Source organism: Anoplophora glabripennis, unplaced genomic scaffold (genome assembly GCF_000390285.2).
Source record: "Anoplophora glabripennis isolate ALB-LARVAE unplaced genomic scaffold, Agla_2.0 scaffold202, whole genome shotgun sequence".
NCBI classification, from domain to species: Eukaryota; Metazoa; Arthropoda; class Insecta; order Coleoptera; family Cerambycidae; genus Anoplophora; species Anoplophora glabripennis.
The window spans coordinates 346,633-490,811 of record NW_019416304.1 but is presented as its reverse complement, the minus strand read 5'-3'; the positions used below and the strand labels follow the sequence as shown (position 1 = coordinate 490,811).

Sequence of the window (144,179 nt, the reverse complement as noted above, 5' to 3'; positions counted from 1 at the left end):
TTTTTTTGCGTGCAAGTTATACCTTTTTTAAGCAGAAGAGTTTTGGCAGTTTAAATGCGTCCCAATGGTCGGTTGTGGCGCCCTCTAGAAAATTCAACAATATATTCGAAATTTCACAAAATTAGCTCGCAGTAATCGAAATATATTAAAGAAAATATTATTTATTTTTTCCACTTTGACAGCATGTAACTCCATTATTATTAATTTTTGAACTACCTAAGGCAAGTTTAGTTAAATCGACACATTTTTTGAGCCGTACTACATCTGGTGGTAGAGAGATATTAAGTCATATTGAGGGCCCCATATTCTTTAAATAGTGTTTTCCGCAAAGACAAATAATTTCAAACATTTACTAACTGAATAATCTAAAGCTTATCAAATAATAGGAATGTTATGTCATGCCACCTGAGTATTTTTAAAGACGCCGCAGCAAAACGAATAAACAGGTGCAAAAAACGATCAAACCATCAAGGTTTTAGGTACTGAAATCTACGAAAATACTAACTTCTTAGACATAACTCCACATGTAAATATTCTTATTACTTGCTTAGTCCTACATATAGAATTGTTTACTTTTATTTATAAGTACGTGAAAATAATTCTTAAAATGTGGGGTTAGGATAACAGAAAATGCATGTTTTACAAACGCTTTTTTTTAGTTATTATTTTATTTGGGTAAATTTAAATGGTAACAATGAATAAACAAAACATCAAGGATTTTATTTTTGTGCTTACTTTTGTTCTACACGTTTTACTTTTCAAGATTTCAGTACCTAAAAATGCCAGAAATTTCACCATTTCTCGGCCAGGGATATGGCCACCTAAGTGTCATTGCAGTAAGACAAAATTTTTAATAATTTAGAAATTAATAACTCGGTTATCTCAGTGTAAACAATACGGTGAGAATATTCCAGTATCGCTTCTGTATTATTCTGTGTTTGGGCGCCAACTTGGACGACTAGATATTTTCAGAGAAGTGCAGAAAATACAAGTTTTACCTGCTTAATGAATATTATTCACACGCTAATAGAAATAACAACGCTTTGAACGCCCACGAAATACTGCCATAAAAAGTGCTTCATAGAATCTACAGTGAGATCTTTATTAACGCTAGTGCCCTGTGAATGCGAGAAAGTGAGAGTTTAATCTAGGACAGAAAATTAAAAACCTACCGGCGCTGATTACAACTTTCGACGCCTCTGCGTCTTTTCACCGGCTGCCCTAACAGCTCGGAGTGTTTGTAAAATAGGCGGCGCGTCAGACATATCACTTCATTAGCCGCTGTCGCAGATCCCTTGATCTTGGACGGCCTTTAAGGATTGCGCATTTTTACGAGCCCCGGCGTCACGCTTTCCGTGACTAAAAAAAATAAGTTAAAAGGCGGTGATAAAAGGCGAATTAGCTTAAAGCGGAAATTGCGTTACGCGTTTTATCTCTATAAAACTGTGTCTCTAGACGTTGGGGAGCGGGCGGGGAGGGAAGATCCATATGTTTGTGGAGGCAACTTCTGAAAAAGAAAAGTACTTTTTTATTTGTACCCATCGGTAGATGGCGCTAATTGCACTTCACTGATGAAGCACCCAAATCTTTACATTAAGTTGTATCAAATTATTACTGAAACAGAAACACTCTGTGTATAGTCTTTCCGGTGTCAATTGAAGAACCCAGAGCTTGACAGTATGTACCAGATTCGGTCGCTGACGCAGCAACTCGGCATTGAAATATTTGAAAAACTTGTTCCCATATTTATTTAGCCATACTCATATATAGGTCTGGTTGAACTAAACGTGGGGGTGGTAGAAATGTATACGCCCAGTTGAAGAAAGCGGGCGCGGGCAAACGGCGCACAAACACAGCCGCACTGGGCCACTGGGTAATAAACCTCAGCTGTTGACAAGTGGTTGACAAATTGCCCAGCAGTGCAGTGCAGCAATGCGGAAGTTGGTATGATTCAGATAATTTTAATTTATTATAGGCACTTTCTATTAATCATTGATATTACAATTGCGAAAGGGAGAAATAATATTATTACAACATGGCATTTTGGAGGCCTTTTGAAACGGAACAGAACGAAATTCACCATCAATATAATAAAATTGTTTGAGGACATAAATAATTAAAATATGTTGTTGTCCAAATGAACGTATAATATATATAAATTTTCTACACAATATATACAAATTATTATAATTTTTTACATTTAGCAGAAAACTTTTTAGAGACGCCTATGAAAGTCATTAAATTTTATTGCCAGGCGTTTTTTTACATGATCAACTGACCTCGGAAAGACTATAACCAGATAAGACACTGTAGATTTGTAAGTAGTATGAATAGAAAATTATATTCAGTAAAATGGTCAGTAAATTTACTCTTGAGGGTGGGCCAAATTACTTTGAAACCTTTTAGATATTGCAAGATACCCCAATAGGTCAAAGGATTTCACAAATCAAATACATTGACTTGACATTATTTTTATTTTCACTAAAATCAAGCAGCCTGAGACTTTTTTTAAGTACATTTTATCATTAATCTTACTGTAACAATAAGCTTTTGTTGTCAAGTGTGTGATTGACACATAAATGTAGTCTTTTTATGAAGCGGTGATTTAAGACGAACGTAATAAAAGTAAATTGTTGCTCTCGTGGACCTTCAAGGCAAAATCAAATTATTTTTGTGTACAGGGTGTAACCAAATTGTTTAGCCAAACCATTCACCATTCTACGTCACAATTCAACAAAAAGAGTTTCCATAAACATGTGCAGAAACATATTTTCGAAATTTAAGATGTTAAAGTTTAAGAAAGAAAATTATATTTTTAAGTTACAAAAAACAGCTGAAGCAATTTGGAGAGTTTTTAATATTGTACGAAATAACTTTAATTTGAAACTCTTTTCCAAACTAGCTTAAATTTGACTCAACGTTATCACAGAAATTTCGAAAAATTTTTCTTGCTACATGTAACTAGAATGCACCGTTTACGAGATAAAATATTAGATTATCTATAGATAATTATTACTAAAGGCACCGAAATATCAATCTATTTTCGAAATAATTATAATTACTTTATCTATCGGCGAAATTTAATAATATTTACATGATTTTTGCGATTTAAAATAAGCCACGTGTTTTCGTTAATTTTGAACACCCTGTATTTCGCAACCGAAGTGTTTCTGGACACATATTTATAGAAACTTTTGTTGATTTGAAACGTAGGACTCTACCGTTTTAAACCAAATTATTGTTTTGTTCTTTTTAGTATCTTATCTTTGAAGTTTTTTTGTATATAAATTGTTCATCAACCTTTTGTTAATATGTTTAAAAAACTGCAACATTAATTGTTGATTTTTCCTATGCTGACACACGACTTTTTAAATGATACTGAACCAAAAAGATAAATATGTACAAAACACTCATAAAATCGCACACATTTTCATATCTAATGTGAAATTTAAATATTGAAATAAATTTTCATTTATTCTGGAGTTTAATTTCGTAATTGAACAAACAATTGGAAACATGCGTATATCCCCCTAGGGACTTATGATTCCGATCCCTGCGTTGTCACAATAAAACTTGATAACAGAACTCCGGAACTGATGTATTAAAAACGTAAATAAAAGTTACCTGCGGGATATACATAGGTGAAAATAAGCCTTACATTTTGATAACTACCATTCAATTAATTTTTAGACACTGTGTAATAATTTTATTATAAGAGCTCTTACAGAAATTGTTTGTGCCCTATTTTTCGATGTAACCTCCCGCTCTTTTTACCTGATGTTCCTGCTACATTCTGCCAGAAAAAAATAAACTGTCCCTTACTCCAAAAAACTCAATCAGGGGGTTGATTTTATAAATACTTATAGTTTTGCCTAACCGGAAATATCTTACAAGAAAGACTTTCAATTCACAATTATCGAATTGACTTAAAAGTTAAATGTTTTTTGTTTAACTAGCTTCCAGTAGTAGAACAGTAGAGAAACACCTAATCAAATACACTAGCACAAAAATTAAAGGATTTTAAAAAATCCTAAATATTTAGGTGATTTTCAAAATGCTGTATCTTGGCTAAAAATAGTCGTAGAGCAACAAAAGGCAACTTGAAGTTTGCAGTTGAAGAAAGCAAGCGGAAAAAACGTTTCAAAATGTTTGTTCCCCTTTCAAAAAGTCTACTGGCTTCAGTAATTTTTTATTGGCAATCCCACCTGACAACTGTTTTAGTTTGATTCATCCTCCTTTAATTTGAGTTGTACAAGAACTTTGCAGGATGATTTGTCCTGACTTGCAAAGCAAAAATTACGTTTTTGGCTTTGATAATATAATTAATTACCCGGGAACTAATGATCGTACAAAAAATATAAGCAAGGTTTTGAAAACTTCAAAGTATCCTTTATAAAATGTTCTTATCGGTTTTTGAAAAAAAATTACGATGCAATAGACTTGATTCAAAAAATGGTAAAAATTGTGTATTTAAGCTTGAGACAACTTTACAAATAATTAATACACTAAGGATATTTTCCGTTTTTTAACCTCAAAGTATCCCAAAGAAACCCTCAACAGTTCAAACCGTTGCAATTTTTCATTCATTGTGATCCAAATGATCAGTTTTGTTAAAAAAACAATTAAAGGATAAGTTTTGAATCTTTTATTCATTTTTAAAGTTGAAAATGTTTATCTTTGCAAAAATCCATATTTTGTTCATAAAAAATGTTAAATATAAAAAAAAGAAAAAATGAAGATGCAATTTTTTTTGGAACAAAAATTTTAAAAAATGTTAAAAATTAAAAAGATTTTTTTGGTTGCTCTACGACCATTTTTCACCAAATTACAGCCTTTTGAAAAAATTACCTGAAAATTTAGAACTTTTTAATTTAATTTTTGTGACTTGCCGCAAATAAATGATTGTAGTCAATACAACCTCCTGCTTTGTTAGCTTCCTTAGATGAAAATATAATTTCGTTTTCATTTAACTGATTCTTTAAGGAGGAAAAATAAGGTAATTTAATCTCAGTTGGTTTGTATGTTAAGGAAAAGAACTGGTTGACTTTGTTCCAGCCTATCGCGTTTTTTTTTCATAGAAAAACATTTGAAACTTATTTGGCGATATTAACAAAAATACATTTTTATTTAAAAATAAATTTTAAAATGTAGTGACTCCTTGTAAAAGGCCTAAGATCAACAAAGTTACGTCATAAAATCTCACTGGCAAAAGTCTATCTCTAGCTATCTACCTCTAGCAAATGGTTAAAAAAATAAGGCACAATAAAATCAGTAAACACTTTTCTAATATGTAATATTATTAAACTAGTGTTACTTCTTCTTCTTATATTTCTTATAGGACTTTTTGTTCTTGGAAATAAATAAATAATAGATATAAGTACTGTGGAAGCCGGAGTTTTGATACTGATCTTGTTTCTGTTTAGAACTGCTCTATTTTTCAAGATAAATAAATGTAATACATCTACAAGGCTTCTATAGTCCCGAATTTTTAAACTTACTCAATTGTATTGATTTCCATTATTTACTATGCTATATTATCACTTCTCTTTCATTACAGCTTGGAGTGGTTTGAAGATCTTGGTTTAAGGTGGTACGTACTGCCAGCAGTATCCAACATGATGTTTGACTGTGGAGGTATCCAATTTACCGCAGCACCCTTCAATGGGTGGTACATGAGCACTGAAATCGGTTGTCGAGATCTTTGTGACCCGCAAAGACTTAATATGATGGAGGTACGTGTGGTGCAATGTATATTTGAAGCAAATCAGTTATCAATGGTTCTAGTTTAAACCATTGACGTGGCAAGCAGCCCCAAATATGATCCTTCATCTTTTACATACTGCCACTTTGCTTACAGACCATCGCCTTGAACATGGGCCTGGACACCAGGACCCCAGTGACCCTCTGGAAGGACAAAGCTATGGTGGAAGCTAATCTGGCCGTCCTCCATAGCTTCCAACAGAAATGCGTCACCATCGTCGACCACCACACGGCTTCTGAGTCCTTCATGAAGCACTTGGAGAACGAAGTCAAGCTTAGAAATGGTTGTCCAGCTGATTGGGTGTGGATCGTGCCTCCCTTGTCCGGTTCAGCTACACCGGTGTTCCACCAGGAGATGGCGCTGTACTACCTGAAGCCGTCTTATGAATATCAGGTACGAATTTCATTCAGTTCCGACTGCATAAAAATGTCTAAAGTTTATATCATCGAGAAAAATAAAGGTACTGTCTAATTTTTTCCTAAATGAGGTAGATTTTAGGGATTGCAACATTGGAATATTATTATACTTCTAGAAACACACATCGTGTGTTCTCCGAAATTCCCTAAATTTTTTTAACACTTTTTTCTTAATAGTTATTATACTGCACCACTGAACAGGTTACTATGACCTGAAAGAACTACGCAGATTAGTCGTAAGTGCATATACACATGAAAGCTACGGCATGCATTGCTGTCAATTCTCATAATTTAAGAGAAAGATAGGAAATTTTAAGAGCAGATCTCTCATCTTACAAAGAAAAAATTAATTCCTTTAAGTAAAGTAAACTATAAGACAGTAACAAGTTATCTAACCGAAAAATTCAAACAGTAATAAATAAAAATAATTCTGCTATCATATCACATAGCTCAGGTGTAAAATCATTTAGCTTTCCTGTGTAGACGGTGACCAAGCATGTTGCTACGAAACTATTGGTCAACGAAACGGCTCAGAACAGGACATCGGTTGCTTTTATTTTACGGTTTAGGATAATGATGTCGATCGCAACACTTTCAGATTAGACAAGCTTTTTGAATTCTTATACAGGTCTGGCCAGGTAATTCTTTCGCATAGACTAAATAAATTACACGCATCTCCCCTATCAACTTCGGGTGGAAGGAGTCGGACATGACATATCATCGAGGCTCCGACTCGGACTCTCGTAATTGGTTGGCTGTGGGAGCGCACGTACCCCGTTTTTTTGTGAACCGACCGAATACCTAAAGCGCTTTGCTGTTTGTTTAGTAATATTTTTGTTATTATTCCACTCAAACCTTTGATAAGAGGTAGACGGAATATTACAAAGTAAAAATGGTGGACAGTGTCAAACAAAAAATTAAGTTATTAAATGGTATTGTCGTGAAGAAAGTGCAGAGGAAGTCGTTGGCTGATTTATATTTTCATACCCCGACGAATCAGTTCCCACTGCTAGAACTGTTTTGAATATTTTTCATAAATTTGAGGGGTGTGGATGAACCCATCCGATTAACTAATCGGTGTACGAAATGTAGCAATCAGGAACGGATATCCTGCACACAACGCAAGGTCAGTTCAAGATTATTTGGAACAAACTTTTCCTGAAAGGCTTATTTCCACAAGAGGTATCATACCTTGGCCTCCTCGATCTCTAGATCTGACACCCTGCGACTTCTTTTTATGGGGTCATTTAACGCAACTTCTCTACAAACATCGATACGAAAGAACCGCAAATTTGGACGAATTACGGCTTAAAATTAGAAATATTTTAGGATCAGTTACTCCTGAACTTTAGGCAAATGTTCGTCAAGAATTTTACGACAGATTAGGGTATTGTGAAGCTCAAGCAGGTGGTTCGTTTGAACACCTTATTAGTTAATAATAAGCTTTTATTTAATAAGCATTTGAACATAATTCATTATTTTGCTTAAGAATTACCAGTCATTTTATTTTAGAATACCGTTTTATACTAAATGTTATAAATAATTTGTAATAAAGTTGGAGTTAGTATTGTCTCAAAACCTCTTATCATTCTTGTAAAAAAGTATCGTACAAATAGGGTAATTACTGTACGTATGGCAACACTGCTGTCAATTCCAGGCCGTGGCTTATACTCTTTATGCCATCGCAATAAATCAAAAACGTAATTATTGTCCAGTACTCTGTCTTCCGTATGTACGTATCTTAGACGTACGTTGTTCCCAAATTCCTAATGCAAGACAGATACAATAAACCAATAATCAATCAAGGAGAGCTTAGAACCTCAGGCTTTGCGCACTTCTTATGGCGTTTTTTTATTCCCTTATATCGATGGCATAAAGTTATACAAATAATATTGGGGCGAAGTCAGAATTATTAGGGGAAACTGGTGAAATATTTATATAATTTACTAACTTTGTATCGGAAATAAAAATATGTCCAGACCGGTATATCCTTAAGCTTTATGTAATATTTTATATACTCATACAATTGTTATATCAGTGTTTAATCTTGGTCATTATTATAATTACATCCCACTTTAAATAATACATATCCAAATATATCTGGTAAAATAAAGCTTTATTACCTTTTACAACTACTGTCAGATATATGAAACGAAATTATAATAAAATAATAGTACCCTGAATGCATGTGTGATATAAACACACATTTCAATATTAATTTATAATTCGTGTTGGCGTGGCTTAATTGAAGGGATTTCAGGGCATAGTTGGATTAAAAATACGACACAATTTGTTATAGTTATTATATTTGAAGGGAGTTCGATTATATTATGCATATACATTTATACATGTTATGTAAATTTGTAATAACATCATTGAATATTATTTGAATCATTCAATAATTCAGCATTGATTGGAGTTTCCATTTATATATTAACAAACGTTGAATAGTATTATTATTAGGCATACAGAGTGTGGCGTCTTTAGTGCAGAAAAAATAAAATGCAGATTCCTAGGAATATATGCAATAAAAAAGCCTTATATAAGAAATTCATATATCCACGTTTTGTCAAGAAAATTGAACTTCAATTTTGTGGCGAAGAAATAAATCATAGTACGGTCCTGGTCAAAAAATGTCATGCCATTCGATTAACATCAGCGCACGCTTGCCGAACCGAACTGAACAGAGATTTGCCTTTGCGCAAATTAGTGTTGCCAAATTAAAATGTATGAAATACACATAAAAGAGATAAAATGTTTTAATGCAATAATAAATAATTTTGGCCAGTTTAATACAATCCTCTCGTTTTAATTAAAAGGAAAAATAAACATAAAATTCAATCAGTTATTTCACTGTAAATGATAATGTGCAATCCCAGACAAGAGGTTTGTAGAAACAAAGTACATGGTGTTACAGAAAAGACTACTATTATTTTAGCAAGTGATAGGTTGGATCACGACAAACAAAAAAGATGATAGTAGTAAACGTTTTATTGTTGTCCTCGTTATCCATTGCCGATTTAGTTAAAACAATAACTTAAAAAATAAAAAATAAGAAACGTCTTTAATAAACAATTAACGTCTAAACAGTAGAAGCGCGATCTTTTTGACACAACTTAGCAGCAATTCACCCGCAAGTCAAAAGCGTACTGACATTGACACAGACTGACACTCCACAGGTGCCGTGTGGAGTGCGGTCAATGTTTATTGAGCTATGTTAAACAGGACCGGCATTACCATTTTGTCACTTCTTGTAATTTTTTGGAAAATATTTTTGATACTCAAATCTCATAATCGCCTTATGGTAGCATATATTATTTTACTTCATTTATTATCAAGAGTCTAGGTTTTTAATTTTCTGCATTACAGACGCCACACCCTGTATAATTCTATGTAACAAAATATAATCTGCGTAATTCCGGGATTTTAAATTTTGGGGTGTATTTTGCTTTCACGATTTTCAATTTTATAATTTGTAGTTTATATCGAGTGTCCCAAAATTCACGCAACGAAAAAAAAGACAGCGCACAGTTCAGGGTTATTAACACGCTACACGAAAGAAGAGAAGCTCCTACAGCGTCTGTGTGCGTTTTCATGCTTGCAAAGTTCAATTCACTCAATAACTAAAGCCTACTGACCACGCAGAGCAAAGAAAGTTCGTGGATTATGGAACAAGTGGATAAAAAAATTTAGTTTTTAATTAAAAACCTGTGTTTTCTATCAAAACTACTTCTTGCGTAAATATTGGGACACCCTTTATTTGTATAACGCACTGATAGAAGTCAGGTACTTATTGGAAAAGCTCAGATAAAGCCGCAAGGGAAACGAGCCATGAGTTTTGTTGTTTCATCTGACTTTATGGACATCGTGTAGGTACAGATTTTCAAATAAACCCCTTTATACGTCCAGCGAGGTGGAAATCCTCCGCTATACCGATACAAAGCTCCTGGTGTTTTTAGAGGACAGCAAAATAACACAGGGAATTCGTCTAAGAGGGAAAATTATTTCTTGAGCAATTTTAAGATAAAACATATCTGGTTGTGTTGAAAAAATGTTAGGCTTAAGGATTATATTTCCGCATTCGAGAAATATGACTGGATAGGATATTTAATTTCCTTTAATTTTGAGAGGCGTTTCATTCTCTGTCTATTTTGTTAGCTAACCAACAACCTGCTCAAGTATAATATAGGGTGTTTGCAAACTTGGACAGAATATTTGAAGAGTAAATAAATCGATCGAATAAATACTTTTTAATACTTACTGACTTACCGCAATAATACGCAGAAACATTTTTGGAACCGCTGACGCCATTGATAGCTCGGCGGGTTCTGTTTACAAGTGTGTGCACAAATCACTGCACATAGATACTGACAACCTAAAATTGAATTAGTAATTTTTACCGCTTTTTATTTAGAAAAGTGGTGGCAATAGTTTAAATGACCAGATCGATTTCACAGGGTCTAACGACACTTACAGTGTTCGATAATAGCATTGATTTTTTAGAGGCATAATGTTGGTCCTCTGATTACGCAACTTTGCCCCCATTTAAGCTACTTCATATCTCTTACAGTTTCCGAGATCCTTGTAGTGAGAAGTGAATTTGTAACAGCCAAGAAATCATTCTATCATTCTTCAGTATTTTTATTAATGCAAAATAACTCTAAAATCTGGGAAATTTCTTCAGTCATTTGATGACCGCAGAGAGATGAGGATGTTGGAAGATGTAAATATCGTTTCCAGATAAGAAATTATGTTTCTTTCCTTCATTTTCCTTTTGTAACGAACTCTTTTACCTTCAAACGATTTATGCAACTGATTTATTTTTCTTTTCTGTGTTTCTTGGCTCTTTTTACCTTTTCGGCATCCAACAGTTTCTTTCGTACAGACGCTCAATTTCCTTGATATCATGGTGAAACCATTCACCTTTTCTTCACTGTAGTCTTCGAAGTTCTCCGGAAAGTAGTCAAGATGAGTGTCTAGTAAATACAATTTCAAGTTCATCAGACAACTGTTTGAAGTTTTCCAACAGTTCCTCAACTAAATTCTGGTAACCCTCACTCTTCTGATTCCCCAAGAAATTCTGAGTGACTTAGCCATGCTGCTCTTTCCGTATCATTCATTTTTGTGATAAATTTTTCGTCTCTGAACAAAGTACCGATTTGGAGACCATCGAAAATAACTTCTTTCAGTTTAGCATCATTTATTTCTAGAAAGTTCTCTCCTAAATATCCAAAACAGTGGCCGTCTTTGTCCAAAGCTTCAGTATTTTTTGTACTTAAGGGCGGTTTTTCGCGATTTAAATAAATGGAGGGAGCAATTCCGGATTGGGATTTAGCGTATCAAAATGCATAAGAATACATGGGTCTAGTCTTTGGAACAGAACACTTTTCTTTTTTGTGTGCCTGTTTTATTAATTTTTAGCGTCGTTGAAGTAACAAAAAGTACTAAAAGTGCTGTTTTTTATATTTCTCTGATCTATACAGGACGTTTCAGGATTAAGTCGACAAACTTTAAGGATATATTCCTCATAAAAAAATAAGAAAAAAATCAAGTATAATTTTTTTTTCAGAGACGCTTCATTTTCGAAATATAGGGCGTTAAAGATTTAAAAAAAAAATCGAATTTTTTAAATAACTTCTAAGTGAAGAAGGCTAATTAAGCCAAATTTGGCATGACACATCTTCTTATAAGATACCATTTTTCTTCCTAAAGTTTATCGACAGAATCCAGAAGCACCCTTTCGAAAAATCGGTTTTGCTATGAAACTATAAGAGTTAGGAAAAAAAGTGAATGTACACTTTTTATCAGTAACAAACTGTTCTATCTAAAAACAGCATCATTTTTTATTTTCAGTAGGGCCGTATTAATTTTTTTATAATTTAATGAGTCTGAGACCCCATAACTCCACCACTGGTTGCTTGCTGGACTTCTACTTCCATGGAAAAATGGTATCTTATAAGAAGATGTGTCATGCCAAATTTGGCTTAAATAGCCTTCTTCATTTAGAAGTTATTTAAAAAATTCGAATTTTTTAAAAAAATTTGAACGCCCTATATGTCGAAAATTAAGCGTCTCTGAAAAAAAATTATACTTTATTTTTTTCTTATTTTTTTATGAGGAATATCTCCTTAAAGTTTGTCGACTTAATCCTGAAACACCCTGTATATCTGCCAGAATTCGATGTGGAGCATCATCATCCTCTCGAGAAACGCCATCCAATTTTTCACAGCGCTTTCTTTGGACGAATATTTCCTCCAACAATCCTTGTATGATTTTTTATTACTATTACCCGGTTTGCCATTCTCTTCAGCATGGAAATTCACACTTCGCTTCGGTTAGCTTTGCATGGAATTTGCTGGCAGCTTATTTGCGCCGTTTCTTTTCCGATATATTGCGAAATAATTTGATGTTTGCCGGGCTAAACGTATATTTGCGTGTTGCGCTGGATTCTTCTGGAAAATCGAGGAAATTCCATGAGAAACAGCGTCGGTACACATGTGGGATAATTTTCTTACGCGGATTGGAGAGAGCTGGCAAAGCGAATTGTTCTGGGGGCGTGGGTGCGATTTTTTACACCGCTGGTTTGAAACGGGAATAAAACTGAGGAAATATTAAAATCAGTGAAATAAAAAAAATTTACGAAAATAGGACGTGGGGTGTCTGCAGCTTTTGTCTCAGCTTGTAGTATATGATTACTTATGTCAATCACTTTTTTTTTTGCTGTTTAAAATGCTTATTGTGTTCTGAACGAAATATAGAAAAATTGTCGTTAAATATCTCAAATACATTCATATACAGTGTTTCTATGAAAAAATGTACCTTCTTGTCGCAAGAAATTGGTAAAATAAGTTATTTCGTGTTAGATTTTAAATCGACATTTTTAACGAAGTTTAATATTCTTACGTTCACTAAATTTAAATGGAAAATTTAATTGATGTTTCATTTTTAAAATAAATATCTCTTCAACTTTGTTTTTCGTAAAAAACCGCGCCTATTTAACAAAATGTCATATCACACAAATGAGAGTAAATTTGCCACACTCGCGCAAGCGCTCAGTGAGTAAAAGCAACAAAGATACGCAGTGAATTCATTGAGTGAAATTATTGAGTACATTTTCACTCAGTATTGAGCATTTTGATAATGTTACTCATTTGTAATAGTATTTGAATTAAAACTGAGTACTTTCGAGTGATTTGAGTCATATAGGTATTCGTTAAATAAATTCTTCAGATAAACTCGTATTTGGTGCACTTGTAGCTAAATCGGAGTAAATGTCCTCATTATTGAGCGACGCCACCCCATTCTATGGTTGTCGTGCGTTGTCTTTGTCTATTCCCATCGTCTCCATGTGTAGTGCTGGACAAGTGTCCGTCAATACGGTTATTATGGTGAAAATTATGTTTAAATGCAGTGGTTTGATTACAATAATTAAAAACAATAATATATTGAGTCTCGATTAATATTTGGTTAAATAAACGAATAGTACAAGTAACAATATAGGTTATGACAATCTATTCGTCCGATCAGTTAACCAATTCCTTTAATCTAGACCTAAAATATTATCTCTAAAATAGATCTATGTTTATTACTCAATTACTCAATAATAAAATTAAATTTAAATCATATAATATTAGAGAAAAAGTTAACTCTTAATTGGTTTTACATACTCAGAATAGAGTTGAAAGTCACTTACTTGATAGATAGCAGAAACTCGGATTTAAGTAAAATTCATTCACTTTTGTTACAATAGTTTCACTTTAAAATTACTTATACTGATAAAGTGAAAATTTTACTCAATCGGGCGTGGACAGAAATTAATACATTATTGAGTAAAATTGAGCGAATTTGAGTTGCGTTAAACATGTCTCCTGCTTATAACGGCTTATTTCACTCACTTATACTATGTACTATTTTGAAAACTTTCATAAAATAGTGGCACACGAAAATCTGAACGATATATTTTTTTACTGCAATGTCAAAATTAATTTATCGTAAATGTCAACTACTGTTTCGCCAATTTTAACAATGTTTCGAAACAGTTTTGGATAAATATTGTTATACACAGTGGCAAAGTCACTTTTACATCCCTGTTTTTTTTTATATACACTGACGCTCTCAAAAAAAACATTCCTGAATACTAAAACATTCCTGAATAAAAGATAACTGGATACGAAATTGAATGGTATGTTATTACTGGGGCTGTCAGAGACGAGCACCGAGATATAGGCGTACGCATTATTTATTAAAAAGCAACAAATTAAATTGTCCACAATACACCGCCATAAACACCAACGGAGTAACTACGCAACTTTCGCACGATACAACAGTGTACTAACGTGATGTGAACGTGAAAAGCATTCTGAAGCAGCGGCTCACGCTTGACCCGCTTGGTACGCCATTGTATTGCGGCTCTCTCTAACAGCCTTAGTTATTATGGTTATGCGGTGATTATAGACAAAAATATACAGGGTGTGGCGTATATAATCTATAAAAATTAAACTACAGCTTCCTAACGCAATTTGTTTGTAATAGAAAAGTATTATACCAAAGTTTTATTTTTGCGTTTTTTTCGTAAATTAAATTTCAATTATGAATCAAAATATTTTCTCTGGAACGGTCCTGTCCGTGTGCTGTACGACGAGTTACGTGCTGTAGGCCAGCCGCGTAAACAAATCGTCGTTGAAAGATAGAATGATACTTCTCAATTTTTGGGGAATTTTTAAATGCAAATGTACAAACTAAGAAAAATAGATATTTAAAAAAAACTGATATTTTCTTATTATAATAATTAATAGTAATTACAATCTTCAGTACATTGTTGTTACTGCAAGAGTTCGCAAACAAAACCACATCCGTAAGCACTAAACAAACTCCATTAAAATATGGAACAAAATGAAATAAAACTTACCATTTCTAGAGAAAATGTTAAAATTGATCCTTATTAGCGCGAATACAGGCATGGCACCGATGCACCCAGTCACATTGCCGTAAAAACCATCTGCAAAAACGCATTCGTTGATCACAATCCGGGGGTAAAATATGTTGAACTGGTTGAAGGTGAAAGGGGTGCAACAGCTGGTGCTTTAAGATTCTATGTACGGTACGAGATGAGGTTCCTCCTTGCTGTGGGAGTCGTCGAGTACTAATTGTGGGGTTTTCGTTAAGATTTTGTGGCCATCGTTCCCGGTACAACCTAGTCACCATGAGCGCATTTTCTCCGTCTGCACCATACACTAACACCATATCGACACGTTCGGAAATAGTAAATGCATTGTTTCTCGGTTCATTGTAAAACTAGTTTGTGCACAAACAAAATAAGAATTTCGTTTTTAATGTAATCGGCACGCTATTCTTATTGTTTACGTCTTTATAAAAATTACACTGTCACTATCGTGGAATTACAAAATAAAAACTTTTGTCTGGAATCTTTCACTTGCTTAATATTTAATAATTAAGTGAATAATGAATTCAATATAAATACAAAATCAGTTGACTGCAAATTTTTTTGACAATGTAACCTAACCTTCTTTTAGTATTACTAGTATTAGATTATACCTACTTAAATTATTATAAGGTTGCATATCGGGTCGCATAAAAACATTTCCAAAATTTTTAATAAATAACACAGGGTCGGTCTTCATTTTCGTTGAATAAATGAACTTTAATTTACAAAAAAAACGCGAAGATAGAACTTTTTCGTATAAGAGTTATCTGTGACAAATATCATCAGGAAGCTGTAGTTTAATTTTTATAGATTATACATGCCACACCCTGTATATTTAAAACAACTTTATTAAAAAAATTATACTTATATTTTTTATCTCCCAAAGACAATCTCTATTGCTATCATATTTTATATTCCCAAATTTACCAGAAGTAAGTCTTTTAAATTTTCATTACTTAACTGTTCTTTAAATCGTAATGAACTTTATTCTCAACCCTATAGCGATCGTAACTTTCGAAACAGCCACTTTTGACATTATAACGTGAATATTTAGTCGTTAACCACAGTTGGAAAGTTCCTCATTACCGTTTCCTTCTTTACTCGGGAACAAATGAAAGAAGGGGTTTGCAACAAAAGAGACAATTAACTGCCAAATTGGGATCTGCCAGATTGCCAACAAATGAACCTCCCAAATTGACAATTCGGCCTTGTTTACATTTTATGTAAAGCGCCAGTGTGGCCGTCGTTTACTCATTAGCCGTAGTGAGGGCGTTTGATCGCTAATTTCGTCAAAATTTATTAACCCACGTTTAATTGAAATCAGTTATTAATTAATGTCATCGTTTATTCATCGTGTTGTAGTGTTAGGTGAATTGAAACAATTAGAGATCATCGACATTTTGTTTTATTTTAACAACCTACGACTTTGTTGCAGTTTTTGGTGTAACAATACCCACCCATATTTTTTAAATTGTTTTAAAAAGTACACAGAAAGAAATGCGCTTTATTCTTTATTAGAAACGGTATTATAAGAACATTGTATACCAAGTCAAAGTCACATACGCACAAACGACAATAATGTGCACGGCCAACTTGTTAGACTGTTCACCGACACGACAGGCCGACAGGGCAGGCCTTAGGGTGCCTCGAGAAACGTATCGAATAAATTGATCGATATGAATCTTCAGATCAGAGGCAGACATGTACATGTTATTGTACAATGACGGGAATACTGGGTTTACTAAAATGTGAAGTAGTTCATTCTTTGCCACCAATAGTAAAAAGAGCTTCTATTAAAAGCTTCGACTAAATTACATAAAAGCCAACCCTGTACCAAATTGCAGACGCCCTAACATTTCTGATCTCTAACGATAGGTGACAGATAAACAGGTGAATAATGGATATAAAATGAATATTGCTAACGCAATTGTATAATGACTATAAATCATATTTTTTGTTGTATAAATAGTATAAAACGTTGTTTACACTCTTAATGAAATAATAGCTATTGTTATTACTTGTTATTAGAACATCTAGTACTAATTATAAGTTTACCTTACGTACATTACATTGCTACATATTAACCATCAGTAAAATTAGCTAATAATATTTATTTATTTGTTTATTTATTTATTTATTTATTTAGAAATTACAATATCCAACGGGACAAAGTCCTAATTACAGGATAAGTAATACAGAAAACCTTAAATAAATTAAAAAAATAGACCAACCAACATTAAATATAAAAATACCTGCTATACAAAAGAGAGCAATCAAAATATCAAATCCAGACAAAAAAAAAAACTGAAGTGTAAACAATAACAAACGAACAAAACAAATAAGCTAACTAACATTTGTACAAGATAAGGATTACATGTGCTAGACAAACAATTATTTTATGTTAATCATAGAATGAGAAAATATGTTAAGTCGATCTTCATATTTTTGATAATTGGAAATCATTTGATATAGGGGAGATGCTATAGTAAACTTATACGAGGTATGGGTAATTGTAAAGCAGAGTGAAATCTATAATTAAGTCTAGGAACATGATATAAAATCCTTGAAACCAACAGATCAATATTTAAAGTATTTATAATTATAAAAAGGAATATAATTGAAAACATAATTCGCCTACGACAGAGACTATTAAAATTGAAACAAGAAAACTATAATCCTTGGGTTCAACACAAGAAGGATAAAATCTATAACTAATAAAGTGAACAGTCTCTTAAAATCTTCGTTGTACTTTCTCTAATTGAATATTATAAACGTTATAAATGGGACTCCAAACAACCGATGCATATTCTAGTTTGCAACGCACAAATGCTGCATACAACATAATTATTTAGAACCTTTACGTTCTGAAAGTCCTTAGAATTACACAAAATAAAGCCTAAAGTTTTATAAGCAGATTTGGTTACTAAACTAATAATCTATTATCAAATGTAACACCAAGGTCAGTAAATTGCGTGACGTCTATTTAGAAAAGATTCACCAATTTTATTAATAAAAATATAGATTAGTTTTGGATCGACTGTAAGACAGAATTTTACATTTGCTTACATTCAGAGGTAAATTATTACATGAACACCAACTGTGTAATTTGTCAAGATTATCTTGTAATGTAGTACAGTCAGTAGAGGATTTAACTTCCAAGAATAACTTCAAGTCGTCCGCATAGAGTAAATAGTTGACATCGAAGCATTCAGTTCAGTCATTAATAAAACTAACAAACAACAGTGGCACCAGGATTGACCCTTGCGAAACTCCTGAAGATTGATGAAATTTACATGATTGAAAGCCATGATACTGAACAAGTTGGTATATTAAAAGCTCTTTGACACATAAACAAAATTTCCAAAGCTTAATAAAGGTTTCAGCAAGGAAATATAACCAATTAAAATATCTCGAAGTAAATTTGAAAAGTTTTACAAAAGTAACAAGATATAGCAATACATTTTTTATGATATTCAAAGAGTTCTAAGACGGATTTTCAATAAAATTTCGCCTCCTAAGATAACAAATACTAAAAATATATGTTATGCCTTTATTGTAATATGCAATAAAACAATTTCTTTGTAGACTATGTTACATTGTTAGAAATACAATTAGAAAAGGGGTGCCATTGAACATTATAAACATTATAACATTAAGAATAAATCTGATTACACAATTGTATACTTTGCAAAAAAAACGTATTGAAATATTCTAACATTGTTTTGCTATCTTTTGTAATAACTAAGATGCAGAGGCCAATAGAAATTCGCCAAATTAGACAAGTAAGATGGCATTTTTAGTACAGCTAAAATAAATTTGAAAAAAAGCAGAGAGCATCTCTGTTGCTTATAGACCAGGGTCGATAATTTTTGAAACCAAAAAAAATTATAGTAGGATGAAACCCATTGGAAAAGAAAGATAATGTAACAGAAATGAAAGGAAAAATAATTTACGGGCGATCTGAGGTCGGGAAGGGGTAGGGGGTGAGTTTTAGAGGGTAAAAAACGGTTTCCCTTGATTTCCAGAAAAACTACAAGTCTTATGGAAAAAAGTTAAATAACAAAGTTGTAGGTAATAAAAAGATCTACAACAAGATAAAAATAAAAAACCAAAAACTTGGTTATTTGAATTTTTCACATAAATTTTGAGGTTATGTGAAAAAAGTGTAAATACAAAAGTTGTAGATCTTTTTATTACCTACAACTTTGCCATTTAACTTTTTTCCATAAGACTTGTAGTTTTTCCGGAAATCAAGATAAACCATTTTTTACCCTTAAATACTCACCCCTTCCCCTTCCCGACCTCAGATCGCCCGTAAATTATTTTTCTTTTAATTTCTGTTATATTCTCTTCCTTTTCCAATGGGTTTTATCCTGCTATAATTTATTTTCACTTTTTACCATTTTTGAAGGCTTAAGCACTGGTCTATTAGTTATTTCCTTTTTTTTATGAGACATCAAATTTAGAAAAATGTGTACTAGGTATTTTCTTAATACTTAATTATGTATATGAAATGCTTAAAACATTTCCTTGAATTTTTAATTTAACATAGTTGTAGCTTGTCGTTTCCAACTACACTTAAGCCCAGGTTTTATTAATAATAATTCTGCAGTGGAACTTCATATCCGCTACCAGATTCTGAAATGAAATTTTCTAAATTGCGACGTACAATGTACTTATACAATATTTATGTCAACAGAAGTGTATGTACCTAACGGTGGGTCCCAAGAAGCTCAAATTAAGCCAGTTATTTTTCAAATGACCCGACGCGCGACGCTGGCGTCAGCTTGAACTGGCCATTCAAAAAGTTTATTAAGTCCTAAATTGCACACATATAGCAGACGCTGGTTTATTTATTTGAAAATTTCGAAGTCTCGGTTAATTTTTGTTTTAAAAGTTTGTAGCAGCCCCCAAAATATAAAATTATGTCTGCTTTTATCTGAAGTTAGTTTTATGTATTTTTCTCTATTTATTACTTACTTTTACAATCAGGTAAACTGACGATAAGTGCACGAATATCGAATAGGTTTCCCAGAAGACGTCAAATTGCGTAAACTTTCGTTTATTGTCGAAACACTGCATCACTTTCGCAATTTAACAGGGCTTCGGCTGCTTTCTGTGATGTTAGTAACATTGAATTATTTATAATGCTGAATACTTACTTTTTTATAAAAATTCTTTCAGCATTGTATCAAGCAAAAAAAAATTTCTTGTTTCAAATGTACAACACTTGATTTTGAAGTATCGCACGTTTATATATACGCAAGAAAATATTTTCTTCTTTCAAGAAAATTATTTATTTATTTAAATACTTTAAATTTAAAATAAATATTTGATACTTACGGTTAAACGAATTTTATTCTGAATTTTATGATCTATAGTAGGATCATATTCGATGCAAAGTATAAATCAAGGAAACCAATGCAGTACGCTTTTAAGGGTTTTAGAAATTGAATAATTTCTTTATACATTATGAAGGGACAAAGGGATCAGTTCACGTCTGGCACCCTTGTTCCTACAAAAATTCCTTTATTCTCATAAACTATTTATTTTAAATGTAATTTATTATAAATCCAATTTGTTTATTAATTTCCATATATGTACTACATTTTACCTCTGTGCGCGCCACTTGTTTTTTGGGGGCGCTCTCTGTTTTAAGATCAAGCTCGCCATGTTAGTATTTGACGTATAACTGACCACTTCGTAAACTCGATGCACCTGGGCGACTACAGCTACTTCCAGAACACAGTGCGTATGCAGCGGTATTTCAGATTTAACATTGAATTTCATTTTAAATTTGAAATGGTTCATCTTACGCCTCCTAAAAATGATGACACGATTTTCCTTTGATAAAAGACCGACAACTTTTTGCTCTACTTTGCATCGAATACGATCCTACTATACATAGATTTTATAGAAACCTGTTTTGTATTGTATGTTAATGTATCGTTTGTTTTACACAAAATTGAATAATTTTGGTCAAATCAAATGATTGTATATGCTTATTTTAAGAATATAGTTGGATATAAATATTATAAATATTTCTCAGTAATAAAAAATTCAAAATTATAAAAGGTTTGAATTAAATTATATGTATATATTTGCAAATAATATAAATTCTAAGAAAAATTATAGATTACAGCAAATATTTCACATAGTTTGACGAAAGTATATGCATTTGAATAAAATAAAATAACATTTACGGCAAATAATTCCGTTTAAAACTATCTGCTCATTTGATCCAACTACTTTTTTTTCAGTGTAGCAGATATTTCAAAGCTTGCAGTAATTAATGATATACCTACCGGAAGTTTGACAGTAACAGTCATATAATGTTAGAAATCTTGGCAGATTGCTCACCCTTTTAAAATCCCACGCTGCGTTTTTTTTAGACGATTTTTCGAAAAATCACTGGGGATTTTTGTACTACAAATCTAACTACGTTTTATTTGGAATGACTTAAAGCCCCAGTATATCAAATTCCGTCAATTTAAAATGCAGAATATTTTTTAGAGGCTAAAAATTGTAAATTTATTAAATTCCTGTTTCAATTTAAAAATCTAAGGGACATTGGAAATGTTATCATGAGGTAACATGAAAAAATATCATCCTACATTACCTGCTCAAGTAGTATCTGTCTATAAAAAGCCGTTGAAGTAAATATATGCCAACAATATACTTAAGCACCTTATTTGTTCGTTGGTATACTTGAGGGAATTGAGGAAATTTATTTATTCTAGGAGCCCGCATGGAAATGCCACGTATGGAAGAAAGGACGAGATTCTGGAAAGAGTAAGAAACCTCGAAGAAAATTCCACTTCAAGCAAATTGCCAGGTAATTTTCCATTTTATATTTTTATGTATTTTTGGGTATTTTGGTACTCCATTAAAAAAAATAATTAATATCTATTAGGAAATGTATTCGTGCAATATAGTCGAATAATTGATAAATTGATTTTGCGAACATTTAAGCTCTTACCTTGTACAAGATATCCGTGTACATATGTTTTTCTGAAAAGTACAGAAATTCACTGGCGTCGTTGTTCTAAATAATTACCTATAAAAATCTACAAACAAATACTTGTACTTTAAAATAATCTGGAAATGATTTTGAGTCAAATACTTACCTTACCTTTTTTCTTCTATTTCAGGGCTGTCAAATTCACGTCAAAACTGTTCGGCAGGGCTCTATCCCGCCGTATCAAAGCTACGGTTTTATACGCCACAGAAACAGGTAAATCGGAGGGATACGCCAAGAAACTGGGGGAGATTTTTGGACATGCCTTCAACGCTCAAGTGTACAGCATGCAAGACTACGACATCTCTAGTATCGAGCACGAAGCCCTTCTCTTGGTCGTCACTTCCACATTTGGTAACGGAGACCCTCCAGAAAACGGAGAGGTACGTTCTGATTGTATTTATTTATATTTATTGTCCTTATTTGCAACTTGAACTTAATTAGATTAGAATAACAAAAGTTTTGATTTATTTGCACTTTTGCACTCGGTGCGCATTGAATATATCTCCGTCTTGTGGTATCAACTCTAAAGGCCCCCACAGACACACGTTCTTTTTGGCAGTTTTACCCGTACAGTTTTATCTGTACGGGTAAAACTGCCGGTGTGTGGCTAAAAACCGTCGTTCTTCCCCGCGTTTAAAAATATCTGTCCCAGCTTGATTAAAACCATCCGTTTTGAACGTGTTCGTTCAAGTCTGTACGTGTGTGTGACAACGCGGTTAAAAAGGACGTTTTTTTCAGTGAAGTGCTAGAAGTCTTTTGCAGTGCATTTTTTGTATTTTGCGACATCACATTAGGTCTTTTTTTAGGTCTTCGTAACTTCTGCCAGTAGCAAGAAATCTAAGTGTAGTGGTAAGACGTGTAATAGTTTGCCTCATTAAGGTATCTTGTTTTTGAATTAATGGTGTTACTAAAGTAAGCAGCTCTAAATAAGTTTCTTCGTCCATTCCCAAATAATTAAACCAATCTCCCGGCTCTAATCATAATTCATGCAAAAGATTTACGTGTGAAAATTGTTTTCTTTTAAGTAACCATTCTTTAACCCATTTTGAACGTTTTTTTTTGTTTTTTAGATTTAAATTTTATAGCAATTGCCGTCGCCACTGCCAGTGTTGTCGTATCACAGAACGGTTGATGTTAATGACACCACGATTTCAAAAAAACTGAACGGAAAACACGTCTTGTGTGTGGCTGTTACCGTTGTTCGTGTTTATCCGTACAGATAAAACTGTACGGGTAAAACTGCCAAAAAGAACGTGTGCCTTAATAATAAGGATTGGAAATATTATTCGTTTATTTTTAACTGATATCTATACTTCGCGGTCGAAATTATTGAGAGTGACTCATCGCTAACTGTTAAGGCGGTTATCCATTTGTGGCAATGCTCCATAACGTAACAACGAACGAGCCTTTAGACTAGTAAGGAGGATGAAGCGTGCGGAGATCCATAGACGTATCAGTTTAGAAGGCAACACGGTATAGAAAGTATGGAAAAAAGATAATAAAACATATATTATTTTTAGAGGTCTTATATAGAAAACTTAAAAAATATTTCTAACTTCTAACACCTTGGATTGAATGTATGTGCGGATATATTTTTGTAATTGTATTCGCACAAAATCGTAAGGTCAAATCAAATACGAGTACCGCCTATTCCGCCAGTTTACTGTATTAATATAATTAAAATAGTTCATGTAGTCTAGAATGTACATGCCAAGCTGCTGTCTCTGGAAAATCAGATTTTCCAAGGACAATTGTTTTTATTTTAAATAACTGCTGATCTGGCACTGGCAATGTTTACTGGTAGAAAAAAGAAGTAACCGATTAAGGATAGCAAAAGTCCTATACCAAATTTTCTGCAGGCTTTAACACCTATAAATATAATGTTAATAACACTGGTCATATATTTCATTGGTATTTAATTCTTTCCAGGAGTTCGCGAAAAATTTGTATACCCTAAAAATGAACGAAAATGGAATATCTAATGGAGATCCAGAAAAATTAAGGTAAGCCATTGTTAATGTCAATTTATTTGCACTTTATATATTCAGGGGAAGTATAATTGAAGATGTGAATTACTTTGATTATTCTAATAATATGAATATGAAGTAACTATTTCGATCTCCATTCAGATTTATCTCAAACAAATCGCTTTATTTATATACAGAACTGCCATAATATACTCCAAACCTTATTCCATTGACTTTGCGATATTCATGAGACTAAAAAATATGAAAAGTATTTTTTTCATGGAAAAAGCCGTTACCAATTACATAAGTATAAATCTGTGCTGGATTTTATTATCAATGACACATTTTTTCAGTTAACACGAATTGGATTAGTAATGTGTCAGTGAGATCACCATTACCTTTACCAGATTTACCTCATCTCAAGTTTTTTCTTTGTGGGAAAGCAAGGCTTTTAGCACTTGATCTCCCTAGACGACTATAGTTTATAGTTTTAAGGGTAAAAATTTTATTATCTCTCTGCTGCGAATATTATCATAAAGCGTCATATTTATATCCGTATATCAATTCCGTGTCCCGCTGTTCTTCTGCATAAACCTTATTCCAGTTTACGATTACGATTCCTTCTTTCCGTATTTTCATAATATTTAGAATAAACCGGTATTAAAACAATATTACCTGAGAACAAAGCGTCCATTTCTGATAAGTCACTTTACTTGCTACAGTAACACGTCGCGTTTCTCTGTTGTTTTATCTGCGTTTGTTAGTCCGACAGTTGCTTTATTAGAACATTAATCAGAGAGAAAGCTTTCCTCTTTCCATTCATATTTCGACGTTGTATGAAAATCTATTTTCACTCGACGTTAACCGATTTCCGTATTAAAAATGTTTTGGAACGTGCAGGGTCTTGGTCTTCCAGGATCTATTAGTGAAAATCGTAAAAAAAAATTCTGAACGTATATTGTGGCGTTATTTTATTTTAGGGTCGTATGTTCTTAATGAAAACGGCTATTCCACATTTACAGAACGAGTTTCGCCATTAGCAGCATTCTAATCTTTATTAAACGCAATCTTGGGAATTATCTTAATGTTTCCTTGTACACTATTGCCATTTCGTTTAATTAAGATGGAAATATTTTACAAATTGGGTCATTCGAAATAGAGCTTTAACCACAGACTAAGTAGGTACTTGACATGTCTTCATGACAATATTTTCGTACAAATTTTGACCTAGGTACTAATTTTTTACTAATTCTTTACAGAGTTAGATCATGTAGGTTACTTTGGATTTCCCTTTCCTATCCCTTATTTTATTCAAAAACCGTTACGAATAGGAGTAGGAAAACGTTAAACTATGTCCAAAATTAAAATCGTATGATCCAAAAATGAAACAAAATACGGGACTTCCTTATTAAAAACAAGGTTTGTCTCCATTTGAAAAATCATCATAGGTCTGTCGTCGTTTGTTTTGAAGGTACAGGTGTTCAAATTATTTTTTTAAATAAATTTTACCAATATCTTCAAAAGTAGATGAATGGCATATCTCCTACCGTTTATGGTACGTTATCGTGAAACACCCTGTACTCACTGGCGGCTCGTCGTATGAAGCAACTGAATTTGGCACTCACACTGTATATTTTAACCGTATATTCTATAATTAACCTAAATAAACAGTTAGGTAAACTAATTTCCAGTTGCCTATTACATTTATCAAAAATCGAAACAACAGTATAAAATAGTTGTTTGAATATTGAATATCTCGCCGCTCGCCGTTTCCATCGTTACTCCCCACTAGTCCCCACCACAGTGAGGCCAGAAATTCGTTGCTTGTAGGCGCGTCACACTTGCCTACAATAGGCTACAGTTCCCCCTCCAAGCGAGGCGGTTAAAATAACGTGATTTAGGAGAGAACTGAGGCCAGCTCAAAGCTATAGTTTCAGTCTTTAAGTTCGCGGTTAATGTACGCATCGCATAGTACGTGGGTAGTGTCTGGTGTCAGTGTGAGGGATATTACAAGGGCTTTAAGGATAAGGATAAAGCAGATATTAATTTAAAGTAAATAAAAAACAACTTCCTTACAGCAAAACGAAGTAAGACTAAATTTAACGTAATTTAATAGATACTTATTATATTATCAAATAACTACATAGGTAGCTAATAATGAATCTGTATCACAATATTGTTTTATTTGAAACACCTGTTTTAAGACGTAATGACGTAACATACTGCTCTATCAAATGAAAATAAAATCACTAGTCAAAGAATTTCTGAATTAAGAAACGAAGAAAAATTTAAACATATTTTTAATTGTGCGAAAAATATTATTGGACTACCGAGTAAACGGGGCAAAAGTTGCGACGAATTAAAAATATTTTGGAAATATATTCCCCTTAATCTAAGTATCTACTCGTTTTGGAAATTTACATGATTTAAATTTTTTGCTTTAATAGATTCTTCAAAATTTGCCCAATATGCAAACCAATTTCCCGAGAAATCGTTTGAATGTTTATTACAAATGTATCCTAACGTTCTTGAAATAGATAGGTTGAAAAACGAACTTAATATTTTGGACAGAGACGAACAGTTTCGCAATTTAAAAGTTCAAAAAACCATAGAAATATTAGACAAGGAATATAAAATGGTATTTTCGGAACCATACAAATTGTTTTGCCCAGTTTTAACAGTTCGTGCAACAAGTGTTTCGGTAGAAAGAAACTTTTGTGTCTTAAGCGCATTGAGACTTAGAAATACTGTGCCCAAACAAGCGCTATCAGTGATGACGATAGAAAAAGAACTATTGCAAAGTCTTAGTGCCGATCCTCAATTTTATAAAATTTGAAGTAAATTTGCAAATTTAAAAGACGGACGAATAAATATGTTTCGTAAAAACAGTCACTATGTTTTTAAAATATTTTGTTAAAAGTTCAGGCAAACGAAAAGCTGGCGGCGTTGTTTTATATCTAAATAAATAAGTTGGCTGTTACCTTATGAAAATTAGTTTTTATATTTTTTCATATTTTTTAACCAAGTAGGAACAATTTTGTTAATTATTAGGTAAATATATCACTTTGTTTTTTTTTCTGTTACTTAATTTTATTGTAAATACAATTTTTCACGTTCTGATATTATTATTAATAACATAATTTTTTAATTTGCGGTTATAGTAAGGCTATTGGCGAAGATCACCATAATAAAAAATGACGTGGAAATTTATTCCTATTATTTGAGAGCGGATTAATAAAATATCCAAATAGTCAAGGCGAAATCCTCGCATTCGTGGGAGAAATTTTCCGACTCGATTTTTTTACATATTCAGATTCGTGAGATGTTCCTTAACATCTAGTCCCCATTTGTTTAAACAAACTTTTTTTTAAACAAATTGTAAAAATTGTTTTTTTCACTCCGCGTATGAGAGGCGCACGCGCTGGTCATAGCGCTTTATTAACCCAAAGGCTCTTCAGCATCTTGTAGGGGGATGTTTAACTTTAATTTAGGCACCTGGCAACATAAAAAATAACAATTTTTAACCCGGAAATCGGCCGTTGAAAATCATCATTTTCGCATTTTTAGCAACTTAAATCGTTTATAACATTAAAACTACCAATTTTAGAGGCATAGTACATAGGAACTTTTTTGTTTATAATGTGCCAAAAAGCCTAAAGTTTCCGGAGTGAAAAAAAAAAACAATTTTTACAATTTGTTTAAGAAAGTTTGTTTAAGCAAAAGTGCACCGGATTTCCGGCCGGCATCATCTTGAATCTGAATATGCAAAAAAATCGAGTCGGATAATTTCTCCCACGAATGCGAGGTTTTCACCTTGTCTAAAATAGTTGCTGGTTAACATCAGTTTTTCTATAATATTATAAATGCAACTAACAATTTTCAGAAGAATTTAGTGGTTTGACCTTGAAAATTTAAAGATTTTTGCCTGCGGCACTGTTTTTCTTGCCCAACCTAGTAAAAAAGCCACCAGTCTCACCTATTCACAATGTCCCGAGCCGCCACTACCCTGTATGACAATATTTTGAACTGTTTAAGTCATTAAAAATACTTTGTAAAATATCGCTTTAATTAAATTCTTCTGATACAACACTTCCGGACAAATAAGACAAACAACCCCACTAAAGTATGCGTTAAACAACACGCCGTTAAGGGTGGGCAAATTTAATTGCATAGCTGGACTTCAAGTCCACTGACCGGCGCGGCGGCGGCGGTTGAGTCGGGGTATTTTCCGCTGTTGTGTTGCACTCCGTGAGCTACGTTCCCTGGCAGAACTTTTCCTATTAGTGACGATATAACCCCATCTAGCCCTTAATGTCAACTCGTAAAACACATGGGCGTTGCTGGAGCTGAAAATACAGACGTCCACGGGATGGTACACATGAATGTCTTTTAAGGACCAATGGCCTTGACGTGGTTGTGGTAACTCACCACATGATAATATTGTCTAACAATTAGTATCAGTACAACTTTTATAAGAAACTTTTTTTCTACCTCTCACTCCCTTTCGAGTTATCTTGAAAAACCGCTTTATTTTATCTTTTAATTACTGTCACATATTGTTTTTATATACCTCAAACTAACTTATATCAAAAATTCAGGCAAGTTGGCCACAATTGCTATTTAAATGCCAATTTAATTAGACTATATGCGCGTCGTACGATTTCCGCTTATCTGAATTTGCTGGTTTACATACGCTGCGATTTAGCTGTGTGTGCGCGCGCGCTTCTATCAAGTATACACAATGAACCAATTATTTCTTTACGCAATATTTCACTTCTTGTTAATTTGAGAGAATTATTATTATTACTGTAAGTGTCAAGTGTTGAAGATATTATTCCTCAGCTATCTCAACATAAATTCGGTGCCCTGTTTAGGTTTCGAGTTATAATCTGATATGTTCTATTCAATATTAGAAATAGCCCTTAAGGCGACATTCTTGATATACAAAATAAACAAAAAGTTTATATATACCTTGATCGAGAAAAGCATCTTTCCTAAGATATTTTCGAATTAAAAAAATTTGTATCTTAGTTAATATTAAAAAAATTAGCTTCATAAATTTTGTCACAGTAATTCTATAGTGCAAATTACTAGTGTCGTAAACATGGGGAAAGTCAGTTCCCTTTTTAAAGCGTAATTTGTGCTCCTATGATTTTTTTTTAAATATCTTGAACACTTTCTTAAAACAACGCATTTACGACAAAGGTTTTCTCTCAAAAATGTTTTCATTATTTCTAAACTAAAGGTTAATATTTTTTCTGCGTTCTTATTTAACCTAACCTCCAAAGATTTTTATTTTTTATTTATTAGTGCTATAAGAATTATAACCGAAACTATTACAATGTTAAACCAGGTTAAATATTATTTATGTTTTATTCAGGTTTAATTGTTTACTATTATTGCATGTCAGCCTTGTTTAGATTTAGCTATTTCTTTGTATAGAGCCTTCAGAAATGTTTACAAACCACGTGATCGTCCAGCTTAGGCAACCCAACATTGCACGATTGGTACTGGTTACGAAAATTCCCTAAATCTTGACGTTTACAAACTTGTAAGGAGTGTGAAAGCTAGAATGACAGAATATTTATTGTTTAATATAATATTTTTTTAATACCTCCTGACTTACCACAACAATATGAAGAAACATTTTTAGAACCGCTGACTCCATTTCGGCTGGCACCGATTACAAATATTTACACAGTTTTCATCAGCGGTTGCATATGTTACAGCAATGTATGTTAACTCGTTATTGTGTTGTTTTATAAACACGGTTTTAAGTTCAGAAAAACAAGTAACTACACATGAACATTCATTTGCTAATAACTTTGCTTAAAGCTTTAACAATAAAAAAATACACGTTTTTTGTAATGAAACCCAAAGTAGAACTCTGACTGAATTAGTAGTTCTTTTTGCCACAAAAAAATCGTTCGGCGCGCTATCTACAGCTACAACAATTTTTTTGTGGGCACAATTCCAGAGGTTCTCAATAAGTTTTAACAATTTTTATAATTATTAATTTTAAACACCGTTTTGCAGTTGTGCCGATTGTCATTAAAGAATCCTCCCCAAGTTTATAAAAAATCTTTTAAGGTTTTGGAAAGAACAAGAATAAACTTCTCAAAAAAACATTTTTTCAAAAAAACACTCCAGTTTAAATCCAGTGAAAACGTATGAATTTTTTTTATCTAAAAAATCGACATCAAGATCCTGGATTTTTGCTTGGACATATAAATTTATCTCCAAGAGTTAACAGAGATATCCTGCACTAAACATATCTCATAATCACAGCAAAAACAAACTGAAAAATCGGAATAAAAACTCCATTTCATGGACGGCATATATAAATCTATTTGCATGTTTGTGCGAACAAATTAACACACAACTTTTTCTGGTTTCTGTAAACAGTATGGCTACATCGAAGTCGTTTATTAAGGCCAACAGCCAGAGCGAAATATCGACGGTCAGTAAAAAATTAGACAGGTTGAATTCACTACGAGGGTCCGTCCTAAGCGAGCCCTTGATTGAAGATACGTTCGGCCCGCTCAGTAACGTTAGGTGAGAAAGCACGAAAACGGAGTGGTTTTATGTGCATGACTGCATGTAATGGTATTGCACTTTTGTGGCACTGCATTGATGGGTATGAAAATATGCACGATTTTCATCTCAGATGCACGCCAGTAGATGTTACGATATATAAAAATGGCACTGATGATGGTTACCAAAAGACAAAACGTTCAGAGGAAGAGAACATAACGTGATCATGATAGTGTACTGATATTTATTTGTATCAATGTCTCCTTTAGTTTCTTTCTCTTAAAATGCATGATTACGTTTTGTTCAAAAAATTCACTAATTTTTGGTCTCACTATCAACCATTTACGAACACTATCAACCATTTACGAATACTCTCGCTTTTCAAACGGCATTATCTTATTTTAAAACATATAAATTCGGTAAAATGAGAACAAAATTGCAGAATTGATGGAAAATAATACGCCAAAAGGAGTTTGATCCATGTTCGTCAGTTTCGAAGTTATTGACGAAACACTGAAAATTATTTTCTCTTAGCTTCATCATTCACAAATTTCTCCTTAATTTGACCGAGCTTGTATTTTTTAATCTAATCGAGATTCCATGTTTAAAAGATCGTGAAACATATTTCGTATTTATTTCACCAGGAAGCATCTCTGAAAATTAAAATTAAAGCATACTGGACATGTCCTTCATCTACCACGATGTCTAGATTCACATACCTGATGGCATTTGCACTACATATTGATAACTTTTTTATTTGCATGCTACAGGTAAACTTTATGTGTATCTAGTTGGTTATTGTAGACTTGAACATTTGCACGATTAATTCAATGAATTTCGACAGGTACTAATAGTTTATTTTGTAATATCAAGGTTCGCTGTTTTCGCTCTTGGATCCAGCGCATATCCTAACTTCTGTGCTTTTGGAAAATACGTGGACAACTTACTCGGGGAACTGGGAGGAGAGAGACTGCTGAAATTAGCCACAGGGGACGAAATGTGTGGCCAGGAGCAAGCCTTTAGGAAGTGGGCCCAACAAATCTTCCAGGTAATAATCATCGAATCATAAAAGCTATTGGTGAAAGAAAATATACTTAAGTTTCTATCTAAATCATGTGTTGGTAGCATTATAGCAGTTTTGAACTTTGTAGGTGGCTTGTGAAACCTTCTGCCTCGACGACGACGATGCTTTCTTGGAGGCAACGATGTCCCTTCAAAGCGAATCTTTAACTGCCCAGAATGTGCGCTTCTTAGATTCCAAACCAGAAAACCTTGTAGCAGCGTTGGCGAAGTGCCACAATAAGAAGGTATTTTCTAGTTTAAGCGAAGCGGTAGAGGAAAAATCACTCCTCGTTTCATTTCCAGGTTTCTGCTCTAACGTTAACAAACAGGAAAAATCTTCACGGGGAAAAATCTCCAAAAACCACTCTACTGCTTCAGTTCAGGAACCATCTGCCGTACAAACCTGGAGATCACTTGGGTGTTTTCGCCAAGAACAAACCCGAATTGGTGGAAAAGATCATTAAGAGGCTTAAGGGGGTTAATGATCAAAATTCGTCGGCTATTCTTCAATTCTTGAAGGAAACGCACACTTCAAATGGTGAGTGACGAAACTTGTAGTAGAACTTTCGAAAAAAACTGATCATCTGACTGTAAAATGTTGAGTTATCCTTATAACAGGAAATACATATAATTAAAACTTCTATTCTAGGCGTTGTAAAGAACTGGAAACCTCACGAGCGCCTTCCATCTTGTTCCATAAAAGAACTATTCACCAGATATCTCGATATAACCACACCACCAACACCAAACTTGTTACAACACTTTGCTTCAATCGCTACCGACGAAGAGGATCAACGAAAATTGAACTTACTTGCCACTGTAAGCCCTTAAATATATTAAAAATGTAAAAAATACCATAAAATGTTCCAGGATTCTGCCGCGTATGAAGACTGGAGGCATTGGAGGTTCCCCAACCTCCTGGAAACACTTGAGGAATTTCCTTCTGTTACACCTTACGCACCGCTTTTGGTAGCCCAACTCGGCATCCTACAACCCAGGTTTTACTCCATTTCTTCTAGTCCTGCGCTTCATCCAAACGAAGTACATCTAACTGTAGCAGTTGTAGTGTATAAAACAGAAGGTAAGTAGTGATAGTTTATATCAATTTGGACGCTTGTTATATAAATTCTTACAGATGAAGAAGGCCCTACACACTATGGAGTGTGTTCCAATTACCTTCAAGATGTTCCTGTAAACGAAGACGTATACGTTTTCGTGCGAAGGTATAACATCATGAGTTTCTTCGAATATCTTTCCAAAAACTGTAATTTTTGTATTTTAGCGCACCAAACTTTTACTTACCAAACGACTCAACAAGGCCCATCATCCTGGTTGGGCCTGGTACCGGAGTAGCTCCGTTCAGAGGCTTCTGGCAGCACAGATACGCCCAGCTGAAGCAGAAGCAGAAACTGGGAAAAGTGTGGCTGTTCTTCGGTTGCCAGACAAGAGATATGAATTTGTATGAAGAGGAAAAGGCTGAAATGGAGAAAGTTGGAGTACTGGATAGGGTCTTCTTGGCTTTGTCGAGAGACCCGAATATACCAAAGGTAAGGGTAACTTGCCCCATTGATTAACCACTAGAAATCAGGACTGGGACTATATATTTTATCATTTTACTGGTCCTGTTGGTAATAAGAATATTTATGCCTCTAACTATTGTTCTTTTTTCAGACTTACGTGCAGAACTTGGCTCTGAAAGAGGCTTCAGAAATTTACAAATTTCTGGTACTAGAAAAGGGTCATTTCTACGTGTGTGGTGACTGCACTATGGCAGAGCACGTTTACCAGACTTTGAAGGCTATTATCCAAAAATATGGTGGCATGAACGAGAGTCAAGTGCAGTCCTACATGTTATCCCTAAGGGTAAGTTTCTTTTATTCTAGAACTTAAGACCACGCGGAAAATTACATGTAAATTTGAAAACTTCTTTCTGTGTTTTCCTATGGGTCGATTCTCGCTGTGGCTTAGTTTCTTACTATGTATCCGCTAAAAGCACATTTGGTTTTTGTGTAAAGTCCAAAAGTCTACTCGTTAAGACTTACCTAGAAGGACGAATTGGACAAGTTCGAATTGCTTACTGATTTCATGTTGTAAATATGCCACTTCAAACTTTAAAACTCCTGCGATTTTTCTGAACCTAACCTTGCTCTTACTCAGCAGTCAGCACTTCTTCAGTTCTCTTCTGCCAAAGAACTTTTACTATTTTCATGGATTGAGTCCATCCTGGTCTTCAGTATTCATTTACATTTTACATTTTTACATTTTTATTGATTCGTGTTATTACACAAAGTGTTTACACACGTCAGAAAAGAAACATTGATATTTTCAAATTACAACACAGTTACAAATACAGATACATACATAATCCTAAAATTAGTAAAAATATAAATACAGATTAAAATTGACATTGATTGGAACAGAATAAATAAAATCAGATAAAACAATATTAAAAACAAATACAATACCTCGGAACTATCAAAAAACTGCTCAATATCAAAATGCATTTCTCACGATGTTCTTCTTACACCCATTTCCCCAAAGTCTTAACAGTACTGTAACAAAATCCAAACGCATACGACAACTGTTCAATATCCTTTTTTTAACAGGTTTATCTGCTTTATCGTTTCCATCAATGCCTTCATGCCAAGTCTAACCGTCTTGGTGTTTGCATTGCAAATAGTTTCAATCAAGTTTTGAAAACAGCTTATGCTAATTTAAGGCTTTTATTGCAGCGAGACTATTGAATAATATCTAGATAAGCTTACATGTGTCTTTCTACATACCTTTCTTACTTACCGAGCAACTTTCTTTACCTCTTCTGGATAGACTTTTAAGTCAAGAGATAGGTTAGGTTATGAATTATCTTTTTAAAGATGAAACTTCAATATCGCGACGAAGGTATCACTGTCGCTCTCCATTGCAGTGGAAATCATCGAGTTTATCAACTTTCAAATCAATGAACTCTCGTGATGAGAGTATAAGCTCCGGCGGTATTCTCCCTTTGAAATGAAGTTAGTTTGTTGTGTCTGTTCGCTCTTGCAGTGGATGCAATGACGCTCGGCTTAATCAACCGGAAACATCCCTTCACGCTTAGAGACCAATCGGGCAGTTAGTCACAAAGTTAACGATTCGAGGAAAGTTCGCGCGACTCCCAATTCCAATTCCGATGTATTACGGAATAGTTTCGCTGACCGCGGGCACTGTTACGGATCACAATTGGATTCGCAGGTTCCCGCAGGTATGCATAAATGCATAATGCATCGGATTTCGGGCGGTATTGCTGTGTGTTGTCTTGAAAAGTGGTTAGGGAATTTCAACGCGATCCATAATTCCTCTCCTATTGAGATTTAGATGCGAAGAAATTTGTAAAAAAAAATATTCGGGTTCAGAATATACAGGATGATTCAGTCATAATGTCATTAATTTTGTTACCTCATACTTGGAAGGCCTAATATACAAGGAATTGAAATAAAAATTTCTCAAGCTTTTAAAAAATACGCAAATTACCCCTTAATTTTGCAATTGATTTCAAAATCAAAATGCAGCGGATCCAAACTTTATTAAGACTTTATGGGCGAATGAGTACTTAAATAAAATACTAAACTGCAATAACCTAACGTTCGCAAACAATTATTATCCTTATGCGTTTGTTTTTATTAACAAATAAATAATACTTATTAATATTTCAAATATAACAAATATCGTAAAATCTTAAGCAATAAAATTTCTTATTAATTTATAGTTTTAAAAAAAACATTCGTTAATACCTAAGAAGCACTGTTTATTCGTTGTAGTTTAATACAGATCAAAAACGCATTAAAGGCTAGGTTAATAACCGAAGGTATGTCAAGATTCACTCTCGATAAACCTTTGTAGGTCAGCGGTCATGAGCGGTCCAAAAAAAGGGTTTAAGTAATGATTTGAAAATATTTTTTTTCAGCGTAAATATGCATTTAAAATTTTTTTAAGGGAGCATTCGTATTCTAATCATTTTTCCCTACATTCCCTTAAAAGTAATAACGTCATGACCGAATCACCCTGTATAATCAGAACAACAGAAGTGATAAATGTGTGAAACCTAATGTTTTGTTAAAAATTTCGGACAGTCGAAGACGTAGAACGAGAAAAACTACATCAGTTCTTTCGCTAACGTTTCAGCACTTTTAACTAGGTATTCATCAGAGCTCAGCAACTAAACGGTGACGAATACTATAATAATGAACGTAAAAAATAGTGAAAGCTAGACGACAGGTTCTTATAGATTTTTTTAAATTTTTTACTTCCAGTTCACTATCTTGTACATACTGACTAATTTTAAAAAAGCTCTGCAAATGATTGTTACGAAACACGGTTGGTTGAAAATAAACCTGGTTTGGGGTGATTTATTTGATTACAGGAAATATAAAATATTCTTACCGAGAAATGTGAATGAATGAATCCAATAGGAACGATAATAAAATACTCGCAAAAAGTTGATACGTGAGAAAACAGTTCGAAAATTGTTTAAAAATATTTATCTACACGCCATTGTAATTTAGTCGGCTGTAATAACTTATCGAGCTACATGCACGCACAATTAATCAACATATACAAAAAGATTATGCGCAAAAAACTAATTTAACGGGACAATAAATCACAGTTGTTTTATTTTAGTGAAGTTAATTATTGCTTTTGTAATTGTTAATAAGTACTGTTAAAAAATTTTTTGCACCGGCTCGTAAGCACTTTTAAGCACGTCAGATTCAGTTTTGAAGCAGCAAGACCAGGATATTCCGGCTTCTCGCTGGTTTTGCAGTCGTAAATCACTTATAGTAGCTGCAATACGTTGACGTACCTAGTTATAGTTGTACTTTACTGCAAATCATCAATTTTTAAATATTCCTATAAAAAAGTCAGGGGGGGTTTATGTCGGGAGACCGCGATGGCCATGCTACCGGTCCTCCTCGTCCAATCCACTGTACTTCTTGAGTCTATGTTCTTGAGCTTCTTTAAGGCAATCTCGAACATTTATCGTGCAAGAATAGTTAAGGGCACATCTTCAAGAAGTCCAGGCAATTCATTTCGAAGAAATTCGTGATCCTGTAATACATTTAACAATATGAAGGGTGCAATGGACTCATTCAATAATATTTAAATTTTAACTTGTTTTCACATTTGTTTATTGGTATATTTTTCTTTGTGAAAAAAATTAAAAAATTAATTAAAGGAGCCTTTACACCAAAAATATCATTAAACGGTTATTTTTATTAATACTACACTGAAAAAACAGACAAGTAAAAAATACGCATCGCTATATCACGCACTTCAATTGAAGACTTTGGTGAAAGAAGGATGTCTTCATTCTCGTTCATAAATCTAAAAATGTGTCAACCTAGCAAAGGCAGTTGGCTCAACACAGCTAAAATATTTAGAACTTTATGGCACTTCCGGTTATACTGGAAGTCGACATTAACTTTCTTATTTTAAACGGGACACCCTTTATATTATTGCATTTTCGGATTCTACGTGAAATTTGAGGGTCACTTTATTAAATATTCCCTACACCTAGAAGTTATAGATTTTGAGATATACATGTTTTAAGAAAAAATTTTGACAGATGCAAGGGTCCGCGGAGATGCTAGTAACTCTTTTTAGGTGCGTGATATCAAGTGGATTTTTGGTACCTATAAAGGGCATAGATAACACTGAATTATGGTATAACAAGAAATTAAAACATTTAATACTAGGTGTTTCATTTTGCTGTTACATTTTGATAAGTTCAAACAGATATAACTTTGTTAACTTAAATGGAATACCCCGATTTTTTTCTCTGACGTATGTAGATTGAAATTTCCTTTCAAGCCATAGCATATAAGCATTGTTAGGGTTGCCGTTACTACTTTTAGAGATATTTGCAATTTTCTATTTTTTGGACAGTTTTTCTTGTATCAGACCTGTTGTCAAATTGGCCATGACCAGAAACACTCCAATACTGCAACACTCAAAAACAATTAAAATAACTTGACATTTGTCAAGTTAGTTGTCAAGTTATTGTTGAGTCTGTAATAGTTTTTAAAATTTAAATACAAACCGTTTAAATTATACTAATGAGGATTATTTTAATTTGTTATTTATTCCGAGATATCACTAGTGGCGATTCCTGGTGGGACACCCTGTATATTTGCAGTTACTCCCGTCTTACACAAGGGTCTGCAATTATAATAACATTATGAAAAATCAATCTGTTTTCACTTTCAAAATTTGTAATCATTTTTAACTAGGCTTCGTAGTTTAAATTTTTTATTTTTATCTCCCTGTATATGTAAGGTGTGTCTCCTGAAATGGTTAATAAACATGGATTTTCTTGGTCTTCAACGTGACCTTTTCCAGTACAAAAACAGAATACTTCGTGCAAACTGCAACTTATGTTCTTGAGGAGTAAAAGTTACCATTGTTACACTTTTGCATCGCAGCTTTATACTAAGGTCTTGACTAAACCAGCATCAAACACTTGAGCGACTGTATGATTTTTCTTATCTTTTACATTGGGAATTGATAATGAAACATATCCTAATAAATCACCCTGTATTAATATCACTCATTTTTTTTAGGATGAAAACAGATACCACGAGGACATCTTCGGAATAACCCTAAGGACGGCCGAAGTTCACAATAGGTCCAGGGAATCAGCGAGGATAAGGATGGCCTCAGAACCTTAGCCTTAACCAACACAGTACACCTTGAGGCAATTTTAAAATAATTAAATAAGAACTAATTTTTACTAAATCTACTCTTATCTCCTGCATCTACAGTTAATCTATATTTTATTGTAGAGAGATGCAGGAATGGCAATTTTTAAATATCTATAAGTATACCAGTTGCGGTAAATACCTATTTCATTCAATTTTAGTTCAGTGAACTAATATATCCAAAGATATGTTACATATTTTGACGATTTGTATTAGAGTATTGATTGACAGCACTCTTATTGGGTATCAAAATCTTAATCCGCTGAAGCTGTTTAATACAGTGCATTGTTGGTTGCTTGCTACATATTTCGATTTAATCATCATGATTTTTGAAGATAAAAAACGAGTTGTGCTCTTGTAAAATCAATATTCTAATATAAGTTATTGTTATATTTATTATATTTTATAATGATTTTAATCATTAACTGTTAGATACTTATTATTTAGATTATTTCATAGTTTATACAAGTTTACATACAATTAGATACCAAAAAATGGCACAGAACTGCACATTCTTATAAATAACGGCACTCTTAAAATATATAGCCTGTTTTCATTGTGATCATGTATAATACACATTTTTAATATCTAAATATTGTGATTTAAATCTATTTATCTTGATGGTGTATATTGAAATGATAATCATCGAATTTATGTATATTCATTAACAGAATAAATATATATATCAGAGAATTTTGGTGTATTTTTTAAAGGAACAAGAAATCCAACAATAATAATAGGCGCCCACCACTACTATTAGGATTGTAACAGGGTTTTTAAAGATCACGAACATTTAAATAAGACTTCAAAAGAATTCGTCACAAAGATGAGGATTACATACATTTCCTGTCATTATCCTTGATTATTGGTAAAGAAAACATAAAAACCCGAAGGCAACATTTGTCTGTTACCTCCCTCCTTCCAGCAGAGCTAGTATTTGTCTTCACACGAAACACGAACCGAATTCATTTTAAAATAACTCTTATTAGCGGCATGCACAATAGATCAGAAGACCTAAGCGTTGCGGATAACCTCACTTCTTGTTACAACAACAAACAATAATGGGAACATAACCTCCAAAATTTAAATACAGGGTCGGAAAGCCCCCATGATTCATCGGCCGTTTCGTGAGAGTTATAAAGTAAGTCTTAGAAATCCGTGCGATAGAGAAAGATGGCTATAATGAAGGCGTCTAATAGTCACCGGCCATTTCGCCCTTCTACAAATAGGAAGTGGATCTTATTTGTGGAAGGGCGAAATGGGCGGTGACTATTAAACGCCTTCATTATAGCCATCTTTCTTTATTGCACGGATTTCTATGACTTTCTTTATCGCTCTCACGTAACAGCCGATAAACCATGGGGACTTTCCGACCCTGTATATCTGCAACAAAAACAAAACAGGTTTGTTTTTGTTGCAGCTGTTTTTACTTTGACTTTTCTATCTTGCACGTGCTCTTCCACAAAATAGACAGTCCCCGCAACCAAAAATGTCCGCTTTATACAAAGTGTTAGAAGTTTGACTGCCTTAATTTTAACAGACGATATAATACATTAAAATAAACCTTGTGTGACGTGGATCCTAAACTAAACCATTTCAACTCAACCAAATACAATGTTTATCACATTTTTGAACTTCTTCATGCTTAATTCTAAAAAATAATTAGCGTTGTAATAAATTTAAAATTCGATAAAATTCATATCGAGCAATGTGACAACGGCGCGGCGTACAACACCAGGTACTAAGCAGTTGATATCTGGAATTGGATCATGTCTGAGTGTTTTTTTGCGTAGCACTATTTCCTTTTCTTGAGGTGTTTTCCAGCGAGTGAGTAAAAATTGGATTCGAAGGTGTCGTGGTGATGGACATTTTGAGCATATGTTGTAGTTTGTTTTATATTTCTGCGTTTAAAAATTAGTTAATTTTGCTTTTTGGTAAGTACCTATAAATTATTTTTAATATAACGTATGATTATTTGGACGACGTGAATCTTTGGGTACTTTAATTGTATATTTTTCAAATTCATAATTTGCACAACACTATCTTCCTACTACAAAATCGATACATTTTATTTAATTTCTTTAAAAACGGGAAAACAATTCTCTTGAAATTTACTAAATGTTTCACAATAATAGTTGTTTACATTTTCTCCGTAGGACAAGTCTGCCGCGTGCACACGTGGTATACATCAGATGTGTAGCGTCAGGTTAAGCGCTGTTGTCACTTTGTGATGAAACTCCCCAATATTAATACTCGCTGTATTTGGAAAACGTCATACGCCCCTGAATTTTTTTATTCATTTATGATTATTCTATCTCATGCTGAAGTAATGCTTTTCTCATTCTAAAATTTATTAACGTTCGAAATTCAAAATGTATCTCGCTATGCCCGCTATGTTCTACAAAACGTCAAAATAAAGGTACCTGTTACGAAAATTGGTAAATTAACAGACATTCAACTATTGACAAACCGCAAAATAGAGTTCACAAAATAAAAAATACCCGCTCAAAGGTGAACATTTTGAACACTTTGCTGCTATAATTTCGTTTTTAACACAAACAACAGCAAACTATCTGATCCAATATTTCGCCACACAACAAATTGCCAAAAACACTGGGGTAAGTCTTACTGATCCGCTCGCTAAACACAAACCAAGCGTAGCAGCTGCTTAAAAATAAAAAAATATGTCACTGACAGTGCGACTAATGTACAAAAAAAAAATAACCACATAGACAAGATAAAAGAAGCGCGATTTGAAAATTGCCAATACTTTTTTAACAAATCTCGTATATATTTTTAACAAACCTCGTATACTTTTTCTCGTTCTAGAAATTTATCGGCGTTCGAAATTCGAAATGTGTCTCGAACCGAATCGAATATAACCCGAAATGTTCCACAAAAATTCGTAAATTAACAGACATTTTAGAAAAGTATTCTGTCCTATGTGGTTTGGTATGCTGATTACAAATATGACCTCCGGTTTTCTATAAATTAGACCGTTTCAGAAACAGAGAGGAAAAACAGAAGTCGCTTACTATAAGGGAAGAGCGATTTCCGCAGGAGGACCAATCATTTCTTACATTTTATAGATTTAGACAAGGCAGGTCCAGAAGCCATTCGTGGCTACTGTTGTCAATGTATGAACGGTAGGATGTCGTGAGCAGGTCATCATGACAGTTATTTGGTATATAAGACATGAGCAATACCAAAAAACAATAAGTCAATAAGACTACCCGCCGAAGATTCATCGCTAATGCCAGTTTTGCAAGGGTATTCTGATGAAGATAATAAAGCAATAAGAGGTATCCATTAGAGCGTTATTAAATGATATTAAACATCTTAAACTTTAGAGTATCTAACCATCTATAGTCCAATCAATGGGTAGAAGAGCTTACAAAAAATACCACCTGGAAAAAAAATATGGTGATATAGGAAACAAAATTCTAAGAAAGTTAGTGTATTTTCCCTGTGGCGCATAAACGGCGAAGTTAACCTAAAAAATTAATAAATGTCAAAACACGATTTTTCGATAATAAAAAAAACTTGAACTCCAATCGAAAAAAGTTAAATGAGAAAGTTGTAGCTATTAAAAAGACTTCGTATTTTTAAATATATCAATTGCTATATTACTTTTCAAGATACATATATCGAAAAAACTGTCAAAAATCGACTTTTTTCGTTTTTGCTGTATCTCTTGCAAATCAAGGTATTGAAACTTATTGCTTGCTGTAAATGTAGTCCTTGGCAAACAAAAAAGTACCTTTTTTTAAATTAAAAATTTATTAAATTTTTCGAGTTACTTATAACGATTTTTCGAGAAAAAAGTCATTTCGAAAATCGGCTCTTCTTGCTCAACGAATAGTCGTAGAGAAACGAATCAGGGCTCATTTTGGGATGCATCACAATGTAAACAAACACTTGTACATTTCAAAAAATTTTTTTTACAACCGTTAACGCAGCTACATATTTTTTTTTCAAGATAATTATACTTTTGAGGCTGTCGTAAACGTCATATGTTGGTTTATCTCGTCCAGCTACTAAGTACAAATTAAGTACAAAAGAATTTTTGTACGTGGTCCAGAAGTCGAGATAATGAAGATTTTGAAAGTAAGAGCGCTATTGAACGGGAGAATTCAGTTTTCGGAGCGGCCAAGTAGCGTTACCCCCCCCCCCCCGGCTCGATTGCTTCGGTTTGACGCACAATTAAGTCTTCAACTTCAATCTCTGTAGCACTTAAATAGCGGCCTTTGGAAATTTTTTAAAAAAAAATTATCTCGGCTCCAGAAGGTCGTAGAGCAACGTTCCTTTTTAAATTCGCATAAAAATGCCAGCGATCGATTCCTGTGATAGACATTACCGAGATATGAAAGTGGAAAAACATATTCATGAAAAACGCTAGCAAAAAATTTTTACTTTTTTCAAAGTCGTCTTTGGACACTTGAATAAAATCGTTATCACTCTTTTTTACCATGAAAGTAGAACTCTTAAGGAAACAAAAATGAGCCCTGATTCGTTTCTCTACGACTGTTCGTCGAGCAAGAAGAGCCGATTTTCGAAATAACCTTTTTTTCGAAAAATCGATATAACTCGAAAAATTTTTAATATTTTTTAATTTTTAAAAAAGGTACTTTTTTGCTTGCCGAGGGCTACATTTACAGTAAGTAACAAGTTTCAAAACCTTAATTTGTAAGAAATACATGAAAAACAAAATAGTCAATTTTTGATAGTTTTTTCCGATATATTTCGAAAATTTAGCGATCGATATAATTAAAAATACGAATCGATAGTTCTTTTAATAGCTAGAACTTTCTTATTTAACTATTTTCGATTGGAGTTCAAGTTTTTTTTATTAGCGAAAAGCGTTTTTTTGACTTTTATGAATTTTTTAGGTTAACTTCGCCATTTGTGCGCCACAGGCCATCTTTCTTAGAATTTTTTTTTCCTATATCACCATGTTTTTTTGTTTCCCTCTGGTATTTTTTGTAAATTTAACATAAGTCCGTGACAGACTGGACTATGGCAAAAGTACACTTTTGAAATATTTGAAAAATTCATGAGTAAAGCCGAACTGAGGTCAGATTCGGTTTAGCGGACCAAAATACATAGAAAAACCATGATTTAGTCTGTTGCGCATGACTTATTTCATTTGTGGGTCAGAGTAATTTTTTAACTTCTGCAGCTTTGAAAACAAACCAATCTCAATTTCTGGGGGTTATGGCCATTGACCTTTTTCTTTGGTAGACCAAGTACTACAACTTTATACACTTTTCAAACTTGGACACTGTGGGCCCAAAGTCCCATAAGACCACTATTCTTTATTGAAAAATCAACAAAGTAGGCGAGTTTTCATAATATATTATCTTTTCCATAATAATATCTCTCACCCTCAAAATGTTTTATTTCATTCTACTATAACTTACCTTTTTATTCTACCATTCCTATTATTTCTTCTATTCTATTATTTTCATTCAATTCTTTATATTTCTTCTTTGTAGATATTTATTTATTTTTTTATTTATTCATATACTTTTTAGTATTTTCATTTTACTATTTTCTGCATTTCTACCGAATGAAGAGATCAATTGGAAAGTAACTTCAATTTATTTGGTAAACATACAAACTACGTATTAGAAGTAACAAAAATTCGAGATACAAAATTTTACACATTAGATAAATATTGTTATACAAAAATACAGCTTTGCAACATTGTCATAAAGTAACTAAAATATATTAAACAAAAACAATCTTATAAGGTAGTATTACTTTACAATACATTCGAGTTATAACAATCCTACGTGTTATTTCTTCAGGTAGATTTGATTCAAGCATACGTATGTCTTCTATAGGTGTTCCTTATCGAACTTGCTAGACACAAGGCGAAGACGGCACCGATAACCTGAAAAAAATATAGTTACCATTGTATTAATTCAAGCGAGAAATCATTAAATTCGCTTTTTAAACCAAATATTGTATTTGTGAAACAATTATAAAAAATTGTGATAAAATGTCATTAAACCCTTTAAATTTGTACTCATCAACATAGGTTCAATGAAATTTTCTGTAGACAGATAAGAGTTTGTATTTAATTCTTACCAAATCGAAAGTTAAAAATGCTGACAACATGATCGGTTATGTGCAACAGTTCAGTCTGCAAAGGCTTTAAATTGTTTTTGTTCGGCTTTATTCCTTAATAAAACAAACATTTCTTTATGATATAGTGTCAGACCGTTTGCATAGTTTGCGTTTCTAACTCATGCAGAGCTGCACGAGATTGAGAAAGAACGCATACGGCAAGAATGAATATGGTAAGGCATAGGCTATAGTCTGTTTAGAAATGAAAGAGAGTAATAAAAGCTCATTATGTATGCAAATCGTAAATAAATGTAGTACTTATATTCAATATTTTTATATTATGCATTTTCGGTATACATGAGATCTACTTTTAACGAAACTTTGTGCGATCGGACTGTACTAAATTGTAGCAGGTAGCTAAAATTTAATCCCCGACAATCCGTCTTTGTCTATGCCGCTTCAATTTCTCGGTCCATTTCTCTTATAAGTAAACAATATAAAAACAGCATTTCAAAACATGAGGCTACTTTAAGCATCATAACCGGGTTAAGAGGGTTTTTAGTAATTCAAATAAAATTATTCAATATTATTATCAAAATATTTATTTAAATTTAATGAATAGACTTTTATTCCACACAAAAATATATGTATTTTGAAAATTCAAATTATGGTGAGTAAATGTAGTGTTGTATAAATGTACAATAAAGAAAATAAAAAAGTAGGTATATTAAAATTCATCCTCTGAATATTCTGATGAATTATCTTCGTCTCCTAGATTGATAACGATAGGTTCCACAGTAACGTCAATTAAATTATCGAGTTCCCACATTTTCTCCTCTTCTTTTTGTACATGATGTATACATCTTTGCCAGTTATCTGCAGTTACTCGTTCCAAGGAATTTTTTAACAAAATTTTCACGTCACTTAATTTAAACGTCGTATTATTTCGCGCTACATCTCCTTTTACCTGCGCCCAGACTAATTCGATTGGGTTAAGTTCACAGTGATAAGGTGGTAACCGTAGTACCGTTATTTGGCGATTTGTTGCCATTTCATCGATAACATATTTTTTCTGATCTTTATTAAGATTGACAAGTGTCAAAAGTTCCTTTTTCACCATATTTGTTTCAAAAGAAATGTTTTTTCCGGATAACCATTGAATTATATCGGCTTTCCTCCAAGCAGTCGTAGGCGTCCGCTCGGTCTGCCGTGAATGGTAACTGGCATTATCCATGACAATTACAGACCCCGGAGGAATAAGATCCAACATCTGTGTAAAATACTCTTCGAAAACATCTGCGTTCATGTCTTCGTGATAGTCACCTGTATTTTTAGATTCAAATAAAAGTAAACCGCCATCTACAAAACCACTGGCACTACCTATATGTGTCACTATTAATCTTCGCCCTTTACCTGAAGGTGCCTTGAACCCTGTTGAAAGTCCATCCAAAAATGCTTGTCGAAAACTTTTTACATTTTTATCTTGCCATACTTTTGTTACAGTATATCCCTCGTTGACCCAAGTTTCGTCTAGATAATAAATATTCCTCCCTTCGTCACGGAATTTTCTAATTGATCTTAAGTAGGATCTTCGCCAACAAATAATTTCATCTTTATCGATAAGAACTGACTTCCTGTTCTGCTTTTCCCAGCAAAAATTCAACTCTCGTAAGACGGCCCATAATTTGCTTCTACTGATTTTTGGCAAATCGTTGTCCTCTGAAAGTTCACTTAAAATTTTGTTTAGCGTTGGTATTTCTTTTTTAAAATAAAATGAGTGTACTTTATAAACACAAGTAGAATTTTACTCTACTGCGCTAGCACGTCTTCGTATATTCAGCTCTAAGACTGAATTGATCTGTCACAATACACTGGCTCCTGCCCTATGATGTATCCAGTAAAATATACTCATGTACACCCATTACCTGTTAGCATTAGTGTTACCCGATAATTACCTGAAACGAAATATTAGCACGCCCATGGCCGGTACTTATCTCGGGGTTTTATTACTCTCTTTCATTTCCAAACGGACTATAGGCGCGGCGATTTGGGATAGTGGCTACCTGGAGCTTTGTCCAGAATCGAATTACTACAGATTACCAGTATATTATCAAAACCTTGCCTAAATATTAAAAATATGTTGTAACACTTGTATATTTTTAAAGTATTGAAATAATAGGAATCCATATTTTATTTTATAATGAAAATTGTTGTTTTGATCAAACCTTAGCTGTTCACACGGAATACGCCAGCAAGTGTTTATTTGCTCTTGAGATAATGTAATTTATGAGTACCAAAATGTAGCCCGGAATGCCGACACTAAGAGAAGGTGTTCTTTGATTATTATGTGTGTGCTAGCTTAAATACATTTGTTCAATGAATTGTGAATTTGTGAGTAATATGCCACATTCGTTTATGTTTATGAAAACCCCAGGACGCGCCACGTGTTCCCGGTTTTAATGGCTGTGGTTCCTTCGAAGTATATGCCTTGTAAGTACTACGGGGTCTTACCGGCGCTTCGATTGACACATACTGGGTGGTGTTGAGGTAGGTGGCATATTAATATGACACACACCCGGTAGTTGGGATGATGGGATGCTAACTAGTTGGCGTCCGCAGGACATATTTCAGGTGACACTAGCTAGTTGTTGAAGAAAGAATGTTACATCGTTGCCAATTAATATAATGGAAACGTATGGAAGGAATCCTAAACTTAGGGGGAGTGTAACCCCTCGGTGAGTTACCTATTTATTTGTTTTTTATTGACAGAACAGTAACTTCGATATTTGTTTCATATACCTTCTTGCTTTCTGGCCAATGACCCGGCTGTTGACGAGATAAACTGCTTTATGATGACCCATGTATAAAGGGTAGCATCTACTTTACAATGTGTTAAATTAAAAAGGGTTTAAAATTTATAACTACTTTAAGAGAATTTAAGTAAGTCGAAAGTACTTACATAATAGGGTGAGAATTATTAATATTTAATAGAAACTTGTAAATATAGGGTGTTTCTGAAATAAGTGAGATGAGTGATGTACTACGGGAACGAATTATTACACCCCCTATACAATTATTACACCCCCCCCCCCTAACATTTATTGTTGGTTAACAGAATGTCTGCTACACAAACACGTCCAAACTAAAAGATCTGACATATCATTACCGACGCATTTTGATGAGCTGAAATCTTGTAAAATCTATATTTAGGATGAAAATGGACCCAATCGCTCAATTTAGCCAAAGAAGTCTCTCGCTTTGCTCAGACTAACGAGATTATGGTTAACTTTTGTTTCTTACTCTTTTGTTTTCAAATTTTCTTTCTTTTTTTTTTCGTCTTTAGTTTCCGGTGTATCCCGATTCTGATTCCGATAATAATTAGCTGTTTGTATTTTTTTTCAGCCTCAGTCCTGAGGATGACTAAATCTGCCACTGGTTTTATCTTATCATGACCACATACAAATATGTATTTCAGTTTCATTGCTAATGGTAACATATGGCTAATATCACTTTTCAACATTTTTTTTCAATAACTGAAGATCTAATTAGAGCGGATTTTTGCAAAAAAAATGCAACTCAAGAATCTTTCTGCAACAAAACAAGTTACCGTAAGACATTACTTACTTCAACAGCAGCAATACCAATGGCTACACCACCAACCAGCTGGGCTTTATCCTGCAATTCGTTGGTTAGTTTATGGGCGCACCCATCGTGGTTTACTTCGGTTTTGAGGCACTCATTGTTGATGTGACGCTTGCAACAACTGAGAGGAAGCGGGAAATTATTGTAGTCATCAGGTCCATAGACACCGCAACAGGTCAACTGAAATTAAAAATTAGAGGTTATTATTTCCATGGTAACACAAAATCTAGTTAAACTTACGAAGTTTTCAAGGACATGCATGGTCTCGTTAGCTTCAGGGTTCTTGAATCTGCTGTCGAACGTCTTCTGAACATTGTTAGTGATTGTATTGCGGAATTCGCGGGTGTCTTTGACTTGGATGAAAAGATACACAGCGATGGCCACTTGGACGATGAATATGGTGAGGAGAATGACGGCGTACTGAAAGAAAAAAGAAACGTCAAGGCAAAAGAAAAGTTGGATAATTTAGTAAATAATAATAACCCGGAGAGAAATCGAAAATATATTCAGTTTACGGGACTTTTTGTAAATAGCCATGGTTTTCGTATTTAAAGGAAAATAACACTGATGATGAATTTTACGGTCCGAAACATCACTAAATAGTATCATATTGTACATCACTGGATTCACAAGAAAGTAAGAAATAAGAATGCGCAAATTATTAATAGGTTTGTATTTAAAAAAAAGAGAGACTGATGTTGGTCGTCAGAAGACGAAACGCCACATTAAATATCTAAGTTCATGTTAGAATAGAAGAGCAAATATGGTCTTCAGAAAACTGTTTCCTATTTTATAAAAAACACAGAGCATGTTAAATAAAAAATTCGCTCAAGAAAATACATTTTCAACACGTTCTATTTTCATCATTTGTTCTTTAAAATTAAGTTATTTCAGAAGGCCTTGAAAACATCTACAAATAGATGTTGCGATATTTTAAAAAATGTAGAAAATCAATGTTCGTATATTTCTACAAAAAAAATATATTTTTATTACAGTGAAGTATCTGTAGCAGAAAGTAGCACACATGGTATTCTTTAACTTTCATAGACAACTCCAATTGTCTCCTTTTTTGAAAATTTGTAACTACAACTATTAGAAGCTTTAAATATTCAGGTACTACTTAAATTAATATCCTCCATCGATTGGTGATTTTGTAGCTAAAACATGGACAATTACGAAAAAATTATGTTCTTATTCAAATGTAAAATAAATCAAAAAAATTTAAAGTATTCTAGTCGATGCAACTTAACAATTTATTTAATGGGAATCGGAAAATTAAACCTCCAATAGTTATTCAATAAAGACAAAGAAGAAGAGAAGTTTTCAAAATTTCATTTTCTACTGCATATTTTTAAAGTATTAATGAAACTATAAGATTTTATTAGGATGTATTTAATATATACAGGGTATACCCGATTTAAGTACCAGAAAAATGAAACAGGTAAGAGAAAAATTAATTTTAATCAAAAGGTTTCATACAAATAAATATCCCGAGGCTCTTAATAAGAAAGATACAAGATGTAAAAGGTGCAAAATATGGTTTCAATATTTGAAGAAACCGGAAAATAAAATAAACATTTTTTTAACATGTCTTTTACAACTTGTATCTTTTTTATCAAGGGTTTTCCAACATTGATTTATATCGAACTGTATAAAACGTTTTTCCATGTATTCCTCTGAAATTACAAAAATCAGTAAAAAACGGTTCGGTAGAGTTAGGCAATGTTGCCCGTTATTATTATTATTTTTTTTGAAGCAAGATGTGGGGATTCCACAGGGTACTTACCGAGGTCAGCATGCATGTGCTCTCTTTTACGGCTCCGCAGCATCCCAGAAAGGCGGTGATAAAGACAATGATACCAATTATGATGGACAGAATTGGGGCAATGCCTAAATCCGATGGTAACACTCCAGTGACTTCCTTTACGTTCAATTTGAAAACTATTCCAACTATAACGAGCGCCAATCCAGCCAACTGCAACAAAAAAATTAGTTTTACAATTTTGAATTTAATTTTAACTCCAATAACGTGTATATTTCCAGTTAGAGGTAAGTTGTTTTTAGATAAACGGTATCAATTTCTTATTTGTTGTGATGTGTAAAAAAACCATGCATCTTTGCCCGGCAACACGGTATATTCAAAACACGAAAGTTTCTGATTAATGCAGATAAGAAATGTTAAGAGTCAAAGGTTCCAGACGCAGTTTCTGATAAATATATGTTACGAATTTGTTATAAATAAACATTACGAAACCAATGACGACACAGCATTCCGGTTTTACCAAACAAGAAAATAACGCTTTTAACCGTGAACAATATCATGGCTAGCTTCGACGAAACTTGGCGAATCAGCCGTTGTACATATTAAAACATTTTAAATCACGTTCTACGGACATTTTCGTTACTTTTTAATTCTTTTAAGTGGCATAGATTTACTTCAAAAATGTGTTTGCCCATTTAAAATTAGGGATATTGAGACAAACACAAATTTCAAATAACAATGTGCCTAACCTTGCTGTGGAAGGTCTATTAATTTACAGACAGAAAAATCTATAATACCGAGTAACTCCTCTAAAGTCAACTGCTTTCAAATAGTATAAGTAGTTAGTCTGCTTAGGAATATTAAGAACGTTATTATCATGTTTATATCAGGTAAAAATTCTACCGAAATATAAACTTTATAAAATTAATATCGCCATCTTTCCCACATACTTATATTTTCATTTTACTTTTCGTTATCATTTAATTATTGTACCACAACAGGTCAAAACTGAAGAATTGTTTTTCTGGTCCAAATTCAAGAAAAATACACCGTGTCCACCTGGTGCGCGTGAGTCCAATTTCTAGGTTAATAAACAATATAACTTAATTTTTTTTAAATGGAAACCTATATTTTTTATGGCATTATCGATTTCTACGTGAAAAATTAACGGGACCTTGTGTTATGATCCCTACTAAAATATTGAGTTTTCGAAATAATCGACTTTTCATTTTTTTTTCTGTTGTTTCGTCACTCTAGTAGTTGACATAATTATGATTGTATGACAGCTAAAAATTATTTTTTTTCAGGAACTGTAGAGTGAAGATGGCTCTTTCAAAAAACGTATCAAAAGTTGACCTGCGATATACAGGGGGCAAAAAAAATCGTGCCAAACCTGATAATTTAAAATTTGAAAAATCTCGATTTTTTTCAAATAGAATACCCTGTGTTTTATAATTTCATTAAATGCCTTTCTGTAGACCCTACAATTTTTTAATAGTTTTCCCTATACCTAAGTTGCGTAGTTTTTATGTAAAATACCGGATTTGATCCCGTTCCTTTGTCGGGAAAAATATTGTAAGGGTATTTATTTTTATTAAATTTGTTAGTTGTCTAGCTACACTATTTAAAATAAAAATTAATAACTGAAAAATTTAGATTTGAGTTTAATAAATAAGTCTTTATGGAAAGTTACCATTTATTTGTAAATAAAATCAAAAAATTATAAAATCGCTACAAGTGATTAAGAATTAGCAAAATATGGGAAATGTCTGCTAGCAGCACGTATTTACAAAGCAAATCCAAATTTACAGAGATTCCCACTGTTTTGAAAATGTGAAGGAAAGGTTTGAATGAACAGCAAATGCGAATTATGAGAAAACTACCAGGAGACATGAAAGTAACAACGATAATATTTAGTTTAAAGTTGTGGCGTCTGCTGTTGAAAATCCAAGTATTAGTGCCAGGAAATTTGGAGTTTTCAAAAGCTTGACAAATAAAATATTGAAGAAGTTTCATCCGTATCATATTGAAAATCAAGCACTGTTACCGTAGTTAGGAAAGTTATTAGTGAAATTGGATTAAAAAATTTGGATGAATAGAGTTTTGAATAAAGAATACTCATAGTCGCAAGCTAACTTAAAATAAATACTCTTACAATATTTTCCCCGACAAAGGAACGGGCGCATATCCGGTATTTTACATAAAAATGTTTTTTTTTTGCAAAAACTACGCAACTTAGGTATAGGGAACGCTATTAAAAAATTGTAGGGTCTACAGAAAGGCATCTAATGAAATCATAAAACACAGGGTGTTCCATTTGAAAAAGTCGAGATTTTTCAAATTTTAAATTATCAGGTTTGGCACGATTTTTTTTGTCCCTTGTATACCGCAGGTCACGTTTTGGAAAGTGCCATCTTCACTCTACAGTTCCTGAAAAACAACAATTTCTAGCTGCCATACAATCATAATTATGTTAAATACTAGAAGTGACGAAACAATAGGAAAAAAAAAATAAATGAAAAGTCGGTTATCTCGAAAACTATCAATATTTTAATAGGGATCACAAAGTGCCGTTAATTTTTCAAGTAGAATTCGATAATGCCATAAAAAATATAGGTTTCCATTAAAAAAAATTAAGTTGGTACGTGCCCAGGAAAAACTGAACACCCTGCATATGCCAATATATTTTCATTTTGTGCAGCTCGGGAAAGTAGGCAACTCTGTAGAAAAAAATTAAGTTATATCTTTTATTAACCTAGATATTGGACTTACGCGCACTAGGTGTATATCTCTAAATTATTCTGAATAAATAGATACTGAATAAAGTATGAATTCAAGAAGAAAAAAATTAAGTAGCAGTTCAAACCAGTGACACTGATATGACGTTACATTTTTGTCAAAAGTTATAGCACGCCATATCGTCTTTGTGTCTCTCAATACTTTTCACGATATGACTTTTCGCATATCTTCTTTATGCGTTATTTGAAGAAATCACTCCAATCCGATACTATATTTTTCACTTTTTCACCATTCAAAAATGAGCTCTTAAAATTTATATTAATAAAATATGTACCGTTAATGTTTGTCCCAAACACCCTGTGTGTAGCAATTATAATTAAACATCACTAAACAAATAGTTTATTTCAAATATAACAGTTAAAAATATAATATTTACGTATATCAGTTATGTTCACCAATCTATACTGTTTATATGAAAAAATAATGTGTATATCTTGGAAACAATGATGTTATTGTTTGCTTTTTTAATAGGTTTAAATAGAAGTTTACAGTAAACATAATGACTCATCTCATAAGTTATTATAATAATCTCTCTTTGTGAGCCTCGTTACACCGTAGTTATTTTTGATTCTATTGAAAATTCAGGGTTAAAATTACGACTCAAATGTTAAACATAAATGAAGTTGAAGTATCGAAAGCCGCAGAAAGCGTAGTATCGCTCCTATTTATCAAAAATCTACAAGACTGTATAAAACAGCTTATGACTTTTAAAAGCTAAAAAATACTAAAAGCAGAAGGTATACAAAGTTGAAAATATGAAACCTGGACATTATGGACAATTTAATCTATGTTAAAAAGTACGTTGAATGTTAAAAAGTAATAATATAAAAATATTCTCAAAACTTGAAAAGTAACGAGCGTTCAAATAAAAACGTGGTCAAGTTGGTTCTGAAAATTTGGACGTAGGGCGTAGCGTATAGCAAATGAACTTAAACGTCATCTGTCAAAGCGCTATATCGCCGCTATCAATTTGAATATTTTCGTTTTAAAAAGCGTTTAAAATGGTGTTTTCTCAAGAACAAAAAGTGTTTATCATAGAGTCCTACTTTAGAAATGGACGCAAGATTGATGGAATATGGAAGTATTCTATTGAGGAATGTTTCAGAGAATTTCAAAATCAATTTCCCGGCGTTGTTGAGTACAAAATTTTTTTCAAAGTGCAGTTCAGCGTTGTGTTAATGTTTTTCGTGAAACGGGCAGTGTAACAAGAAAAGAAGGAAGCGGCCGACCTAAAAAGCGGACTGAAGAATTAAAAGAAAATGTCCAACAAATAATGGAAAATGCGCCAAGAACTTCTGTACGTGTTTTATCACAAATGGTGGGAATATCAGTCGGTACCTGCCACACGGTGTTAAAAAAAGATTTGCGTTTGTTCTCCAATCGTTTAACTTGTCAGCAAGAACTTCATGAAGTTGATTTTTCGCGACGGGCTGTATTTTGTGAATGGTTTTTAAACAACTACGGTGAACTTTCACCTTTTTTTCTGATGAAGCCTGGTTTCATTTAAGTGGTTACGTAAACTCACAGAATATGATAATGTGGTCTTCTGAAAAACCAGATAACATTTTTGTCGAGGGCCCTCTACACGCTCAAAAAATTGGAGTTTGGTGTACTCTCAATCGAAGGAGGATTTATGGACCTATTTTTTTTAATGGTACTCTTACTGCGCAAAGGTATAGAGAAGAAATTATCGCTCCTTTTGTTAACCAGCTGGAAGAAAACGAAATTACAAACTTTTACTTTCAACAAGATGGCGCAAGGGCACATACGGCAGGCTAGACGATGAATATGTTGAGAGAAGTTTTCCAAAATCGACTAATAAGTCTCAATGCTGAACATGAATTCCACCGAGGTCATGTGATATTACGCCGTGTGATTTCTTTTTGTGGCCTTACCTTAAAAACACTATTTTTGAACTGCCTATTCCTGATTTAAACCATCTGCAGGCTCGACTTATAGACAAGATTCGTGAAATTAACAATACCCCGAGCATCTTAGAAAATGTCTTTAATTCTTTGAGGAACAGGTGTTAAAAATGGTTGGAACAAGGAGGGGGACACTTTCAGCAGCTGCTTTAATTTATTGTTATAACAAGGAGGGGGACACTTTCCGCAGCTCCTTTAATTGTTTGTTATTGTTATCACAATTATTCTTTAAAATAAAGTTATATAGTCAACAGCTGCTATACAGCTCGTTGAGAAATGAGGTTAAGTTGGTCGCTATAAGCTACTCCCTACGTCCAATGTGTCAGAGCCAACTTCGACCATGTTTTTATTTGAACGCTCGTTATTTTTGTTGGATATCATTGAAAGAATTCTAAATTTTTCTAAAATTTTTAGTGACACATACGGCAAAGGTTATGTAGTTATCAGTAAAATTCTTGATAGCAAGACACATAGGTACTCAGGGGTCAAATGGTTTTTGAGGTTGATGTTTTTACGACTTTTATATCGTTTCTAAAAAGACATAGGAAATAGAAAGATTGATCTATGGCGGAAAAATATATAGAAAAGAGATGTCTTTCAAGAATAGAGTATCTATCCACTATGATTTTAGAATCAGTTATGGCATCAGGAGAGTCTTCGTTAGTCTGTCAAAATACTAGTGGAAAAGTTTTAATTTCAAGAGTTTCAAACATCTCGGACGGCTTCGGATCATACAATTTTTCAGAAACACTCTAAAAGTGTACCTTTAATTTTGTTAAAGTATTTAAAAAATGTATCTTTCGATAATAAACATATAACAGAAAGGTAAAAATAACAGACTTTTTGTTCCAGTCAATTAAATCAACTTTTTGACATTTAGGAATCGGAGTTAAAATGTTATAATATTTGAAAAATTAATTTTAAACTCGAAATACCAATAATTTGATACAACTCACAATTTTCTTTAAAAAAATAATTTTTTTCATTTACTCTTCCTCAATTTTTAACTGTATACCTACAACAGTATTTTTTTAAATTTCTACTATACCCAGTATTTCACAAAATATTTGTAAATCAAACGAAAGTGTAAAGAAATTCTATACCAAATCTGAATTAATTTCACAAAACAGTATAATAGCCCAATTACAAATAGTTAACACCTACGCAAGTGGCCCGCTAACTCACCTAACCTGAGTCTATTAACCATTTACCGCATGTTTTTGGATTATAAGGTCGAGACGAAGTGGTCATTAGAATGTTTAATGAGAGAGTTGAGCATACATCCTCTATAAATAGAAAACGGCGTGGGTATATTCAAGTCTCTTACGAAGTGGATTATCAAACTGTTTAGGAATTACGTACGTATCGCACGACCTACGGAGTTTCTCAATTAAAGAAGAAATAAAGCGGTATATTTAGTATTTAGGGTATAAATATGTCTAGGACATATAAATCGGGAGATATTCAATGCTATATTTTTAAAGATATTTACACAGACTCGCAAACAATGAGTTATGTGGAACCATTTTTTTCATAGCCACCTTTTACCGTGTATTTTAACAAAAATTTTAAGAGCAACAATTTTTTCAATCACCATCACTAGAGGATCTAAATTTACATTTTCCAAGAGACAAAAAAAATCGTTGCATTTTTATCAAGGTAGCTATGAAATCATTAAATAATACTGGTAAAGAAAATTTACCTTAAAGTTTTATTAATATTAGGTAAGTAGAATTTTTAATAATAAAACCCATTGAAATCACAAAACTGTGCTTAATAAAATTATTGAAACTTGTTGAGAACCTCTAGAATTATCCTGTAAATAACAAGAGCAGACTAGAGTGGCCGTAGATAGCGCGCCGTTTTTCTTTTTGTAGTAAGCAGGAACATTTTTAGTTACATTTTAGTTTAGATTCTCATCAGTTCTACCATTACGAAAATGTCTATTTAATGTTTAAGTTTCGAGCAAAATTTTTAGTGGACAAATGTTTAAGTAGTCATTTAAATATTCTGGATTCCCACAGTTATACTGTTTTCTTTTTGTGAAAAAACAGTTTGAGGTACTGAAACGGACCATCAACCCAGTAACAATGGGCACGCTGACGAAAACTATAAGTTATGGATTGAGCCAGCGGTTCCAAAAATGTATCTTCGTATCATTGTGGTAAATCAATAAAAATATAGTCTCACGATTGTGTCCTAAAGAAGGAAAAACTTTATTCATTTGAAAATGTATGAGAAACCGGCACTATTTATAAAAATAAAATACAAACATTTTCTTCTTGTTCTCAAACTTTTACAACTATTCTCTTGATTTTATATACAGTGGGCAAAATCGTACTTAACTTATCAACTTCGACGTCACCTGTTACATAGGTGTTGTATAACAATGAAAAAGTAATATTAACGGTTGATAGAAGGTAGCACAAAAAACAGGCACTTAGGTAGGAAATTCTGGAAGGAAGCCTAAATAGTCGAAGATAAGTAGTTGAAGTGAGAAAAGTGTGCAGATAGGTAGCATGACGATCGGCGGGCAGTGTGACAAAGTAGTGTAAAATTAAGTGTTTAACCGGTATTAGTTAGCAGTAATATTCTTTAAGTACTTTGTTGTTAATTGTTCTATGTAATCTTATGATTGTGATGGTTATAGATGTTTCATGATAATAATTCTTTGTATGTTTAGCTTCCATTGCTTTATGCTCAAGGGCATATATTTTTCTAAGGTAAAATTGTTATAGTTATTATTAACAATTGCTCATTATTTATTTCATGTTAAAGGGCATATATTTTTCTAAGGTAAAATTGTTATAGTTATTATTAACAATTGCTCATTATTTATTTCATGTTAAAATATATATATGTATATATTGTGCGGACGCCCAGACATTACAATAATGACTCCTTTGTTTCACATCTAACTTGTTTTTGTCATGATTACGTTGTTCGTAAAATATAGATGTTTCTTGATAATAATTCTGTATATGTTTAGCCTTCATTGTCTTACGCTCAGGGGCGTGTATTTTTCTAAGATAAAATTGTTACAATTATTATTATAGATTGCTCATTATTTATTACATGTTAAAATATGTATATTGTCGTGACTGCCCAGATATTGTGCTCACTTTATGTCATACGTCTATACGCGCCTTGTTGAGTTTACTAACATTTTCGCCCGTGCGGAACGAATCTGGATTAAGCTCGATTGCCTCCCGTATGGGACTACAGTGTTATGAAGGATCTTCCGAAATCTCAACTATAGCTGGATTGCCTCCCGTACGGGACTCCAGTACCTTCCGGCTCTGCCGGCTAACTAACACCAAACCTCTTCAGTTTTACTTGGAAGTGTGTACGACTAATATGAGATTACAGATGACATTTAGTGACACATTAAATGAGACAGGTCTTATTTATCATTATCAAAGGATCTTAATTTATACCTTTGGTTAGCGGTTGTTTTGTATTTATATTTGGGTGGTAAGAGTAACGATCGTGGGTTTCTCTGCCATGCTCTTTCCCCACAGGAGCTCTAGGTGAGCCTGGCACTCTTATTTTATGTTAAATGGTTGTTAATGTTTTTGTTGTTCTTTTTGTTTGTCACATGTTTAATTTGAAGACTGTTGTACGTAAATAATAAAGTTAGGTGTATTTACTCTGCTTTTGTTTTTATATAATTAAACCATACATCCCCTCCACAAAGTTAGTAGCCAGCGCCTTCCGGTCAATTTTAAAAAATAAATACACACAACGTAGGTATTCCTTATGACGATCACATATTTTTAGCCACAACTACGTTTACATATTTTTTGTCGAACCTAGGGTTGTTATACTACAACAGGGTGTTAAATTTCTAGAAACATTTAACAGTAAACATTAGCAAAATATCTTTTTTTTATTATTTATGTTAGATGAAAAATATGAAATTTTAGTTATTTGTATAATAAATACCTCATTTAACATCATTAGATGATATTTAATTACGGTAAAATTCGTGGAATTCAAATCAGGCCAAAATGTTATAAACAATTTTATTGTATTTTTTTGTTCCATTACAAGATTGTGGATATATAGTAAATTGCAATGTAGTAAAAACATTTTAGATTAATATTTCGAGACTTTTCAAAACTGTGCTAACAAATAGACACAAGATACAAACGAGGATACAAGTAGTGCAAGACTATTTAGGTCAGGGTTACAATAACAGTTATAAAGGTCAGAGGAAGCCATGAATTTTTGATATTGTAGCGTTCACTGAACGGTATTTTTGTCGAATTCTGGTTTCAATAGCTCCTTTGACTTTTATATACAGAATTAGGATTGCAAAAAAAAATATCTAACGGTGAGACAGTCAATTTCAGCTTAAGCTATGATTTTTAAAATCCATGAAATTACATGCAACTGAACATTATTTCTCAAGCAGCATTTTTAAATACTTCTTATGTATAATAAACAAGTAATTTTTCATTATCACTATTCATCATTAAATTAACAAGAGACTAAATAACAAAGACAATAACAATTCATTTAAATTTAAAATATAATTATGAAAATATGCATTTTCGGTGCATCCACTTACTAAGATATTCGTTGCAAAATAGCACATTTTATATTTGTACTAAAATACGATATATTATGTAAGTCCGTTACTGATTGTCCAGGGAAAACGAAATAGTTAAAATGTTTGTATTTATTATTGACATGAACCACTTGCCAACTGTTGTTACCATTTTTTAAAATTATTTGTGTAACTGTATTATACAGGGTGAATCAGAACTTATCAAAAAAAAAAAAATAATAATGCACAGGGCTCTTACAAATACAATTTTGTAAAAAAAAATGAAAAAGGGCAATTCGAAAATTATTTAAAAATACACTTCTGCATGGTACCGGAAACTGGTCCACTGAAAAACCTGACCTTACTTAAGTTAAAACATGCAGTCGGCGACCGGCACGGCGGCAAAGTGTAATAAAGAATGAACGGACAAAAAAATTGAAAGAATTCCCAAAGAAAAAATAAATAAAATTTTATAACACCTATTTTATATCAGCAAATTCAACTCCTTTTAAAATTAATTCGTGGTTTGAATTAATAAAATAACTTGACATGTTAAAACAACTAAAAATTTTGTTCACGGTCGTGTAAACACATTTGGTACCTAGTTTCTACGAACTAACACAAAATGTTGCCTTGCTTCACCACAAACACAAAGCTTCACCATAACACAAATGTTGTCTTGCTTCACCATAAATTAAAACGATATTCATCAACTCTGAGTTGCTATACACGGTAGCCATTTTTGACACTTGAAAAACTAAGGTAAACACTAGCGCAACATGAATATAATACTAAAATCGGATTTCATTATTCGGAATCGCCTGGGAACACGTGGGAGAATGACGCTAGAGACTACACGAGCCCAACGATGTAAAGGTTGAAAATACTACAAATTCAATAACTTTTTTCTCGGAAACTACGGATTTTACAAAAAAAAAAAATATTTACGATATTGAAGTAGATATATGTATATGATTTTTATTTTTGGGGGCATTCGGAAGATTCAAAATCCGCAATATGGCTTTCGGGAGACACATGATTTATCACAATGATGAATGTCAATCAATGAAACGTTTTCCACGGCAACGATGACAAAATAAGTAAAAGAGTTAATAGAATCAGTATTTTACTCTAGACATATCGTGTTACGTCTTTTGAACGAGAAACGATATTGAAAAACTTACATCTTTTGAACGAGAAACGATATTGGAAAACTTTGTTGAGAAATGACACATCATTTAAAAAAATATTTATGAAACTCGGAAAAATAATTTCGATAACGTCATAGTCCATAGTCCATTACGATATAAAAAACCCGGCCTTGCGGTTTTCTGTTTGCTCTTTCCGTTTTCCTACAATGGCGGTCAACAATCAGTTCAGAGCCATCACGTGCAAAGAGAAACTGTATCGATTGAAGCGAATTTGAAAAAAAAATAACTTATAAATAGTCTAGTTTAACATTGAGCTTTTTTTTTGTGATAGAACAAATTCCAAAATTGTGCTTTTTTCAACAACGAAAGTGCTGCGCCTATTTCCATTTTAAACGATATCTTATCAATACCACAGTTAAATGTAACTGAGCAAGACCATTTCCTTCCTGTCTAAAAATTTGTAATGTAAATTTGTATAAAAACTGTTCTGTGTGGTGACATAAATATACATATAAGTAGTTTCAATCGAATTATTTACGTCATTTATTGAAAGTTTCACTACTACAATCAATAATGGCCTTGCCATGAAAAAAAATAACTGGCGCTTAGTGTGTATAAATAAAAATAAGTATTCATAGAAACAGGTGGCTTGGGAACATTGAAGTAAATTCAGAGGTTCTGCCACTTTTGCAACGACAGTAGCAAATATCTTATATAAAAAAGTTTTAATTTTAAACAAGGTATTTGAAGATATTAAAATAAATGACATGCTTTTAAATTCATTTCAAATTGAGTGAGTTGTACTGAAGGTGTTCCAGCAAAAATTAGCTTGCTCCTTCTTACATCCAAAGAGTGGGATATTACGACAGATTCTCCCTTGGTCTAGTAGTTCATACTAATAACATTTTACTTTAAACTACTTTCTTCGATCCGAATACGAAAAAGTATGAATCCTCCCATACCAGTCGATACAGAATTTTTATGAAACAACTAAAAGATAATTTTGCTGTATATTACTGTTTTCTTAATTTTGAATTGAATTGGACATCATCAAAACCATTATTTTCCTAGCATGTGACTTTGATTGAAGGTCATCAAATCATAATTAAAAACACCCCTAGACCTTTGTTTCCACATACTCCATTATTAACTTCATATGTATATTTTTTAATACACCTTCCTGGTATACATAACCTTACTTCCAGGTCATTCTGCAAGTTCACATAGTCTGAGATATTACCAATATATTTAAAATTATGGTAAAAATTTGGATTTTGACACTATAACGGAGCAAATTAAAGATTGTAAACAGCAAACAGCCTCAAATTGGATCCCTGAGGGACACCTGAATTTGTAATATAACGATGAAATTTATATTAAATTAAACGCAACAAAGTGGTCCCATCCCAAGGAAAGAGGTTCATTAAAGCAATACTAAAACCAAATCATTACAGCTTCTTCAAAGGAATAGTGTCTTATTAATTTATTTAATACATTTCTCCAAAAAGCATAAAGAGGAAGAAAATATTTTATTTCATATAATTGCATTGAGCGGCGTATTTATTTAACTTACGTCAACAGAATAAGATATTTGCAAAGCCGTTTTATTATGACTAAATTCAGTACATTGCAGAAATTACATTGAAGCAACTATACTTTATTCTGGCGGTTGTTGGCACTTTTTCAACAAAAATATCAGGATTCGTCATCTAATATTATTTTGATGAATTCCAACGAAATATGATAAACAAAAATATGTAGTAATTATGCTATTTATTAACTTCTAATTTTATTTAGTATTTTATGATTTCATACAGCATCTCACTTATGGAAAGGATCTTTTTTGCTATAAAATATAACGACGTCATCTATAAACAATAATCAAATCCTACATACAAGATGTAACCAAAGTATTTGCCTAAATTTTAATGTGAGATTCTACGTCACAAATCAACAGAAAAAAGATCGTTCGACATGTGTTCGGAAACGTTTTGTATTCGAGATACAGGGTGTTAAAGTTTAACAAACAAATGATTTTAAATTTTTGAAAAACGACTCGGGCAATTTCGTTCAAATTTGGCACACTGTTTTGTTTAAATTTTTTTATTGCCCGCAGACATACATAATAGAGTTTTGTCACGTTTTGCTGTCTAATCTAAACATTTATTGGAACAACATCAATCTGTTTTAAATAAAATTAATTTTTATTCAAATAATCGCATTATCTATGGAAGAAATAACGTATTATGTATTATTTATAAAGCTTCCCTTAATTGTTTATTGCGACTTGAAATATACCATATATTTTCATCTAGGGAAAATTTTTATAGGGATTTAACGTCCCCTGTATAGATTCGACAGATTGCCCACATATTCTGGAATACCCTGTATTTACAATTTTTTATTCAAAACCTGTGTTTTCTAACAAAATTTCTCCTTGCGTGAAATTTCGGAAGTCCTTTATATCCAGTTTTAACAAACCATGTTATTGACTTTTAACTCTACAACTAGCGCTTTATGAATCATAATTAAAACAACCCTGAAACCTGAAGTTATGCAAATTTATGAAAATTTCACATGCAATACAGTAATACATAAGCTCACATTAGGTTTTTGTTAAGGTGACATTGTTGATAACGAAAAAAATTCAAATTGAAATATGATTTATACACGTGGAACCTCAAAATCAGACCTAGGATAGATAGAAACCTTCAAATATTATTTTTATTATACCATCATCATCATACTGCGAACCAGTTTATAAAACAACGAAGGTTTACGCCTAGATTTTCAATGTCAAATGCTAGAATCACTTTAATAATATTAAATTTTATGAAGCACGCGACTGAAAATAGACTCTACAAGTGGTAGATATTGAATAACAGTAAAATACCAGGCAATAAAAAAGATAAACTAGTTCATTTTTTGCTTAACCTCTCTCTGTTACCCATTCGAATTCGATATACCTAAGTATATGTTCAAAAGTAAACAGCTTAGCCTACTTTCGCTGGCTGCCGCTTCTAAGCTACTTAGCACGAGTATTGTGGAGATATTCAAGGAACTTATAAAATAATGGTCGTCACGGTAGACTTAACAAACTCCCGTAGGCCTTGAAATAATTTTAGAGCAACCAGTAGGTATACGCGTACGTTTTACAAGTGAGGAACGCACAAACAGTAATTAGTAAATAATCTTAAAATCGCGCTAAAATATTTGCTACATAACAAAGGCTTACTTACTCTCAGTTAACATGTGGTATTGATTCGCTTTTGTCTTTGTATACGTTTGTAATTAACAGCTGTTTGTTTCCATAAAAGCATCGTAAAAATGTGCTTGGTTAATTTGGAAGCAAGAAAACAAGCATGTTTTTACTTCCTATTGATACAATATATTTTCAAAGGGCTGTTTTAAACTTTCTTTTTTTTGTTTAAAAGTATCAACTGAATTTGAAACTAGAGATATGATAATAGACCGTGAGCTAGCGCACATAGGTGTGGCGTCATCGAAAAATGTCCTGGCATTTTGAGGTCTGAAAAAGGTAAGTTAGTTAATGAAAATAAGGGTGGTTTTTGGGCCGACCCGTGTTCGAAAACTTGGAAAATTAATTTCCTTTTGCATAAAATAATTAATTACCAACTCATCTTAAAGTGTCTGGCAGTTGATGCAAAAATAGATATTAATAAGTACCTTACAATTTTCAAATGCCAGACGGTTTTAAGGGTGGTTCATAAGGGTGAACTTGCAAGAAGCAAAAAAAATTGATCGTTTACTTTTTGTCTGGCAATCGAAATAATGAAAATTTTTGTTATGAAAATGACAAAAATAAATTGCCGGACGATTTCCAATGTTCGGAGTCGAGTTTCTCTTTGGAAAATTATGTGAAAATTTTTAACATTTTTCAGTGATCACTAATTGTCTGGTACCTCGGATACTTAAAATTAATACCCATATTTTTTGTCACAAAGAATTTGCCAGACAAATTGGAAAATGGAAAAATTGTGCCAGGCAAAAGAAAATTCGTAAAAAATATATTAAAGTTGAAATGATTTATTTTTGTCTGGCATTTTTAATTTCAATTAGAAATACGCATATAAACACAATATACAAATGCCAGACGAGTTGAGAAGTTCGAAAATGTATAAATGAATTTACAAAAAAAAAGTTACAAAAAAATTAATAATTTTTTTGCTAATTTAAACGATTTATTTTTGTCTGGCATTTTGCATTACTATTGAAAATACATATTTATACTTCAGGTTAAAACGCCAGACAAGTTGGGCTGTTCGAAAATATATAAATAAATAAAGTTGTATAAAATACAATTTCTCATTTTTTTCGGCTTTTTCCCTTTATATTATAAGCTGCAATTACTCGGAAAACATACTCAAGATACTATTTCCGACGTAAAATTTCCTACTGAATCTGATGCTGTCAACGTGAAGTGAAAAACATTCGTAAATTTAAAAAATTCAAATTTTAAATCATATTCGAATTAAGAAATACAATTGCAGGAAATTATTATTCAAAACATGAATTTTAAATGAATAAAAGCTTATTTCAAAATTTTGTATTGTATTATATTATATTATACAATTTTGTTTATTTATTTATATATTTTCGAACAGCCCAACATGTCTGGCATTTTTAATTTGAGTTTGTAAATGTATTTTTTATTTAAAAACGAATTGCCAGACGAAAAAAAGACACTAAGACAGTTTTCATTAATTTTTTTACAACTATTTAATTTAATTTATTTTTTTTTAATTTTCGAACAACCCAACTTTCGCTTTAACCCGAAGTATAAATATGTATTTTCAATAGAGATGCAAAATGCCAGACAAAAATAAATCGTTTAAATTAGAAAAAAAAAAGAAAACCAAGTTTATACGCGCATTTCTAATTGAAATGCAAAATGCCACACAAAAATAAATTATAGAAATTTTTATAAATTTTTTCACGCCTTTTTTATTTATTTATAAATTTTCGAACCGGCCATTGTCTGGCATTGAAAAATGAATAACATTTTATAATACCGCAAACATAATGGCCTTTTTTTGTACATTAAGATCAATGAAAAATGTTCATTGTTTTAATTGCCAGACAAAAAGTAAACGATTAATGGTTTTTTTCTTCTTGCAAGTTCACCCCTATGAACCACCCTTTCGGCTATTTAAAATCGTCTGGTATTTGAAAATTGTTAGGTACTTATTAATGTCTATTTTTGCATCAACTGCCAGACACTTTAAGATGATTGAAAAACGAATTATTTTATGCAAAAGGAAATTAATTTTCCAAATTTTCGAACACGGGTCAGCCCTTAAAACCACCCTTATTTTCATTAACTAACTGATCTTTTTGAGACTTCAAAATGCCAGATATTTTTCGATGACGCCACCCCTATGTGCGCTAGCTCACGGTCTATAATGGAAAACCCCATTTCAATAGATGCGATCCAAACTGCAGATTTATTTGTATCTTGTATTTTTGTTGTTCTCTCTCTTGAAAGACCAATACCAAAAAATTGCCACTACAGAAAAATCTTACTATTTCTATACTTTATTAGGTTTATTCCTCCAGGAAAAAAATATCAGTACTAGTTAGGAAATAGGTACCAAAATGAAGAAATAATATATACCATAATTCCCCCAAAATAGCAAAAAAAGTCAGGTCTCGTTTTAATTGATGTTTTGATTTTAATAACAAATCATTGATATTTTCTAAAGAATCATCATTTCTTATTGGTTTTTTCTATATTTTCTTAATGAAATTGTAAATAACACATAATACTCGATTAGTACTCTCGACGACTACTTCTCAATTCAAAATAGATGTCAGGATGTCCACAGTCATAGAAATTGATAATTCCGCTACTTCTTTTCGCTTATGTTTACCTATATGCAAGATTTTGACTTAGATATGCTGTCACTTCTGTTTAATTTACACCCACAATACCTGCTTTATCTTCTACCCTTAAAAATTTGTGTTAAATCTTTGCCTGAATCTTTTGCCGTTCTTCATGTTTCTGTTTTTAATCTACGACATGAAGGTACTTAATCATCATTTTATTTATCAACTTACTGGATGTTTATACACAAGCATAATTTGCAATTGTCCGAGTTAGTTCCGATATATTATCAGTCATTGATCTATTTGAGTGATACAACAAAAAATATTTTTTCTTTCAAACAAAATTGGGAATGAATTAAGTCAACATCTAGTCAACAAATGCAGTAATTTTGTAATATAATATCGTTACCTTAACGATACTGAATAAGTTTTGTGACTAATCCAAGTTTTTAAACAGGTTAACATGAGTCATTCATTATCGCAGGTTGTAGGTGTTACAAATACGTACTTGTAAACAGTAGAGTAATGAAAGAAAGCGTTGTCTAGGTATCACTCTTATCAGTAACTTTTCTAGTAACATAGTTCAATTTCTTATTCAATGACATTACATCAAGTTAGATTATTTTTGATATATTGATTATACGATCATATATAATAAGAGAATTAACTCCAATAGCAAAATAAAGAAAGAGAAAAAAATAATTATTATGTCACAACTTTATTACAGAAATAATTTATGCAATTAAGACATCATATGAGGTTTCATATTTGACATGAAATTAGCGAGCCTGGTTCTTATAATTGGCACGGACCGCCAAAAGTTGTTTCGAAACATCCTTAAAATTAACAAGTTTCGTCAAATTTGAAACTAGTGTTAGTGAAAGTTAATATGCTAAACATTCCAAAGTGTGCTTCCTATTTTGAAGCAATTACGTATATTTTGGTTTTGACATAAAAATAATTTAAGCAAAGCAAAATGAACTTCTTTTCTATCGTCTTCATCGTTTCAAATTGGTTTAGTTTTATTTTGAATGAGTCGTCATGAGAGATATAAACCATATTTGAATTACGAACATATGATTCTCAAAAATTAATCTTAGTTGAGTAACATTACTGTAAAAAATATAAAAAATCATAGAACTAGTAATATCTCTGACACCATTCCCAATTATAAAAATGTCTCTAGCATATAATAAATGTGACACAAGTCTCTACATTACAAAAAAAAACTGTAAAACTCTTGCCAGTACAACCACAGACTCGAGTAGGATTTTGAATTTCGATAAAACAAACGCTGCTAAATGTAGAACAAATTTATTATAACATAAGTATTTAGGTATGTAGTAAATAAACATGGTCGTACATACAGATTGGATGTTTAAAAGCCGCCAGAATGTAAACTAAACTACTGCGAGGCTTGTTTGTTCTGGAAATGAGCAATATAGTTAAAGAATATACTGCTATATGTAGTGAAATAAAAGGGATAAGTGGAATTTTCACAACTAAAAGTAGAGAAATATCCTCGGAAATATCACAGGGACTTAGTATTTCTGTTTCGATACAAATGAGATGAAGATACATATATGAAAATGAAGATAGCTTTAATATTTAAACTTATTTTATTAGCTAGCTTTTATGTAAAATTACACACCCGATCATAGGTTACTCAATAGACCACAATAGGTTTAAATTCATGTTAATTTGCATAAAAACATGTAGTAGTATTTCCAGTAACGTAACGCCACATAGCAGTATTTGAAACAGTGGATTCAGTGCAATGTCGCGGGTGCTGCGCCTCAGGTTTTCCTCAACAAGGTGTAAAATGTCTTTCTCCCTACTTAAGACACGTTGATGACATTTTTGTCCACTAGTTTCGTTCAGTCTACGTGTCCTGCAGTCTTTGAATAGGGTTTTGCACTATTCTGGGATTCAGTTGTTTTTGGCGGTAACGATTCGCGTACAAACTGCAAGTCACATTCGCACTCCCCGTGCGAATGTGACTTGATACGATATCCGCTAATTCTTGATTTGATAAGCAGTTGTACTTAAGCTAGTTACTGTATTGCAAACAGTTGATCAGTTTAAAATGTGAACTGGAAAAAAAATATGAACACAGTGTATAACGCTCATTTCAATTTCGATGTTTTTCTTATTATTTTTTTGTGTATGTTAGATCAGTTACAGAATAAACTTGAAACAACAGATTTTTTCCTAGGTGATAGATAGTGAATAACTGACAAAGTAAAAAAAGTGCTAAATTATCTGTCAGATAAAAATGACATACAAATATTCATTCATATCTTTCTTATCTTTTTGAATGGGTCATAGTAGTAAATTGAGAGACAAATTTTCAGAATCAAATTCGTAATTAATGTTTACAACACAATGAAACAAAAATTAGTGAAAAATAAATGGAAAAGCCAATTTCCATCTGAATTAGAACACAGTTGAAATATAAAACTTTAAATAAATGAATGTACAATTAAGTACATTTCTGATATCAAGAGCAATCGAAAACCTTGTGAAACTGTATTTATTACGAACTGACCTCATTCGGATCGAACGATACTGACCTTACAGCTGCTAAGTTTGTGCCAAATTTAAATTTATGGGAAGCGCAAGTAACTTAAAACATTATTAACTGATTTAACGAGAACCATTATTTTCTCTGCACATACTCTCGTATTTTATAAACAATATTATGGACTTTTGGTGTTAATTTGTAAATTACTCATTAAAATTTACCATACCGACCATGGAAGTGCAGTTATTATATACAATATTTCTTTCTTTCCATAGATGTAAATATTAGTATCACAATTTGTGGTGTCAAAACATTGCCGTCATCTTATTTCTTAGAAGACACATTTAATTAAAAATACATTTAGACGTTTAACCTTGTAGTTAAAGCAAATTTAAAGCACATTTAAAGCGAGTTCTAATGACGGTGCAAAATAGTGAAAAAAAAAACCTGGGAAAATTTGTGGAAGATTTTTTCAAAAATACATTGATCATGTAGTAGGAAATAAGTGCAGATCATGTAGTTGGAAATAATTGAAAATGATGGATTTTTTTTTGGTCAAATTGACCATGTTACATAAGAACGAACAATTTGATGCCACAGCTTAATAACTTTTTTGTCCATTCATATCTGACTGACCGTCGGTAATTTGTCGAAATCCGGTGTTTCAAATCACCAACATCTGACCCTTTATCAGGTGTGCCTCAAGGCTCCAACCTTGAACAATTGTTATTTTTATTTTGTTAGACGATTTAGTGAAGGAATTAATTTGCTGATGAATTTTTAAGAAAAGCTCTTTGATGATTGTCACTGCAAAATAATAAATAATCAACATTGGTGTACTAACACCAGATCCCATAGAAAACGTAATCCGAGACGTAATCTTATTCTATTCTATTACAGTAACGATTATTTCCCTTTGAAGACCTCTAGTATTATCTTTTTTCCAGAACCTTACAACTATACATGGCTTCTTCTGCTTTAAAAGTCCTGGGATTTGTTATACGTAACAGATTACAAACACAAAAGCATTACAGTTACACGTATGTACTTTGTACAATCCAAATTGGATTTTGGTGAATTAATTTGACGTCCATTGACGATTTCTGAAATTGTTTAATCCGTAAGGAAAGTTATCAATCCTAGAGGATGTTATTAATTGCTGCTATCCAGATTCAGTGAAATGTTGATGCTTAAAAGAAGGAAACCCAGTCCGATTAAGTTTTTATATAAGCTTGTACTCGGCTATATTGATTGTTTTTACTTAAAAACATTAACTGGTTAGTCCCTTGTTTCGAGTCTAGACAATCTGTTGCGTTTTATCCTCATAGCGTCAACCAACAAAATGTTTTCCTGTTGCATAATGTGTCACAATTTTAATAGTCTACGTGGTCCTTGTGATGCACATAAGAAATCTCTTACAACCATTTTAAATGTTTAAACCATCATAACAGTATGTTTCATTTCAATTATACGTTTTTGACATTTATGATTGTTGTTCTTTTTATGGCATCTTTAAGTATTTTTATTATAGGTATATTTTAATTATTGCATTTAACACTATATTATTTTAATTATTTCCAAACTTTATTAACACAAGATAAAAGTAGATTAAAATACTAAAAAATATGATCATTCATGTGGAAGATCTCACATTCTGGAGAAAATCCCTCGTTTCATATTTGTTTGTAAATCCCCAGTGTTCGATGAGGTTGTAATTCTTGCACAATACCTATTCCGAAACGATAATTAATAAACCTTGACTCATTTACGAATAGTTAGTTCTAAACAAATGACGGTTAAAATATTAATTAGGGAAGAACCAGTTGCTTTATCGCTATATAGTGACGTCACACGTCTTCCTTTGTAGGCCTATCATGTGTGACGAGCCAAAAGAGGAACTAGTGACTAATTAATCCTGCGCAGTAAACCACTGCTGTCGCAACGCTTACAATCAAAATTCTATTTAAGATAGTTTGTGGTTGGTTGAGGGTTATTTTCAACGTGAAAGTAAAGGACCTAAAGGTGGCCAAAATAAGTCGACTAAGCCAAATATGCCTTATGCAAATTTCGATGACATTATTGTAATTACAATTCCAGATTCTAAAAATGGTATGTCACGTACGTTTACAATTACTTCTCGTCTGGGTTCTGTTTCTCACCTAGAAATTCTCAAGAAATATATCAAGAATATATTGGAAATTAAAACTGAAATGTATGCTTTTTTAAGCACTATCAAGCAGGTAGATGTTACAACTAACCAGTCGGCAAGAACACCCTTTCTATGATTCCTAATAAGATTGCACAGTTTTTGAAACTAGAACATCCTGAAACATATACAGGCCATTCATTCCGAAGAACATCGGCAATGTTACAGGAGTTGATGTATTAGCAATCAAGAGATATGGCCGGTGGAAATCAGTTACAATTTCAGTAACAGTTGCTGACGATTTAAGTAACAAAAATGAAATCTACAAAATCAGACAATAGATGAATCATAATGGCCATAAAACACGTTAATTAAGCTTGTCTAATATAGTGTTAGCGGTGGTAATGATTATTTTTGGACAAGACCACTTTCATTATACAGGGTATTTTTTTAGGACGAAATAAATATTTTTTTTCACATTTCAATGTGAATGTTTTCTAAGTGTTTTTATTCAATTTATATATCGCTTATTCTAAGGTCTACTTTAATGATTATTGAGTCTGAAATCTACTGACGGTTTCGATGTTATAAAAAAAATGGATTTTATCTTCGAAAATATCAAATATACACTATAATAATATAAGGTTTTCCCCATTCATTCAAGAATGAAGATCCTATATTCTGCTTTACCTAAATCCAAATAGAAAAATACTGATTATGAACCTTAGAAGTTTAAAATTTTCAATAACGCATATTTAATTTTTTTTAATAGAATCAATAAATTTGATGCAGACAGATGCAAAATTTAATTTCCTATGGAAATGATGATTGAGCATATTTAATGTAGTAGTTACTTAAATAGTACAAAATATTGTGCGAATATATTTTTTTGGGAATATTACGAGAATATTATCTTATTAAGTCAGCACAGGGCCTTAAAAAAGAATAAAACATAAAAATTTCAAGAAAATCTCAGGAAGCCTGTGTTTTACGATTTTGCATATCTTAATGCCCAGTACATTTTACTAGTTATAAATCTACGAAAGTAAGATTTTGTTAGATCGGGAGATCTGTCCAGCTAGTAAAAATAAAACATGTTGATTTAAACCATTATTTTTACTGGTTTCAATTGAAAACAGTGCTATTAACTTGGCGTTCATTTTTTATCACTGGCACAGTAACAAAAAAAATATGAAGAACTTCGAATACCTCGCAAACAACAAGAAATATAGCTTAAAAAACCGAAATAGATTTAAATTTTACATTTGATTCTGTCAGCACAGGGGTCCATTAAAATATATATATTTACTTTCACGGACTTACTTTTTTTGTTGAAATATATTAATGTGTATGTAAGGCTTTTCTCATGAATGAGTCATTAGTGCAATCGGATCTCGTTGTTACGTTTAGTTATAGAGACATTTGATATTTTAGAGGATCCTAGGAACGAAATTTTTTTTTTAATATCAAATAACACCTAAACAGTACGTTATACATCCAATGTAAGTTTGTCAAAATGGGCCTGAAATTCAATAAAAATTAAATAATATACAAAGTATTCCGTTAAAAAAATTAAGTTAAATAACGTTCAAAAGAACTGGGGCATTAATTGAAGCATTTTTTTCTATTATTGATATTATCAGAGGAAAAATTCGTCTAAAATAGGATATTGCAACCGATTAGAAATATCTAGGTATCGAAAATTTGATCAGAGGTTTCTAAAACTCTATGAAAAATTTAGATACGAAATCGCCTATGTTTCCAATACGCTCATCAATCAGTATTCATGACTCGATTTTATCGATTTTTAAAAAATCGCAGATGTTTCGAAGAATCTACGCAAAACTCCAAAGACGACGCGATCTGGTACCACGTGCTACTAGATGAAAAACCTACTTACAAACAATACTTTTTCCCAAAATTCTGTTAGAACACTGTATCAGTTCAACACCAGATCAATTTCTAAAAATTAAAATAATATAGACTCTCAATCGACTTTTTCCAGTTCTTTAAATTGAAGTGCAATTATTGTTCTTACTGCAAAGGCACTCAGTATATTGATTCTGAAGTACTTCTACAAATATAACTCCTTTAAATAATCTCAACAAAGTGGCTATGAAGAGAAAAGTATGAGTCACCCTGTAGACCATAAATCCTTTCATGTGAAAATCTCAATGGCGTATTCAAAGCGTTACTTGGACATGAAGAGCTCCTATAATTAGTTATTATGCCATTTATCATTATGCAGTCCCATTTGGCGAAATGTGACATTGAAACTCGGTGCACGTGCTGGAAATAGTCTCCCTGAGATCACGATCAAATTTGCATTAAAAAAACAACGATGTACACTAGTAAACGCGCTGGCACATGTAATAACAATAAGTGATTCTTTAGGCGTCCGTTTCCAATAGTAAATCCTTGGGGTCAATGACGGATTTTCCTGTAGATGCAAAACCCCATAATACATCGAGGACACTACTACAGAGGCATATATTATACAGGTTGTGCCAGTTCAAGTATCAGTTTTTATAAAAACATACTGAAGTAGATATGTGAATACATGTTAAATAATACACGTTTTAGAACAGAACCTTGCGGAATAGCTTGCGTACGGTCCCGTAAATATGATTGATCAAGCTTTGTTTCATGCTAAACCAACAAACAAGTCTGAAGAATGGATGAGAATACATATCAAAGGTCTTGGTAAAATTGTACCATTGCAGTAAGTACTGTTTCTTTCATGACTGTCAATGTCATCAGTAATATGCATATGCTTTAAGTAAAAAAATAGGTACGACAGAAGTCAAAGTCAGTAATACCAATTAAATGTAAGAAATATTTCAAATTATCAAATTAAAAGACAATATCTAGAAAGTTGCACGAGGAGGAAAATACTTTAGTAATATTTGTGTATTAAAATTATTATTTACGTCACACATACGACAACCGCATGGCGTTGTATTTCCCCTCTCCCCGCCACTTTCCATTATTGGAGTAATACTTGAGCAAGTACTTAATTAATTATGAAAGTGGGTATTTTAGTTTACACGATCAGCGGCTTCCCTCTTGCAGATATGTTAATGTTAAAAATTATAAAAATATTTCATTACTTTCTATCCCATTTTTTTCCAGTACAAACCAAGCTCACAAAACCAACCAGGACAGAAATTTGCTTAGTTTGCTGAACAGATTTTATTTTACCACTCGGTTGCTTTGTTTACCAGCTAAGTTGTATCACTCTCGACCACTGTTTTTTATCTTAAACTAACAATCTTCTCACGATATAAAACATAAGTAACGTAATATGCTGTGGTAGAATTTTCCTCTGATGCGACGAGTAAGATAATGACATCACCAAGCAAAAATTTAATATGTATTCAAACGTGACTAATATTTCCAAAGTGGTATTTTCTGGGTAAAACTTTCAGTTATAGACTGCATTCAAAAGCGTATGTAAATTTTATGGCGAAAACATTTTTAGAAAAGCCTGTTCTTTAGAATTACTTAATGAATATCTAATAAGAACAAAAATACTTAAGTAAGTATATCAATTATTTTCGACAAATCTAGGTAGTTAAAAATTGTTTAAACAAACAACTCTTTTTTAATGGGTAGGTAACAACAATAAGTAGTCTTAAAACCATGGTATATTAGTAAAAATCACAAAATACCCATTAATTCATCATTCATCAAGGCGCAATTTATTATTTTCTTAAGTCACAAATAATTATGACGTCATATTTTGCAATTTCGTCTATTTTTTATGTGTGTAATACAGAAATTAGAAAAACTACGTAGAATAGGAAGGCGTATATAAATAAAACAGATTTAAATATGAAACAATGGAAATGGTCAATTTTTCCCGCACGGGTTCCGGGAATTACCTATTAATTTTTAATACTAAGTTCTCGCGATAAAAATACTTGTATGGAAAAATCACGGCCAATGCATTATTAATGTATTTACGTTATATGTACCCAGAGGCACCTACAATCTTCCTACAGTATACAATTAACTGCATTTTATTTAGCAAATCTAGGTACCTACACACTTATTTATACCTTTCTCTATCTCTGTCTGACCCAAGTGGCCTCAGCTTGTGGTCTGGCATCATGTATCATGTAACAGACGCATTAAATCTAATAAAAAACGATTAACTTCGCGGTGCTTCCTATTATAACATTAAAACATCCTTTGTAAATGTTAATCACCTGTTGCGTCAAATTCAAAAATAATAACCGTGATGAACTCACCGCAAATATCAAATTGGCCAGGAAAACCAGGTACTTCACCATGCCTGTAGCACACCCCATGTTTTCACTTTAGTCGTTTGCACCAGACGAACTTTTTAACACTATAAAGCTTTCGGTTGGTGTCCTAACACGCAGCACTGGAGACTGAAATTCGGTATTCTAGTGGGTAAACACGTAGTAACCCCAATTACACTGTAGCTAAACTAAGAGCGGTTGCGTTACTCTCTCGTTCTCTGTTGTCTGCAGAACACAACTCGGTGTGAGGACCGTGAGGTTGAAAACAAGTTTTGTTTTGTTGTTCTGCCTCTCCCCTTCGCGTTTGTAACTGCGTCATTTTCCCAGAAAGATCGGACAGAGTATCGGTAGGTATTGCTTCGTTGAAATATCACTGTACTTTTTTGCTATTAGTCAGGCTGTATATTCTTTTAAATTATATCGTTTTTCCCGCTATGACTTAGTATTGTGCAAGCGAGTGTACGTATCTTCTGGCAGGCGGAAAAACGTTACTTTTGAAAATTAAATTAGCGACAATCTGTACGGGGTGTTAAATGAAATAATATTCATACTTTCGAAAAGTGATAAAACTATGTAAAATGCCATCTATAATCTATACTTCTTTCAACACATAATCTAAGGGTTAGTTCTAACCGAAAAGGCAGTTCTTAAAAAAAAAGTTAGTTCTTAAAAGTTAAAAAGGGCAGTTGCAAAATTTGATTTATGATAGGTATAATGATTGATTTACAATGAACAATAAGAAACCGCTGCGTCTACGCTCGAAATAAAGCAATTGACGATTGGTTGACTAGAATGTCTTGAGAAATTAAACCAATCCAGCCGGTTGATCATATTGTTTTAATAATTTTTAATTTTACCGAAATTTAATTGCCAATGCGAAGGAAATAAAACTGCTGTTCCAATAGTTATTTATGTACCAAGGGAGATACAGGGATAATTATGTCCGCAGGAGACAAGTTGCAAGTCGCCTAAGGGCATAATCATCCTAGTATCTCCCGTGATGCATACAACGTTTTATTTTTTACTTAGACATCTGATTTTATTTATTTTAAATTTAATAATTAAATGTAAATGAGAAAGAAAACAGTTTTTCAATATATAAACGATGTATCCAAGATTTATAACACCTGCAAATTTGTTGATTTTGATAGTTTGATGTTTGATTCTGAGGCGACATATTGAAAAGGCAGAACGGATAATACTTCAGCAGCATTGGCTGCTAGAGCCAATAAAGCCAATGAAGAATTAGGTACTGCCTAAGAAATCTAAATTACTTTATTTATGATAAAGAATATAAACGTTTTGACTTGGACAAGCATAAATTCAGTGACAGCTGTTAGTGAAACTATATTAATGGGATATTTCCAAGAACTGATGTGTATTATCTTTTAACATTTTAAAGAAATATTTATAATTTTTGATAATTTATATTTTTTAAATATCTTTCAGCAAGAATCATTCAGCCTAATTGGCAGAAAAGTAAATACTTATAAGAGAATATCATCGATTAGAGGCTTATTTGAAGCAAATATCGAAGATATATTCCAAAAAAATCTAAGATATTGACAAGAGAGAATATTTTGAAATTTATTAGAGAAACATCAAGTCATATACATATCCTTTTGAAAAGGTAATATAGGAAATAACTGGCTATATTATTGCACGTGCTTAAGTTTTTGTTATTGTAGGTTGTTCTAGTAAAGGGTGTTTTTGGAGGATTAAGAAGAGATGAGTTGGTAAAGCTCTCGATAGGTGATATAAATGACAAAGGAATCGTTGTTGTAGTAAAAATTAACAAAAACTGGAGTACCAAAATCTTTTACTGTTGTGGAAGAAAATGAAATGCACGCTCTCCAATTGTATCCACAGTATATATCTTTGCGACCTAAAGAAATTAAAGGAGGGCGGTTTTTTCTGACATATCGGAATGGTCGATGTACTGTGCAACCAGTAGGCAAAAATATCTTCCATAGCATAGCTAGCGTAGCATAGCTTCCAGGACTGCAAAATATCTCGGCTACGCAGATGCTAAGATGTACACAGGTCATTGTTTGCGTCATACATCGGCAACTCTTCTCGTAGATGCAGGTGCAGATACGATAACATTGAAAAGACATGGAAAATGGAAGAGTGATATGTAGCATCAGGATATGAAGAAGAGAAAAACAAAATATCTCGTTCAATAGCAGGAGTCAAAAGAACTATAGTGATTAAAATTTTTCTGAATTGATTGTGAGGGAAAATGAACAACATTTATTGGATATTTGGCTTGTAAGCTTTAAGAATGCTCTGTGTCGCATCTATGTGTTAACCTTCACGTCAAATATAAAAAGATTGTTGTCAAAAATAAAGAAATGTCATGGTTAATTAATAGTGTGCGATTTTGTCTTTGAAATGGAAATATGCTCGCATTCTAACTTCGAGGATATTAGTCCAAGCATTATAGAGAAATGCTTACAGAAATTATTACCTGGACAAAAAAAATATGACCGTATAGAAAATTAAATTTTAAATTGAGTTTCTTGTTCTTTAAACTCGATCCAATATGGCGAACATGGTTAAAAAAAATCGCAAAGTTGAAAAAAACGGTTTTTCTAAAATAACTAAAAAAATATAGCACGGATTGAAAAATTTTAAATGAGAAAGTTGTAGGTTTTAAAAAGATCTATCGACTGATTTTTTGAAAGTATCGATTGCTTTGTTACTTTTCGAGATATATCGAAAAAACCGTTAAAAATCTTCTCTTTTCTCTTCTTCTATAACTCGTTTACATTTACGTACCCATATTTGCTATTTACTGCAAGCATAGCCCGCGGCAAGCCAAAAAAGTACATTTTTGAAAAATTTAAAAATATTAATTATTTTTCGAGATATATCGATTTTTTGAAAAAAAGGCGCTCTCGAAAATTGGCTAGATCTTCTCAGCGGATAGCCCTACAGTAACGATTTTCGGTTTATTTTCTTCGTAAAGAGTTATATTATCATGCTGTTAAAAAATGTTGACGATTTTATTAATTTTAAGGATCAAAAAATGACTTTGAATAAGTTGCACTTTTTTGGGTATGTTTTTTTCAAATTACTATTTCAATTTTTATTTTATGAAAATGACTTTTAAAGAAAGAAAACTAAACATTTACGGGTCTATTTTGCTTCTAAGGCGAAAATGCTATAATATTCGTGTTTAGCTACCCCAGATTAAGTACAAAAAAATAATAAAAATTGAAATAGTTATTTGAAAAAAACATACCCAAAAAAAGTGCAACATTTTCAGTCATTTTTTGATCCTTAAAATTAATAAAATCGTCAACATTTTTTAACAGTATGATAATATAACTCTTTACGAAGAAAATAAACCGAAAATCGTTACTGTAGGGCTATCCGCTGAGAAGATCTGGCCAATTTTCGAGAGCGCCTTTTTTTCAAAAAATCGATATATCTCGAAAAATAATTAATATTTTTAAATTTTTCAAAAATGTACTTTTTTGGCTTGCCGCGGGCTATGCTTGCAGTAAATAGCAAATATGGGCACGTAAATGTAAACGAGTTATAGAAGAAGAGAAAAGAGAAGATTTTTAACGGTTTTTTCGATATATCTCGAAAAGTAACAAAGCAATCGATACTTTCAAAAAATCAGTCGATAGATCTTTTTAAAACCTACAACTTTCTCATTTAAAATTTTTCAATCCGTGCTATATTTTTTTAGTTATTTTAGAAAAACCGTTTTTTTCAACTTTGCGATTTTTTTTAACCATGTTCGCCATATTGGATCGAGTTTAAAGAACAAGAAACTCAATTTAAAATTTAATTTTCTATACGGTCATATTTTTTTTGTCCAGGTAATAATTTCTGCAAATTTAACATTAATCCGTGACAGAATGCTTGGACTATATACATTTTAACGTAAATCCAAACCATATGATGAATTTATGATGAATTTTAAACCTTTCCACATCCCATATAGAAACCCAAAATTATCTATTATTACTTGTAGTATAATACATGAAGTTTTGTAACGCATTCTTAATTCAAAATTTCTAATAATTCTCAAACGTTAACGACATAAGCTATGCAACCATATATACAGCTTCCATGTTTTGTTCTGTAATTTACATCTTGTAATAAATAGCCTGACTGTGTACTAAAATTGGAACACCTTATACCATGTATGTATATTATTTTTCGAATACATTGTTCACTCAATTTAAAAGGAATAGGTCCTAAACGGTTAATATTTAACAATGTTTTATTTATACATGCAAAATATTTACATCATTTTGAGGAGTATTAATTATATTCGAAAGCAAAATACATCTAATTGCTAATATAGAAATCGGAAATAATAAAAAGAAAGCAGATTTCCAAAAATATTTATTACTGATTGTTGCAATACATTTCACAAAACAGAAATGTAGATTCCACCGTTGTGTTCTTATTTACGTTATTTCTTAAGATATAAATTTTAACGCAAATCTAGACCATGTTATAATGTTTAAAGCTTCCGCATCCCAGAGAAAAACCCAAAATGGTCACAAGCACCTGTAACATAAATGTTCGTAATAAAATTTACAGCCGTCTTCAAATGTTAGCGTCATAAGATCTGCAACCACAAATACAGTTAGTTGATTCCTGTGATAATTAGATACTGTTTACTCTTGAACCAGTCCCATACATTTAAATAAACATACGAAAATCTATCAGTTATTGCAAAGAATCTAAGAATGAACTATGGTAGTTTTTTTTATAGTTTAGAAATGATTCAAAAACAAGTGAGTATTTATATCCTTCAAAAACATTTCTTTACCTCTAGTGCTCCAAAAACTACTGAAGCATATCCTATTATAAGATTATAAAACACGACGTAGCCAACTACTACGATAGTGCAGCCATTCTCATACAAAAAGTTTGAATTAAATTCACATTTAACTTCGTTATCTCCACAGCAAGAACTGGGCAGTTGATTCGCCCAGTTTGCGGGTGAGGTATGACCACAGCAATGCATCTGTGAAAAGAGCGTTGAATTATATTAACAAATTTAGTGTTCTAGTTATCAAATAATTGTTTTTAATATAAAGTAGCCGTAGATACGTATATTTACCTCTTTTTGTACAGTATTAAGGAATAACGGATCTTTCTGGAAATGTTTGAATGAATACTTAAAATCTTCTTGGATTTGACCGATCAAACCAGCATTGGACCACCTGAATGTAATGATGGCAAATACTCCTATCAATATTTGCAGGATAGATAGCACCAGTAAAACTGCTGAGTACTAAAAATAAATACATTTTTAATCCATCACAAAAACTCACATTTTAGAGATTTATTTTCATATTTACATTTTTATATATCCACTCGGAAAGAGAGAATTTATTGATATGTGGTACATTTAAGATCTATCAAATAACATGGCCTAAGAAGAAAAAAGAAGATAATGCATTTTGTTTACAGTTTTGCTGCCAGTATTGCAACCGAAACGCGTTGCATTTATCACCTTAGATAATTATTATCTTCAATACGTTTTACTTTATGCAAAAGCATCAGTCAGTGACTCCAAGAGACTGTAATCTTTGTAGCATTGATGGTAATGCATTGTAATCACCCGCTTTATTATCAGAATGTATTCTGTGGGAAGCTTAATAACTGTAATTTACATTCCCAAATCAATACACAAAAATATGTATTATAAATGGTTTGAGATAGCTGTTTTTTTTTTTTAAATAAAATAGGGGATGAAGTTAACCATGACTGAAAACAAGTGTCCTGCTAAACAGAATCTGTTTCCAATAGGTATTGGATTGGAACTAACGTAAAAAAATTCTTTTAGTTAGACAATGACATGATTAAGTCGCATTAGAAAAACTTTTGCGTATATTGGAAATTTACTGAAATCTAACAAAAAAGGTATATTCTAAGAGAAGGTTTCAATGTGTCAAAGAAAAAAAAATCCAGAAACACTTTAATTTTTTAGCTGTAAATACAAATTATTTCTGTATTTGCTTTAGCTGGACTAGAAACCTTATCATAAATAACAATTACTTTATGTTTTGGTTATACTATCTTGCCTTTATGAACTAAAATTTATATTGGCGATGTTGTTATTTGTTTGTATCAGTGAACCAAAATAAACTGATATTCAACAGAATAAAGAAACTGAAGCCTAAACAATGTTTGTATTGTTTTGTTCACGAGGAATATAATAGCACTTTTTTCATCTGTCTTCTCTTAACCCGTTTTGCCAAGTGTTACTTTTAATCCGAATAAAACATACATTCACTTATATACCAGTTATGTAATTAAGCTTGTATGTTCGAATCTATTTTTCATGTATTATGCTTTTTTATGTAATCGTTTATTGTTTCTCCTGCCCTTTAATTGGATTTGTATCTGTCTGGGCAGCTGTACTTTAAATAAATAAATAAATAAATAAATAAATAAATAAATAAATACCCTAGCAGAGCAATTCACTTGAGACAAACCGACAGTTGAATAAAATATAATTCTAAGTGAGCGGACGGACATTCTTTTGTTGTGACAGCAAATACATTTTAGCAAAACGCATTTTCTTATGGCAACATCATTGTTTTGTGGTCCTTGCAAATATTTAATTAACTGTAGCTAAAATGTAACTGTAAACTAAAATACTAAAATATCCTAGCAAAAAGCCTTACTTGGATGATTTCTTTTAGTGCATACTTCTCGCGTTCAAATGTGCCAAATTGAACAGAAGCCTGCTACTGAGTTACCTACATACAGTGTTATTGAAGCAAATTCTAAAGACAAATACTTAGTAACAACTCAGTTTTATTCATGTTAGCAGACTGTTAGCTGAAGTTTTCTTCTACCAAAACTATTGCTTTTACTTATAAGTAGGAAGCAAGTAATTCAAAGTAATAATTACAGTTACTGTAGGTTTTGCTTATGTAGTAAGAGCAGTAGTTAGCTTTTACTCATGAGACCCAATATCTAGGCATATTTAGTTTTAAAGCAGTAAATTACATTTCTGGGAAAAAAATATCCTGTTCTCTATCATTTACGAGATGGAAGGTCAAAAGTGACAGCCTCCAGCATCTATACTCACCATATTGACACAGCAAGCGACTTCCTTGCAATACCCACAACACCCTAAAATAATCAAGGGCAGGAGAGCTATTCCAAAAAGAATCAGTGACAGGGACGGTATTGCAATATACATTTCACCTAGGGTTTCCGGTCTGTTAATTTTGTACATATTTATCAACATGTAGGTTCCGAATACTATCTCGGCAATGCTGATAATCTATAAATAAAAACAATGTCGGTACAGGAAACGTTTCATTCCTATCACGTAACAAACATGTATTAATCAATGAACACACATCGAGTTCTGCATAGGATACAAGTAATTTATTTTCTAGAAAATAAATTAATGCGAGTAAATACCAGGGCATAACGCAGACCAAGGTCATGCATCGTTTTCTGCTTCTAAATACTAATATTTTAACTTTTGTTGCGATGGTAATAATTTCATTGTATTAAAGAAACTATTTGGTTTGTGGTATAGTTATTATTTTATTATACAAGGTGTTTTTTAAGTCAGTGTCCTATCTTCAGAAGGTTGTTGATTTTAAAACAAAAAACCTTAATGGACAAGAGATCTAAAGGGACTGGTTTTCAATATATAGCGCATTGAGGCTTAAAAACAAATCATATTTATGCATATGAAGATATTTGTTGTAAATACGCGGGACTTGGACTAATAAATTAGTTAATTAAATACAAATATTAATTCAATTGGTAGTGGAGTTGCTATTGTCATCAGTAACCCCTGAATTTCGAGGCCACTGGGTTTTTAAGAACTTCTTTTTCGGAATACAATTATAAGTACAAAAAAATATCAACAGTTAAAAAAAAATCATTAGCGTAGGAATTTTAAATTGTCTAAGGAACAGTAAGAGGGCATACCTCTCAAAAGGAAATAAATTTTCTGAGCCAATGCCTTTTTTAATTCCTTGGTTAATATTAGGTAGAGTTTATTAAATGTACATTGTGTTTAAAACTTACCGTTTTCGAGATAATCAGTTGTTTTTGAAGAAAATCACAATTATTTCAGCTCTCTAAATGAGGCTAGATAGCGTCTAAACTGTAAGAGTTAGAAATCTGCAGTTTTCACAGTTCGTATTGGCATAAATATCTTGTCATCTGCGAGCAAAACGTGTACCTACGTTATTCAGACTCGGAAATACTGAGACCTACACTTAATAATCCTACGAGGTGAAAAACTATTTTTTAAATGGAATGACCCATATTGTCATGGGTGAATGCAAAATTGAATGCCCTTTCGACTGATATAAAGTTGTCCATACTTATCTTTAACAGTTTTCCAGAAAAATCAGGTATTTTTCTATAATCCGAAAAAGTAGCTATGTAACAGCGTCAAGAAGGCCTTGCAAAACCACTTGTATATTTTCGATAAATTTAAATTAAAAAAACAGACATTAGATCAAAAATGGTTCTTATCATTGAAATAGAATAAAAAATACGAAAGCTAGAATATTTGGTATGAATTAATTTCACTTATCCAGAGCACTGAGTGACGTCGAAATCCCGAGATTTCCACTGATACTTCTTCTCAATACCTTCTCTACTGGTCGATAGATTTACAAACTAATTCAGTGAATTTTCAAGTTTCTACCATGATTCTTGAGGCAATTTACTCTAGAAAGGCCAAAAATAAAACAAATTTTTAAGGTTAGAAAAGTGACTTTGAAATCACCCTGTAATTATATACGTTTTCTCTCTTTTAGTTTAGTTGTTACCTGCGCAAATAAGTTCAAAACAATTTAACAAATCCCTGTGCCAAAACTTTCGGCTAGGTGTTGCTTTTTGGGAATATTTTTACTTAATTTAAAATATCGTATTATAAAAAGCCAAAATTCTTGTTTAAGTAAAGTGAGGCCATAAAAATTAAAAGAGAAAAAAATAAATATGTCACAAATAAATAATAGCACACAATTTTTCCTATGTTCAAATTCCTTATTTTTTAACAATTTATTCATATATCCACAGCACCAAAACTAAAAATTTACGGTTTAAACAAATTTTGTTCAACTCCTGATTCAATATTCCACAGTTAAAGTAAAAGTGGTATATATACATATTATAATTTAGATTAAATCTGTATCATTTGCTTGATTTTCCTGACTTGTATGTTTGTTGAACACGGCTTCGCCTCGTAAAATACAGTACATCTGAATTCTTTATCTTTTACACAAACTACAACACAATAAATGAAAGATATGTCACTTTATCCATTATTGTTATATTATAAATTATACTTACAGTAAAAGTTGTAAGGAAAATCAACCCGGTTGATTTTAGACATGTTTTACCACAACACATTTTGCTGAATTAACTGGAAAACAAAACAGCACTGGGTGGAGGTTAGATATATCAAAAGGAAACTCGTGCAAATTTGATTTTGATACATTGTTGGTGGCGGAAACAAAAATGACGCAAACATAGATAACTTGTAACCTCAACAGTTACAATCTTAAATCCGAATAAAGCATAGAATTGTATCGCTAGGAATATAAATAATCGATAAGTTGCTTACAACCAGAGTGTGTGATAAAATTACTTCTACTTTCGAAGTTCACACACTTGTTGTATTATAAGAGCTGTTATCGCTTGAAACCGGTTTGCCTAGGAAGAAAATACTTGACAGACAGCACGTCTCATCTGTACTGTAGGTTATACCAGAAACGCTCGCTTTAATTAATAATATATTTTTTATTATAGTGATTCGTTCTTCCAACTAGGTACTTCAGTTTTTATAAATAGGTATCTACGAGGCCACTTCAGAAAATAATCAAACTTTTTGACAGGACATAGCTAATACAATGTGAAACATCGCCTTAATGTTAAAAATGTTGTCACCGCCGTTCTTGGTAGGAGCTAATGGAGATATTTAGTGATATGCTATTGGCAGTGTTCGAGACAATTTTTGTAATGTGCGATTTTACATTTCAACTTCTGAAACAACCCTACGGAGATGATGCTCTTGGGTCGTAATGTTACAAATGGTGTTCACTATTTAAAAGTGATCGTCAGTCAATTGAAGATGATCCTCGACCAGGAAGGCCTTCGACTTCAACTGATGACCCTATGTTCAGAAAGTCAAAGATCTGGTGCGTGCAAATCTCTGATTGATTGTCACAGAAATTGCAAAGGAGGTTAGCATCTCAATAGGGTCATGCCATGTATTTTTGATTGAAAAATTGAACGTACATCGAGTTGCAGCAAATTTTTTCCTCGTTCGACAATGACAATGCACCCACAGACAGCTTTGTCATTTGCTCAGTTTTGTATCAAAAACCAGATTACTGTCCTCCCTCACCCACCTTAATCACAAACCTGGCTCCTTTCGATTATTTCTTATTTTCGAAGTTAAAATCAGTGCTTTCAAACTATTGTTGACATCAAAGCAAATTGGTCACAGACTTTAAAGGCCATTTCAAATGGACCTCCAGGACTGCTTCTTGAAATGGAAACTCCGCTAGGAAAAGTGTGTGAATAGGGGAGGGGAGAATTTTGAAGGAGACAAGGACCCACCCGTAAAAAATTAATAATGAAATTTAAAAATATAAAGTTCGGTTATTTTCTGAACAGACCTACTATGTTGCAAATGTACTAATAAACGAAAAAATTTGGTGGTACAAATTTATTATATACACATTTTAGCAAAAGTAAACATTCCTTTTACCTAGTTATTGTATTAATTAAACTAATGCAAAAAATTAAAGGGTCAAAAGAATTTCCGAAATTTTTCCGTGATTTTTGGCAGACTTTAGGTGAAAAATGGTCGTATCGAGAATTAAAAAGCATTTTGAAGCTCTAAGATTCTAGATCTTTCGGACGAAATTTTTTAGAAGATATGGTTATCATGCAATTCTAATAAATAACGCGACAAAAAAATTTTGCTTGCAAGTCATGCTTAACATTAGTCATTTTGTGAATATTTCTAATTTAGCCATTAATTTTCTAAAAAGCCATAAATTACCCTTTTTCCTGTTTTTTAAAATTCGTGTTAAAGATGATTTTTTTTTCGAAAAGTTGGCGGCAGCACGTTAAAGGAAATTTATTCCAGTTTTTGAAACTACCCTTCAATTCTCTATATGACCGTTTGTCACCCGAGATATCGATGATTGAAGACAAAAGAGTCCTTTTCCATTAAAAGTCCGATATTTCGATGAAAAATGTCGTATTGAAATTTAAAAAAAAACGAAATTGAAGCTAAATAAACAAGCTACCTGGTCCATGCAATGGCTTAACTGAAAAAAATTTCCGTGGACTCGGAAAAAAAGCGCCATTTCATGGAATTGCATGATAACTGTAGCTCCTAAAAATTTTCGACCGAAAGATCTAAAAACTAGAATCTTAGAGCTTCAAAATGCTTTTTTTTAATACCCGTTGCGATCATTTTTCACCTAAATACAGTGTCAAAAATCACGGAAAAATTTCGGAAATTATTTTGACCCTTTAATTATTTGCATTAGATTAGAACAAAATAAAACAAATTCGTTATAGAGGAATTTTTATAGCATAAACAAAATTAATGTTTACAACCTTTCGTAGAAAAGATCTCTTAAAAGCTATAATATCAACAATTTGATAAACATTTTATTATTCTAACAATATACTTAAATATTAAACTGAGTAAAAATAATAACGAATAACAATTCACAATAAATGGACCCTAATGAATCCATTGTATTATAAAATGTCACCCATAAATTTAAAATTCATGCTTAGAATAAATGACTATAATGAATGGTGATCAAAACATGCACAATTATTATGAATTCTTTGTAGTTAAATAAATCCGATAAAACTAGTGACAACATAATTAATTTACAGATACATATTATTATCATATTTACCTTAGTTGTGTATAGCTGAGTTACATATTGAAAAAAAGCGTTTTGATCAAAATATTGTAGGCTATAATAGGCTATATATTATTCTTCAGTGTGCAAATTTTTGGCATCAGAGTTTATTGAGCTGATATAGGTACATCTAAGAAATACTTGAACAATTATTAAACGAGTAAAATTATCCTTTCTATGTGTTTAAAAATTCGATTTTTATTCCAGTTATTGTCTTGTCTTGCTTTGTCATTCTGCATAATCGTAATAAACGCAAATTCCCTCTTTTGATGACACTTTTGATTCGAGATGTTATCAACATGTAATAAAGTAATTAAAAAAAACATAAGTTTCTTATTAAGAATTTTTTTATAGTACAATATAATTGGCTAAATTTGATTATATCTTTCTGATATTGTCAGAAATGACATCTGAGATTGCAATATCATCAACTGCAAAAAACGCCTAAATTAACAACTTGTCAAATTGGCAAAGGCATAGTTAAATTATGCTGTTTTTACATATTTGGTCAAGTCTTACTGAAAACAATTCCCAGTAAAACAATTTTACGGTAAATTGTGCAACTAGCAGTTATCTCCAGCTCCCAATTTGGTTCCTCCATATACAGCAGGACAGACATATTCCCAATAAAGCAGCGATTAGCTAGAAAATTAAAATTAAGTTAATACAATTACATTTAGTCTACTGTTATAATAATATATACAGGTACATTTTTACTAACAGTTTCAGTATATTGGTGATGGTTACGTGATTAGCGAAAAGTGAACAAAGTTCTGTACCTACATCATTATAATATAAAAACTAACAGGAATATTACTAAAAAATCATTCAAGACATTTTCAAATTTAGTATAGTCCAATTCCTACATAATAGCTGTATTGATGTAAAGTTTAAAAATAATCACAGGTGTCGAAATCAGGAGGGTTTGAAGCTTTTAAAATACAAATTATTTAAATGTTGGAGATAGTTTTCTCTTACATTTTCTAGATGGACCATTTCCAATAATAATATTCTAATATTCTTGTTTCTTTAGCTTTGTAGAAGGCTATACTAAGTGTTCGACAGCAGCGATTGAATATGTCGTAGATACTTTTCATGCAAATAAATATGTAGATGCGAATTTGAGCAGAACTTTAAGATACAGTTTGTTGGAAAATGTTTCATGACGACAAATGTCCATTTTTAGGTCTAATGTCATAAACTTGAAAACGCGGGCTAATACTGCAGCCCTGGACTAAAAATGGACGTGAAGTAATGACGTCCGTGAAATATTTGGGTACGTAAAATAACTTTATATCTAAAAAGATATTAAACTAATTGTATTGATTACCAACACTAAGCCAAATGTGAAGCTGCCTTAAACTTAATTTATAAAGCTATCGTCTTAGCTCTTTAGCGCTGTAGTCTCTATTTATTTCTAAAATGTCTCGCATAATAGTACTAATCATCATTAATGAAACCCTAAGCCTTGACCTTCGTGGTTCTTGCAAGACCAAATCCGATATCTACAAGATAATAATATATACATACCAACCACTGCATGTCCCGGAAGTAAGTTTATTTGCTTCCGCTGTAGTAAATAAACTATTAATACATTGTTTTCAAGGAGGTAAATGGATTTTACCGTAGAAGTGGAAGTTGCTATGAACAACGGGAGGTGAGTGAGGTAATTTACCTCCTTAGGGATAAAAGCGATTTCGAGTTATAAATTTTATGAACAAATAAATAGAAATATTTGATTAACATTACATTTTATTAATTACCTATTATGAATGAATATTTATGGTAATTGGATGGTTATTACATTTAGTAACATTTATAAAATCTGGATTAAACGTAAGAATGACGGCTATACACCTAAAAAGTCAAACGTTTTTACAAGAGAACAAGTCAACGATTTGTTCGTTCAGGCACCCGATAACACATATTTGCTCATGAAGGTAGTGACGGTCTTAGGTATTGTAAGAGCATGCCGTTCTGATGAGTTATGCAAAGTTACTTTGAACGTCAATTTCAAAAATTTAGATGACATTATTGAAGTTACAATGCCAGATTCTAAAGATGGTAGGTATGTCACGTACGTTTACAATTACGTATCGTTTGGGTTCTGTTTCACCTAGAAATTCTCAAGAAATATATCAAGATTAGATTGGAAATTAAAATTGAAACTTCACGCTTTTTATACACCATAAACCAGGTAGATGTTACAACGAACCAGTCGGCAAAAATACCCTTTCTATGATTTCTAATAAGATTGCACAGTTTTTGAAACTAGAACATCCTGAAACATATACAGGCCATTCATTCCGAAGAACATCGGCAACGTTACTGACTAATACAGGAGTTGATGTATTAGCAATCAAAAAAACAATGTATTAATAGTCTATTTACTATAGTAGGAGCAGGTAAAATTCATATTTAACCTACAATATTCTTAAATGTCTCACCTCAGTGCTGCCAACGACCACAGAAATCCACCCCATAATGTAGTTCGTCACGATCGTGAATTGTGAGACGGTTTCGGAACAACCTTTGGTGTGAAGCTCATTTGTGTCAAAAGTGCAGGTCACGATTGATCCGCCACAACAGGAAGGGGGTAGTTCACTTTGGTTCGGCAATTGACCACGGTAGAAATTATACTCGTTTACGGCATTTACGTGACCACAACATTTCATCTAGAACGGAAGCATGTCATCACTCTATAAACTCAAAGGTACTAGACAAGTTCGTATGTGTTCTTCACAATGTGTCAGCTCTGTCGTGTCACTGTCGAGTGTCATATCACAGATTATTTGTCATGTCACTTTACTCTACTGTCTGACAAACGAAGAGACGTTTATTTAATTTCATATTATTCATAAAATTTTGGTAAAATTAGAAATTATTAAAACAATGACATCGAGGTTATGTTATAACAAAACATTCTGTTTTACCAACTTGTGATTGGTGTAGTTCTTGACAACAGTTAATTAATCTGTAATCGTATTAAATGATTCATCAATGTTGATGGCGCTAAGACCAAGAGATTTTAAGTTGACAGTACCCGCCGTGCAATGTTGGTTGTCTAAGCACTGGGGTCAAGTGGTTTGTAATCATTTATAGAGGCTCTATATCATAGAAATAAAACTTTCGTTTATTTTTCATATACCGTCACAGCTTACCCAATTTTGTATGTTGTCCATCTTTTCGGGGTTGTCTTTATAATTTGTTACGGCATTTTCTATGTCTGCGCTTATTCGCATGGATAAGCTTCTTGTGTAGTTAGGATTTCCATAAACGATAATGCAGTATCCTCCAAAAGCCAGCTGTGAGAAGGCCAGCAAAATTAGAAATGAGGCGTACTGAAAAATAAAATGAATGTATGAATTTCAACACATAACTTAAAATAATACGATTTATTTCCATCAGGAAAACCCAGTTACAGGGAATTATAAAAAGATTGCAAGAGTGAATTTAATACAATTTATCATAATAAAACCGCAAAGTATATTTTGATAAAAACTAGGGAAATAGGTACACCTACAGTTGTTCATATTTGTAAACAATGTTTTTTACTGTATTCAATGACGAAAAATTAATATCATATACTCGGGTATATTTTGAACCAGCACGCAGTACTAAAATACATATTTATCTATGGAGACTATTATAGTTTATATTATCATGCATCTAATTATAGAAAAACAATATGATTGATCATTTCCGTCGGAAATAATATCAAATTTGTTCAATAATGGAACGATAGTTGACATCTTCCTTAAAACAAATGTGCTTCAAAAAACGCCTTTAAGCATATTCTACTTGATATAAAACCTAAAGTCTTATTGGCATTCATTTGGTTAGTGCAAATGAATTTGAGTAACAAATGTAAGATTAGAATCAAAGAAAATATATAAATCCTTTAACACAATCACTTCTTGAAATTGTATAATATAAATATATTCAGTTTAAATCTGCAAAAAGAAGATTAATACTATATGCATTAGGTAAATCATTAAGAAACGGGAGAAATAACAGTGGTCCTAAATCTGAACCTTGTGGAACACCAGAAGTGACTTTAAATTTTGATGGACTGAAACTATCACACTGAACAACTGTTGCCTCTCTGTTAAGTACGATTTAAGAAAACGAACAAAAGCATGTTGTTCATATATTTCTATGGGACAAACAGAAATTTAAAAGACTTTACCTAAAAATATGCTGAAAAAAGCAAGTTATGTACTTTTTAAAATGGGCATACTTACTGATTCGACGCAATATTTTGATTCTCTACAAATCCCACAGCAGCCTACGATTACTAATATCACTAGTACCAGTCCAAAGAGTATCGTAATTGCCGACGGAAGAATGGTAACGTATTCTTTTATAACTTGTTCACTATTTGTGACAAGGATGATGTAAGCTGTGAATGATCCATACGCTACTAGAGCCAGTCCAGCAATCTGAAAACAAAAGATGAATTTGAATCAAAGTAACCATAGAATAATACAAATGCCTTCTTTATTGTTAAAGTTGTCCGACACCCTTTGACCTTTCGCTGTTCAAATTATGACCATCATCGGAATAAATCTGGATATATTTTTCGTCAAAGAAACAATTTTACGTTAAAGTACAGGGTGATTCACTCCTACTAACTTTTTTTGTTTTTAGAGTTATAAAAAAATGTGAAATACAAAAGTTGCACGATTTTTTATGAAATTTTTGAAAATGATAGTAGAAGAACAAATGAAGTCAAACAAAATGGCCGCGGATGTTAATTTAAATGGAACACCCTATATATTTTTACATATTTGGATGGAACGTTCCCAATCAAGCGTAGTCCTAAAGGGTTTGTTGGGTCCATTTCTAACAATAAGCAAGCTACTATCAAAAACGAAAAGAAGGTTTTTATTAAGAAAAAAATATATATTATTGTTAGGTCCCTTGCAGGTATAATACAGTGTGTTTCAGAAAGACTTCCCGTAAATACAGGGGGTGATAGTACGACAAAAAATAAGAATTTTTTGTCTTATGAACTATATGTCTATCTTCTCTTTTTTCGCGATACAGAGCAACAAAATAAAATTTTTTAAATAGAATTTTTACTAAAATTTCCTAACGGTGCGAAATATTTTTATGAAATTTGGTATTCCGGGGTTTTTAAGGATGCCAAATACGTTGGTCTAATTATTTTTTTGGATATTTCATAGAGGGCGCTAGTTATGCTACAGTCCTATTACCTTTTAAGTTCTAATTTTTTTAAGGTTAGGTTTTTCCATTCGGGCTCCAATTTCTAATGTACAATTTTATTTTCTAAAAATAATGTACCCTTGTTAGAAGTTTCTAATGTGGATGATATTCGAGAAAAAAGGCTTTTAATTAAACTCTTACAATATTATGGTGTATAAATAAATGACTTTTCTCAAGGTAGGCTTATGTCGAAACTTATTGATGGATGTCTTATAAACAACGCATGCATTATTAGTAATATTTTAAACTCTAATTGACTTTATATCAAAATTTTAGTGACTGTAATTAGTCATTACTAACTACAGTCACTTAAAATCACTAAAATTTTGATATAAAGTTAATTAGAGTTTAAAATATTACTAACAATGTATGCGTTGTTTATAAGATATCCATCAATAAGTTTTGACATAAGTCTACTTTGAGAAAAGTCACTTATTTTATACACCGTAATATTGTAAGAGTTTAATTGAAAGCCTTTTTTTCGAAAACCGTCCACATTAGGAAGTTCTAACAAGAATACATTATTTTTAGAAAATAAAATTGTACATAAAAAATTGGAGCCCGACTGGTAAAAACCCTAACCTTAAAAAAATTAGAACTTAAAAGGTAATAGGAATGTAGCATAACTAGCGCCCTCTATGAAATATCCAAAAAATAATTATACCAGCGTATTTGGCGTCCTTAAAAACCCCGGAATACCAAATTTTATAAAAATATTTCGCACCGTTTGGAAATTTTAGTAAAAATTCTATTTAAACAATTTTATTTTGTTGCTCTGTATCGCGAAAAAAGAGAAGATAGACATATAGTTCATAAGACAAAAAAAATCATCTTGTACAAAAAAACTATTGTAATTATGTTCATTTATGACAAGTATTTTCCTAAAGTTTCACAAGAAATGAATTTCTTTTATTGCAAGAAAATTTTATAATATTAATTAATTAATTATTTATTTAGAAATTACAATATCCAACAGGACAAAGTCCCAATTCCAGGACAAGTTAAAGCAGAAAGCCTTAACTAAATATAAAAAAAGACAAACTAACATTAAATATGAAAATATAAGTTCTACACAAAATAGAGCAATCAAAATATAAAATCCAGACAAAAGAACTTAATTGTAAACAATAACTGACAAATAAAACAAATAAGTGAACTAATATATATACAAGATAAGAATTACATTTACTAGACAAACAATTTTTTATGTTACTCATAGAATGCAAAAAAAAAAAAATATCAAGTCGATCTTCATACTTTTAATAATTGAAAATCATTTGATATAGGGGAGATGCTATTAGTAAATTTGTACGAGATGTGGGTAATTGTAAAGCAGAGAGAAATCTAAAATTAAGTCTAGATATAAAATTCTTGAAACTAACGAGTCTTCATTTAAAGTATTATTTATAATTTTAAAAAGGAATATAATTGAAAACATCATTGGTTTAAGGCAGACTATTAAAAAAAAGTCCTTAGAATTACGCAAATAAAGCCTAAATTTTTATAAGCAGATTTGGTTATTAAACTAATGTGCTCGTCAAACGATAATCTAGTATCAAATGTAACACCAAGGTCAGTAAATTGCGTAACTCTATTTAGAAAGGATTCACCAATTTTATAATCAAAATCTAGATTAATTTTGCGTCGACTGTAAGACATAATTTTACATTCGCTTACATTCAGAGGTAGATTATTACATGAACACCAATTGTTAATCTGTCAAGATTATCTTGCAATCTAGTACAATCAGTAGAGAATAAATAGTTGACATCGAGGCATTCAGTTAAGTTATTAATAAAAATAACAAACAGCAGTGGCCCCAGGACTGACCCTTGCGGGACTCCTGAATACATTATTTAGCGTTGTCACGTTATTTGAGGTATTTGTTACCGAAAACTAACTCAAATTAACTCGAAATATAACGAAATTTCCGAAACACATTTTTAGGAGTATTTTTCCGAGAAACACTCTGTAGAAAGAGCACCGTGACACGGTCTCGCGAATGGATTATACAGTACATCATTGCATCATAGTCTAACAAAGCAAATAAGCCACTCGTTCTAAAATAAATCGTTAACTCACCACTCAAACGGCTGCCCTGCATTCTACAACGTGCATTAAAATGATTAAAAGGTGTTATTAGGGAGAGAAAATCGATTCTTACCAAAAAGAAGGTGGCATATGCCCCACTGAGGCAAAGCGTAACAGCATCACACCACCCCATTTCACTCGAAAAACAAACCGTAAGTTTATACTAATTAACAGTATTCATTTTATCGATTCGGCCTTAGAGGCGACTGCAAATATCTCGGAGACTAAATGGCGTCGACATGCTGGACTATAAAAGGCGGAAAGTCTGCCATTCTCATTCCTCTGGATGCTCTGCACGAAATATAACGATCCTGCCCATTTTCAGCCTTCAAAGGAGTTATGAATTCAAATGGAAAATTTGTGGTCTATCAGAACACGTCTGCTTGATTTAGCAGTCGGGGGAAACCGTGTCGGTTGCCGCATAATTATTCTTGAATCCGAAATGTCAGTAAATTTATTGGTATTAAATTACCGACTGTGTATTAATAAGTTTTTAATTTGAAAATAAATAAACACTGATAAATTGCTAAATGTTCCTTAATTGCAAACTGATTATTTTTTAGTTTTACACATTTAGCGAAGTAAATAATATATGGAAATGATAAAAAGTCTTGCAAACTGTTTTTACTGCTTGTTAAATATGTTTTACACATTTTATAATTAGCTTGCACATTTTTTTTTACCCTGCTCTAAATATATTGCTTGAAATTATTTATTTGTGGCATTGTTTTCGTGTTTTTCTTTATTTTTTGGATATTTTTCCGCCAATGGATAATTTTAAAAATTAGTGAAATATATCCTTGCGCCAAAAATGTCAGTTAAGGGTTATTTTTATGAAAACAGTTTTGCCTTTGTTTAAATTTTTCTAAAACAAATTTAAACTGTTAAAAGTAACTAAAACGAAAAGTCAGAATAAGTTGAGAAGTCGAAAATATAGATTTTTGAAATGTAAATTAACATTTTTTAAAGTGTTTTTTGTATTTCGTATTTGTCTGCTTTTTTCAATGTGAAATTTTAGTTTAGACAAAACCATTTTCATAAAAATAACCCTTGACTGATTCTTTTGACACAAGAATTTATTTCACTAATTTTTAAATTTATTCTAGGGTGGCAAAATACCCAAAGTATAAAGAAAAAAAAACACTTTAAAGGTATTCAACCAATTAAAAAATATACAGGGTGACCCGTTCATGATTCAAAAAAACTTGTGTGCAAGTTCCTCATCGAAAAATAATAGGGGTAGTTCATGTAAAGTTTTTTCTTAGACGCCCTGTTTTTGAGATACAGAGTGTTGAAGTTGTCACTTACCAAATGGTTTTCCTTAATTATCTTTAAATCGGCTAAAGATAAAAATGGCAAAATTAGTACACGAGTAAACATCAGTTGTGCGTTAAGAATAATGTGCAAAAGGTTTCTTTCTGAAAAGCAGTGTCGCCGATACAAGTAATTGGAGGGGTGCAATCGAAAAAAAAAATGTTATAATTCAAAATTTATTACATTTCTAAACGGTTGTGTAAACTCTAAAGCATACTACAAAAAAAAGGTATACTTGTTGAAATTCGGTAGCATGTACCTTTTCGAGAAAAATGAAGTTGCATAGAAGAAAATGGGGGATAATTTCAGAATCTACTGTAGTATTTCGAGTTTTGCTCATTTATTAATTATTGTGCAGCTGTTTTGTTCTGTATGTCTCCGAGTCTACTTCCTAATATTTTTCTGTTCTTATCACTTTTTTAAGCATTCATGTCCATCAACAATTCAGCCCATTCAACAATAATTGTTTATTTTAATAATGGTAGTGTAGTAGTTTACAAAAGCTAAAATTAGTTATTAATAGACAATTAATTACCATAATCCGTTTATTTTGATTTACTTTTTTAAATGTTAGTTTACAACAAGCTGAAACTTAAAATAAATTCTAATTTTTTTTAGTTAATAAAATGTTTTACAATTAACTGTTTCCTGTTATACGTAACAAATTAAAATTATAATCTTCAACGCAAATACTATTGGTATCTAAATATCTTCAGCTCATTCAATGGTAAAGTCCTCTTTCAATTTAATATTTTGTGTCGCTTTATGTGAGCAAAAAATGCAACTTCATTTTTCTCGAAAATGGTACATGCCACCGAATTTCGACAAGTATACTTTTTTTTATAGTATGCTTTATAGTTTACAGAACCGTTTAGAAATGTAATAATTTTTGACTTTTAATATATTTTTTTCGATTGTACCCCTCCAATTACCTGTATCGGCGGCACTGCTTTTCAGAAAGAACCTGTTCGCACATTATTCTTAACGCACACTTGATATTTACTCGTGTACAAATTTTGACATTTTTATCTTTAGCCGATTTAAAGATAATTAAGGAGAACCATTTGGTAAGTAATAACTTCAACATACTGTATCTCGAAAACAGTGTGTCCAAAAAAAAATGTTACATGAACTACCCCTATTATTTTCCCATGACGAACTTGCACACAAGTTTTTTTGAAACATAAACGGGACACCCTGTATACAGAGTGTCCCGCATAAGAACCGACACAGGGCAAGTCCATGTAGGGGTGTCCAAAATATTGTAATTTAACCAATCTTACCTATATAAAATGTTGCACCCCTGAGGAGTTATTAGCCCCCAAAGTGGGGAAATAAATTTCGAAAAAAATTAATATCTCTACAACGCTTTACCGCAGAAGAACCAAATTTGGTATATGATTTAGGTTTATTACTGGTCTTCTTTGACTATAATTTAAAGTTAATTGAATCACTACAAGGTGTTCATTGGGGATGACTCACCCCTAAAATTGTTCAGAACTTTTTTTTCATTGACCGAATTGAAAATAGTAATATTAATTCACAACAGAATTCAATTTAAAATTTTTTTTACTCTTGTTAAATTTTAAAAATCTTTATGATTTTCAAGAAAAACCGTATTAACTGACACAAGATTTTAACAGTGTTCATTAGAAAATAATAAAAACAAGTCAGTAGTAGACAATGAATTTATCTTTCAAACTTCTCGGTTAGTACCTAATAAAATTATTTTATTGCAACAATTGCCTCTGATTGTTGTTGGAAACGGCTGGATTTCTGCGAAGGAAACTGTAGAAGAAGTGTGGAAGAATTGTTGAAATAAAATAATTTTATTATTAACTTACAAGTTTGAAAGATAAATTCATAGCCTACTACTGACATTTTGATTATTTTCTAATGAACACTTAAAAATCTTGTGTCAGTTAATACGGTGTTTCTAGAAAACCATAAAGTTTTTTAAAATTTAACAAGAGTAAAAAAAAAATTTAAATTAAATTATGCTGTGAATTGATATTATTTTTCAATTTGCTCACTGAAAAAAAAGTTCGGTACAATTTTAGGGATGAGTCATCCCCAATGAACACCTTGTAGTGCTTCAATTAACTTTAAATCATAGTCAAAGAAGACCAGCAATAAACCTAAATCATGTACCAACTTTGGTTCTATCTTTTTTCTTTTTATAGCTCTGGTAATACCAGTAACAAAAGAAAATTGTGTCAAATAAGACTAGCAATAAATCAATTTCATTACATTTTAAAATTATTTTGTAGTATACGGGATGTTATTCTGGACATTAAATACACTTTTTCCGGTGTACATTGAGTTATTTGATATTAAAGCAAAAGTGTTTGTAGCATGTCCGAAATATCAACTACCTTTCCAAACGAATCATGATACTAATATGTATAGCATTTTCTTTATTGATTCAAGTATTAAACAACTTATTTTCTACATTACTTACCTGATACATTTCAACTAAAAAAATAGTCATTATATACCAAAGAACGAAGATTTCAATCACAGATATCTGTCTCAATTTGTTTCTAATTGTCAGTTTCTTATAATTTGAGTGTTTTAATTTTTTGTGTGGACATTTCTGCGTTGAAAAATTGATGTTACATAAAAATTAAATTTTCGGAATCAAAATGAACATGAGGTTATTGGTTGTCATTAATATGCTGCCACAAGACGTCCTTATGACATTTATCATGTTAGATATTCCTATTTCATATTACATTATATCGAAAATATTTTGCTTTGCGTTTACTATACTATTAATTGTAGATTTTTCGTTAGATATACTAATGGAAAATGTGCCAATCATGTGGTTGGTAAAGTACAGTAAGAAGTACATCAAACGAAATCGCTTCGTATTTGACTTTACCAAATCCGAAATACTACTTTCGGGACTTTCAGACGTTTCTTCAATGATTTTAGCTGATTCTGAAAATATGACCAACACACAGCATAAAAAGCGTACCAGTAAGAAAATAATTATTAACAAATAAACATGCAGTACCAAAAAATCTACAATATAGTTCGAAATATCTGCATCTTGCTGAGCTCGTAGTCCAGTACGTTTTTAAAGTTCTAATGAACTTTGTTAACAGTTTCAACTACAATGTCCATAAAAACTCTGCCCTTACGATTTTGTACATTTTGCAATTTAGTGGGAGGCGAAAAATAAATTTTACTTTTTATAAATCTCCTCAAGAAAGCCAATAATAATTTTAAAGTGTGAAGAAAATGATTTTTGATTCAACTTTTCGCACCGTATATCATAAAAATTAAATTAAAACAAACATATCTCTTTAACGTTATTGAAGAATCTTCCTTTAAAAAAGAAGATAGTTTAAATCAGATTAGTTGTTCGCGAGAAAACAAATTTTCAAGTTGTTGCTCAATTTTACTAGTGTTTTAATTTTGATGCGAAGTGTATTTTTGAAAATTTCACTCTATCCAATGACCTCAACATTTTTGCAATCCGACGTTTCGTCTTCGAGAAGCCATCATCAGATTGATTTTTTTTAATATATCGCTGCTATTTTTATGACAAAATCTAGTCATTTTAAATTCTGTATTAGATGATATTACTATTGTAATATTGTAAAAAGGTTTTTAGCTATCATTAAAAAAATTTCCTGAGTACAGCTCTTTCAAAATACCTGTATCTATTGGAGGAGAGGCAGAGAGGAGAGAATAAAAGTTAAAACAACACAAAATGTTCAACATTTTTTTTAATCCATAATTTAAAAAGATGTACCTAATAAAAAAATAATACGAATTTATGAAATATTTTATTATTTCTAATTGGTATTTCTAACAGTAGTACAAAATTGTTGGATATTTTGTGCGGTACTGACTTTTATATTGTTATGACTTCATCCAATAGATATTTTGAAAGCAACAGAGCCGTACTCAGGAAAAATTTTAAATTATAGCTAAAACAAGCTAAAAACTTTTTAAGCGATTACAATAGTAATATCTTCTAATTCAGAATTAAAGATGACTAGATTTTGTCATAAAAATAGCAGCGACGTATTTAAAAAAATTAACCCTATTATGGTCCCTCGAAGACGAAACGTCGGATTGCAAAAATGTTGACGCCATTGTATAGAGCGAAAAAAATGGCATTGTAAATATGTAATTTATTTTAAAATTTAATTAAAAAGCCAGAAAAAAAATAAACAATTTTGCAAAATTTCGGGTTTTTCCGGATATCTCCGGAACTACCCGGAATTTTAAAATTTTCTAAACAGCATATTGTTAGGTATAAAGAAACACAACTTTTTTGACTGAGCCATTCTTACCGTTTCCTAGATCCTAATGCTATCCCATCCTTATCTTGGACACACTGTATATCTATGAATTCATCAAACTTTAAAAAAAAATAAGTACACTAATCGATACTACGGAAAAAATAATTATTTATTTTATTTATTCACTATGCGACTTATGTTTATAGCAATACTGTACAAAAATAGTTTTGGGTCAAACAATGAGACAGTTTTTTTTTGTATTTTTTCCGTACAATTTAATGGCGTCATCAGTTTTTGATTTTTTTTTAATTTAAACAAATTATCAACAATTACTGAAAAATTAATTGCTGCAAGTAATTTTTTACTTTTTGCATTTTTGAGCATGTTTTTGAACTGTGATTACAGATTTTTTTATTTCACCAAAAAGTATATGTCACAACGAAAAAAAATATTACGGCGGAACTCTGTACGATGATTTTTTTAAGTAGAATTTTTCTTTGAAAAAAAATGTTTCTGGCCGAAAAAAGTGAATATCTCAGAAACATCTTGATTTTTTTATCTAAAAAAATTTGAGATTATTTAAGACAGGGAAAGGTATACTTTCACCAAGTTTCGTCAAAATTAAATTATTTTTGCGGAAATGAGAAATAAAAAACGAAAAATCAGAAAAAACCTGTTTTTTTCATTTTTCTCGGAAATTTTCAGGTTATGTTAAAAAATGACCACTACAAAAGTTGTGGATTTTTGCATGATCTACAACTTTTGTGTTGGATACTTTTTTGTTTGACGTCAACTTTCGCCAGAAAACCCAATGATACAATTTTTATATTTTTTTGTTTATTATAAGCCCCTTTACCATTTCCACTTATGAAAGTCCAGGTAACAATTTTCTTTTTTTACCTCTAAAAGTTATTTTGATCGGTTTAGATAGTGATTAATTTTTTGAATCTATTTGAACCTCTATAATAAAGTAAAAATACGAAAACTAATAATAGAATACTTATGTATTTTTTTAAATAGTAAAAAACTAAATTGCAAGACTTAGAGAGAATTTGGTACATCTATTTCAACAAAGAAAAAAGATACGGCTTTATAATCACATGCAAATATATTTAGAGACACACCTGATACTACCACAACATTTTTTATGTAACTGCTATCTCGTCACCCCTTTTAAAGCTGAATTGGGCCAATTAACTAATTAAAATTGCGCACATTAAACTAAATTGAAATAAATTTAAACTGGCTTAACACTTTGTGAACACGAACGCAAGTCAGATAGCTACTGGAGGCAAAAATATAAATAAACTAGATAGAATCGCAAAGGTATTATTTTCGTCCCGAACACTGAAAATTAAAAATAAACGCGAAAATTCTATACAGCGATCCACTGGAATTTTAGGGGTCGAGCTCCGATCTCTCTGACATTTACCGAAAGTTTTCACATACTTCAAAGTTCAAAATAAACTTTCCACAAATAAAAAAAGTGCAAGGTGTATCGAATAACTGGTACTTACTATAAAAGTTGTTTGGAATATAGCACTGATGGTCTTCAAGCAGGTATTACCGAAGCTCATTTTGTAGGTGATTTGAAAAAAAAATGAGACGCTCTCAGCGAAAAACAACTGCAGTTTATCAAAGGCTCAAACTTGCACTTCCCATTTGTGTCGCCGTACCAATTTAAGCGTGACTAGCGACAGCGGCACTTTACAATTAGTTCGACCTGTACTATGAGTGGCAACACCAACATATCACCCTCAGAGGTCATAGGTCACGGAAATATCTGCTCCCGGTGTGGTATGAATGCATCTTTTTGTTGGCGACAAGTTTAAGACGGTTTTGTGCTTTGTACTTATTGTTCAAAAATAGACAGCATAAAAAAATGCATAGATTGGAATTAAATCGGGAGAGCGATGTGGCCAGACAATTAATTAATCAGTTTGATTTATGAATTTTTGTACCTAAACAATAGTAGGTATAAGAACTTTAGCAATTATTCATAAATTTGTTTCTCCTGTGATATTATTTTAATTAAAACGAAAAATTGAAAATAGAATTTATGTTTGTTAGAAAACTAGAAAAGAGTAGGTACTCAGGCGAGTAAGTACAGAATAATCACTTAAAAAGTTTGAGATGGCAGTTTGTGGATGTAATGATAAATTTGCATTGAAACTTTGGCTGTAATTGTTTGTGAGAATTATTTTATTTTTTGTACAAGCCATACGCCACTGAATGCCAATATGTTCCTGCTATTCTTCTGTGGCTCCTTCGAAAAGTTCACTCTGCATAAATTTTCTACTATTTCGTAGAGTAGGTATACTGAAAGTACAGAAGCCAGAGAGAAAAATCATTTATCAAGCAAATTTTTCCTGGATTACCTTCAGTACAACTTACATAATAAAAGTGTAGATCCCTAGATCTGGGCGAGGTCCGGAACATTTTCAAAATTGCAAAAATGTTTAGAAAATTTAAAAAATTACCTATTTTATCTGAGATTTTTACTTATATCTTGGAACCTATGCATTCTGAAAGCATATTGAAGAGGAAAAAAGTTTTAGAATTGAATTTTACACAATATACTAACTCTAAGTCAAAAATGGTTAAATTTATTACCGATATTACAAAATAGCAATACTTCATGAAAAAATGGCAAAATAATCAAGTTTTTTGGATAATACTTTAACTTTAGAGTATAATAAAACAACACACCAAATTTCATTAAAATCGGATCGGTAATTTTCGCAAAATAATTTTTTTAAATAAATTTTGAAAAAATTTTTTCGAAATTTCAAAATGTTGCACAGCTTCAAATAAAGCATCTAGATACTTGAAAATTTTTTCACATAGAAAAGACCGCTCAACCTTTCAAATGGTTTTTGAAAAATTGAAATCGGTTGATTGGGACAGCCACAATAAATTTGTAAAATTAACACTTTTTTTTTCATTTTTAAACAATTAGAATACATTTACCAATTTGCAATTTAGTTTTTTTCAAAAATTATAATTTTAAAATACTGTTTCTTCTTAATTTTATCTGTATTTAACAAGAAAATTAATTTCCAAATATATTTTTCTTTAATTTGTTTAAACAAACATTATTTAAATAACTGTAATAATTAGAACTAAATACGTAAACAAATTTTTTCATTGAACAAATGCAATAGCATAGGATAAAATAGGATTTAATGTATAAATAATAAACTTTGTTTATAACAAAATATGTGCAAATTAGACAGTTGGCATTACGATATTCGAATTGCTTGGCTCACGAGAGATCGGATTGAAAAAAAAAGATTGAAATTAGTCCATTAGAAGCCGAGGTAATGCAATTTTTTTCGTACCTTCGCATTTTGAACCCCCAATTTTCGTGTTTTGAGTCACTTTACGCGAGTGCAAGCGACAGCTTTTCCGCTGATTTATCTATGTTGCCGATAACTTACGGATATGAAAATTTTTTCCAGCTTAGAAGTCGGAAAAACGAGGCCACTAGATCAAAGATTATTGCTAAATTGCTTAAACGGTAAATGCCGATAAACTTTGACCGCTTATATCTCGAGAACCAATAAACGGAATTTAACTTTTTTCTAAAGAAGCGTCTTTCCGGGTACTTTAAAATTATAATTTTTTAAAAAAACTAAATTGCAAATTGATAAATGTAATCTAATTGCTTAGAAAAAAAGAGTATTAAATTTAAAAATTTACTGTAGCCGTCCTAATCAACCGATTTCAATTTTTCAAAAACCATTTGAAAGGTTGAGCGGTCTTTTCTATGTGAAAAAATTTTCAAGTATCTAGATGCTTTATTTGAGGTTGTACAAAAAAAAAATTTTGTTTAAATTTAATCTAATTTTAATAAAAAAATAATAATAAAAAATTAAATTAAATAAAAATTAATCCTTTAAATGGAAAAGAGAGGAAAGGAAAATTATTATTATTATTTTTTGTTTAAATTACTATGAAATTGACCAAAGTGGGATTAATTCAAGAGCGATTTTCTCAGAAACCGTTAAAGATAACGATTTGAAACAAGAGTACCTTTTTAACGTAAAACAGTTCGGGAAAACGGAATTTGCTGTCCAATTTGTTAAAAAGTCAAAGATGAAAAAGTTACACACGAAAGTACCAAGGGCCCCCCGTACCCACCCCAATGGACCTTGTGGAAATAAATGGATTAGTCCATTAAATTGCTCATCAAAATTTAGCTGTGTATACCAAATTTCATTCATTTATCACAACGCGATTGAGAGATATTGAAAAAAAATGATTTCCATTCCTCCCTCTTCAATGGAGGCCTGTGCCCTTAGGAAGCATTTCCGGACCCATGTTCATATTATTTTTTTTCTTAGTTTTGATCATAGAATCGGCCTGTTCAGGGTTGGCAGCTAATTATGAGACACCCTGTATAATGAAGGTGTTTTTTTTATTTTACATATCTGCTTTTGGTATGGAGAATAAACAAGTTTGACAACAACCGTCATAATGAAAAGTGATAGGTCTTTTGAGTAATAGTGACAGTTATTCTAATATGCTTACGTTGCAGCAAACAATTTATTTAATATAATGTTTTGGCAAAATTTCTAAATACAGTTCTTCGTACCAATGATATTAGAATGATGAGCAAAAGGCTGTTTGTTCTTGAACGATTTTTATAATTACCGATTTTCTGATCACCCTGTACATGCAAGATGAGAGTTCTCTCTGCCAACCGCATTTTAAAGACAAGCAAACATTTTAATCAAGAATGCCTTTTTCTCGTAAAATGAAAAACAAAAATATTTTCCCTCTTTTCCACTCTAACCGGGGACATACTGTATATATTACTTTCAAAGAAATTCACAAAATTGTGACCTGTAAACTGAATCTTAAGGAGGACATTACGCATGTACAAAGAAGCAAAGTTATAAATAACGAAGCCTGGGAAACAATATATAAAGCAAATTAATTTAAATATATTTATTATAATTATTAATTAAAAAAAACAGTGGATCAAGTACAATATAACTAACCTGCATACAATAACATTTAAGAATATATTAGTGCTGTAAAATCTCCTTTGTACTACTAACTTTGTATATTATATTGCACTGGGTTGTTCCCAATAATAATACTACGAGTACAGTACACAGATTCAAAAATATATAATTATCACATACATTTTAGTATAACAGTCATACGTGAAAAAATAAACCGTGTATATTTTTAACTTTAACGAGTATATTAGAATATTCTGTGGCACACCCCTTCAACGTCATGGTTACTCAAATAAATTTAATTTTACGTAATTACGTTGTGAAAAATTAGCTGCATGGGTGTATGGAAATATATACAGGCAGAGATAAAATATCCTCATTTAGACTACGAGAAAATTTATAAACATGAAGTTTGTCACTGATGACAGAGATCAATGCTTTCGACAGTGTTACTACCAGATCTTAATGCCATTGAACTGGCTTGAACTGCATAAAATCATATCGACATAAAGTAAGTAATTTATGGTGGCTACAGTGTCTTTTAATTTTTCAGGTTCTTCTACCGAGTATATTTTCCAAAATAAAGCATTCTTAGGGCCAGAAGATGTAAATATCTATAAAAAATATATTTTAAAATCAACTGTGTATTTATTGAAACGACTCATATATTTTAAATATTCTTTAAAAACATTTCTGCACCACTTCTCATCAGATCAATATTTTGTCCCCTAGTTCATTCAAAATTTTATTCTAAATAAAACATAATGAACCTTGAACCAAATCACTAATAAATTTGGACCTACTACATTGCTGCTTTGAGAAAAAAGAGCATTTACAAGCCTTTGGTTAAAATAATCTCATTAAACATTTAGTTCTGCACATACAGTAGTATACCTAATAATTAAAATACTGTTATGAATCTCCGACAAATTTCGACATCAACAACGACAAAAATTTATGCAAATATTGTTTATCAGTATCGGTAATGTAATAATAACCAATACACTTATAATATTCGACGTAACCTAGATATAGTAAAACTTGATGCGATGAAACATTGACATTGGTTAAGCTAGCAACACCGTATCTCCTGTTTTCACGATTACACCACTCATGCGTATGCTTCTCTTCGTATCTGGTTCTTTATTGAACTCGAAAGGCACAGGGCAAATATGGCACCGATGATCTGAAAAAGAGGAATAATTTTACAACTTTATCAAAACGTGCAAAGATACGTTGCGGGAAAATTCAGAGGTGATACCTCGCATCAAAATAAGTAAAACAGAAAAACAAATGACCAACATTTTGTCCTAAGGGCTCTACTATTTTTCGAAGGTTGAACACAGTTTTTGGTAATTTGCTCAACAACCATTGAAGATATAGACATACATGAGTAAAATTTGCTCAAAAACTAGCCAGTTAGCTCAGAATAAGAAATGATTTGAAGGATTTGAATTGTCAAAAAGAAATTATTTTACGCGGTAGTGAGTCTTCTGTTATAGGTACCAGGTGTCGCGGAATTAATGCAACAAAATTTAGTCACAAATTCTTAAGACAATTTTAGGGAATGCGTATTTTTAATTTTTGCCCCTAAGAATAATAATTTTTTTTTATCTCAAAACCTTGTTGTACGAGATTAACTAAATTTGATAATAGGGGTTTTGTGACATGTGGAATCTGATGTGCTACGCTTTTTGTCGGGAAATCCCCTTAAGGCGCTTTTTCTTGGCTTTTATAGCTAAAAAAAATGTCGCATATTTATATTTCTTAAAAATTACACAGCCACACAAAAAAAAAATGTTGGGTATACTTTTTATGCGACATATATTTTTCGTAGTAATTTGGCCTCCTGAACACGAATCTGGGGTCAGAATTGGCCCTTCACGTCACAATTTTTTCCTAACCTCAAAAAACTTGTGAAAAATAGTAAAAATTGATGAAAATTTACTGGGAAAATTTGGAAACAAATTTATTTCCACATCAAATAGTACATTTTTATATAAAAGACTGCTGAATTCAAATCCACTGTCAGAATTGGGGTAGAACGTGTGTTTTTTTTCTAACCTCAAAACAAATTACTTAAGGACTCTACATATGTAATGATGTGTAGTGTGATGTGCTTGTTTCCATGGAACAAGACAAAAAAGTTTCTTCTTTATTCTTTCATTTATTTAGTCGTGCATGGGCTTATGGTTTTCCAATCAGATTTTTTTAACTACTATGCAGTTTTCCTATGGCATTTAGATGCTTTTATTTCTTAATAATTTTAAAGTTCAAGGAAAAGGACACATTACTGCCACACAGCACATCACTGCATCTGCTTATGCCTTCAATCTAAAAATGAGACTTTGCCGAAAAAATGCCGCCTACTCGGCCTAAAATTATGGCTCTGCCTACAAATTTTACCTTGATTTATGAAAATCTGGCTCCAGATGTGTGATTAATGAAGATGAGATCAACCAGCAATCCTTATGATGCCAAATTTTACTGAAATTGGTGGATTTCAAAAAAGTACACCCGCCATATTGGATCAGCCATCTTGAATTTTTACAATGTGAATTCATATTCGTAATCAACGACCCAAAAAACCCCTTTATACAAAATCTGGTCAAAATCCGCTCAAAATTTGAAAATAGCGATTACTGCTCGGTTTTTTGAGGTTAGAAAAAAAAACACACGTTCTAGCTCAATTCTGAGTCTTTTTCATAAAAATGTACTATTTGATGTGGAAATAAATTTTTTTCCAAATTTTCCCAGTAAATTTTCATCAATTTTCACTATTTTTCATAAGTTTTTTGAGGTTAGGAAAAAATTGTGACGTGATGGGCCAATTCTGACCCCAGATTCGTGTTCAGGAGGCCAAATTACTACGAAAAATATATGTCGCATAAAAAGTATACCCAACTTTTTTTTTCTGTGTGGCTGTGATTATTAGTTCGCCAGAAAGCCATTGAATTTAGAAATTTTTTGTCGCTTGATATTTTTTCCTAAAATGCAATGTTTTCGAGAAAAATGGCAAAATGTGATCGAAGCATCGCCAGCCACCTACGATTAACATGTAGAATTTCATATAAATCACGAATCACGAATATCACGATATGCATTCGATCACATTTTGCCATATCTCTCGAAAACACTGTGTTTTACGAAAAAATATCAGGAGACAAAATAATTTCTAAATTCAATGGCTTTCTAGCAGACTGATAATTTTTAAGAAATACAAATATGCGACCAAATTTTTTTTTGGCTACATATAAGTAGATATTATTAAATTTAAGATTTTAAAATGAATTTTATTAAATTTGGACCCGTTTATACCTAAGGTTATACTGTCACTCTTTTGAGCAATTTCGGTTAAAAAAATTGAAGTGCAACTTTTATTTTTCCAACTCACGTCTGTCGTTGGAGGTAGGTACCTACCTACTCTTTTGTAGATAAAATGGTTATTTTCCAATTTTTTTTCGTTTTCGTAAAATTTTTATTTTGCTGTATGATAGGAATCCTCAATTTGTGTTGACTAGTCTTAAAATCGGGGACTCTCAAGAAACTAGAAATTACTTGAAACGTCTTTATAAAAACAAGTGGTTTTTCCAAACTTTAATTAAATTTTTACCGATACATTTTTGCGGTTAGCGGCTATTTATTATTTTCTTTTTGTCGTGACAGACTTGACTTATTGATTTGCTGCACCCTGTAGATTTTGAAAAAACTTTAATCCTTGATAATTTTTCCATATAATGCGTCTCTCAAGTCCAGAAACAATACAAAGTCGGGAGTGCTTCAGAGTAACATAAGTTTTACACAAATACATTTATCTGGATGAAAGATAGTTAGATGAATAGAATAGACATTTCCATAATTATCTGTAACATGCAACATCGCTATTATAACGCATATAAATATAAAAAGGAATATATCATTCAAAAAGAATTGAAATAAGTTGTCAAATAATAGGTTTGTGTATAAATATATATGTAAAAAACTGATTGCAACAATACTTTGTTTGGATAAATTTGGGGTTCATTCAATTAAAAAAAGTAGTGGATTTTTGAACTCCTTATAGAAAAAGCCTCTTTACTTTTTTAAACGCTTAACAATTATTATAAAGTTAAACTGGACTTAAGGAATACAATTCCTAGTAGGTATTTGAACAAAAAAAAAAAAGATTTATCTTGTTGGCTACAATTTTAGTTAACAACTTTTTACCTCGATGGATGCAACAGCTATTGCTAGGATTCCAAGCAAGTCCAAACCGTTTTTGAACCACTTATAGGCACTCTCTGCGCATCCTCTTCTATAAACATCATGCGAGATAGTCGTACAGTCCGTCTTAGAACTGCAGCAGGAGTTTGGCACTTTCCCATCTTGCCATTTCCAATCAGAGGAGTCTTCAACACCACAACATTGAAGCTGACATAAAAACAACAGTAGTTATTAGAGGCACAAGTTTAAAAAAAAATAACAACGCAACAAGGATAATAAGGATGAAAGGAAAATACACGGGAAGAATGAAAACAGGAATGTAAGAGTATTGTTGTTCTACATCCACTTAAAATGACTAAATCAAATTGGAGAAAGTTAATAAAAAATTGATTTGATTTGAACTATCGGTGGAGTCAGCGGTTTCAAAAATGTTTTCATCGTATCGGTGTGGTAAGTCAGTAGGCTTAAGAAAAGATCTATTTGCAAAAATATTTTATATAGTACACCTCACATTTGATTAATTGATAGAACAATTTAACACACTGCTCAAGTGTTCGAAAATACTATACAGTTCATATTGTCACATTAATGTTTCAATAAACTCAATAACAATACATTAATAAAATCATATTCGGAAATGACTAGTATCTGTTGATGCATTATACTTATAAAAACAACAATCTAAACAAAATTTTAGAGGAGAGCCACTACAGTTTGTGGATTGAATAATAATAGAAGGAAAATGTCAACAAATAAGAAACTAAAAATAAGAATTCGGTGATTTTTTAATTATTACAGATCACACAAGGTTTAATAGGTCTGTCTCCACTATTAAGGGAGATATGGTTTACCATAATAACAGATATACAGGGTGTTTCCTAAGGAAAAACTTTCTATATCTTTGGAATACGACTCTCAATAGTTCTGTTTTTACAGAAGAAAAAAATAATTTCTCCTAAAAAAGAACCAGCAAATACTATAAAAAAAATTACTACATTTTTGTCACTCATTTTTTGCAAAAAAACTATCACAATTGATTTAACACATAAGAAATATTTTCGTATAATTCCACAAAAAAAACGTATTACAATTTTTCCAATAAAATGACTGAATTCTGCGATTTATATTTCAATAGAGATGATTATAACTTCTTATTTTTACATATCACATATCACTAATATTTTTGCAGCTATTCTGTCTGAGTGTTCTTTGAGTAAGATGTCAATACGGTGTCAAGATTTATTGTTTATTGACATTTAGCTGTAATATATTATTGACATGACGTACGAAGTTGTAATCTGTTTTAACAGACCTTTCCAAATTTGTTAGTCGACAACAATACTTCAATAGGTACTGTACGTGATTTATTTCAAAACTGTACTATTTCCTTCATAGACTTGTGTTAAAATTTGCACGCGTAATAATATGTGGTAAGTAACGAGCGTTCAAATAAAAACGTGGTCAAGTTGGTTCTGAAAATTTGGACGTAGGGCGTAGCGTATAGCAAATGAACTTAAACGTCATCTGTTAAAGCGCTATATCGCCGCTATCAATTTGAATATTTTCGTTTTAAAAAGCTTTTAAAATGGTGTTTTCTCAAGAACAAAAAGTGTTTATCATAGAGTCCTACTTTAGAAATGGACGCAAGATTGATGGAATATGGAAGTATTCTATTGAGGAATGTTTCATAGAATTTCAAAATCAATTTCCCGGCGTTGTTGAGTACAAAATTTTTCAAAGTGCAGTTCAGCGTTGTGTTAATGTTTTTCGTGAAACGGGCAGTGTAACAAGAAAAGAAGGAAGCGGCCGACCTAAAAAGCGGACTGAAGAATTAAAAGAAAATGTCCAACAAATAATGGAAAATGCGCCAAGAACTTCTGTACGTGTTTTATCACAAATGGTGGGAGTATCAGTCGGTACCTGCCACACAGTGTTAAAAAAAGATTTGCGTTTGTTCTCCTATCGTTTAACTTGTCAGCAAGAACTTCATGAAGTTGATTTTCCGCGACGGGCTGTATTTTGTGAATGGTTTTTAAACAACTACGGTGAACTTCATAATATCACCTTTTTTTCTGATGAAGCCTGGTTTCATTTAAGTGGTTACGTAAACTCACAGAATATGAGAATGTGGTCTTCTGAAAAACCAGATAACTTTTTTGTCGAGGGCCCTCTACACGCTCAAAAAATTGGAGTTTGGTGTGCTCTCAATCGAAGGAGGATTTATGGACCTATTTTTTTTAATGGTACTCTTACTGCGCAAAGGTATAGAGAAGAAATTATCGCTCCTTTTGTTAACCAGCTGGAAGAAAACGAAATTACAAACTTTTACTTTCAACAAGATGGCGCAAGGGCACATACGGCAGGCGAGACGATGAATATGTTGAGGGAAGTTTTCCAAAATCGACTAATAAGTCTCAATGCTGAACATGAATTTCCACCGAGGTCATGTGATATTACGCCGTGTGATTTCTTTTTGTGGCCTTACCTTAAAAACACTATTTTTGAACTGCCTATTCCTGATTTAAACCATCTGCAGGCTCGACTTATAGACAAGATTCGTGAAATTAACAATACCCCGAGCATCTTAGAAAATGTCTTTAATTCTTTGAGGAACAGGTGTGAAAAGTGCTTGGAACAAGGAGGGGGACACTTTCAGCAGCTGCTTTAATTTATTGTTATAACAAGGAGGGGGACACTTTCCGCAGCTCCTTTAATTGTTTGTTATTGTTATCACGATTATTCTTTAAAATAAAGTTATATAGTCATTAACGTTATTGAAACTGACAGCTGCTATACAGCTCGTTGAGAAATGAGGTTAAGTTGGTCGCTATAAGCTACTCCCTACGTCCAATGTGTCAGAGCCAACTTCGACCACGTTTTTATTTGAACGCTCGTTATATTGTTTTTCATTATTTCAAAACTACTTCTAGAAAATATACATTATTTTAGAAAAATATGACAGTACAGACCTTTGTTGGTATTTATTTAACACAGATTTGTGTATTCTGTAGAAAAACAGAAAGTAAACATATTATTTAACAGTGTTTTAGGACAGTAAATACAACATTTTAAACACAATTATTAATTAACAGTAATATAATTATTGTACTCTAATTAAACAACAGTACAATAATTTTTTCTATAATTTTATTTCTGTGTACGAAATTAAAATCTTTTTTTTTAATTCACTGCTTATTGTCTATTATATGTGTACCTACGTAATACTCCGCTAGTAATATGTACTTACGAATTCCTGAAGGAAATCAAATTCTTGTTGGCTGGTCTTGGATGTGTTGTATTGAAGAAATTCCTTTTCCACAACTTGCCTCACCGATGATCTCAAATCTTGCGCATCTCCAACTTGTAAGAACGCGTATGCTCCCACAGCTACTTGGATGATCAGTAGCGTCAACAGGATAATAGCAAACTAAAAAAATAACACGAACTGTAAAACACTGAGTAGTGGTTATTTTTAAATTTTGACTCGTATTTGAAGTCTTATTTCTATAAGAAGACATGATTGAAGATATTTTTTGGTATCTTCCTATACAGAAAATTTTCTGAACTGCACATATTGACAACTAAAACAATTGTTTCGTCCCTTTTAGTTTTGCAATTTTAATTTCGTTCACGAACAATGATAAAAGGTTATTATGAATGCTAGTAAAAATCCATACTTTGCTAACATTGTTCATCAGTGATAGTGTAACTCAGAATATACACTCACGTAAGCAATGTTAGCTAATGTTCCATCTGTAGATGGTAAACTTCTGAAAGTTATTACAATTTTTGTTAAGTATCTTTCCATATTTTTTCTTGCATAAAAAAGTTATGTATATACACAAGAAAATGCAGCTGTTGCAGGGTGAAATAAGAGACTTAAATAAAGTATTTGATTATTGGTATAAAAAACTATATAAATGCAGCAAAGGAATAAAATATAATATCTTGATACATTTTTCTGAACTACTCAACGAATATTAAATTTTTTCACATACATACCAGCTTACTTATGTCTTGTCACTTGATTGTTTTGCAAAGATAGAAGTTCTAAATGTCATTTCTAAGTTAACAACTAACAACAATCTTTGGTAGAAGTTCCTAATTTCACATGTTAATTATCTTATTTGAATAAATTATGGACTTAATTGAATATATTGGTAATTTGGCTGTTTATTTTAATGTAAACGCTTCATGTTAACCGATATGCTAAAAGAGATCGAGAACAATGCTCGCTAACTTTGATTAGCGAACATTATTAGGTAAACAGCTGTTCCCGTCAGTGTTGACCCGAGATTTCCATGTTCTTCGATAACGCCCAACAAAACAATAATTATCAATTACTACAGTAGGATAAAAAATACCATTGTAAGTCATTTATTTGTAATTTGATAGATATGAGTTATGTGAAGAGGAAGAGCACGCTATATCTAATTAAGTGGGTATCGATTTCATGAAATATAAATACCACCATCATTTCGTTTAATTAACAGTGATGTTGATTACGGGAAAATCGACAGAAAAACAATTAAACTAATTGAGACGAAAACTTATACAAACACCAAAATAGAAAGAACATTTATTAGAAGAATACCATCTATATGGAGAACTAGAAGTACCAAATTTTTTTAAAGCTTATCAAAAAAAAAGTTAAAACTGAATCTTATAAATGAGCACACTAAACAACAGGTCTTATTTCAAAGTAGTAGAAGTAGTAGTTTGTTTTTTAGTACATAAAATATTTATTGTCTATGATATGAGTAATGAGTAATTATTTATTTACAAAAATTTAAAATAGTTTTGTCTACAGTGATTTTATAACCATTAACTTAGATTTATCTTGTTGTTTCAACTTAAATCTATAGTTTTCTAAATGGGTGACAAAAATTGGAATTTGTTTATCGTATATGTATATGATAAACTTGTTACGTGTGCATTAATTTGTATTTGGACAAACTATGTAGCAAAATCTATAAAAATGCATTGTTGATTTCCCACAAACATTCCATAAAATATAAAACCGTAAATGTTACCAAAGATATTAAAATTTACTTCCACTTGATCAAAATTACTTTCCGTTTTCTTAGATTCCCAACCGACACGATAATATGTCAATTTAGATTCGTCTGTGCTTCCCGTGTGTGCTTGCTGTTGTATTTATTTTTTAGTTAACTTTCACGTTAATCTTCTAAATTATTGTAACTATTGTAACAGGTTTAACAATAACTTAAACGGTAACAATATTTTAGATATAACTTTTTTTACCGATGAGGCATGGTTTCATCTTAGTGGATACATAAATTCAAAAAATTATCGATTTTACATCCTGTTAAAATAGGAATAGGTGAAGAATACTCGTAATTGGACCTATTTACTTTGAATATAATGTTACTACTGAGCGATATAGACAAAACAGCCATTTTTAAATCGGCTACATTATGACGAATTGCACAATGGTTATTACTTTCAATAAGATGGGGCAAGAGGACACACAGCTAATACAACACTATATCCTAAGACAATTTTATGACTGTCGCATTATTAGTCGAGGCTTATGGCCTCCAAGATCTCCGGACTTAACTCCTTTAGATTACACAGGACGGCCAAACCTATCGTAATATATGTTTTTTGGATCGCTGAAACCGAATCTGCAACTCATTTGGTCCCATCACGTTAGAGTTTTTTCTAACCTCAAAAAATAGCTGAAAAATGGTAGAATTCAACAAAATCAACCCTGCAACCTGTTAAAACCTTATAACTCCACATCCTTATGATCCCGAACGAGCTCGACAAGCCGTAAAATGATAACTCGCAACCGTAAGAATACATAACCTCAAAATTGGATGAGCCCAAAACCCAAAATAAGCAGCGAATAAACTTACACATAGGGCACAAACCTTAGTTTTTGAATAATAATAATAATATCTCTACTCCTCATTCTAACTGCGAGAATTAGCCCATAAGTCGGATACTTGTGCGGGAGAGGAGGCGGCATATTATTATTATGCAGGCCGCATTTGCGCCCAGGAACGACTTATGTTGGTAGGCCCTAACCACCATTCAGTGCAGGAATGAGGGAAACCTGGAAAACCTAATTAATTAGGGGGGGTGGTCAAATGCCAGCCTAAAACCCCGAAACCCCATAACATGAAAACACGACAAGGCCTCAATCTGAAACCTCAAAAACCCCGAAGCTGAATAACCCTAAAATCCCAAAACTTCAAAACAAAAGAGTTTACTATTCATAAATGAAGGTTTGTGCCCTATGTGTAAGTTTATTCGCTGCTTATTTTGGGTTTTTGGGTTTTGGGCACATCCAATTTTGAGGTTATGTATTTTTACGGATGCGAGTTATCATTTTACGGCTTGTCGGGCTCGTTCGGGATCATAAGGTTGTGGAGTTATAAGATTTTAACAGGTTGCAGGGTTGATTTTGTTGAATTTTACCATTTTTCAGCTATTCTTCTACACTTCTATATATGTAAACCGTTTACACACGTTTAACAGTTTAAGAAAACGAATAAATCTGTGTATACAGAACGAAGACATTTTGAACATTCATTATAAGTAAATTGTGATTTAAAAGATTAAATATTTTTATTTTTCATTACAATGTTTAAGTAATTGTTAGAAATTATAAATTACAAAAATTATTATTACTGGTATTGGTTATTGGTCAAAATTAAAAGTACATATTCACTTTTTTAACTTTAAGCCAATAAAGCAATTGTTGATTTCAATAAAACTGCTGTTGTTTCTCTTAGTGGAAAACTCTTCTAGACGAACCTATTTATAGGCAAACATTGTTACAGAATATTCAAATGTATTCAATGATAATTTACGTTACCGTTTTTAAACGAACACTTTGCCAACAGAAGTAATAAAAAATTACCTTTTAATCGCCATTCTCGGGTCGTTAAGCATTCTGTAAAATTGCTACGTATTTGAATTTTATAATTATTACACAGTTTCCTTGAGAACAGATGCGTTTGCGTGCTTGCAGTTTAGCAAATTATGCTTTATGTAAAGGGCGATTTTTCACGCGATAAAATAATCATGTCGTAAAATGCCCCACTAACCACTGATTTGATGTATTTTACCATTACAGACAAAGGTCAGACGAATCGATACGTTACTCCGTTAATTTGTTTAAGATATTATGGATTAATAGCACCAGGGTGTAACTAATATCGCAGGAAAGCTCATAAAACAAACAGTACCATTGTAGGTTATTAAATTACATTCACCGACGCCATCTGTTATTTGATTATACGGGGAACTTTTTTGTGATTCGTGACGCAAAATCCACCATTGAATTTCCCATTTTAGTTAGAAGAAAAGAAAATTTAGAAATTTTTACTGAAACATTGAACATGCATCGAGTTGCAGCAAAAGTTCATCGTTTGAAGACCGAACAACAGAAAGAAAATCATGTGGATGTTTGTCGGCAACTTCTTGAACAATCCAATGACTATGAAACATTCATTCAAAGGATCATAACGGGAGACGAAAGCTGTGTTTACGGCTACAACATTGAGACAAAACACAATGGATTGGCAACGGATCTCCACATCCCAAGAAGGCTCAGACTCGATCCAATGTCAAAGTGATGCTCACTTTTTTTTTTTTTGACTTAATGGAATTGTGCATTTTGAATTTTTGTCTCAAAGTGAAACAGTGAACCATGTGTACTATAAAGGTGTTTTACAACGATTACGTGAAAAAAATTGTAATAAGAGATCAGAGTTGTAACGGGACAACTCATGGTTCTTGCACCATGACAATGTCCCGCACACCAGCTTTGTCAATTGGTCAGTTTTGTGCATAAATTCAAGATACTGCCCTCTCTCACCCTCCTTTCTCGCCAGACCTGGCTCCTTGTGATTTTTTTTTATTTCCGCTTAAAGGACGCCATTTTCAGGCTATTGATGACATCAAGGCAAATTCGTCACAGACTTTAAAGACCATTTCAAATGAAGCTATCCAGGACTACTTTGCGAGGACCAATAAATGTATAAAATTCCGTTATTTTCTAAACAGACCTCATACAGTAGTATTGCCATCATCACAACATTCCAGATACATTTACTACTACCAATCTGTTGTCAAATGTTCAAATGTAAATCAGTGGTGTCTTGCATTTGATCCGGTCTTTCTTATTTTCATTAGGCATAACGTGGTGTTCCGCAAAGGTCTGTTCTTGGTCTGCTTCTCTTGTATTGCATTAAGCGGATCGTGATCACCTTATAACTATTACTCATAATTTTAATAAATAGTCTTGCAGAAATTGGATATTGGTGCAGTACTTGGTTAATTCCATTAAACACAAATGAATGTCTCGTGCTTCATAGAAACAAAAATCCGCAGCTATTTCGCCATTGATGGAACCCGAGTTAAAGTAGTAAGGGAGCGGAACGATCCGGGTGTGACAATAACTTCTGGTCTCTCTTGGTTCAGTCAGATTTCCAAAATCACAGAAAAGTTAATCACAGGTACTATATATTTTTCGAAGCTTTCCTAGTCCTTGTCTTATTCTATGATCTTTATTATTTAAATCCACATTAGTCATATAGTGGAATATACTAATGTGATGGTCGTCTTGCTTCATCAGGGAAATGAACAATTTAGCAAATATTCAATGCAGATCCACTAGAGTATTTGCTTTGAGCAACCAGACCTAAAACGAGTGAATCCTGGAATCATCTACTATCCGAACGTAGAATTAGAAGCGATATGGTTTTCATCTATTTCTAATGGGTTGAGGAATAAGTAATGTCCGTTTTTTTCTCTCTACCAGAGTTTTTGGTTGCTTCGTTAGATTTAGTTTTCATTTTCGGCACCTGCTTCTTTTTGTTTTTAATCGAAATGGAAAGAACGTTAAAACTGCTCAACCTGCTCGGGAAATTTGTGCGGTATATGGTGATGATGAGATGAATGAACGAACGTCCCGTCGATGGCTTTCACATTTCAATGAAGGTGATTTCAACCTTACAGACATGAATCCTGAACGCCCTGAATTTGATGAAGAGCAATTGAATAGACTCCTACACGAAAATCCAAGACAACCAACAAGAGAATTAGCTCAGGATATGGGATGTGATCAGAAAATTGTAGCATTTAATGGGAAAAGTTGAAAGACTCTTGGGTCCAACAAGTTTTGAACGAAAACAATAACAATCAACACTTCGCAATTGCAGTTGGTTTGCTCTGTCATCATCGATCAACAAGTGGTCATATTGAAAGTTTTCTTCATAGTATTGTCACTGGTGATGACAAATGGTGTCTGTACGTAGTCCCAACAAACAAGCAACTCCACCAACAAGACCAGAACTTCATCCTCGAAAGACATTGTTATGCATCTGGTGGAATTGGAAATGGATTCTTTATTACGAACTCTTATCAAACAGTCAAACCGTCAACACCGAACTCTATGTCGAACACTTACGGCGACTCCATGCGACTAATCAACGGCAAATACCTGATCCCACATGTCGCCAATATGACCAAAACGGTCGTGCGGCAGATGAATTGGGAAGTGTTTAACCAATGGAATCAGCTTCCTAGCAATATTGTAACTTCAGGAAGCATTAAATCTTTTAAAAATAAATATGATACATTTAAAAAGAACTTACAATGTTGACTAAACTTGTTCTTAAGCGACTGCCACACTACTCACCGTTGTCAGCATACAGGTGTTCTCTTTTATCGCCCCACAACATCCGAAGAAGGCCGTAACGAAAATAATCGAACCTATAATTATCAGTAAGACTGGTGGCAGCCCCAGATGGTACTTCTCAGGAATGAAGTTCTGAATGTCATTGTTTTTCAGCTTCAGCAGCACCCCCACTCCCAGTACTGCTGCACCGGCAATCTGTAACAATAATAAAAAATATTTGTTTAATAATGTCTGCCATAAATACAAAAATGTCAACTTGAAACTAGAACGAAAGAGTAGAAATATAAAGATAAGACATAGGCGCTGGGATCTGGGATAACAGCTATCTGGATCGTGTCTAGTGCGCATTTATGGCCGGAGCTATCTCAGACGCAAACTTATTAGTGTCGGTCTGTACAATTCTTTTAAATATTTTGCGATACTTCGGTACAATGAGAGATACTAGTTGACATGTAGGTAATGTAATGAATCGAACTTGTATGTATCTGAATATAAACATACCGGGTGTTCAAATAGTTTGGATCCCCTCCTCCTCTATCTTGGAAAATACTTCCCAAACAAAAAAAAATATTAGGACAAAAACAAAAAAAAATTTAAGTTAAATAAAAACTAAACATTTACGGGACTATTTTGCTTCTAAGGCCAAAATGATTATAATATTCGTGTTTAGCTACCCCAGATTAAGTACAAAAGAATTTTTGTACATGGTTCAGAAGGCGAGATATCAAAGATTTTGCAAGCGCGAGCTATTTAGAATGCACGTCATCAGTTTTCAGCGCGAGCGCGCGCCGCTTCCCCCTACTTCTCCGGCCGGTCCAGCTGACGCACTCAGCGCTTGCACGCTTCAGTTTATTCAATATTAACCTCCATCAAGCGCATCGCTGTAAAATGTTAATTGGGTCTTCAAATTTTTTTTAAATAAAAAAATTATCTCAGCTCCAGAGGGTCGTAGAAAAACATATTTTTTAATTCGTGAAAAAATGTCAGCAGTTTCTTTCTTTAAAAGTCATTTTCATAAAATAAAAATTGAAATAGTTATTTGAAAAAAACATACCCAAAAAAAGTGCAACTCTTTCAAAGTCATTTTTTGATCCTTAAAATTAATAAAATCGTCAACATTTTTTAACAGCATGATAATATAACTCTTTACGAAGAAAATAAACTGAAAATCGTTAATGTTTGGCTATCCGCTGAGAAGATCTAGCCAATTTTCGAGAGCGCCTTTTTTTTAAAAATTCGATATATCTCGAAAAATAATTAATATTTTTTAATTTTTCAAAAATGTACTTTTTGGCTTGCCGCGGGCTATGCTTGCAGTAAATAGCAAGTATGGGAACGTAAATGTAAACGAGTTATAGAAGAAGAGAAAAGAGAAGATTTTTAACGGTTTTTTCGATATATCTCGAAAAGTAACAAAGCAATCGATACTTACAAAAAATCAGTCGATAGGTCTTTTTAAAATCTACAACTTTCTCATTTAAAATTTTTCAATCGGTGCTATATTTTTTTAGTTATTTTAGAAAAACCGTTTTTTTTTAACCACATTCGCCATTTTGGATCGAGTTTAAAGAACAAGAAACTCGATTTAAAATTTAATTTTCTATACGGTCATATTTTTTTGTCCAGGTAATAATTTCTGCAAGCATTTCTCTATAATGCTTGGACTATCATGGTTAAGGTCATATCCGAACGTAAAAATTTCCATTTTCGGGGTCAAAGGTATAGGGTTCCATTTGAAATTTTCAAGTTGACATCTAAATGACCTTCAAGGTCATGGGCAAGGTCACCGTTCACCGCTCACTCAAAACCCTGCAACTTTTGTCCTAATAATTTTTTTGTTTGAGCAGTATATTCAGTTAAATTTTTAAGTCACAAAGAATAGTAATTTTTATAGTATAAATTTTAAATATTTTAATACATATAATAACTAATGTAAAAGTAACTAAAGAAATATTTAAAAACATTTCTTTCAAGGGTTGTAAACTTGTCTGTTCTTTATTTGTTTTAGAAGTAAGATTATTATTTTTATACAACTTAAAAATTTAACTCAAAAAGTACCCACGTAATAAAAACAAAGTTGGTAGTGCAAAACTGTAAATTTTGATCAACGTGAGAGAAATAATTTTATATGTATTTGGTATGAAAAAGTTTTGATATTCTAATTAATTATGTTTTGCTGTATCTGTATAATACGACAATGTATAACAAATTTTAACACACGTAAAGATGTTTATAAATGCTCGAACGGCATACCATTATTTTCAATACAGAAATTTAATCCTCGCTGCGTGCTCAGGTTCTTTTATAAACGTTTTTTTTTTTTTGGTAATTACCTAAATGTCTTTTCGTTAGCGTCGTGTTCCTCAATTCATTATCATTATTTATTTTTTGCTCACTAATTTGTGAATAACTTGATAACAAAAAAAGATATAGAACTCTTTTTGGTGTCAAAATGTAGCTATTTTTATGCTCTTCAAAGTAACCTATAAAAAGTTGTATCCTGCTATTTTACTTTTTAAGAAAACGTTAATCATTTATAAAAGCTTCATATTTGTCTCATTACTAGATCTTTGCACAGTAGCACACGTTTCTCGGACAACCCTGTATAAAATAATTCACAACTGAATAGACGAGTGTGTACTATCTGGTATACAAAGTATTTTTGAAAATGGTATTTTAATTTTAAGCCGTTATAGCTGATGTCAAAATAATCTCTATTAAATCGTTTCAATAAAAGTTTTATAACAACAAAGACATTTAAATTTGAAGTTAATGAGATTTCGGACTTCGGTTTTGTAATTAATGATACAGTGGAAATAAATCGGTGCTTTCAGTGATGTAGCTGTTAAGACACCCTATATACATAACTTAATAAATGATCAACGCATGAATAATTTTTCAGTAAACAATTTTTCATTTAAAATATTGAGCGCCTAAGCGTAAAATAATGGAATTGAACACTTTTTGTGTACCTACCAAAAGAAGAAAGTAGGCTGGATATTATGAAATGTTCAATACCGCTAATAATGAAATTATTGGAGCATTAAAATACAAAGAATATGATTAACTGTTGCGAACATTAACACATATCTAGACATGTTCACTTAATTTCAGAAGAAAAAATTGAAAAAATTAGAAATTGTTATTAAATAAAATACAGTGTAATTTTTTTAAAACGTAACATATGCCAACTTTTTTATTTGAAGTGATAGAACTATTATTTCCAAATTTAAAGTTGTAAGAAGTAATTTGATTAAGAAAAATATGCAAATAATACTTTCCGGTGTACTAAAACATTTTTTTTTCAACGGCAACACCATATTTTCTTAACATAATTTGACAAATCTTCAAATTCTATATAAAAAATATTATGACAGATTTCTTTACTGGAGTAGCCGTTTTGGAACAATCAACAAAAACAACGAAAACAATCTGCAGTCGGCAGGAACTAAAAAAAACTAACATGGCAATAGTGGGCCTTGGAAATAAAACAAAAATTATATTTGAAAGGGGCCATCATTATTGTGCTGTCATTGTGTTAGTTGACAGCTGTTGTATTTGAATGTGTATAAAAATAACGTTTTAATTCAGTTGCTTTGAGACAAACGATTACAGACCACCCTGTATATCTACTCACATCAACATATACCTAAGGAAAAATCTAATTTTCAAACATATATAAAAGGTAAGTAAGTCAAATATAATCATAACGATTAGGTATCGGTCGGAAATTCGTGTTGACATCTTAACCCTATTTTATATGTATATCCAATCATATCTGGCTGTGAATAATCGATATTTCGAAAATAAAATATTTATAATGTAGCATTTGAACTGTGTAGGCATGGTATTGATCAGTGGTCTACATTTCTTTGTCTTTGGTGAAATATGTTGTTGTTATCCTGAAAAATGTTAGCATATAGCGAAAGACATTTCCTAGATCTCTTTGATGACTGCCTTCAATATATAAAAAATATATTTTTTGTTTAGTATGTATTAAATTTTTGGGAATTATGATAGTATAGTCTTTCCGATCTCAACTGAAGAACCAAGAGGTTGGCCATGTAACAGGTTTGGTCGCTGACGCAGCAACTTGGCGTTGAAATATTTGAAAAAATTGTCCCCACTTTTATTTAGACATACCCATATACAGGTCTAGTCAACCAGTTGAAGAATGAGCGCGCGGGCAAACGCGGCACAAACAAAGCCGCACTGAGTCACCTGTCCATAAATTTGGCTGTCAACAAATAGCCTAGCAGTGCAGTGCAGCAATGCGGAATTTGGTGTGATTTAGGTCATTTTAATTTGTTATAGGCTATTTCTATTAATCATTGATATTACAATTACGAAAGGGAGAAATAAGAGGGATATTTTGTTTACTGATATTACTACAACATGGCATTTTGGAGACCTTCTGAAACGGAACAAAACGAAATTTACCATCAATATAATGAAATTGTTTGAGGACATAATTAATTAAAATATGTTGTTGGTCAAATAAACATAAAATAGAAATTTTCTACACATATACAAATTATTATAATTTTTTACCTTTAGCAGAAAACTTTTTTAGGGACGCCTATGAAATTTTATTGCTAGACTTTTTTATACATGTTCATTTGACTTCGGAAAGACTATTCATACATACACACCCTGGGTGTAGTGCATATATTGGATTTGTGCAACTCCCTTCAAATTTTAGTGTCTCGCAAGATTTACTTGTTTATTTTTTATATATACAGGGTGTCTTAGTGCTACACGGCCTACTATGATCTTTTGAGGTACGATATAAATGATTTTTTTATGGAAAATATGACAACATAGTTTTATTAATTTGTAGTTCTCCTTGTTTTTTTATGGAATTTGAAATTTCACTAAAAGCTAGCTGTGAAATGGTAACAACCTATCTCTATGTTACTTTGTACCTTAGCAAGTATCTTCAAGGCACAACTAATTTTCTTAATGGAAAAAAAAATTCACAAGGTTCAAAATTTTCATAAAAAAAAAATATAATTTAAAATTTAATGAAACTTATGAGAGTTTTTAAAGGCGCTAAATTAAACCACAACAACAAATTCCTAATACATAATAAAAAAATCATAGAACACATTAAGGGACCGTGTATATGTAAAAAAACGATGATCAAAATCATAGGATCCAATAAAATTCGAAAGGAATGTTTTAGATCAAATCTGAACACCCTGTATAACATATTCATTAGAATGTGCAAATTATTTGTATTTATATTAAAATAAATATGATTGTTTATCAGTACACATTTTGAAAGTAATATTTGATTGGCTGTGCATATATCGTGTCTTAAAATATAAATATATAGTAATCCAAATATTTGATTAATTCGTCAATTTAAAGCGCGTGACACACGCATATAATAAAACTATGAATGAGTGGGAGTTGTTGAACACAAAATAGTTCCAAATTTATGTTGATTCAAGGAGCGATAGCTTCCAAAAAAATTACACGTTGAATGAATTTAGCTCGGAATTCACTGAATAATTACGGAGAATACGATTTTTTTTCTTGCGGTATTTCAGAATGTTTTTAGTTTATTTGAATTTTGGGTTGAATTTGAATAAAACACTATATACAGTACTTGATGTTTCGTCAGTATATCTGTATTTATATATTTGTAGTATTTATGTTATAATGAAAATATAGTTTTGCCTTACCAGATTATATCTCACATTGAGGAAGAAGATCATCCGAAAACCTCTCTGTTTTCGTTGTCAAGACTTAAATTGACTTAAAGTTGACAGTTTATTTGTTTCATTTATATATTTTCCATAGAGGAATAAGATATATAATAAAATATATATATATTGTTATGGTGTAGTTATGTGATAATTTTTCTATGTGTTTATATGAGCGCCAAATTAATTTTTATTTAAGTTTTAGTGTAACCTGTAATTTCAATTTTTAGTGTAGTGTTGGTTGTATACTTTGCCCTGCTAGCTGTAGACCCTGCTCAGGAGTTGGTTCACTTCAAACTAGTATTCTTCCAGAAACCATGCAAACTAACAACTCCAAAAACAATAGAGGTTTAAATTAATTTATTAATATCAATCTGGTATTTAATATGGTCTATCAATATTTCAATTGAGAAATGTCACACAAATTGTCAAATATTTTGAAGTTCTTACACTGGTTTGAACACTTAAAACAAGAATTTATTTCGATCTGTATTACTGGTTGCCTTATTGGATTTAATTTATATTTACTCGTATAATTTCTTGTTTTAATGTGTTCCTCTTTATATCTAATCTTATGATCTATAAATTTAAATAATTGGCCAAATATTTTTATGATGTTTGATATATGTCTGACTTAAATTTGTTTCACCTGATTGATTCTAAATATAGCAAGTTTTTAAACGAAATTTACTGTTAGTCTGTGCACTATTTGTATACAACAATTGAAAGAAAGAAAGGTACCTTTTCTTTTTATATACCGGTTTTTATTTGTTTCCTTTCCTTTCCGGTTTCAGTAGATGTTTGGATCCTATCTGCTACACCGTTTTCTGATTAATTTTCTGGTACCCTGCCACTAATACTGCTCCTCTGGCCTCTTATTTGTCTAGTTTCCTGGACCTCGCCTGGGATCGTCTTTCTTCCTCTTGGCTACTGGCTTTCCGCTTTCTCTTTGCTGCTGATTGGATAGTTCGTTTTCTTTCTGCTGCTTTGATTTGTCTTCCGGGTTCTTTTAATATCTTTCTATATTATTTTACGTATCTATCTCCAAATTCTTGTAACTAATCAATAAATATTATTTTTTTTTCTCACTACCTTGATTTTTGGTTTTTCCTCTGTTAAGGTTCCTTCACATATCTCGTTCTGCTTTCTTTTTACTTGCCGTTTTTATTTCTTTTTCACTCACCTCACTTCACTTAACCTTTACACTTCTATCCTATTATAGTTTCTTAACAATCTCCATTTACATTCCACTTCAAAATATTTCTTATTCTCTACTCTTATGTTACTTTTCTCTTTACTACTTGATTCCATGNACAACTCGTTGGCTAAGTTTATTTTCGATTAAAGCAATATCTTGGGCGGCTTTTTACGGTGTAGTATGCATTAAACACACTTTAAAACTAATGAAATTATGAAAAACGAATAATGTACAAGTTTCAATTGCAAATGCAATAATATCGATCTGTCACAAGTTTGTTATTCTTGTTACAACCACAACATAAATACAGTTCATTTGTATATCGGTTGCTACGCATATAAACGGCAAGCACTCTTGATAAATTTAAGCTCATAGTAAAACATATTAAATTGTATTTCAGACAGCATATTTCCTTTTTAATCTGATGAATAGTTAAAAAATAATATATAACTAAAGTCAAAAGTTTGCGGTGGGCCGATTTCTATGCACGCAAGTTTATTTACGCTGTTGTTTTTTACTTAGCTGTTGAGAATATTCAACCAACAACCAACAAAATTTAAGGAATTATTTGAAACATAAATAGAGAGGAGCATTTCAGCTTTATTTTTCTTGTATGATTTTCTTTTTCTAAGATGTTTGTGTTGTTCCACACATAACGCTTTGTTATTGTGTTCCCAAATTTAAAATTTTTCAGATTCTCCCTTTTTAATATAGCCCATTTTAACATTTTAAAGCCTCGAAATTTCATGTAACATAATATTCGTGACATTCACAAAGTATACTGTAAACGCAGTCTTTAAATTTTTTTATTCCATTTCACGTAGTCCTATCAGATAGAAGTTGTAGATTATCAAGGAACCGATGACTTTGATCTTAAATCTCAAGGTCAAACCAATATCACCTTGAAAATATTGAATGGAATACCCTATTTATTGTACCAGTAATTAATAGAGCGCTAAATACGTCTGCATGTGGGATCACAAAATTTTCCCTGTACGTATAGGTCGTTTGTAGATCAAAATACTTTTGCTCTGAAAAACTGGACAAAAATGTTTCAAGCAGAATTTGCAGGATTTTGAATGACAAATTAAATAGTGTCACACTAAGGTCAACTTAGCATGAAATGAAATACACAATTTTTTATACAGTATTCTATACAGAGTCAAATTTTATATCGCTGCCTGAGATCAAAGAATTTTTCTAAGATGTCCTTGCAGGTCATTTGAAGGTCACACAAATTTTTCACAAAAAATAATATGTGTAAAGGTAATAGAATTTAGTATACGGCATTTTTTAATTCTAGAGACTGAATCAGCTGTCACCGCTGTTCTTGGGAGTGAAAATTCGAAAAATTTAGAGTTAATCAAATTTCGTGGCTGAAAACGTACCTACATAGATATTGTATTTTTGAAACCGAGTGAGTTGCGCGAAACTAACTGTGTACAGGACATAGCTAGTACCATGCGAAACATCGCCATAATTTTAAAAATGTTGTCACCGCCATTCTTGGGGGGTGAAACTTCGAAAAATTTAAAATTATTCAAATTTCGTGGATGAAAACGTACATAGGTATTGTAATTTTGAAACCGAGTGAGTTGCGCGAAAACGTACATAGGTATTGTATTTTTGAAACCGAGTGAGTTGCGCGAAACTAAATGTGTACAGGACATAGCTAGTACCATGCGAAACATCGCCATCATTTTAAAAATGTTGTCACCGCCGTTCTTGGGGGTGAAAATTTGAAAAATTTAGAATTCTTCAAAGCCTCAAACAATTTTATCGTGTTGTTACAGGACCGAAGGTATAAATAAAAAATTTTCTTACCCCATATTCGGATCTAAAATCTGACACTCTATCGATTACCGATATAAAAATAGGGAGTTTATTTAATATTTTCAAGTTAACCTTGATTTGACCTTGTAGCTTAAAATCAGTCAACCGGCAGATTGTTAGTTTGATTTCTACAACTGTTACTTCCAACTTTTTTTTAAAGGATTCATTCCTGAAAAGTTATTGGGGGTTGGGCTCTTTTTGGGACACCCTATATATTTTAGATAGTGGTGTAACAAGACTTCCAAATTCAATCCATTGCTTATATTTTAAACTTTTATTACATGCTATTAAAAAAAATCTATTTTTATTCAGCAAATGTCAGTGGAAGTGAAGTAAATCCATTCAACTCAATTATAATCAATCTTTTTGATGTAGACGAATGCCAGCCCAGTGCCTATGAAAACGTCAGCTTTTTTAAAGATGTTGTCTCTAAAATACGAACGCATGAATGATTGATAATAATTAATTACAGTTACGAATTGCGTATACAATTAAATTTGAACAAACCCAAAGGCTCAGTTTAACAAGTCAGTTAAGGTCACAACACTTTTGTAGATTGAGCAAAGAAAATTTAAAGCAATTTTCTAGTCGCTGACTTTAAACAATTATGGTTTTTGCTTGTTTACCCGACCTCTGCTCACGGACGGCATCGCACAAGAATGATTCATTCAATCCATACTTTCACCGCGTGGAAAAATACGTCAAGCAGAGAATTTTCGTAGTAAAGTACATTAATAGATTTGAGAGAAACTCTTTCTGGGAACCGATTAAGTAAAATGAACGATGGGATAATAAATATATAAGAAAATAATAATAATATTGGATATGAAGACGGTGGGTGCCTAATATGCATTAGTTGGTAGCTAATAATATCAAGCACTCTTTGAATTACTATAGAAATACCATAGTCAAAATGACCTATACACACTAAGATATCTGCATAACCTGTTTCACATTTTTAAAGCAGTTGAACGTTCATATTGCGAATATTATAGATATATTTAAATAGAAATATTCTCTTGACAAACAATTTTCTCCCGGTAGACCTCCTTCTTGTTCTAGACCTGATGGCAAATCGACGCAAATAGCTACCCTCTTAAATCTATAAATGTACTTTAAGAATTGGGTTTTTAATGGCCTTAATTAAAGTGAAGACAGTTTTTTAATAATAATAATGTTCTTGGATATTAGAAACCTAGGTATATAATATATCAAATCTCACAGACAATATTCCTAATTGCCGATGCTGCGGGAAGCAGGCACTCGATAGTTATAGGTGCTACATGCAAGGTGATATTAACAGTTACGAATCTTGTATTTCGCATACCTAGTATATTGTCTTTTGTATATATCTGTTATCTTGTGTTTTACAAACCTGGTATATTGTCTTTTGCATACCTGATATCTTGCATACCTGATATTTTGCATACCTATTATTTTGTCTTTTGCATACCTGTTATTTTGTCTTTGCATATCTGTTATCTTGTCTTTTGCATACCTGGTATCTTGCATACCTGGTATTTTTCATACCTGATATTTTGCATTCCTGGTACTTTGCATACCTGGTATTTTGCATACCTGATATTTTGCATACCTGGTATACCTGGTATTTTGCATAACTGGTATTTTTTATACCAGATATATTGCATTCCTGGTACTTTGCATACCTGGTATTTTTCATACCTGGTATAACTGGTATTTTGTATAACTGGTATTTTTCATACCAGATATATTGCATTCCTGGTACTTTGCATACCTGGTATTTTGCATACCTGATATTTTGCATACGTGGTATTTTGTATACCTGGTATTTTGCATACCTGATATCTTGTCTTTTGCAGATCTGTTATCTTGTCTTTTGCGTACCGGATATCTGGTCTTTCGCATTCCTGCTACACATCACAAACCTCTCTTATGCAACGCGATCTGTCGCGTGACTACCAGAAACAACCCAATAGTGCTTATTTTTTCACCTGATGAATTACATTGAAAGAGCTTAAGTATGGGAAAATTTTTCGACCCTGTGTAAGAGAACACAGAGAAAAGCAGCGTCTCGACGGCGCGGCGCCCCTTCTTATAGATCTATGTCGGAAATTGGACGACAAATCTTATCTGAAAACAACTTGAATAATGATGATGCTCCTTTCGACGAGAACTACATTTTAAATTGAAAGCAGCAATAATTCTACTTGTCTCGCATTATTTCAGGCTATTTTATTTTAATTTCTCGTATGGATAAAGATTAATAGAAGTTTTTCGTTTAGCAATTTAAACATGAACAAGATGATGTGATTATGTGATTCGCTTTCCATATTAAAGATTTATACAGGGTATTTCAGAAAGACCTCCCGTAAATACAGGGGGTGATAATACGTCAGAAAATATAATTTTTTTGGTCTTATGAACTATATATCTATCTCCTCACGTTTTTGAGATACAGAGAAACAAAGTAAAATTTTTAAAATAAAATTATTTTTACGAAAATTTCCAAACGGTGCGAAATATTTTTATGAAATTTTGTATTTCGGGGTTTTTAAGGATGCCAAATATGTTGATCTAATTATTTTTTGGATATTTCATAGAGGGCGCTAGTTATGCTACATTCGTATTACATTTTAAGTTATAATTTTTTTAAGATTAGAATTTTTACCATTTGGGCCCCATTTTTTAATGTACAATTTTATTTTATGAAGATAATGTACTCTTGTTAGAACTTTCTAATGTGGACGGTTTTCAAGAAAAATGGCTTTCAATTGAACTCTTACAATATTACGGTATATAAATAAAGTGACTTTTCTCGAAATAGGCTTATGTCAAAACTTGTTGATGGATGTCTCATCAACAACGCATCTATTCTTAGTAATATTTTAACTCTAATTAACTTTATATCAACATTTTAGTGATTGTAAATAGTCATTAATAATTACACTAAAAATCACTAAAATTTTGATTTAGTTCATTAGAGTTTAAAATATTACTAAGAATGTTTATGAGACATCCATCAATTAGTTTCGACATAAGCCTACTTCGAGAAAAGTCACTTATTTTATACACCGCAATATTGTAAGAGTTCAATTAAAAGCCTTTATTCTGATATTACATTATCTTTAGAAAATAAAATTGTACATTAAAAAATGAGGCCCGAATGGTAAAAAACCTCTCCTCAAAAAAATTGGAACTCAAAATGTAATAACCAGCGCCCTCTATGAAATACCCAAAAAATAATTAGACCAACGTGTTTGGCTTCTTTAATAACCCCGGAATACCAAATTTCATAAAAATATTTCGCACCGTTTGGAAATTTTCGTAAAAATTCTATTTTAAAAAATTTATTTTGTCGCTCTGTATCTCGAAAACAAGAGGAGATACACATATAGTTCATAAGACAAAAATTTTTTACTTTTTGACGTACTATTACTCCTTGTATTTACGGGGGAGTCTTTCTGAAACACCCTTTATAAAGAAAAAAATAATTCTTCACTATGTATATTTAGATGCATTTTCTATATTATGCTGCATAAGAATGTGAGTTGTTTTCCCAGAAAATTATAATATACATACCTATTTACATCCTACACGAAATGGTATTCATCGCTATGCCTAGCTTTTCTATTTCCGTTAATATACAGGAAACGCAGTGCACATATTTTCACGTAAGCATTGTTTGAATTTCAGAGTAATTTAATGGACTTTAATTCTTATATCTCAGACAATTATTAGGTAGAACTACTGTTTAGAGAATACTGTTTCGGTCTCTTGTAAAACAGAAGGTTTTGACAGTTACGAAATTAACAGTACTGTAATTATTACTTGTGATCATAGTGTAATGTAGAAACAGTTTTTGTTTCCACAGCTGGAAAAGTTTACAAGTATGGCGACGTTTAGAAATCACAAAAAAACAAAAAAAAGCTGTAATGTAGTTTGACCTTTACTGTCACTGTTTTAGGGCAAATATATTTCAATATTTTATTTTGTTGTTTACAAACTATTAAGCATACCTATATCGTAGTGGCGTTTTGAAATTTAAAACTTTCAAATAAGCTCTTCAAATATTCCACAACGACACACTGACCAAATAGTTTGCTCTAGAAATGGCGATAAGTAATATTTTATTTTGAGTGTACTGTTTCATCGATCCATTTACAAACTGTGGTCAGACCACGTAACTAAACACTCGACAGAATTAAAAATTAAATAAATAATAATATCAGGGCATAAAAAACTTCTCTTATTTCGTCTGGTTATAAGTGGATTGTTGAAAGACGTCTTTCGCCACATTCTCGCTTTTGCAACAATTTGTTATTATACAATCAGTCAATAACTTCTTTCGATACATTGTAAGTGCTTTTCATGGTTTACTGTATCGTTATTAACTAGAATAATTTCAATAAAATACAGCTAAGAGGCGATAATGATGTATAGTTAGTTAAAAAATATATAGTGTGTCAAACTTTTGTGTTGGCATAGTAAGATAAAATAATGTGTTTTCTGACATACCGAAATAGAGAAAATCTAGTAAATCGTAAGATGATGTGCTGCCGTTTCAGAAGATAAAGTTCATCCCAAAATTATTAATTTTAGGTCGCATTATAGATCAAAATTAAGCTCAATGAAGTTTCTGACACTAACTCAAAAGGATTATAGCCTTAGAAATTTTAAACGCAAAGGAAAAGAATAAAAACTCATGAGATCGATGCATCATCAGAACTTCTTTCAACTTGTCCATATACAGGGTGTTGCTAAAATAGTTGGTCACATTTTAATCATACATTCTTCGTTACCAGCAACACAAATATCCCATAAAATTCGATTTTTGTAATGTAATCCATACATTCAATTTTATTTGCGGTATTAATTTTTGATTTTCCATAATGTTACATCATATGTAGGTAATTAATACCAAGTGTCAAAACATCAAATAAAAAAAATATTAATTATTAAGTTGCATGACAGTTTTTTTACAACATAGAATAAACTACATGCTTATGTTAATTTCGAACACCGTGTATCTCAAAAACTAAATGTTTAAAGGACCTTTTTCTGTTAATTTGTGATATAAAATCCTCAACTAAAATTTGTCTAGATATTTTTTTAGCGCGTAGTAACCATAGTTGACACGCAGAGGCAAGAGCTCATAGTTACCTATTTTGTGTGTAGCATTGCAACAAGAAGGATGCCTTGTCCTTTCACGCAAATAACGTATACAGGGTGTTTCTGAAATAAGTTCGTTTCTCAAAAAGAGTGATAAAGAGCACGAAAATGAGCAACTTTTATTAAGCAACTGATGGGCTACATGCTTTTGTTTTCGAGAAAGTTAATTAAGAAAATTAACCATAAATGTCAGCCGACCCTGTGCATCTTGTGCACGTGCGTATAAAACTAACAGTACCGTGTGGCGTCTACTACGGGAACAATTATTACACCCCTATCATGTACAAAGGGTTCAGGCATTACATAACAATTATTTTCAGCTCCGTGTGGAATTTTACCAGTGGTTTCGACATCAAATAGCACAAGATCCGGATTTTACAGCAAGGTACTTCTTACGATAAATTTTGTTTTACTAGAGACGCCATACTAACTTTTCACATCATTCACTATTGGTGTGATGCAAATCCTTACGTTGTACAGAGAAATCGATTTATCAGCGCTTTGCTCATAATGAACTTTGGCTTATAATTTTTATTTTATTTTAAAAAGTAAAAATTAAAAAGCGAGGGACTTTTCTGGAGCCTATTTAATCTATTTAAAGCAGACATTTTGTTAGGGTTAATCGATTTCTACTTGTGGCTAAGTTGTTTTTCCTTCGGTATACGTTTATATTTTGCAATCTGTGTAACGTATATCCATAAATTATAATATAAAGATTTTTAAGCGCAATTTGGCAACATTGAAATCGAATGCTTGCGTGAGAAAATAACAAACATTAATTTTAAAATTTAATGGATATCATCAACAAACACATTAGTCTCAAATAATATCCTACATTTAAATTCCGAAAAATATAGCTTTGCTTTAACTAAAATTTAGATTATACAATCATCTGTGTCGAGTAAAACGCTTCATTTTTAATATACTTGATTATTTAAATTTTTGTATAACACGTTTCTACCTGTGTATATTTAAAATATCGTACAAGATGTCTCAAAGTGGATAGCATGTGCCTGCTGTGAGGTTACAAAAAAATGTAAATAAAATTTGGCACACGTGGTGTTAAATGGGATGAGGCAAGCTCAAATCAAGCTTCAATATAAAGTATTAACTTTGGAATTTGACAGAAAAGACTAATGACGTCATGAATTATATTTTTTCCAGAACCATACCCAATTTTTTTACTGATAAAAGTTCTCTTTCTTCTAATAAACTTTTACTAGAGATTTTTTTCTGTATTATTTACCCCTACAAAAGTTGTAACAAATATCGCCCTAAAGAGTCAAAAGAAATACCACCTAAAATCACATTAGCAGTGGAAGGATCAAGTAGCCGTTGGAAAATAATTGAATTGTTCATTGTTTAAAGTGTATAAATGTCATTAAGAATAAATAAAAGGATTAAACTCGATAATTCTTTAATACAGTTAAAACAAAAAGTGATGATAATAATAACTAAACTTAAAAAATTAGGCAAGCGCTTTCATATTACAATCATACATATTACAATACAGGGTGTCCCAGTGTCAGCGTACAAAAATTTACCAGGGCGTAGACCAGACCAAAATAAGATTAAAATTCTTATAAATTATGTTTCTGCGATGCACTCTCATTGAGTTACAGGGTGTTGTTTAGAAAAAAATAATATCAACTTTCCGCAATAACTCAAAAACCGTTTCAGGGATTTAAGTAATTTTTGGGTGAAGTGTACATCTATTAGTCATTAAAACTACATGGTGCTTATTTCGATTTGACGCCAGGGGCGACCTAAGCCAACTTGTCCTCAAGGTTATGTCTTGTTATGTTAAGATGTGCTCTTGTTTCATAGCTCAAAAATGAACCGTTTTCGAGTAAATTGAGTCTAAAGTATCGACAGCATTAGTTCGTAGAAAAATGCATATAAAGATTTTATTTCTTGTTATCTAGTAACAAAACCCTGTAACTCAATGAGAGTGCAGCGCAGAAAAATATTTTATAAGAATTTTAATCTTATTTTGGTCTGGTTTACCTTCTGGTAAATTTTTGTACGCTGACACTGGGACACCCTGTATATTCTTTATATGACCTCCTCTCATTTCAAGACACATATCCAATCTTCGTCTAGCTTCGCCTTCATTACAAGCGTTTGTGATTTTTCCTTTCAAATGATTAATATCTCGGTAAGGTGTTTTGTAAACCTTATTCTTTAAAATCCTCTCAAAAAAACATAGAGGGGTGTTAGATCTGATGAGTTTCCGGGCTACTGAATAGGTCCCTCCAGCCCAATCCATTTTTCTGGGAAATTGTTATCTTAATATTGCTGCACAATCCTGGCCTTGTGGGGTGGAGCCCCGTCGTGCTGAAACCATAGGTTTCTCCTTAGCTGCAAGGGCACATTCTCCAGAAGTGTAGGAAGTTCTTGTAGGAAATTTAGGTAACTAACGTTGTTCATAAAAATAAGGCTCAATTAAATGCCTACCGATGATGCCGCGCCGTACATTTACCCCAAAATGTCTTTGGTTTTGTCTGGATTTACAATGTGGGGATTTTTAATGGACCAGTAGTGTTCGTTGCGCCTGTTTGCAAACCATTACTGATAAACCGACTTTCGTTCTCAAAAGAACGTGCCAAAAAATATTTAGTCCAGTCATTATAGACATGAAGCAGCCTGTTTCGGGAAAAAAAATACTATTAGAAGTTTCTCTGCTGAATATTATTCGGAAACGTGTTATAAACAAAATATCAAAAAATCAACTCGAGGCTAGTTGGGAAACTTTGTTTAACCAATGGTCAAAGTTATAGAAAAGTGGTTTTTTGACTAGCGTAAAAAACTATTATTCATAGCGAAAAAAAGGTTGGTATTAAATAAGCCTATAAAATGAGACAAGTCCGATTAAATTCGGATAATTTGTTTATATAATAAGAGGTAAAAATTTTAACCCGAAAGCTTCAATGGTTTGGCGTTGACGGAATTTGTTATCTAAGAAGATGCTATTTTCAATTCATTTTCCCAAGCTCAAAGGCGTTGTAGAGTTTCGATCATTAAAATATAAAAATTAAAAATAACTTTGAAAAAATGTTAATATTTATTAAATTGTTAAGATAGGTAATTATTATAAAATGACATATAGTAACCTTTATACTTTAGTTAGTACTATTTTTCTTCGAATTTAAAAAAAAGAATAGTTGTTCTAAGTTGATTAGAAGCTGAGATAATTTTTTTTATTTAATTGCAGTGACGTTAATTATTAATATTAAGAACCGAAATTTGGCGAGAGTATACATTAAGAGCTATATTTGCATGCCCTACATTAACATTAAGGTGAATTCAACTATTTAATTGCAAAAAAGAATATAGCGGTGATGCGTTTTATTACTCGGTCTAGCGAACGCGTGGGGAGAGCGAGGTGGAGCATGCGCGCTACGCGCCTTGTAGCGCACAGGAAAATGATCGAGCGGCTGGAATCGATGGAGCTGGAAAAATTATCCATATCTCGGTTAATAATGAACCTATCGAGATGATTATATTTTTAATTAGTTGTAGCGCGAAAATTCATGAGCATTGAAGCTATGGTATTATTATTTTAACCCGAGATTTAATTTTTTATTTAGCCTCGCTCTTCCCACTCGTTCGCTAGATCGAGTAATAGAACGCATCGCCGCTGTCTTCTTTTTTGCAATTAAATAGTTGAATTCACCTTAATGTTAATGTAGGACATGAAAATATAGCTCTTAATGTATACTCTCTCCAAATTTCGGCTCTTAATGAATAAGGACACTGCGATTAAATAAAAAAAAATTGTCTCAGCTTCTAATCAACTTAGAACAACGATTTTTTTTTAAATTCGAAGAAAAATAGTACTAACTAAACTATAGACTTAGTATTTCGTTTTATAATAATTACCTATCTTAACAATTTAATAAATAATTAACATTTTTTCAAGTCATATTTGAACAAATTAAATTTGAAAAATTAAATTCTCAGTAAATGCATATGTCAATACAACTATTTAGGTACAAATACAACTAATGATCGAAACTCTACAACGCCTTTGATCTTGGGAAATATCAATTGAAAAAAGGATCTTCTTAGATAACAAATTCCGCCAACGCCAAACTAATGAAGCTTTCGGGCTGAAATATTTTACCACTTATTAAGGGTGCAAAAAGCCTAAAAAATCCTGAATGATAAGTGTCTGCGATGAAAATTGCATTAATTATTAGCAATTGAAGAAAACGGCCATTTTCGACCATTTTTGAGCTCTTGTGCATAAACAAATTATCGGACTTATCTTATTTTACAGATTTATTTAATACCTACCTTTTTTGTAACGAGCGTTCAAATAAAAACGTGGTCAAGTTGGTTCTGAAAATTTGGACGTAGGGCGTAGCGTATAGCAAATGAACTTAAACGTCATCTGTCAAAGCGCTATATCGCCGCTATCAATTTGAATATTTTCGTTTTAAAAAGTGTTTAAAATGGTGTTTTCTCAAGAACAAAAAGTGTTTATCATAGAGTCCTACTTTAGAAATGGACGCAAGATTGATGGAATATGGAAGTATTCTATTGAGGAATGTTTCATAGAATTTCAAAATCAATTTCCCGGCGTTGTTGAGTACAAAATTTTTCAAAGTACAGTTCAGCGTTGTGTTAATGTTTTTCGTGAAACGAGCAGTGTAACAAGAAAAGAAGGAAGCGGCCGACCTAAAAAGTGGACTGAAGAATTAAAAGAAAATGTCCAACAAATAATGGAAAATGCGCCAAGAACTTCTGTACGTGTTTTATCACAAATGGTGGGAGTATTAGTCGGTACCTGCCACACAGTGTTAAAAAAAGATTTGCGTTTGTTCTCCTATCGTTTAACTTGTCAGCAAGAACTTCATGAAGTTGATTTTCCGCGACGGGCTATATTTTGTGAATGGTATTTAAACAACTACGGTGAACTTCATAATATCACCTTTTTTTCTGATGAAGCCTGGTTTCATTTAAGTGGTTACGTAAACTCACAGAATATGAGAATGTGGTCTTCTGAAAAACCAGATAACTTTTTTGTCGAGGGCCCTCTACACGCTCAAAAAATTGGAGTTTGGTGTGCTCTCAATCGAAGGAGGATTTATGGACCTACTTTTTTTAATGGTACTCTTACTGTGCAAAGGTATAGAGAAGAAATTATCGCTCCTTTTGTTAACCAGCTGAAAGAAAACGAAATTACAAACTTTTACTTTCAACAAGATGGCGCAAGGGCACATACGGCAGGCGAGACGATGAATATGTTGAGGGAAGTTTTCCAAAATCGACTAATAAGTCTCAATGCTGAACATGAATTTCCACCGAGGTCATGTGATTACGCCGTGTGATTTCTTTTTGTGGCCTTACCTTAAAAACACTATTTTTGAACTGCCTATTCCTGATTTAAACCATCTGCAGGCTCGACTTATAGACAAGATTCGTGAAATTAACAATACCCCGAGCATCTTAGAAAGTCTTTAATTCTTTGAGGAACAGGTGTGAAAAGTGCTTGGAACAAGGAGGGTGACACTTTCAGCAGCTGCTTTAATTTATTCAGCTCCTTTAATTGTTTGTTATTGTTATCACGATTATTCTTTAAAATAAAGTTATATAGTCATTAACGTTATTGAAACTGACCGCTGCTATACAGCTCGTTGAGAAATGAGGTTAAGTTGGTCCCTATAAGCTACTCCCTACGTCCAATGTGTCAGAGCCAACTTCGACCACGTTTTTATTTGAACGTTCGTTATAAACCTTTTTCTCTATGAATAATAGTTTTTTTATGGGTGTCAAAAAAACCACTTTTCCATAACTTTGACGATTGTTTTAACAAAGTTTCCCAACTAGCCTCGAGTTGATTTTTTGATATTTTGTTTATAACACGTGTCTTAACAATATTCCGTAAAAGAACTTCTAATAGTATTTTTTTCCCGAAAAAAGCTATAATGACTGGCCTAATTCTGATAAAGAGTTTCTACATTTACTACAATTTGAGCTATAAAATTAAGTCTGTTTGTGTGACGCTCAGGCAAATACTCCAAATTGTAAATTTTGTAGTCATGATACCCATTGGTCTTTAAAATTCGTTCAACGGCTAATTTATCCAAATTCAATTTCCGGATGGCCTGCCGTATAGAATTTCGTGGATTTTGTTCGAAATACTGTAACAGTCTAACTGTATTAACATTCTTTCTTACCCTTTACTCAATTATTTGATTTTTCTGAACAGAAAATGCATCTTCATTTCCTCGCAAGGTCGCCTCCAAACTTGTAAAGGTTCTTTGATCAGAAATGAGGCGCTCTGTACACCTTTCTCGATATAACTTTACAGCTCTTCTTCAATTTTTTTGTGACTCGACGTAAATTAGCAACGTATCAACTTTTTCTGAATGAGAAAACATTTTGTAAGCATAAAAGTTATACGCTTGACGTTCGTATTGAGTAATGACAAGTATTTTGACATTTATGCACTTTAAAGAAAGAACATACAATTATTTTCCAACGACTACTTGAGACTCTTTAGGACGATATTGCTTATAACTTTTAAATGGGAAATAACACAGAAAAATTTCTCTAATAAAAGTTTATTAGAAAATAGTGACGTCATTAGTCGTTTCTGTCAAACCCCTAAGATAATACTTTAGATCGAAAATGGAGCTTACCTCATCCCATTTAACACCACGTGTCCCAAATTTTATTTAAATTTTTTGTATCCCCGCAGTGGGCTCAGACTGACACCCTGTACAAACTTCCAGCATATGTACAAGCAAAACAAGCAAAAGTTTTAAGTCATTCTTCTGTGAATACACATATTCGCTGGCTGTAAATTAATCTAAATAAAGCCGTTTGAAATTATTTTTATCTTTAATACAGAATTTAATATTTGTTTATGTAATTAAATTACATCTGGTTGCATAAAATAGAAACAATCGCTTTCAAAATAACTTCGAATTTAAAGTGTAAACACAAGAACATCGAGCAACAGTTTGGAACTTACCGCAAAAATCAAATTAAAGAAAAACACCAGGTATTTCACGACGGTGGTAGAACAACCCATTTTGTCAGTTTGTGGCACTACGAGAAAATGATACTCGTAAAGCTAATGAAGGCGCATATATTTAAAAATACCCGAAAATAACTGACAGGCACGTTCAAAACAAACAGAGTTAGGTCCGCGACGCGCAGTGAATCACACCGAATGATCAAGTGACCGTACCATAACAACGGTCGCGGAACGCATCGCGTCGCGCTGTGTTGCCGGATCGTCGTCTATAACCCCAGAGCCTAGAAAAATTGTATCTGTGATGAAAGTTAAAATGCTTTTTGAGAAATATGCATAAAGTTTTCAAGGGTGCTAAACATGAATTGAAGTTATTTTTGTTTTTGGCAAAATTGTTTTTCAAAATCCTCACCATTTACAATATTGTGCGGTCTGTATATCTGTCATCCTCTGAAATAATGTTACAAATATATCAATTATAAATGATGAATAAGTAAATTGAAATATTTATTTTCATTTTACTATTATTTTCAACTTATTTTTATAATTCAATATAGCAGAATAAATTCTACACAGTTAGAGGTTAAGTTATTATGTAACATATATGAGATTAACCTCTTTAAATTAAAAAAAAGTTGTCTAACTTTAAATAAATAAACTTCCACATAAAATTAAGCTAAGTTAGGTTAAGTCCGTTTTTAAATGTTAAATAAATAAGAACATAACCTTATTTAACCCAATTTTATATAGACAAACTCGTCTAGATTCCAAAGTTAGATTAGATTAGTTTGTACAGCGTTGGTGACTAGGTATAATCTGACAACTTATTGTGAGTTTATTATTGAAATTACAAAAAAGCTTTAGCTTTTTTATGAATTTTTATAATACAGTATTAAAAAAAACAATTGAATAATGGAAACCACTAAATTAGTTTTTTTTAATGGACCCCCTTAATGCATAATTAGCTTCTTTAAATTTTTCTCTTTTCAAAAATATAGTGCTATTTTTTTAAAACCTGACATAGGCCAACTTTTTTATTTAAAGTGATAGACTAGTACTTCCAAAGCAAAGTTGTAGGAAATAACTTGATTAAGAAAAATTTATAAATAATTCTTTCCTGTGTTGCCAGATTTCTGCAGTAGCTACTAAAACGGTATTTTTTTAAATGGCAACACCGTATTTTTTTAGCATAATTTGATAAACCTTGAAATTCTAAATAAAAAATAGTATATCACATTTCTTTATTGGAGTAGCCGATTTAGAACAATCAACAAAAACAATGAAAATAATCTGCAGTCGACAGGAACTAAAAGAAGCTAACATAGCAATAGTAGGCCTTGGATATTAAACAAAAATTGTGTTGTTTGAAAGGGGCCATTATTATTGTGCTGTCATTGTGGTATTTGACAGCTGTTGTATTTTAATGTGTATAAAAATAACATAATTAAGTTGTTAAGATGATTTTCCGCCTTCTCGGGTTTCCAATTCCATCTCGAGTTGCATTTTACGACATTGAGCGACGCTTTAGAGAAACAAAATCTCTTGGAAGACAGAAACGAAGAATTTATTCAGCGATTAGAATACTGCAGAGAAATGCTGCGCTTGAAAACTGACGACCTAAACTATTTTGAAAAGATTTTATAGACTGATGAGGCGACTCTTACAACAGCTGGCATTTATAATAGAAAAAATACTCATACCTGGACAATTGAAAATATTCACAGTAATAAGGAAACTCCAAGTTAAGGATGCACATCGTTTAATGTTTGGTGCGGTATATTGAGAAATAAAATCATTGGCCCACTATTTTATAAAGGTGCTTTGACAGGGGAAAGATACCTGCATTTGTTTGATAATCAAATAGAAAACAAATTGGACGACCTGGCGCTGATCGACTATACCAATTTAATTTGGCACCAAGACCTTCGCATGGAACCAGAGCAGTACAAAATTATTTAAAGAATAGTTTTGATTTATGGATTGGTAATGGAGGAAATATTCAATGGCCTTCAAATAGCTCAGACCTTACACCTTTGGACAGTTTTCTGTGGGGTTACTTTAAAAACGAAGTTTATAAGGAAACTAGTGTAAACTTAGATGAACTAAGACATAAAGTTGATTAATTCTCATTTTATACTAAATGCACTTCTGAAAATTAATGAGGATTATACGAAGTGCATCAATAATAATCACATTGTGCATGTGTGACCATTTTAATCTAGCGATTTCCATTATTCAATTGTTTTTTCTAATACTGTATTATAAAAATTCATAAAAAAGCTAAAACTTTTGTATTAAAAACTTTTTCTAATTTTAATAATAAACTCACAATAAGTTGTCAGATTATAGTGACTAATCCTGTTATTTATTATACAAAAGAGCTTTTTCATAACGGTCGGATATGGAAATATGTTTTGTTTTCATTATTTTCTTTAAAAAACGAAAAATATGTTTCCCATTCAAAGATATATAGATGGCGCAAAAGAAAAAGTCCATAGGCTTTAAATCATAGCATCTTGGTTCAATTATTCCCTCACCGCTAGTGGACACTAGTGATAAATATGTAAAATTTGGAGAAATTAGTTATTAGAACCAATTATTTATTTAAAATATTCTTTGACGAAATATAACTCCTCTAATTTTGAGTTTTCGAAAATATGTTATAGGATATCATTTCCAAATAACCTGTAGGCATATTTTATCTTTATCTTCTTAAATTTAAGCTTTCAACCAAATATTCTAAAGCCAGTGGTTATGATTTATCATTTGCTCTACTAATGGAAATCAAAAAATATAAATTATTTAAATTTAATACTTATAAAATACTCAAAAATAGTCAGATACCAACATGTTTAAGGCATTTGAAGAGTACCCTGAAGTTGAGTGCTGATAAGTTATAATAATTTTTTTATGTATTTCTAATCACATTAACAAACGTGTTATGAGTTGAGATGTGGCACCACAAATCAATTTTTGCAGTAGATGCAGCCATCTGAATAATAGCCAGATTTTAAGGATGTAAACGTGGCAACACCGCATAAAGCGTTCTAAACAGGTTTGTATGCAGTTGGCGTTGCTAGGTAACGTTACTTCGCATTTGAAAACGTCTTGGTTCGTCAGTTCTGTTTCCTCTACTTTCTTCCATAGGAAGTTGGCATAAAAGGTGTGAAGCAGCGTCGTTGTACAGGATGTTTCCCGTTCATTGGAACAAGCTAATTTCGTTTTACGATGCATCTATCTTTCACTATTTAAAAATAATTTCTTTCATAATACTTTACGTTGTATTATTGCTCGTTTTTATTATTACTATGCTGTTCACATTGCACTTTTTTTAAATTTTTGCGTTGCCTGTGATTAAATGATTAAATAGTTTATACCTTAGCTAGTTTCCGTATTTATTTCTATTCAGTGAATAAAAACGAATCTAAGACTTTATCTTTATTATTAACTTTATTAGAAGTAAAACATTCTTAAAGATCGACCTACAGGTCTCTAAAACTAACTCTCATATTCTCTTCTAATATAAAATACAATACTGCGGTATACAAAAAATATTAAATACATTTGTTAAGCTTTTCTCAAAAATAATAGTTTCAAACTTCCCAACAATTTGAATACTTTCTTAAATATTTAGTACCTAAATCTTCTTTCTCTATTCTTGATGCTGTTGGCTAAGCATAAGGAGAATATAGCCCCAACTACCTGTAAATGGAAAAAAATTCAAAATAAGTTTTAATGCATTAGTCATGATATTCAAATAATAACCAAGTGCGTTTTTAAAAAAGTACATTATCAAGGAGTTTATATACAGGGTGTTTGGAAAAGTTTGTACAAAATTTTGTTGAAGTTGAAAGTAGAGCCAAAAATAGTAAATCAATTAAAATTAAAAAAATTAATTAAATCAATTTAAAAAATTGTTGTTCTTCGATAATAAATATCTAAGTATGCAAAATATATCTAATCTCAGACAAGATTCATGTCTGATGATATTGTAAGAAACAACTATTCTACTAAACATTTAGTAATTAATAATTGGTTATCTAAAATAAAAATTCTTAATGGCATATCCAGTTATTAACTGAAAAACATATACCTGACATATTGAAGTCATATACAGGGTGTTTTTGAATGGAGTAGCATAAATGATACCAGTGAATCTACATTTCAAAAGAACACGATCTGCAAAAATTCGCCTTAGTAAAATGTTCACCCCTGAAGAGATATGGGCCATCAAAGTTTCCAAAAAAATTATGAAAATTGGCTGTAATTTGAAAACCGAACGATGTACAAATAACAAATTTTTTACAGGTTATTTACTAATACAGATGCGAGTTTTCAACTATTTTTCGAAAATTTTAACCCCTCCAAAGGGGTTGAAATAACCACCCCTCAAGCCATTTTTTGCCATAACTTTTATATTTCGTAAAAACTCGATATCCAAAAATACGCATTAGATAAACTGGTTCTTTTAGAAACTTTTACCTCTCTAGCAATTTTCCTTTAAAACTTTT

The 144,179-nt window shown here is 32.0% G+C and overlaps 6 protein-coding genes and 1 long non-coding RNA gene across 11 annotated transcripts in view; 2 read left to right on the top strand and 5 right to left on the bottom strand.

Annotated features, from left to right (window-relative positions):
- The window catches only part of LOC108908391 (nitric oxide synthase, salivary gland), a 167,415-nt gene extending 128,297 nt beyond the window's left edge, over positions 1 to 39,118 (top strand). The window contains exons 7-21 of one of the 2 annotated variants that reach the window (XM_018712429.1): positions 5,558 to 5,732; positions 5,858 to 6,154; positions 21,862 to 21,956; positions 22,273 to 22,522; positions 24,072 to 24,145; positions 30,515 to 30,664; positions 31,517 to 31,691; positions 31,795 to 31,950; positions 32,009 to 32,243; positions 32,355 to 32,524; positions 32,576 to 32,786; positions 32,841 to 32,928; positions 32,988 to 33,252; positions 33,377 to 33,568; positions 38,296 to 39,118. In XM_018712429.1, the coding sequence (XP_018567945.1) occupies positions 5,558 to 5,732; positions 5,858 to 6,154; positions 21,862 to 21,956; positions 22,273 to 22,522; positions 24,072 to 24,145; positions 30,515 to 30,664; positions 31,517 to 31,691; positions 31,795 to 31,950; positions 32,009 to 32,243; positions 32,355 to 32,524; positions 32,576 to 32,786; positions 32,841 to 32,928; positions 32,988 to 33,252; positions 33,377 to 33,568; positions 38,296 to 38,403 (2,641 nt within the window). In that variant the 3' untranslated portion in view covers positions 38,404 to 39,118. The remainder of the gene's footprint in view (positions 1 to 5,557; positions 5,733 to 5,857; positions 6,155 to 21,861; positions 21,957 to 22,272; positions 22,523 to 24,071; positions 24,146 to 30,514; positions 30,665 to 31,516; positions 31,692 to 31,794; positions 31,951 to 32,008; positions 32,244 to 32,354; positions 32,525 to 32,575; positions 32,787 to 32,840; positions 32,929 to 32,987; positions 33,253 to 33,376; positions 33,569 to 38,295) is intronic. The other variant, XM_018712428.1, reaches the window with a different exon arrangement.
- A 5,123-nt stretch (positions 39,119 to 44,241) lies between these two features.
- On the bottom strand, positions 44,242 to 75,381 carry LOC108908393 (CD63 antigen). Its single transcript, XM_018712430.1, has 5 exons — positions 75,107 to 75,381; positions 49,934 to 50,122; positions 48,388 to 48,567; positions 48,130 to 48,327; positions 44,242 to 44,329 (listed from the first exon to the last, which is right to left on the bottom strand). The coding sequence occupies exons 1-5, from the start codon at positions 75,164 to 75,166 to the stop codon at positions 44,255 to 44,257; spliced, it is 702 nt and encodes a 233-aa protein (XP_018567946.1). The 5' UTR covers positions 75,167 to 75,381; the 3' UTR covers positions 44,242 to 44,254.
- Positions 75,382 to 75,534: 153 nt separating this feature from the next.
- LOC108908394 lies at positions 75,535 to 77,455 on the top strand. The gene is made up of 3 exons (XR_001964368.1): positions 75,535 to 75,742; positions 76,571 to 76,751; positions 76,810 to 77,455. It is a non-coding gene; the product is annotated as an uncharacterized LOC108908394 (long non-coding RNA).
- Positions 77,456 to 79,471: 2,016 nt separating this feature from the next.
- On the bottom strand, positions 79,472 to 84,721 carry LOC108908387 (23 kDa integral membrane protein-like). The gene is made up of 5 exons (XM_018712423.1): positions 84,440 to 84,721; positions 82,200 to 82,397; positions 80,217 to 80,390; positions 79,923 to 80,120; positions 79,472 to 79,657 (listed from the first exon to the last, which is right to left on the bottom strand). Exons 1-5 carry the CDS (start codon positions 84,497 to 84,499, stop codon positions 79,592 to 79,594), a joined length of 696 nt encoding a protein of 231 aa, XP_018567939.1. The 5' UTR covers positions 84,500 to 84,721; the 3' UTR covers positions 79,472 to 79,591.
- Positions 84,722 to 86,680: 1,959 nt separating this feature from the next.
- LOC108908384 (CD63 antigen-like) lies at positions 86,681 to 101,644 on the bottom strand. 2 transcript variants are annotated; one of them, XM_018712419.1, is made up of 5 exons: positions 101,456 to 101,644; positions 91,290 to 91,487; positions 90,207 to 90,386; positions 89,493 to 89,720; positions 86,681 to 87,687 (listed from the first exon to the last, which is right to left on the bottom strand). In XM_018712419.1, exons 1-5 carry the CDS (start codon positions 101,513 to 101,515, stop codon positions 87,616 to 87,618), a joined length of 738 nt encoding a protein of 245 aa, XP_018567935.1. In that variant the 5' UTR covers positions 101,516 to 101,644; the 3' UTR covers positions 86,681 to 87,615. The 2 variants fall into 2 exon arrangements, with proteins under 2 accessions (XP_018567935.1, XP_018567934.1); XM_018712418.1 differs by lacking the exon at positions 101,456 to 101,644 and adding an exon at positions 94,439 to 94,566.
- A 3,242-nt stretch (positions 101,645 to 104,886) lies between these two features.
- Positions 104,887 to 139,859, bottom strand: LOC108908385 (leukocyte surface antigen CD53-like). 2 transcript variants are annotated; one of them, XR_001964367.1, is made up of 6 exons: positions 139,666 to 139,859; positions 118,788 to 118,982; positions 112,359 to 112,538; positions 109,115 to 109,318; positions 105,365 to 106,094; positions 104,887 to 105,326 (listed from the first exon to the last, which is right to left on the bottom strand). XR_001964367.1 is itself a non-coding variant. In XM_018712420.1 (5 exons), exons 1-5 carry the CDS (start codon positions 139,723 to 139,725, stop codon positions 106,020 to 106,022), a joined length of 714 nt encoding a protein of 237 aa, XP_018567936.1. In that variant the 5' UTR covers positions 139,726 to 139,859; the 3' UTR covers positions 104,887 to 106,019. The 2 variants fall into 2 exon arrangements, 1 of the variants encoding a protein (XP_018567936.1); XM_018712420.1 differs by having other exon boundaries at positions 104,887 to 106,094.
- Positions 139,860 to 143,091: 3,232 nt separating this feature from the next.
- The window catches only part of LOC108908382 (leukocyte surface antigen CD53), a 24,954-nt gene continuing 23,866 nt past the window's right edge, over positions 143,092 to 144,179 (bottom strand). For both annotated transcript variants that reach the window (XM_018712416.1, XM_018712417.1), the window contains exon 5: positions 143,092 to 143,370. In XM_018712416.1, the coding sequence (XP_018567932.1) occupies positions 143,299 to 143,370 (72 nt within the window). In that variant the 3' untranslated portion in view covers positions 143,092 to 143,298. The remainder of the gene's footprint in view (positions 143,371 to 144,179) is intronic.

Excerpts from the sequence above, each read along its gene's own strand:
- LOC108908385 (XM_018712420.1), bottom strand. The coding sequence starts at position 139,725 with ATGGGTTGTTCTACCACCGTCGTGAAATACCTGGTGTTTTTCTTTAAT. Across the intron at positions 118,983-139,665 it reads TCTTTAATTTGATTTTTGCG|ATTGCCGGTGCAGCAGTACT; the intron begins GTAAGTTCCAAA and ends TTATTGTTACAG. Across the intron at positions 112,539-118,787 it reads ACACCTGTATGCTGACAACG|TTTGCTATTATCCTGTTGAC; the intron begins GTGAGTAGTGTG and ends TTATTTTTTTAG.
- LOC108908384 (XM_018712419.1), bottom strand. The coding sequence starts at position 101,515 with ATGAGCTTCGGTAATACCTGCTTGAAGACCATCAGTGCTATATTCCAA. Across the intron at positions 91,488-101,455 it reads TATTCCAAACAACTTTTATA|ATTGCTGGACTGGCTCTAGT; the intron begins GTAAGTACCAGT and ends TTTTGTTTTCAG. Across the intron at positions 89,721-90,206 it reads TGGACAACATACAAAATTGG|ATGAAATGTTGTGGTCACGT; the intron begins GTAAGCTGTGAC and ends CTTCCGTTCTAG.
- LOC108908387 (XM_018712423.1), bottom strand. The coding sequence starts at position 84,499 with ATGTGTTGTGGTAAAACATGTCTAAAATCAACCGGGTTGATTTTCCTT. Across the intron at positions 80,391-82,199 it reads TCGCTTGCTGTGTCAATATG|TACTCAGCAGTTTTACTGGT; the intron begins GTGAGTATAGAT and ends ATTTATTTTTAG. Across the intron at positions 80,121-80,216 it reads TTAATACTGTACAAAAAGAG|ATGCATTGCTGTGGTCATAC; the intron begins GTAAATATACGT and ends CTCTTTTCACAG.
- LOC108908393 (XM_018712430.1), bottom strand. The coding sequence starts at position 75,166 with ATGGGGTGTGCTACAGGCATGGTGAAGTACCTGGTTTTCCTGGCCAAT. Across the intron at positions 48,328-48,387 it reads TGCATGTCCTTGAAAACTTC|TTGACCTGTTGCGGTGTCTA; the intron begins GTAAGTTTAACT and ends TTTTAATTTCAG. Across the intron at positions 44,330-48,129 it reads TTGGTATTGCTGCTGTTGAA|GTTATCGGTGCCGTCTTCGC; the intron begins GTAAGTAATGTC and ends TATTTTTTTCAG.